At 32.2% G+C, this 118837-nt stretch overlaps 2 protein-coding genes and 1 long non-coding RNA gene across 4 annotated transcripts; all 3 read right to left on the bottom strand.

Annotated features, from left to right (window-relative positions):
• Positions 1-13214: 13214 nt before the first annotated feature.
• Positions 13215-15679, bottom strand: LOC114759122 (dehydrodolichyl diphosphate synthase 6-like). Of its 2 annotated transcripts, none has more exons than XM_028948217.1 (2): positions 15434-15679; positions 13215-14592 (listed from the first exon to the last, which is right to left on the bottom strand). In XM_028948217.1, exon 2 carries the CDS (start codon positions 14491-14493, stop codon positions 13402-13404), a length of 1092 nt encoding a protein of 363 aa, XP_028804050.1. In that variant the 5' UTR covers positions 14494-14592; positions 15434-15679; the 3' UTR covers positions 13215-13401. The 2 variants fall into 2 exon arrangements, with proteins under 2 accessions (XP_028804050.1, XP_028804051.1); XM_028948218.1 differs by having other exon boundaries at positions 13215-14570.
• Positions 15680-23254: 7575 nt separating this feature from the next.
• LOC114759119 (disease resistance protein RPH8A-like) lies at positions 23255-99720 on the bottom strand. The gene is made up of 10 exons (XM_028948208.1): positions 99539-99720; positions 99321-99411; positions 98989-99078; positions 98786-98887; positions 26408-26488; positions 26235-26323; positions 26073-26148; positions 25722-25965; positions 24310-25448; positions 23255-23332 (listed from the first exon to the last, which is right to left on the bottom strand). The coding sequence occupies exons 1-10, from the start codon at positions 99718-99720 to the stop codon at positions 23255-23257; spliced, it is 2172 nt and encodes a 723-aa protein (XP_028804041.1).
• Positions 63231-65132, bottom strand: LOC114759110 (uncharacterized). The gene is made up of 3 exons (XR_003741879.1): positions 65050-65132; positions 63409-63625; positions 63231-63279 (listed from the first exon to the last, which is right to left on the bottom strand). It is a non-coding gene; the product is annotated as an uncharacterized LOC114759110 (long non-coding RNA).
• Positions 99721-118837: the final 19117 nt, after the last annotated feature.

Here is a 118837-nt window from a genome sequence, read left to right as displayed (position 1 = left end):
TTTTCATTTTTAAGTGCGAAGATCTGAATTTATTTAGGAAGAGTGGGAAGATCTGAATGTTAATTAAACATTCTTTCTGGGCTAAATTTGATAAGTCTAAGGGGTCAATGGCCCATAAAAACAAACGTCGAACCCCTTTTTCCTTGTTCACGTCAGTGTTAAAAGATAGGGAAAATGACGCACAGGTCCTAAGGAGGAGATTTTATTCATCTAAGGTTCTACGAAATGTCAAAATTACTAGTAGATCCCAAGAGACCTTAAAGTATTTTATTTTAATTGTAAAATGACATCAGTACCCCTCAAATTCCGAATTTACATTTTCTTTACCATTGTGATTACCAACCTCAACAGTGACTATTAACAACCTAATGAGAAGGTGTTGACAACTTAAACAATATCCGTTAACAACTTACTTTATAGGATCACATAACCTCCATATAAGAATAAATTATAACCAAATAATATAATACAACAACTTTACTACTGAAATGGCAAGTTTTTCGAAACCATTAAGAACTTTAACTAAACCTAATAGGATTATAACAAAATTTTAATGTGGAGGTCCATTGACAACCTCAACGGTGCGTATTAATAACCCAAAGAGAGCTGTTGACAGCTTATATAGTATCTGTTAATAATTGATTTTATAGGATAATATAATATCTAATAACTATAACGAACTAAATTATAACTAAATAAGGTTAAAGTTAATCTTATGTAGTTGACTAGTTGTTATGTTATACTATTTAGTTATAATTTGATCTTATGTATAGGTTATATTATCTTATAAAGTTAGTTGTTAACAGACACTGCCTAGATTGTCAACAACTCTCTTTGGGTTATTAATATTCACCGTTGAGGTTGTCAATGGATCTTCGCATTAAAATTTTGCTATAATCCTATTAGGTTTAGTTAAAGTTCTTAATAGTTTCAAAAAACTTGCCATTTCAGTTTTAAAATTGTTGTATTATACTATTTGGTTATAATTTGCTTTTATGTGGAGGTTATGTGATCCTATAAAGTAAGTTGTCAGCGAATACTGCTTAGGTTGTCAACACCTTCTCATTGGGTTATTAATAGTCACTGCTGAAGAAGTTAATCACAATGGCAGAGAAAATATGAATTGAGAATGTGAGGGGTAGTGATGTCATTTTATAATAAGAATAAAATACTCTAAGGTTCCTAGGGATCTGTTAGTAATTTTGACATTTCATGGAACCTTAAATGAATAAAGTCTCTTTCTTAGGACCTGAGTGTTTTCCCCAAACGATAGTCTAATTACTTATTTTTTTTTGGATGAAAAGTTACTCTTTTTAGATAGGGAAAAAGACAAAAAAAAATGACAACCTAACTTCAAAATAACCAGAATGTCTGCTGAATTTGTAAAATGCCATTTTGGTCACATGAGACCAAATTAGAATTATCATGTCAAATGAAAAGACCAAATTGCCCTTTATTTTATTTATTGTTTTTAAAATACCAAAGCCCTCATTGGCCGCGGCAATTGCTAGAGCTCCGACGACCGGCCGATAATTGGTCACCCGAGCTCCAGCAGTAGGAAATAATTTTTTTGAAAATTTTTACAACTTCAGTATAACAGTTAAAAACTTTTGTAATGTTATTAACAACTTCAGTATAATGGTTAACAATAGGTTTTTCGGGAAATTCAACAATTGGTCACTAGAGCTCTGATGGCCGAAAACAATATTTTTGAAAATTTTTACAACTTCAGTATAACGGTTAATAACTTTTGTAATGCTATTGACAACTTTAGTATAGCAGTTAACAACAGGTTTTTTGAAAAATTCAACAAGCTCTGATGGCTGGAAATAATTTCTTTGAAAATTTTTACAACTTTAGTATAACAGTTAACAACTTTTGTAACGCTATTAACAATTTTAGTACAACAGGGAATAACAATTTTTTTGGAAAATTCAACAAACTTCGATGGCAAGAAACAATTATCTTGAAAATTTTTACAATTTCAGTATAATAGTTAACAACTTTTGTAACGCTATTAACAACTTCAGTATAGCGGTTAACAACAGGATTTTCAGGAAATTCAACAATTGGTCACTGGAGCTCTAGTGGCCAGAAACAATTTTTTAAAATTTTTTATAACTTCAGTATAACGGTTAACAACTTTTATAACACTATTAACAACTTCAGTATAACAATTAACAACAGGTTTTCTGAGAAATTCAACACGTTGCAGTGGTCGGAAACAATTTGTTTGGAAAGTTTTTACAACTTCAATATAACAATTAACAATTTTTGTAATGCTATTAACAACTTCAGTATAACAATTCACAACAAGTTTCGAAAAATTTAACAATTGGTCACTAGAGCTCCGGTAGTTGGAAACAATTTTTTTGAAAATTTTTATAATTTTAGTATAACGGTTAATAACTTTTGTAATGCTATTAACAACTTCAGTATAGCAGTTAGCAACGGGTTTTTAGGAAATTCAACAATTGGTCGCTAGAGCTCTGGCAGCCGGAAACAATTTTTTTGAAAATTTTTACAATTTCAATATAATAGTTAACAACTTTTGTAATGTTATTAACAACTTCAGTAAAGTGGTTAACAACAAGTTTTTTTGGGAAATTCAATAATTGGTTGCTGGAGTTTCGGCGGCCAGAAACAATTTTTTTAAAATTTTTTGCAACTTCAGTATAACGGTTAACAATTTTTGTAACGCTATTAACAACTTCATATAGCGGTTAACAACAGGTTTTTTGAAAAATTCAACAATTGGTCGTCGGAGCTCTGGCTACCAGAAACAATTTTTTTGCAAGACTTTTACAACTTCAGTATAATAGTTAACAACTTTTGTAATTTTATTAACAACTTCAGTATAGCAATTAACAATAAGTTTTTAGAAAAATTCAAAAAGTAGCATTTTTACAACTCCAATAATGTTGTTAACAAGTTCTGTAATTCTATTAACAACTTTGGTATAGTATTTAACAACATGTTTTCTTAAAAATTCAAAAAGATGGCATTTTAATAACTTTAACTACTTTATTTTTTAAATTTTTACAATTTCAGTATAATAGTTAACAACTTTTATAACTCTATTAATAACTTCGATATAGTAGTTAACAACAGGTTTTTGAGTTTGTTAACGGTATTAATGAAATTGTAAAAATGTTACTTTTTAAATTTCCTGAAAAATCTATTGTTAACTGATATACTGAAATTGTTAATAGTGTTACAAAAGTTGTTAACTGTTATACTAAAGTTGTAAAAATTTTCAAAAAAATTATTTTCGGCCGCCAGACCTTATTTTATTTCTCAGAAAACCTGTTGTTAACTGCTATACTAAAGTTGTTAATAACATTACAAAAGTTATTAATCGTTACACTGAAGTTGTAAAAATTTTCAAAAAAATTGTTTCCAGCAACTGGAGCTTCTTGAATTTCCCAAAAAACCTATTGTTAACTGCTATACTAAAGTTATTAATAGCGTTACAAAAGCCGTTAATCGTTATACTGAAATTGTAAAAATTTTCAAAAAAATTGTTTCCGGCCACTAGAGCTCCAGTAACTAATTGTTAAATTTCCCGAAAAACCTGTTATTAACCGCTATACTGAAGTTGTTAATAGCGTTACAAAAGTTGTTAACTGTTATATTGAAGTTGTAAAAATTTTCAAAAAAATTGTTTCCGGCCATCGGAGCTTGTTGAATTTCTCAGAAAATCTGTTGTTAACTACTATACTGAAGTTATTAATATCGTTACAAAAGTTGTTAACTGTTATACTGAAGTTGTAAAAATTTTCAAAAAAATTATTTCCAATTGCCGGAGCTCAGGTGACCAATTATCGGTTGGTCGCTGCCAGTGGAGGCTTTGGTATTTTAAAAATAATAAATAAAATGAAGGGTAATTTGGTCTTTTCATTTGACATGATAATGCCAATTTGGTCTCATGTGACCAGAATGGCATTTTGCAAATTCAACGGACGTTCTGGTCATTTTGAAGTTAAGTTGTCGTTTTTTTTGTCTTTTTTCTTTTTAAATAAGGTCTTGGACTTCATTATTATAAATGAAAAAATTGTTGTTAAAATTTTTTAAATTTATGTAATTTAATTTTACCTCAACTATTAGTCAAGACATAATATAATTTTTTTTTAAATTGATTGCGATGTGAAAAAAAATTATATGGGGCCATATGTTTATAGTAGAATGTGTTATTTCATTTATAAACTCCTAATATATAGTATACTTTGTCGGAAGTTTTATATTTTTTGTATTGATATATCGGTTTTTGATTAAAAAAATATACAATGAAATTAGCTAGTCAAACTAGAAATGTGATAAACTACTTATGGAATCAAATCATCTGCTCAACTGCCTCGCCCGTCTTGTTAAGGAGGTTGGGGGATTAAGGGGGTGTTTGGATACCCTAAAAAGTGTTTCTCAAAAGCACTTTTCTGCAAATCGAAATAAACTCCTCCACATATTTATTTCGTAGACCATAAAATCACTTCTGAAACTATGGTTTGGTTTTCATCCAAACACCCCCTAAATCCCTATGTGATAGTGTGTTGCTTTTGGGTGTGTGAATAGTCCTTCATATGGGAAGAGTTAGAATGGAAGTATATTTAAAAAAAATAAAATTCATTCACTTGATGCTTAACTGAAAATCGAAGAGAAATTTGTGAAGGGGTCAAACTAATGTGAAACAAGATAAGAAATTATTTTTTAAATTTTTGTTCAATATAAATTCCTTTCTTTATTTCTAATTATAAAGACTTAATAATAACTTTACATAAATTAATGAAGTTAGTTAAAACTAGTTCTTTTTTGTAAAATATTAAAATTATCCTCAATAAAAAGTTATGGCTCCAATCACCAAATAGAAGGTGATATAAGGTAGGGATCTTATGCTTACTCATATATGTTGTTAGTGTTAGGCATTTTATTAAATATTAAATATTTTCTCATTTAATACATCCAACTTGCTATTAACTTTGTATTCCATATTAACATTGGATTTGGTAAAAAAAATCAAGGGTAATATAATATTTGGCCCATCAAGTTGCTTTTGTTTTGATTTTGATTTTGATTTTGGTTCCTCAAGTTTCAAATCATATGTTTTGGTTTCTCAATAGTATGATGGTCTGAGTTTTTATTAAATTATAAAAACTAATGTTTTAATTAAAAAGAAACTAGAAGAATCAAAACTTATAATTTGAAACTTGAAGGACTAAAATCAAAATGAATACAAATTTGAGAGATCAAAAATTATATTAATCTAAAAATAAAATTAAACTAGCTAATCCGCTGACCCTAAAATAAACTAGTTATAGAATGAAATCGTTTGACCGTCAAAGATTAGTTAAAGAAAAATGGGTCAATAAGAAGTCCAACTGATGAGATTGATAAGTAAAGTTGATGAAAAATTAGTTTCGATTTTTTTTTAAAGTTTGTTTGGAATAAATTATTTTTAAATTTAATATCATATACTTTTTTTCGGGTATAAGAAGTGTATTCGACGGACAATAAAGTAATCCTTTGTGCTTAATATAGCATTTAATTATTAAGTCAATTTTGATCTTAAATATAAGACATATTATCATATTTATCAGTTTTTCTAAATTATCTCTATTGATACTCTATCAACCATAATCAAGTAGAGGAGAGATGAATGATATTAAAGAAGATTATTATAGTGTTATAAAAAAAATCATATTTTTTATAATTAACTAACTTACCTAACTTCCTCAATCTAATTAAATTAGTTAAATAGGTTTCATATTAAGGACCGAAGAGTATATTTTTCCATGAAAGTCTTATACATTATGGCTAAAGTATATTCTGGTTTTTAAATTTACATCAAGTTTAAGTTTGGGTTTTTAAATTAAAAAATATATATTTTTAGTCTTTTAATTTTAACATCATTAGTCTCATTTAACAGAAAATACTAACCAGCAAATTTAAATGACAACTCTATAATTAAATACTGACAAAGCATGCTCTAAATTTTACTTCTTTAATATAATTTTTTTATATTTTAAAATTTAAGCATTCAAAAAATTGGATATATGGTAGAATATTAAACGTACTAAAATATTAAAGAAATAAAATTTAGTGTATACTTTGTCAGCGTTTAATTGTAAATTTGTCGTTAAATTTGCTTAATCAACATTTTCATTCAATGACATTAGCGGTTGTTAAGACTAATTGACTAAAAATATATCTCTTAATTTACGGGATTAAATTAAAACTTGATATCAACTTAGATGGTCAAGTATACTACCTTTGGTCTTAATTATAAGAATTTATTTATAGTCTTCAAACGAAGTCTTATAATTAGGACAACAGGTAGTATTATTTAGCCTCTGTATTAGTTTATAACTATTAACTAGATTTCTCTTTTCTTATCATAGCTAGTCAAAGCCCTTAACCGGCGTCTAAGGTTGAAGAAACACGAGGGAGGCAGAAGTTATGGAGCTTCAAACAATCATGTGGGTAACGTCTTTTTCTGAAGTTGAGGGGTGAGGGCTCATTTATAAGGCTGTGTTATGTCCCCCAACTCAAAAAATATCCTTTTAAAGGGAAAAGAGATATTTATAACTCTAACCTATTATTAATTTAATTTTTATCAGTCATATGCATTACATGGATTTTAAAATTAAACTGTATTATTTATAATTTACTAAAATTATATAAATATGATGAGATATCAAAGGCTGGCCCAAAGAGAGAGATATCAAAACATATTCTTCTTGTTTATAGCTTATAAATAGTAAAATTTATTATAGATTTTTTATTTTATTGAACTGCATTTTTGCAGAGTTTGATATGAGAGATATATAGTCTTTTATATATATATATATATATATATATATATTATGCCTAAGTTATTAGTTGTTTATAATTATAAAAATCAAACTAAACTGGTTATTCCAAATGAACATTATTTTAACATATAGATATAAAATGGAATAATTTTTGGCATTTTTGCTTCAACTTGATGATACTAGAACTTGGAACCTCAATAATAATTTTTGTAGCTTAAAATGAAGCCCAAATATGCCAGTAGAATTGAATAATTTGAAAGTTTTTGTAGTTACTCGTTGGTATTATATTTAATGTTTAATTTGTTTTATCTTCTGATTCGTACAGACCCAATTTATGTGTATCATTTTAAAATTGAAAAAGTGGGGTTTTAAAATTTTAATAAATAGAAGATGTAAGATAAAAGAGTAATAAAAATTAACTAAAAGCTTTTTTAACCCTATTTTTTTATTTTTTTTAAACAGAACTCATTAAAATTTTTCTCCCCTCCTATTTTTCCAATTTCCTTCAAACCAAATGGACTCTTAATATTTGATAGTGCTTTAAATGGAAAATTGTTTAGCAAAAAAAACTTCTCAGTAAAAAAAGGTCAAACTGATCAAATGGAAAGGAGAAAAGTCAATAAAAATTAGTTTTATTTTTTATATAAAACATTTTGTCAATTTAGTCTTCTATAGTAATTTTCATTTATATGTAATATTTCTATTTTTTATAACAATTTAGAAATTAAATATTGTGGTCAGTGTCATTTTTCAACTCTAAGCTGTAAATCTCTAAGCTGCCCACTCTCAAGTCCCAGCACTACCCCCCTTTGCTTCTTAAATCCAAAAGATGATGTTTATACTATCACCAAAAAAAAAGATGACATTTATACGCTACATCTTTAAAATTTCACCAAAGAATTTAATATTTTACTTGACAATATATTTGTTTAAGTATAATTTTTATCTCTCACTTTTATGTATAGTGCTATTTTGATTAAATTGATAAATTTGGATGATGATGGAGATTGTTACGGAAAAAGTTGGCAACATTATGAAAAATAAAATGACATGATTTGGATAAAAAAATTATAATTAATATAAGAGTTAGATAATTAATTTAAAAATATTAAAAAATTTGTTAAGTTAATTATTTATAATAATTATGCATTGATTTCTTTAAATCATCATTTTTAATAATGTCTCCTGAAAATTTGAAACTACCCCTTTATAAGAATTATTTTTTTTGGCAGGATAAGAATCCTTTAGTATGTACAATTTAAGAAGGTTATGTACACATAACAATATAATTTAAGAGGGTATGCGGTTGAGTAGTGGATTGAAAGTGTAAGCAGCTTCATTGTAAGTTTTAAAAGTTCTAAAAAATATTTATAATTCAAAATTCAAAGAAATTCCTTGTAATTTAGCCTAACGATGAATAAGGGGTAAATGTGGGTGTTATAATTTTTTTTTTATTAGGTATAGATATATTTTTATTGAAGACAATTTTATTTGATATACTATCAAACATTAAATATTAGAAATTCAAATTCTTATTTGATATGTTACAAAAGACTGCTTATGGGCCCATTTGAGAGGGTTTAAGAAATCCTGTATAAGCACGTTTTACGTAAGTTGAGATTAAATTTTCTCATATATTTACTTCGTATTCTGTAAATTATCATTAAAAAACTATTTATAAATTATTTATAAGCTGTTTTAAACAGGCCTAAACGGGTTCTATTTTGCTAAACTCCAACTCCGGATGGATATGGCAAAATGGCAAAATGTTTAGGATGAATGAAATGTGGCGCCGTTAAGGATGAACGTCCAAAATAGAGATATGGACGAAAGAGAGGTGGTGGTCTCCCGTTGCCCACAACAGAAAGTACGAGGGTCACTCTCAGGGCGCCGGCCATATTTGGGGCGCCCACAGAGGCACTTTAACTTCATGATACCGACCACTATCGACGCGTGGCGACATGCGTATGGTTGAGAATGCAAAGGTTAGTTACGAAAGCGAATTTTTGACCCGATATGTATGAGTCCAACAAGGAACATGTGAATGTGATGATCTCACGTTTTGCCTCTTTCTGATCCGCCGACATCTCCCTCTTCCTCCGCCACGTATTGTCCCCTCCTCATTCAAATATCTCTTGTTTGCTCCGTTTTGCTTTTAACAAGGTACCAAGAGCCGGCCTCTGAACGATGGCGATCAGAAATTAAAAAAAGAAAAAAATTTATTAAAATCAGTAAATCTTCATTTCTTTTTTTTTTTTTATACAACAGCAAATGTTCATTCTAACAAAATATCAAAATAGATTTACAGTAACAACAAATATTTCTACCTGCAATTCTTTAATCACTAAACTAATGATTATTAATCAGTGTATTAAAAGCCGGACCGGACCAGACAGTCAAGACCGGTCTGGCTGTCGACCGTTCGCCTGAACGGCTTGGTCTTTATATTTGGACCGTCTGAGAGTTTGAGCCGTTTTGGGCCATCTTAAACCGGCATTTGAGCCAGAACCCGGAATGGAGTCAGAAACTGGAGCGGTTTCTAAAGAACAGAACGGTTTTTAAGATTGCCATTCCATTCTCTTTTTTTTTGCGTTTTCCCTCACTAGTCGAAACAAGAATGACGAAGAAAAAAGAAAGGACACAGATAATGAAGAAGATGGAAAAAACGAAGAACAAAAACAATTAAAACCCACCTATCAATTAGTTTCCTCCCCTTCTTTCATGGTATTTTGAAGGTTGCGATGATAGAGAAAGAAGTTGCATACTTCAAACTTGACTTGAGAGTTGCCTACGATGGAGGGAAGAAAGACGAAAGATGCAAGGAGACATGACTGAAGCCATTAACTACGCGTGAACAAAGGAGGTGAATTCATTTGACACTTGGTAAAATGTGAAGGCTAGGTCTTTTCAACTTTTTTTAATTTTTATTTTTTTATTAGCATATATTTTATTGATATAATGTAAAGCATTTCACTGTTGTTTTTTTTTCTCGGCCAAAATTTGCGGTTTTTCACCTTTTTGTTGGCTATGTACACATATTTATTCATTATTTTATTATTATTATTTAAAATTTTAGATTATATAGATATTTACACTTCTAAAATAAATATATCATATTTTTTCTAGTATTAATGCATGATTGAACTTGGAGGGTGAGATTAAAGAGCTAAATAAGAGAAAAGGCTTTGCTTCTTTCTTTTTTTTCACCACTCATTTTTAATTTATTTAACATTTTAATCTTATATATTATATATAATATTATTTTTATTTAATTATTATGTCACTGGTTCGACCATCGGTCCGACCGATCCAACCGTTTGAACCGTGACCCGTTAGCCTTTCTGGTTCTATATCCAGTCCGGCTTTTAAAACATTGTTATTAATACTTTTTAAAAAAAAGAAAATGAAGTAATTTTATGACATTAAAAAAAATTTTAAAAAATAAAAAACAACTGGGCTAACCTACCAAGCCGGTCAGGTTAATCGGGTTGCTAGCCTCCATTAGTTTTTTTTGTTGATCAGACAGGCTAGATGATCAATTGATTGGTTTTCGGTCCAACCTAGCCAATCAGGTCTTTTCTTTTAATCTAATGTAAGAGTTAGATAATTAATTTATTGTTGTAAAAAAAAAATTTGTTAAGTTAATTATTTGTTTTTGGCCAAAAAAATTATAAACAATAGATTTGTGTTATTTTCCAATAATAACCTTCTAATTATATGTATTGTAACTATCCATTGATGGAGAACCCCTTGCCATGTGTGATTAATGATATACTTTCGGAAACAAATTATAAAATTAAGAGACAATTTGAGTTGTGGTCTAATATTTAGCACCAAACTAAATCTCTTGCCTAACTCTTATATTTAAGATAAGAGGTAATATAATAGTAAGAAAATCAATATAAATCAATATACAAGTTCTTTATCTCTTTTTTAATTAAGTTTTTGCAATTTTTTCTTCTTATTGAATTTTTATAATTTTCTATATTATAGGTTTTCTTTGTACTCATAATTTATTAACATGTATGAAAAATTACATTAATAGCTGATGACTTGAACAAATACTTGCTTTGTGTTGTAATATCATAAATTTATTTTACTATGTTGACGTGATAGAAAACTTGTTTTGTGAAATATATTATTTATTATGGGATGAAAAGTTTAGTGAAACAGGAAGTATATTGAAACGCTATGGGTGATTTTGTAACATAGACATGTATATGTATTTTTGTATACTGAATTATACTTGATTTATATTGAATTTGGCTGTGTTGGAGTTATTGTCTGTTTCACAATAACCACTCCCAAATTTTGTTCCAGAGTATGAAACACTCCCCAAATTTTCACATTCATTAACCAAGTTTTTTATTTTTATTTTTATCCCTCCTTAATAGTGCAATTATGAAAAAAATTTGTCTTTTGGTACAAATTTAATGTTCAATTTTTTTTAATATTTATAAAGTAGTAAGAGGCCTTATATTTGAAATTGGAGAGGATAATGTTTAAGGAGTTAAAGATAAATATCCAACAAAAAATACTTAATTTTACCTCCAAAAGTTTTGGTAAGCTATCAAACATTAAATTCAATAAAGTTAGTTTAATGACTAGGAACATAGTTCAGGATACTAATAAGATTTGAATTAACTAAACCAACTTCTATTCATAATTCTAGAGAAAGACTTTAGATTTAGAAAGCTGACTCAAAAACTTAAAATGAAGGTTGTAAGGATTAACCGAGTGAGTTGTAACTAACACATGAAAATATTGTGTGTTTTACTTTTTTAAAATCACGACTGATATCAACTTCAACGTTCAATCTCATTTGCTAAGATTAAAATTCCATTTAGAACCTAATTCAACAAAAATTTAATGTTAAAATATAAGTACTTTCAGTTTTTTAACTTTATGCAAAATTTTAATTTGGTCCTTTAACTTTAAAAAATTATATTTTTAGTCTCTTAGCTCTAAAATTGTTAACAAAAAATAGTGATATTAAGATTAAATATTGATAAAACATTCTCATATACTAACATATTAAGTTTAATTGTTAAAACAACCATAACTATTATAAAAAATCCTCATTTCATATTAACAATGTGAGGATCAAAGGATTAAAAATTTATTTTTTAAAGTTAAGAAATCAAACTGAAACCTTATATAAAATTAAAAGATCAAATTTACACTTTAATCTAAATTTAAATTAGTCTAAAGTCCAATATGTCTTTCAGAGGTTTGCTAAAGAAGAAAAGAGGTGCAATGTAAGATACTGGAAAGGATTAATTATAAATATCCAGAGATTTATTTATTGTGAGATTGAGAGAGGGTTAATTTATGAAGTTAGGAGACAGGTATGAATACGTTGTCTTTTGCAATGAGGCATGGATTTATATTCTCCACATATTCCTTTTCAATGCTGAAAGTGAAGTGCACCAAGCGGAAAATAATTTTATTATAAATAAAATAAAAATATGAATAACATAAATGTTTCAAGTGTTACTGTTACAACTAACTGAACATTGACCAACAATAGATAATAGGAGAGATCAAGTCATAATTTATTGAAAGAGTAATGGGCTTTCACCTGTACAAAAGGCCCAATTTACAATGGAGAAGAGGGCAGTTGGTTTAACATCCCAAATTAAACGAGTTGGTCATAATTACTAACAAGAATTAGTTTAATTGGTAAGGAGTTGAATTATAACTCACAAGGTCGTGAGTTTGAATTCCATTACTGATGTAAGGAGACCATGTTTTAAATAAGACTGGCTTCAATAAAGAGTTATTTGCACGTAAGAAGAAAAACAATCAAATGAACTATATATTTACCCAAAAAAATAAAATAAAAGAGCTAATTTTTTAGGACTAAATGGGCCTCTGTCTCAGCTAATTTTAAATTTTTTGGGCCTGATTCAGTGGCCTATGTCTCAAATACAATATGGTATCATTATGGGGACCTGACGGAGTTTTGAATCTACATATAATCTTGCACATACAACAGAATGGCACGTAATTTCAGAACGAAGATACTAACAAACTTTATTAAACACCTAATTCACCTAATTTGGGTGTGGTCACAATTCCTAATATTATGCATGATTGTTTGAACGCCAGGTTTGGCAAATGGCAATCATATGCTCTCTCTATATCCTGCTTCTGGTATAAGGAATCACCTGCAACTTGGGGACCATGATTGTCAACAAGGAGTACCTGGAAGGCATACCCTTTAAAATTGGCCAAGATGCAAATGGAACTCGATAATAATCTCTTGATCTTGCAAGAAGAGTATCCAAAATGATTTTATTATTAGCTAATCACACATTCATTTTCTCAATCTCAGATATGATACAGTATCACTGAGATAATGATGTTCTCTTTCTGAATTCACATAAACTAATTTTGCACAGACAATTAAAATGGCATCTAATTTCCATACCATCATACTAATAAACTTTATTAAACATTGGCAATGGTAATAGCAGTGCCACAAATAGTTAAAGATCAATAATATAAAAGAAAAGGTCAAAAATAGATTAAAACAATCTAGCCAACACATAATTTACACTGAGATTTTGGCTACTAATGTTTAAACTTTAAATCAAGATTGCTTCTTTTTCTTTTCCAAATACGAATGGTGTCTCTGAAAGCTCAGAACTGCCCAGACCAAGTTCCATAGACCTATCTCTGGCCAAAGAGCAGCTGGTGCATACAATGGACAGGTGCTAGTCTGCCAAAGGAGAAAATTGCTGAGTCGCAGCTCCCCAGAAGTTCGGATCAACATGTCTGGGTCAGGCGCTGCTGCCATGTACATGTTCTTCTCAATGTCAACTAGTTTTATAGCAGAAAGCTCGCCCTGCTTATTCCTTCTCTCTTCACTACTATCAATTACCCCATTGCATGATATAATTTCAGTTTCTTGGCCATTATTTTGTTGTTGATTAGTATGTACAAAGAAACCATCCCTATGTTCAGCATCTTTAGCTCCTTTGAGTACACTACTACTACTAAAAACATTGGTTGCATTTAAATAGTCTCTGAAAGAATGTTGATCAACCATGTGCATACCATTTCTATTTGAACCCTCAACAATTCTTGATATCACACCATTTGAAATCTTTCCCTCTTTCAATGATTGAACTTCATTCAATTTATCCTTACAGGATTCTTGAACGGCATGTACAATCTCATCACGTGAAGTATAGGCTACACAAAGTAAAAGCACCCTCTGGTTGTTGTGTGCAGTTACTTTCATTGCCTTCTCCATTGCAGCTCTGACTGGTTCAGTAAGTAGTTGCAAGTTTCCGATGAAATGTAATCTAATACCGTATTCGTTGATGATGCTTTCTTTTTGAAGCAACTCCTCAATCTTTTCTCGCATCAAGTCCATCAGGGATTGAACCTCTTTTGGTTGCCGTTTGAAGTTATCAATGCTGAATGCATATACAGTTACATACTTCACTCCCAATTCATAGCAATACCTCAGCATAGACAAGAGAGCAGAAAATCCAGCCTTATGGCCATCACCTTCAGCCAAGTTTCTCTTCTTAGCATACCTTCGATTTCCATCCATGATGAAAGCAATATGATTTGGCACCGGACCTGCAGATAAAACAGCAAAAATGCATCTTCTCCAAAAATGGCATAAACAGCCAAACAATTGGCTTGCACAACATCCAGTCTTTCTCTCCATTTAAATGGTCCAAGAGTCCAACATAAGCAATTCAAGATAACTTCGGCATCAACAAGCAATAGGAACAGCAGAGGCCCCTAAGTCCGTGTACATTGGAAGCTGCATAAGTATTAAGTGATTGAAGCAAAACAAACTTAAGTTGATGTGCAGCAATTAATTAAACATTAAATATCAAACATTAAAGTGAACACCTCAATCACAAGCCGTATTTGGAAGCATTTTTTTCTTTAAACTCATTTGAACTCGTAACTGCTCAATTCGAAGCAACCAAGCGCGGATAAAACATTTGATAAATGGTACTCCTCCGATCCTAATTATAAGACCCAATTGACTTATTTGAAGAGATTAAGGAAGTAAGTTAAGTTGGTTATTTATAATAAATAAGTGTTGTCATTCCTAAAATATCCTTGTTAATTAAGTATATTGACTAACACTATTATTATTAGAAGGATTATCTTGGAAAAAAATGCATAAATATAAGAGACAAAATGGATTGGGGTCTTATAATTAGGACCAAATAAAAAGTCAAATAGGGTCTTATAATAAGGACCGGAGGAGTATCACCCAATTCCCACTTCCACAATGAATAAACTAATAAAAATTTAAGGGAAAAAAATAAGAGATTTGAAAATTTCTAAGCTTTAAGTAGATTTGCAGAACAACCAGAACAAAAAAAGACACCTCGCGAAAATAGGATTCATATCTAAACTTAACTGAACGACTGAAACATGCCGCAGGATTAACCGAAGAGTGATGAGAAATAATGATCAGAATACGACTCTAATTTAAAATACTACTAATAAAGGTAAAGGACAAAGGGGTTCAAGTCAACTAATGCCACAAACCATCATGGCATTCTGCTCAATTCATGAAGGAAAGGACAACATTTGATGCACTTAAGGAATAAGGAATCAGGGGCCATCGAAGAACGGAACCTTACCTGTCTTCTCCAGATGACGATGCGGATCTGGGGACCGGTGGCTGACGGCGAAGAGGACCACGGTGGGCGACAGTGAAGACGACTTAGACGAGCACGATGGGCTACGGGTGAAGGACGAGAAGGGTAGCAGCACTGCCGGCGAGGATGGAGTTGACGACAGAGGAGCAGCAATGGAGTTACACGGCGGCTGAGTGCTTGAATTAGGGTACTGAAATTTCAAAATGGAGGATGAGGCCGTGGGATGATGTCAGAATTCGGATGCATGTTTCAACGTTTATATTAAAAATAAATAAAGGGATAGCATAATTTTTGTTTGAGGACTAAATAATTCTGAAATATCATTGTAAGACTAAAAGAGCCAAATGAAATTAATTGCGGAATGAGAAAGACATAATTACCTAATAGCAGTTTCCCCTTAAATTTGGAAAAAAAAATGAGGACTAACAATTAGGGCCATTCTTTTTGCTCTTTCTTCTCTCATTCTGAAATCTCACAGACTCTTTTTTTTTTTTTACTCTCAAAGCTTCGTCTAAGGGAGGTTTATTGACGTTGTCGTCAAGTGGCAAGGATATTGCCATTGTGGTGCGTGCTACGTTCTACAACTAGAGGAAAACACAAAGCAAGAGGGAGGGTCTAATTAAGAGAGAAAACTTGGAAGCCATCTCATTCATACATTTATATGCAGTACATACATATATATATATATATATATATAAAATATACTTATTGAGTGACAAATTAAAAAAAGTACAAAAAATATGGTTGTATATGCTTTACACGTTTCTTCGCAATTATTATCTCTCTTTAGTCTTTTCTCTCTCTCTCTTAAAATGCATCACACACACTCTGTTGAGAATCTAAAAAATTGAATTAATAAATATATCAAAGCTTTCCCATGCTTCCCTAGTAGCATTCCTTCATTAATGAGCTTTTGCTTAGCTTTGGTTGGTTTTATATTCAATATTTGTGTAAAAAGAGATTCGATACATAAATTCACAGCAGAAACACCTTTATTTATAAGTGTGTTAATTTAATTGAAAAAGTTCATGATAATTTACAAATGTGGAAGGAACTATTCATACATGGTATTTGTGATTTTGGAATGATAATACATAAATTAATAGGGATGTTCATAAAACCCGGTTGCCTGCTATGCCCGCCTATGTCCCCAAAAAAGTGCCCAGCCCACCTTAAAAGAAATGGCTCGAAAGAAATACTAGGCATGTTCCGACCAGATAAATTGTCAGGCAGGGTTGGCATTAGGCATGGTATGCTACACTGCACATTTAGCTTTGCCCGCAAAAATATATATAATTTTATTTATATATATTTTATTTGCCTCATATTTATCTCGTAAATCAAATACACTGTTATATCAATATTCAGTGTTTATTATACTTATTTTATTTTTGGATGATTGAGAGTTAGACGTCGTATCATTTACTGCGATCTGTATGACCATTCTCTTTATATATTGGTAGATAAGTAATTATATATCGTTTATTTTAAGCATGACTTCGGTAGCCTATAAAAGGATAATTCAGTTATTTTGAAATTTGTTTTACTTCTTGTTTTTCTAAGATTGTTGTCTCTTTGTTTGGTTAGAATTAAAAGCCAATCAAGAAACTTTAAAAATTTGTTAAACCAAAACAAAGATTGTTTAAATATAACTGATTCCATACTTTTATATGTATTTGGGAGTTACGGGAAAAAAGATATTCTTACTTCGTTAAGAAATTTTAGAAACCAAAAAAGCAATTAAGTTTACTAAAATATAATAACAACATTTTTTTTGGTCATAATCCACTCGTCTCAGTTACTGCAAAATATAGTTTCATAGTATATTAATTAATAACAACCAAATTAAGACGAAGTTGCCATTTTAATATAAAGTTACCTTAAATTATTTAGAGAGACATAATTAATTAATTAATTAATATGGTATATTAATTTGTTGGGCACGGAAGCCCGTCCTACCCAGCCTACATTTGCCCAGCCCAAACTCATTAGGGCTTTTCATGGGCGGGCTGGGCAATGGGTTGCCTTTTCCAACCCATTGATTCTTCAGGTTGGGCATCTGGAAAGGGTCTTGGCTTGTCCAACCCTACCAATGTGCAGCTGTATAACTTAAAAACAGAAATATATCCGTTTGCAAGTGAGTTAATTTAATTAAAAAAGTTCTTGATAATTTACAAGTGTAGAAGGAATTATTCATAACTGGAACTTGAAAATTTGCAACAAGAATACATAAATTAATAACAAAAATATGTCCATTTGCAAATGAGTTAATTTAATTGAAAAAGTTCTTGATAATTTTCAAGTGTGAGAGAATTTATTTACAATTAGAACATGTGAATTTGCAACAACGATAAAAAAAAATTAATAACAGAAATATGTTCATTTACAAATGGGTTAATTTAATCGGAAAATTTAATTGTATGGGAAGGAATATTCACAACTAAAATTTGCGTATTAGCAATGAGGATATGTATACTAACAACAGAAACACGTTAATTTGCAAATAGGCTAATTTAATTGAAAAAGCTGAACATGATAATATAACAAGTCTGGAGGGACTATTCACTAGTGAAATTAGGCACTATGCAATAGGACTATGCACATTAACAATAAGAACTCATCTATTTGTAGGTGAACTAGTTAAATTGAAAAAATTGATTATGATTTTTCATGAGTATGGAGGAAACCATTCACAAGTGGAATTAGATAATTTGCGATACGAATACACGTATTAACAACAACTCATACATTTGCAAGTGGACTAATGTGATTAAAAAAGTTGATATTCACAAGTGGAATTAAGACATTTGCAAGAATGATATGTATATTAACAACAAAAATACATGTATTTGCAAGTAAGCTAGTTGGATTCAAGAAGTTGAATATGATAATTCACAAGTCCCCCCCACACTTGTGAAAAATTAGATTTAACTTTTTCAATTCAACTAGTTCACTTGCAAATAGACGAGTTTTTATTGTTAATGTGCATATCCCTGTTGCAAATTGGCTAATTCCGCTAGTGAATAGTCCCTCTAGACTTATTATATTATCATATTCAACTTTTCAGTCACATTAGCTTACTTGCAAATAGACAACTTTTTCTAGTGAATCAACTTATCTTTATTGCAGATTTCCTAATTCCAGTTGTCAATAGTACACCATATACTTGTGAGTTGGTGGGAAAAGACAGAAGATTAGAATTAAGTGATATGTAACATACTCATAGTATATATTCCCTAAAAAGGAAATTGTGAAAATTCTCTATATACAAATTTTAACATATTTTGTAGTAGCTTAAATTACATCTCAAATAAAAAATATAACAATTGCTATGTCATTGCTTTCTTTTTGGTTGTGTCTTTATCTGTTGACGTAGTTTTGTAATAGCAGCTGACTCCATATTTCTTTTACAAGTAACGAGCCACCAAACAACTCAAACCTTAGTAAAGTGTTTTGATCATATGGCACAACAATAAGTACTGTCAATAAGTTCACACTGGTGCAATAATCATAACTCAGAATAATGAAGGAAGTCATAAACATATAATTCAACTCCTACCACTGTATAATAATGCATGGTAAATTTATAGCATGCAACTTTCCTTCTTACATAAACCTCATACTTGTAAATATACTAATTGTTATGCACTAGTTCTCCTTGTAAATTTAGCTTGTTAATTCATTAGTTCTCCTCGTAAATTACCTAACTTCAATTGTTATACTACTAAATAAAAAATTACTACAATTTACCACTTAGTACAGAATATTCACAAAATCATATGAAATTACAGAGGGCGAATGAATCAGCTAAAAGTAAAAACATCACAAACAAGATAATCGGAAAGCATGACCAATTATAGGAGTTAATATGGAGAGATAAAAAAGACATAACACAATACCCATACCAAAAGAGACATATAGTAAAATATAGGTTGGGATATCTCATTATCAAAATCTCCTTTGCACAGATATTGAATATAAAACCAACCAGAGCTAAGCAAAAGCTCATTAATGAAAGAACAATAAACCTCTCTCAGACGATCTCTGTGAGTTTTGAGAGTGAGAGAACCAACACAATGAATGGCGATGAATCTCCTTTGGACGACTTTTTAGAGTGACAGAAGCACAAGATGGATGACGAGTTTTGAGAGTGAGAAAGGGAAGAGTCTGTGAAATTTCAGAGTAAGAGAGGAAAGAGTGGGAAGAATGACCCTAATTTTGCAGCCCTCAATTTTTTTCTAAATTTAAGGAGAAACAGTTATCATGGGCAATTATGTCTTTCTCATTCCTCAATTAATTTCATTTGACTCTTTTGGTCTTGTTGCAGTGATGTTTCAGAATTATTTGGTCCTAAATGAAAATTATGTTGCTACAGAGGTCCTTAATTGAAACTTTCCCATAAATAAATAAAGAAATTATCAAGACTAAATTGGAGTGTTCCAAAGGTGAATGTACTGTAGCATTTTTTTTTCCATGTACATGGAAAATCATAAAATATTTTGTGGTATATTGAGTATCTTAAAATATTTTTTAGGTGCATCTAGTAATTTATAATATTCTTTAGTGCAAAAAATCTGGAAAAAAAATATTTGAAGTGTTGGATGCACCAAAATATAATTTAGGATACTAAACGCATTCTAAAAAAATAATTTAGAATGTGAGATGCATTACAAAATATTTTAATATATTGAATGCACCTATAAAAATACTTTAAGATAATTGGGTGGATCTTAAGCCATAATTTAATGTTTTAAAATTGTGAATATAATATGGGCAATACTTATATCAAGTATTCTCTAATCACACATAACTATGCATCTTATTTTTAAAATATTAGCATTTAATACTATTTAATTGTGAATTCACATAAAATAAAACTAGACACATGACCATGAATTTCACCGAAGGTTTTTTTCATATAATATCTATTGCCTACTCATTTGTCACAACATTTAAATTTTACTTGAAGTCCAATAAAGTTTTTTTTTTAAAGACCAGCGAATACAATAAAGAAATTAATTCATGATCTGCCACGGTCTCTTTTTCAAAGGGTTCAATGTATAGGAGCAAAATAAAGTGACATATTATTTAAAATTTTTTTTTCATAATTCACATATTTATTATACTCCTCCGGTTCTTAATATAGGACCCAATTGGTGAGTTGGTTTTGGTCCTAAATATAAGACCCATTTCTCATATTTAATCAATTATCTCTAAATTACCCCTATGGATACCCTTTCAACCATAATCAAGTAGAAGAAAAAGATGGAGTATTAAGAAATATGATTATGGTATTTTAGGAAAAACGTGTCATATTTCTTATAATTAACTAACTTACCTAACTTCCTTAATCTAATCAAATTAGTTAAATGGGTCTTATATTAAGGACCGGAGGAGTACTATTTTTCAGTGGTTTGAATTCACGAACTCACGTTCAGAATAATCTTAAGGAAAGTTGAAATTGAAGAAATTTAAGAAAAAACCCATGATAGGTTCCCCTTAATTATGGACCCAATACTCTCAACACGATAAATAATATTAAGACAAAATAATATCAAAAATAAGAAAACATACAGGGTTAACTAGAGCCAATATTCACGATAAATTATTAGTCTGGAAAACCATATAGTAAAATGGTGTCGAATTTTGGAGACGTGCACCTGATAATCACATTTCCAGTCAAGATCTTCTCCATCTGAACCTTAATAATCCCATTTGACTTTGTAACACAATCATTTTGGGTTCCAGAAGACCGTAAACTTGCAATGCACGATAGGACCAAAATGATACATACACCAAACTACCAAAAAATCCAGACGTAGTCCTATATATAATACAAGATTGTGAGGTATGGGATACTCCTATATATATAGAACAAGAGCCATGAAATGAAGGAAGGAGCCTCTCACACATCCAATGCCAAAAGCGCGACCCTTCTTATTGTTATAGTCATTAACACAGCCTTTAACTACAATTCTATATATATCCGTCATCTTCCGCTTCATCTTCATATTAATGTTCCTGAATATCAATTTTATGTAAGCTTTAGTCAGAGCCATATCAGGCAAAAAAGAGATGAACAATTCTGGGGACAAAATGGCCCACACAATCTAGCTAATTAGGACTCAGTTGTCAGTATAAATCCAACAACGTTAATTAAAAACATAACAAACTTGTACAACAATTGGTTTGTGTAACATCCCAATTTTAATTCAGCACAGTCATCTAAGGTTTAGAGGAGCTTACTTGTGTTCATTGATGTATAGAAGCACGTAAGATTGTGAATGAAGGATATATATATATATATATATATATATATATATATATAGTGGGGGTGGGGAGATTGTTGACGAAAAGAGGATATGATTTCTTCAATCATGTTCTCGGCAAAAAATGACTCCGGCTTAGTGTTTTAAATTGATGACAATGATCGATACAAAGGAGAGGAAAGAAAAGATATTTTGGAGAAAAGAAGTTTTCCTCTGATAGGGCTTGATAAAACCTAAGGTAGGTGTTCTAATTCGATTTTACATCCTTCTACTTTAGAGTTATGGATTTTCTGATACTTGAAATTAGGGTTTATGAATGGTTCGATTTCAATTCTAAGGAGTTTCTACCAATTGATTTGTGTTTAAATGAATCAATGGGAGTTGATTATTACTCCTCTGCTATTTAATATAGGACCTAATTGTTGAGTTCATTTTGATTCTAAATATAAAACCTATTTATCATATTTATTAGTTTTTCTTAAATTACCCCTATTGATACTCCTCCAAGCATAATCAAATAAAAGAGGAAGGAAGGATATTAAGCAAGATGATTATGGTGTTTTAGGAAAAACATGTCATATTTCTTATAATTAATTGACTTGCCTAACTTCTTTAATCTGATCAAGTTAGTTAAATAGGTCTTATATTAAATATTAGAAGAGTAGTATATAATTAGTTTAGTTTTGATCCATTACATAATTACGATGATTTCGCCATTAAAAAGGAGGGAGAGGGGGCGGGGGAAGACCCTCGAGTTTTTGCCTTGTAATTTTGGACCAGATCTAAGTGGATTTTCAATGCTAGGACCAAAACCCAAAAAACTAGACCCAACAACAACATTCATAGGAAATTATTAGCACGACAACCATAAAGCATACATATAAACAGCAAAAGTATTAACACTATCGAAAAATAAATGGCAAAATTAATAGATCTTTCATTTTCTTGATGCGTCAATGAATGCTTAGGACATAAATTTAATCAAGGAATCATCAACTTTCATCATTGCGAAAACGAAGTGCTAGACTTAAATTCAAACAACAGAGTGAAATAAGGGCAAACATGGAGTAATTGAACAGCCAAATTTAATTTGATATAAATTCATGTCAGACGATTTTTAAAAATCAAAATGGAGAAAAATAAAGCAAACACAGACAATAGCAATGTTCATATACGTATATTATGAAGATAAATAATGAGATGATATCCATATTATAATAAAAAAGAAAGTCAAATCTTGGAGGAGATTTGCACCTGAATATCATATTCCCAATAGAGTCCGAGTCCCAAAAATGGCTTCTCTATTTTCATTTGCGTTTGAAGCTTATATCCTTCTTTGATCTCTATATGAGGGGGGCTTAGTTTCTCACGATAGCGGGCCTCAAAACATTGGAGAGAAGGACAGAGCATGGTCCCTTTGAATACAAAAGTTAATTCTGGTGGATCAGTCAGTCTAAAAGATCTCACTTTGGGAAGAGTGATAGTAGGGTTAAAAGTGTTACCGCCATTCTCTCTAATTATTTCTTTCATCGACTTACAAGATGCAACAGAAATAGTCTCTAGGTTTTGGAGCTGTGCTAATAATTCTGACGTCATCAGAATCGTCATTTCGCTACATCCACAAATATCGAGCTCTCTGAGATAAAGGAACAGGCTATCCAAGGACAGAGGAAGTGGCATCACTATTTGTGTGAAGTTTTTCAGCCAACGAAGGTACAACCTTTCAACTAACATGACAGAGGCGCAAAATGAGCAAGTGGGAGCGCCACAGAACAAGTACTCCAGCTCATCGCATTCACTTATTTCGAACCGTTCAATTTTTGGTAAATTATTATTATTTTTTTGGACCGATAAAGCACGACAAAGCCAAGTTGTCCTTGTCAAATGGTCACACTTGCTTATAATCAACTCTTTGACGTCTCCTGGAAGTACCGCTACTCTATTTGCCCAATCAATACCAAATAAAAACACCCTTTTCAAGTGGCAGGCTTCTACATTAAATGAATAATCATCACCACAAGGTCGTATGACTAAACTTAGATAATAACTTTTGAGCCCGCGATCTTCATCTAGGAAACTTATAACAAAGTCATTAAACTTTTCAATATCATAAAAAGTGACTGATATAACTTTCAGCTTTCTCAAACCTCGTAGATCTGCTAACGTTAAGTGCCTTCTCATCAACAGAGACTGTAGATTGGTCAATTTGGATATTGTTGATGATGAGATTGTGAACATATATGTATCTTCTAGATTCAAAAATTCAAGATTCACCAACAATTCCAAGCCACAAGGTTCTTCACTGATTGCAGTATATGAAAGGTCCAACTCTATTAAACGCCACAGTTTTGCTAATGAAGGGACATACTTCAATCCTTTACATCGTGAAAGTAATAATGCAATGAGACATTCCAAGTTAGATACAGATTTGGGCAAATGCCCAATGTTTGTCCGAGACAAATCAAGTATTTTAAGGGCAGGCATGTTAATAAAAAAATCATCTGGAATCCGTAGGAAACAACTAGAATCTAACAGTAATGTAGAAAGTTTAGAGCATTTGGGAGATGTGTCATTAAAAATTTGTGGTACCTCGCTTCCACTTAGAAAAACATTCTGCAAATTTTCATTCCATTTTCCATTCTCTGACAATCCTATTAAATTCATACCATGTTTTGTCATGATTTTTTCAGTCTTCTTTGCAATAGTGAGAGCCATGACCTGAAGTAAAGTGTGCACTCTGCATGTCCCATTCTTTTTCAACAACAAACTGCTATTTTTTAACTTTTGCCACATGGCATAACCTTCATTATATCGCATCGTGAAGCTCTTTGTCCCATCTGTCCATTCCCCATAGAAAAATCTTTTCATAAAAGGCTTAGTAACAATATCCAATACAGTCCCCTTAACACTCAATGCACAGTACAAAAAAAACCTTTGCAATTTATTGTTTAAGAAAGAATAACTAGATTTCAATACCTGAAATACCCTCTCATCCATATGATATTGCCCGTCACCCATGTTTTGAAGGCATTCCAACAAATGATCCCATTCTCTTATGTGCTCTTTTCCCTTCATGCTTCTTGCTATCATAACAATTGCAAGGGGCAAACCCTCACATTGTTCTGCCACCGCCCTTGCTTTAGTCTCCACCCCAATCGGTTGTATTTGATGGACTCCAAGAGTCTTTGTAAACAAATCAAAACCATCTTTTTTGCCTAGAGGTTCTACTTCTATTATGTTCTTCATGCAATTCATACTTTGACACACTTCCCACAATCGAGTTGTCAAAATCAATTTAATCCCATTATTTGAAACTGGAAATCCAACCTCTTCCAAATAGATAGGATTCCAAACATCATCTAAAATAAGGACACATCTAGTTATGTGTTTGAATGCATGCAATAATTTCCCTGATATCCTTTTGACATCACACTCATCAGATATTTCTAAATTAATTGATCTTGCAATGGCCTTTTGCAACTTACAAATGCTATTATCATATTGTGACACAGTGACCCAAATAATATGCTCCAAGTCATCACCAGCTTCTTCTAAAAGTTTGTTATGCACATGAGTTGCTAAAGCTGTTTTCCCTGCTCCGCCCATTCCCCATATCCCAACAGCTGACACCTCATCTTCTGTTATCCATTTCCATATTTGTTGAGTACTCCTTTGAAACTCTTCTCCCACTAAATCAATTGTCGGCAACAAATAACCTCTAGAACATTCTAGCAATAAGAGTAAGAATAATCCATTAACATGAGTTCACAAAAGGAATTATAGATTTCAAATGCAGAAAGTAAGAAGAACAAAATAGAAATAAATTCAATATATTGCATTTAGATATCCTTTACCATGTCTTTAAAACAAAGTAATAATCATCTAGCATGATTTGATGATAGCGGTTACTCACTTCAGGAGAAATTACAAAGAATGTATAAATATTTTTTTACAAATCACTTCTCAAAAAAAGTATATATAGTTTAAGTTGAAGCATATACCTGTTTTCAAACGAACATTTTTTCTCTTCGCTATATTATCAGAATCATCCAATTCCATGTATGCCCCTCGTCTTCCAACATCTTCAACCCACTTTCTTTTAGTTCCACGTAAATCTAAATCTTCTTCAGTATGGGCTTTTGCATAACTTCTTGCTGCTTCATCATATAGTCTTTCTTTCTCATTATTCAGGTTACTCTTGAGTAACTTCAAAGCCAAATCCAACCTTTCTTTATCACTGTCAAACTGAAATTTGTCCATATGTATTATTTAATATATGATAGTGTTCATGTATTCATGTGCATGCATGTGTATAAGAGCATTTAGCAAAACTAATTTGCAAGTGACCATACCTGAAATAAGGGATTTTGCTTCACATAATGATCTGATTGTTGCATATAATTAATAACAAATATACCACAATCATGTCTACATATTGAAAAAAAATATGATATGGTCAATATGCATACTTGTTTTAATAAAGACTACAATTTAAAAACAAATCATAAACTCACCCATTACGCTGTAATAAGATATTGCTCGCCATTCTCCTATCAAATTTCGTGAACATAACATTTTCAAAGAGATTATCCATGGCAAGCAGCTACACAAAAAAGATACATCCTAAAGAATTAAAAGATCAATCTATTACTTGCATGTATATCACGTGCATCTTTGTAATACTTACCAGTTTCTCTATTGTTTGGTCGCGTTCAATTTTATCCGTAAATCGATCACATAGAGAATCCCATATTTCAACTTCCTGATTCTTCATATGAATAATATATAGATAATAATGTCCACATGAATTTTTCCCAACATGAACAGGAATAAATATCTGTGACATGCATGTGATCAAACAAATCAAATTGATATACAACCAAAAATAGTAATCATTATGAGAAATGAAACATCAAACTAGATTGAAAGATAATACCTTCTCACAATCTACCAAGTCCGACATGTAATTGGCTCTCATATTATGCCGTCAAACAAAGTCAAGGAAAGAACTTACATCACCACTATTGAGTGCTACATTCTATAACGAAAGAATCCTTAATTAAATATTCTTGTCAATTAAATTGTCTTTGATTCAATAACTAACAAATATCATCCAACTGAAAAGGGAATAAGAAATCACCGAAAACATCACCGGAAGATACCAATTCGAAACTTTACTTTTGTTTCTCCTTTCATTGTCAGTGAGGATATCAGCAAAAATATTTATTACCTAAGAAAATAGGAAAATTAAACAATACCATATAGTGAACCCCTTGCTCAATAGTAACAAAATAGAATAAAAGTAGGGTTAAGGTACAAATTTATCCCGAAAGTTTAAAATTATAGCAATATTGCCTCATATCATTAAATATATTAATAGCCAACATTACTGTAACATCAGTTTTTTAGCAGTAGGAGACAATATTGCTACGATTTTAAAACCCAAAAAAACTTTTAAGTACCTAATGCTTCTAGGTAAAAACTTTCAGAACAAATTTATATCTTAACCCATGAAAGTATTAGTAAATACTCACGCAAGAATCCAAATGAGCCCGTGGTCCAAGTGTGGTCAATTTAGATTGACTCAGATGTGTACCTCGATGCAATGAAAAAATTACACATCTATCCCTAAAGAACATGTAAGGTGAATGATTTAATTAGGCTTCACATTAGAAAAACTACACGCTACTACTTACGCATAATATATACACATATATATAGTTGTGAGCATATGAATCTAACCTCAAACGCTCAAAAACATATTGTATCAATTGTAAGTCAGGTTCGTCCACAACATTATTGGGAACACAAAAAGGGCCGACCTTAATCCTCCCTTGATGCATAGCTTCTGAGTCGATTTGAACTTGCTGGGGAGCCTTCATCCCTTCCCACATTGTTTTGGGGGACATGTAACAATCAAGCATTCTTTCATGGAGTTTGTTATGATCTCTCGGTCCTATTTTAAGTATAATTAATGAGTACATTAATTAGTTGCCAAAGTCACAGTATAAATTCAAACTTTCTAAACTACGAGTTAATAGTCGGCTACTAATTAAATTAGCTCTCATATAGTTCATATGAATCATTCCTCACTCCAATATATGATAAAGACTGAGGAATATCTTATTTATTAGAATTAACATACACTAGTCATCACAATCCACAATTTATATAATCCAGAAAACACGTGAGGTGAAAAAAAATCCCAAAAAAAACATGTGCTGATATTTAGGCGAAGAAATATTAAAAATAACAAAATTTATTGACACTCCTTTTATGATAAACTAATTTCACACAACAGTAATTACTGTTTAACTTCATTTATATTCACGTTGGAAAGGATAACAAAATATACTTATGTTATTTATACTCGAAAATGATACTTCAGTCTCTCTTAAGGAGATTACTACACTTTATTTCTTAGTAGAAATTAAAAACCGAAATCCTAACCATACCCTTTCAAGGCATACCAACATACTACTTCTCTCTCCTAATTCTTAATATAAGACCCAATTAACTAATTTGAGAAGATTAAAAAAACTAAATAAATTACTCTAAAATGTTTATATTTATCATTTTCTTCAAATTAATTTGTCAAACTTATAAATTACTACCTCTCATGATTAATATAAATAGGGATATTTTGGGCAAAAGTGATAAATAAGGATATTTTGGACAAGAGACAAAAAATGAACTGATATCTTATATTTAAAAACAAATAGAATTTTCAACTAACTTTTATATTAAAAATAATAGACAAAAAATTCATTAAAAATATGATATAATTAAGTCATTTCCTTGACTTTATTAATCTTTCTGTCAATAAAATAGTATACATCATTATTCATTCAAATTAAAATAATATTATCTCGTACCTTGTGAATGAAAGTGATCCTGTTTCAGGCTGGTGTCTTTGGTGAAAAGAGGAGCAGTACAAGGTCGAATACCCTTACCCTTGATTTGATAAATATGAGATTTGATTCGATTCGTACTTGCTGCAAATTCAAATTCACAATGATTGCACTTTACTTTCTTCTCCCCTTCCAATACAGTGACGTGTTTCCACGCTTCAACATCCTTAGGCCTTCCACCAGTTGATCCTTCTTTCCCCATTATTCCTTATAAATAGATATGGAATATGGATACCCTAATCAAAGCAAAACTATATAGCAGAAACAATAACCGAGCAGCGTAAATAAAGAGAGAACTTAAAGAAGTTACCTGCATCAGGATTTTGGAAGAGCTGAGATGGATGATTTGAAGCCAGCAGAAAATAAGGAAGAAGATAATAGCAGTGTCTTCTTTGATCCAAAGCTATGAAACTATGAAGCCAAACTTTGTCCCATCCCAAGGTACAATCAACCGAAACTAAAGATGCAAAATCACAATAATCAGAAGACGGACCGGTTGGATCTGATCAAGGAGAAGTCATGGAGGCTGCTGAAAGTGCAAGACTCCTTCTAGCTTGTGATTAAGTTGAGACTTGCTGGCAGGTTGCTCCCCTCTTGACTGGAGAAAGCCTGAAGTCGCGTTGCAAGTTCGAAACTCTGAGGAGGTATTGCGAGGAAATGATGGTAGACTAAAGTCACATCAATAATGGAGCAGGGAGATTAAAGTTTTGTCAGTCCCGTCAATCCCATTGATTATTGCGTGTGAAAGAGCAGAAAGAGAAAAGAATTGATGTGCTGAACGCAGAGCGAAGTATATTTTTCATTGAAAAAATTGTAAAAAAAGATTTTGAAAACTGAAAAAACACAAATAAAGACTTTTAACAATTTTATTTTGAGTTTTGACAATTTTAATAAATCAAATCACAATTTGATTGAAAGAATACCAAATGATAAGTTGATTATGGGAAATGACAAGTTTACTTTAATGAATGACAATTTCAGTAGACCAAATCACAATTTGACTGAAAAGCATTTCAGACATTTCACTACGATTTGATATTTACAAAAATAAAACCAGGTTTTTATTTACTATTTTCTAAATTAAGAGTCCCAGATCACAATTTTATATATTTTAGGGGTCTTTAGTTGTAATTTTCCTAAAAAATTTTGATTTTCTAATTAGTTTTCCAAAAGATCTACTAAATACATGCATATTAATTATCATTAAAAAAAATTTTAGTATTTTTTTGGGTTTAGATATACCTAAAAAATATATAAGGGTGTTGAATGCATTACAATACTTTAAGATACATGATACATTTAAAAAAATATTTCAAGACGATTTGACGCATAGAGAAGTGATAAAAAAATAAAAAAAAGGGAAAAAAAAGAAACTAATAAAATGGAAAAAAATTATAAACAGATAAACACCTTATCCATTAAAATATTGATTATTATTTTTTCATTATTAAAATACAAATATATTTATACTTTTTAATTAAATTATATTATTTTAATTATTATCAATTTAACCAAATTTAACCTATTGACCCTTAACTTACTGTTTTGACTATTGACTAACCTGATTTTTAGTGTCTTAATTTTAAGCACTCTTACATGTGCTCTATATGTTATACACTGCAAATTTAATTCTTTTGATATCTCCAATGTTTATTATTAATATTTTGAGTCCCATTTAGGGTTGTTCACAGGGCGGAGTTTCCGTCCCCTCTCCCTTCCTGAGACTGTTCTTGTCCTATTAGAACTAGGACAAAAAGAGGATGGGTCAAAACATCTCATTCTAATTTTTTTTACAAACCACTTTAATTTTGGGTTTGAATATTTTTTATGTTTAATATTTGTTTTTTATTCTATTTTTGAAGATAAAAATATTAAAACAATATTATGTAGCAAGTCTAATTATAAAAAAATATAAAAACAATACTGTGAAAAAACAGTAAAAGAAATAATATATAATAACTTTATGAATTGTTTTATTAAGGAAGGAGATTATACTGAGATAACACTAGTCTACGACTTAAGAACTGAAAATCATTGTACAAAAAAAATATTATTAATAAGTAAATTGAATAATCTAATAATAATTATTAATAAGTAAATTTACAAAAAAAGAAAGAAATGGGAGAAAATACCACAAGACTTGTAGTTGTCATGTCTCAAAATCTTTTTTATCTTGTTCCCTCCCATCCTGTCTCAAATTGATTGGAATGAGACAAATTGAGCATTTATAGTCTATAAGCAATAAAAATCCTTGTACACTCTTCTCCTCTAATAGAACATCCAATACTTGGTTCATAAATCAACTTTTTCTCTTAGAATATAGGATCTGTTTGGCAGAACGGTGAAAATCCCCTATAAGCACGTTTCACGTAAACCGAAACAACTTTTCTCACATACTTGCCTCGTATTCTGTAAATTACTATTAAAAACAGTTTATAAGCCACTTATAAGTTGTTTCAAACAAGCCTATAATGTTGATTTTTCAAAAACACCTTTAAAACTCCCCTTTGATTTTTTTTTTTGGACGAAAAGGTTATCCATATTTTCTCGATGATTATGTGCAAAGACAAAAGAAATTGGATTGTTTAATAAACTAGTAGAAATATTGGTTCAAGAGTTAATAAATCATATCGGAGTCAGATTAAAGTTAAACTAATAATAATTAAAATGTGTAAAAATATTTTTATTTTAACCATAAAAATAATATTTTATCTTTTTACTCCTCCGGTCCTTATTATAAGACCCAATTTGACTTTTTATTTGGTCCTAATTATAAGACCCAATCCATTTTGTCTCTTATATTTATGCATTTTTTTCCAAGATAATCCTTTTAATAATGATAGTTTTAGCCAATATACTTAATTAGCAAGGATATTTTAGGAATAACAACACTTATTTATTATAAATAACCAACTTAACTTGCTTCCTTAATCTCCTCAAATAAGTCAATTGGGTCTTATAATTAGGACCGGAGGAGTATTTATTTTCTTTCACTTTTTAGGGTTTGTTTGGTTGGAGGAAAGGGTGGGGGATGGGAGGGAAAATGAGCCCTTCCCTTCATTGGTTAAAAATTTTGAAGGGGAAGAAAGCCAAAATGTCCCCTCCCCTCCCTCTCCCCATTTGAGCTCCCTCCAAATTGGAGATTTTTGGAGGGGGCTAAATTTTTGGATTATCATACTCTTATGGTTTTTTAATATTTCATTACTACCCATTAAATATATTATTATAATATTTATTTCAAATAAAAAAATATATATCCTAAGTATAAAAATATAAATTATTATAATTAAAAAAGTATATTATAAAAAAATGAATTAAAAATAAAAAATTATTTAAATAAAAAATTATAATATTATAAAATTAATTTTTTATAAATATATTATTTATTAAATATATTTTAAAGCTGAAAAAAGGAATAGCCTAAAGAGAATAAAATTTCATTTTTCTTAGAGAATATAAAATTTATTGATTTGATTATTTCAAATATATTAATTAGAATAAAAAATTACTATACCAGTTTTTTAATGTACGTATTAGCATAATAAACTGAATTTTTATTAAATTATATAATTAAAATTAAAATGTAAGTTAATTTATATAATATAGTAATAAAAACATAAACTAATATGTAAAGATAAAACAATAAATTAATTATTACTATTTTTTCCCTTCCCTCCTTAATCAAATAAAGTATCATTACATATCATTTTTTTTAATCGAACTAAACAGACGAGGATAAAACCTCCCCTAAATCAAACAGTTCTTATTCTCCCCTCCCATGACTTGGTTTTACTTTTTCTTTTTCTTTTTCACTTTTTCTCCACTCTTCCCTCTCTCTCCCCACAGGCATCCATCAAATCATATCACTTGCTTTCGTTTTTCTTATCTGCTGCACGCTGATCTGGTCTCCTCTCTCTCTCTCCAAGTCTCCCTCTCTTCTTTCTTCCTTGTGCCCTTGCCTTTAATGAAAATCTCTTTTCTCTCTCTCTCTCTTTCTCTTTACCTTTCATGAGCACCACGAATGCCGGAGATAGCCACTTAGCTAGTAGCGACATCATGGGGTGCGAATGAATGGAGCAAGAAGTGAAGATTGAAGACCACGCTGATGTCACAACCACGAGCATTAACGAAGTTCGATCGGAATACGGAGTTTAGCAATGACGGGCGCAAATGAGTTTTAGGCAAGGACATTTGGAGTATTTTTTTTATTTCTTTCATTTTTTTCCCTGAAATTGAAAAATTATGACTTGGGCAACCTAACAACCCAGCAGGTTAACTAGTTATTCTCCGTTCGTACCCAATTAAACTGGTTTGCACCGGGTTGTTTCCCATCAGGTTTAGGAGCTAAACCAGATCGGTTTTCAGTCCAACTCGCTTGATCCGGTCTGATTTTTCATTATTTGCTTACTTTAAAAGCTATATTTTAGTTGTTTAACCCTAATAATCTAATAACAAAAATGATGAAAACATTATCAAATATTCACATATTAAGTTTAATTTTTAAAACAATCATGATGATTACATTTAAACTAATAATTTTAGGGTAGTTAAATGACTTAAAATATAGTTTTTAACGTTAAAAAACCAAACCAAAATTTTATATAAAATTAAAATATATATATACTTTACTCTATTATATTATGATACTTTGATATACACACACACCTGTCATAGTATTTGTACTTATGGTGAACTGAAGGAAGAGAGAGCTTGTATATATGTAGTTCAAATGCTTCTCAATGAGATAAACAAGGGTCATAAGCCCTCGTCTGTAGCAATATCTAACCAACCCCAAAGGTCGAAGCATACGGAGCCTCAATACAAAAATTACCAAGAAGAGCTGCATTGGATGTAGCTGCCATACACATCGTGCTAGGGTTATGAGTTGCCATTATTGTTGTTATTGCGCTTGAATGAGTAAGCTCGACGAGCCACTGAGCCCAAAGGCATGGGCTATTGTTACTACTGCAATTCAGGGCTATATTCCACGTGCAGATTATTTGAAAGCCATGTCAACAATCGCTTTTATCACATACTACTTCCGGTTTTTAATATAAGAACTAATTATGTTGTACATCTTGTGTGTGGGTGTGTCAAGGAAGAGTCACACACTGCTTGGGATTGTGGGGGTCCAAGTGATAAGTGAACTTGGACTACTAACAAGTCAAGAAGAGAAATGAGCTCACATGCAGAACAGGCCACCAGAGACAAATCCGGCAATTTCCCTTTACTCCTTCTGTGCGAGCCAAATACGGTATTGGGCAAATTATTAAAAATATCTATCTAAATTTTAATTACAATTTATTCCTCTTCAATGTTCGTAACCAAAGATTTTATTCTTCTTAAATAATCATTAAACAAGTTAATTACTACTTGAAACTACTCATTTAATTATGAGTTAATTTTCATTAAATGTGCCCAATGGTATTGTGATCTGTAGCCTATAAAAGGGGCATGAGACGGAAGTTCAGAGGGCCCGCCATGCTCTAAGCTTTCAGGCAACTATCTTCCCTCCTCTGGTGTTCTGCCTTATTGAGTTTTTTTATCTTTCGTTATTCTGCTCACCCTGCTCTTACAGGAAGAATCCGTTTAATCCTGGGGAGTGTCGTTTATTGCTTTGTCGGTAGTTGCGGAATAGCTCTTAAGGACCGTGTCTGTAGGACACGACTCGGATTTGCCGTTTCTCTACAGGTGTTGCCATCAATAGGGTTTGCATAGCATTATAGAGGACTTGGAAGATCTGTTGGACTTTGGGAGAATTTAAATGCTGCCGCCAACAAATTAAAGATTCAATTTAATCTTAAATATAAGACTTCAATTCACTTTGTCTTATAAGTATTTATCCATTTTTTTCTTTTAGGAAATCTCTATACGGAAACTACTCACATGTTACGGAGTTTCTTTTGTATTGTAACAAATTGTAAATAAATTGTAATATTAATATAATTAATTATTAATTATATATTAATTTTATTAATATATTAATTCTATTTATAATTGTTAATTATATTTATAAGAGAATTTTATTATATTTTATAATTTTTATTATATTTCTATTTGATCACATATTATGCGAAACGAACTCTTTTTATGCTAAAAGAATCTTATTTTAAATTAGAGTATATACTCCTCCGATTCTTAATGTAAGACCTATTTAACTAATTTAATTTATTAATAAGGTTAAGTAAGGAAGTTCATTATAAAAAAATATGAATTTTTTTTCTAAAACACTATAATAATCTTCTTTAATATCTTCTTGAGGTGAGCAAGAAACCCATTACTCGCTAACCTGCCCATAGCCCAATAAATTTTTGCCTGTTTAAGCCCGCCCAATTAACTCAAATAAAAAACGATAAATGGGCAGGCTTAAATGGGCAGGGTAGCCCATTAAATGGGACAGGCTACAGGCAAGGTATTGGGTTGTCCATACCCGGCCATTTAAGTCTTATTTTTTTAGAATATTTTTAGTTTTCATTAAATGACTATATGTAAGGTTGTGTGATTGAAATGGTTGATATTATGTTATGTTATTTCATATTTGGTCTGCCATTTGATATGCAAACTTTATTGACAACTTTACAAGGTTGCATACGAGGTAGCTATACTAAAAAATTACCAAAAAAAAAATAAAATAAATGGGTTACCCCATAACCTGATTAACCCAAACGGGTTGCCCCATAACCCATTTAATACGGACTTAAATGGACTGCTACTGGGTTATGGGCTAGCCCATGCCCATTTATTCATAAATAGATGGGCTATGGGCCAACCTTCGAGCTAGCCCATTCCGCCTGTTGCTTAGCTCTAAATTATCCTCCCTCTCTCCTACTTAATTATGATTGAGGAAGTATTAATAAAAGTAATTTTAAAAAATTAATAACTATGAAAAGTATGTCTTACATTTAGGACGAAAATTAACTCAACAATTAGGTTTTACGTTAAAGATTGGAAGAATAATATTTTTTTAAAGAAATCCTATTTGTCTGATAAAATTCCCTCTCTTTTTTGTTTGTGCACTTTTCTAGAGCCGGGAAAACAGGCCGAGCTCATCGGGCAGGCCTGTTTAGGCCCTAAAATGATGAGGACTGGACTTGAAATTTTTCCCCTCAAATAGAAAATAGGCCCTGGAGAGCCGAGGGCTTAAAAGAGCCTACCCTAGAGGGTCGAGAGCCGACTTGTTTAGGCCCTTTTATAATTTTTTTGGTTTTTTTAAATTTTTTATGTAATTCTAATATTATTAATTTTTTACATTGTTAATAATATTTTAGATATTTAGTTATTATTATCATTTTAAAACTAAATTTTACAGAATGATTTAATTTATTTAGTTTTAGACAATAATTTGTCCAATTAAATTTTTAAAAAATGGGTTGATTTGAACTTTAATAATGATTTGATTTATATTATATGCGTTGATATTTTTAAACTATATATATATATATTTGATAATAGAGTATTTTATACTTATATAACTTGTGATTCTATAATTTGAATTAGAAATTCATGAGTTTCTACAACAATGTTTCTCACATTAAAGTAAAATAATAGCTAGATTGCAAAATTCAAAAGTAAAATTCCTATAAAGAAGAAAAATTTGATATTTTTGTTACAAAAAAAAAGTATACTTATGACGAAGAATAATTTATCATAGTAATTATGAAGTTTCAAAAGATTAATGATAGTGTTTACTTATTGCACAATTGCATTATAGATAAAACTTTTGGATGTTGTTATCTTGTTGATGAATGTTTTAGATGTTCTTAGATGTTGATGGATATTTATATATGATGATATTTTGTATTTGTGACTTAATTTTATTCATATTTATGTCTTTTATTAACAATTTCATTGGTTTATTTTTATTTTTTGATAAAAAATATGAGAAATATAAAAAATAGTATTTTTTCTTCAACGGGCCAAAAACCCGCAGGTTAGCCCTAAGCCTGTCAGTTTAAAGGCTGGGCCTAACAAATTGGGGTATTTTTAAAATTTTGGCTTTGAAAAACCGGCCCTTTTAAACCCGTTAGTCCTGAAGGGCCGGCCTTGATTCCTACCTCTACACTTCTCTATTACTTCTTATATGCTTATATGTTATATGTAATAAATAAAAAAATATTATATCTCATCAAAATACGGTTTCAATACACATAATTAATAAATATATTTTTTTAAAAAATATTTATTTATTATAAATAATTAACTTAACTAATTTTTTTTTCATACAGGAAGCAGCAAAAATATGATCCCACAAAGTCAAATTAACATCGCAACCGTTTTGAGGTTGTAAATTTGACCTTGATTATAATATTTTGAAGCTGTTTCTTGTTAATTGAAATTTCAGTTCAAATTTCTTTTGATTTTAACTTATTTTTAGCTTAATAATAATTAAACTCAAATTTGACCTGTACCGACAACTTAAGTGTAATTTATTGCAAATTTCCTTGCAGTATCTTAATCTTTTTCTTACTTTTCAAAAAATGAGAAAACCAATCAAAATAAAGTTTTCACTCCCCCTAATAATTAGAACTTAATCATCTTTATTAATATTACATCATTTGTATATATATTTTGGGGATTTGATTCTTGTTCCTGTCTATATATATTGCCTGATCATGACAAATAGATATTTCATATCTTTAAGCAACGTTTACAAGAATATGCTTACCATTTATTATTTTATTTTAAAATCTGATTTTTCCATTATACTATCTCTGATCCTAAATATAAAAGCTAATTGAGTAATTTGAATAAATTAAGAAAATAAGTTAAGTAGTTATTTGTAATAGATAAGTGTTGTCTTTCTTAAAATATCCTTACTAATCAAGTGTATTCACTAAAACTACTATTATTAGAAAGATTACTTTGAGAAAAATGGGATAAATATGATAGACAAAATAGATTGAAATCTTATAATTAGGACCAAAGTAAAAGTCAAATGAGATTTTATATTAAGGATAGGAGGTAGCACTTAACAATATTAGTACCATGTTGACAAATATGCATTATAATCAGTGTGAAGGTATTTAAGAAAGATTAAAAAAAACAAAGAAAGACATAAAGGGCAAGTGAGTTGATTCAAGTAATTCAATTATAAAATTTATCAAATGCCATTATGAGTAACTAATTTGAAAAAAAAAAAATCTTCTACTTTACTTGTTAAAAAAGAGAGAAATAGTAAAAAGAAAAACTTAAAAGTCTTTCTTTACCGAAAGTGATATTCAAAATTTTAGAAGTTTAGCTAGTATATAACATCGCGCAAAATATCAAATTTACACACTTCTCTTAAAATAAAATTTATCATCCGGTTTCGTCTAATTTTAAACTTTTTAAATAAAACGCTCTCAATTTAAATTGTATTTTAACACTTTTTTCCCAAAATTTCAGTTCTTTGTTATTCTTTATAAAATTAAATGTCTTTCTCGCATGTCCCCCCTGAATTTCATGTTAAAGTTATTAATATTAAATAGCTTCCCGTTGTCTAGTATCAATTTACTTAAGCAACATATATTTTCTGAAATGGTACGCATACTTGCTTGCGCTATCATCTAGAAGGTCCAAACTGACCGTCCACAATCCCAGTTGTAATTAATTTTTATTCTAAATGTGAGAAGTAAATAATTAATTTGTAGATATTTAAAAAAAATTAAGTTAATTAATTATTTATAAAAATGTGAGCCGATTTTTTTAAAATATCATTTTTAATTATTTACATATTTCCTCGATGAAAAACATGCTTAATATATATGTGAAATTAATAAGGAGGGTTAGAGAAAAAAATTATAAATTTGGGAGATAGTGATTTTTTTTTTTTGAATTAACAACTTGAAGCCACAAAGGGGATAGAATGTGCAACCTCTCGCTCATAGAGGAGAATTCACGCAATCAAATTATGAGATTTCCTAAACTCTAACTAAATCTTAAAAATCAAATCAGGAAATATATGTTTGTTTGACTGACTTAAAGCTAACTTTTACAGATGGAATATTAACCCAAATTTTAGTTTTGGAATGGAAAACAAGAAGTTGTTTTCAGGAATCTTTCTTAAATTTTGCAAACCAAAAAATCAAAAACTGAAATTGGGAAAATGATAGCCAAGCATGAGCAACTTATCTTAACGGCAACAACATTGTCAATGATAGTGAATGCAGTGTGTGTATGGTTCTCAACTTCTCATGAATTTAAACGAGCAAGCAAAGATAAGTTGGGGGGAAAACATGTGAAGCTAAGCCAAGTCAGACTTTAATTTCAACAGGTCCATCTCATAACACGTTGTATTGAGCCTAACTTTTGGCCCGTCATATGTTTTTTTAGCCTAAGTCTAACCTTTATAAAGGTTTGGCCTCCTGGTAATACACACACACACACAAAGGTTTGGCCTAATTTGAAGCCTATTAAAAAACTTTATACTACTTCCGGTCTTAAATATAAGAGTTAGTTAACTAATTTGAATAGATTAAGAAATTAAGTTAAATTAGTTATTTGTAATAAATATGTATTGTCTTTCTTAAAATATTATTACTAATCAAATTTATTGGCTAAAACTATCATTATTAGAAGAACTATCTTTAAAAAAAATAAAAAAAATATGAGAGACAAAATTGATTGAGATCTTATATTTAGAATCAAAATAAAAGTCAAATAGAGTCTTATATTAAGGACCAGAGGTAGTATTTTTAAAAACTTCTAAAAGGCTAATAGGCTTAGACTTCAAATAGGGCAAAAATAAGTTGTCTTTTAACACATTGTAAATAGATCATAATTACATAAATCAATTCAAAATTATAATAACTCTATCCAAATTATCTAAAATGCAACATAAAATATAATATTATAACATGTACAAATCGGTTGACAAGCTTAATATGCTTTTCAAAAAGCTTGAGCTTTATTTGTTCAGCAAAACAAGCCTTCAAAAAGGATGAACCTACTCCTATTTTTAAACAAACTAGGTCGTTTAGTCTATTTCCTTCCCTCAAAACGTGACTGGTTTGATTCTCCATGCCTGCTCTGCAACAAGAGCATCATTTGCAAAAACACAATTATTCTTCCCCGCTTCAAAAGCTAAGGTTTCAGTTATTTGTTGTTCTGCATATAATTAACTTGTCTTTCTCACGTGTCCAGCTCTGTAAATTATTATAGGTAGAAATTAACATGGCTAGATTATACTACCTCTAGTCCTAATTATTAAACCCTGTTTGTAGACTCCAAGTAAAGTTTTATAATTAAGATCAAAGGTAGTTCAAAATTTTCGTGAATTGTGAGCTGTGTTCAAATAATGTCACTAAATTTTAAATTGAACAATAAACTCCCCTAAACTTTCAAATCTTGACAAATAACCTCAACCATAAGTTATAAGGAAAAATCATTGCGCAATTTCACATAAGCAATCTAACCATTAAAAAGTCTCATAATAAGTAAACAGTATGCATTTATTGTAATTTTCTGAATGAAAATTTGTCATTGCATTTTGCTCACTTGTTGTGAGACTTTTAATAATTAAATCGTTTATGTAAGACTGTTGAGTAATTTTTCATACATTATATACCTACTTAAATTTATATTTTATGTGCACACAATCCCCTTGGACTTTGATTTATACGCAGATAACACCCTTAAATTTAAGCTATGTGCAAATAGGTAATCAATAAAACTAACAGTAGAGGAATTACTGCATAAATGTGAGAGTTTAAGGGATTTATCTTAAAGTTTCAAAAGTTAGAATTTAGAAAACTTATCTATCATAATATAAAGTTGAGGGAATTGTGTATCATTTAGCCAATTAATATTAAATTAGTTTTTCCATCCCTTGTGCTCTTTTTTTTTTTAATAAATTATAATGATTATTCCAATAGTTTTCAGTTGAATAATAAGAATGCACTGCCTCCCACGACACGACGTTTTCCGCTGCATCAAAATGACTTGACCAGGGGCATGGTCCGGTTTTTATCTTTTGTTCTTTTTCAGGGTTAAACGTGCTCAACATTTTAAAGTATTTTGTAATTATATATTAAAATATTTTTCAGGTACATTGAATATTTTAAAATATTTTGTAGTTCATCGATATCATGAAGCATTTTTTAGGTTGTCTAGCACCCTAAAAACTACTGAAAAAATATTTTATAGTATTTGATATATATTTGTTTAAAGAACTTTTTGAGGAGCTAATGACAAAATTAAAATTGTTTATGAAATGATACTTTAAAAACATAATTACTTCTGAAAAAAATTAATACTTTAGTAGTAAAATTATACCACCAAATATTTTAAGGGTACTCAATGCACTTTATAAAATATTTTAAAGTGCTGAACGTATCTACAAAATATCTTAAAATGTTGGGCTCACCAGTTTCTTTCATTTTATCCTAATCTTTTATCAGAAAATATTTTGATGTAGATATTCAAAGCTCATAATTTAACTAAAAATAGTAAAAGCTATGTTGAAATTTCATCGAGGATAATAAAACTTTTTTGATCCTTGAAGTCTGCCTCAATTGTTAATTTAACCCTTGAAATTTAATTTTTATTAGTCGAGTCTTAACGGTTCGTTGGAAGACATATAATCCTAAATAGGTATATGGTAATTCCATTAGTAAAATGCATTCTTTTGTTAAAAAACTTAAGCATGACAAACTCTTAAGATCAAATAATAATATAAAATTATATATAAAACTTTAAGACTTTGATTCATAAAAATTAAAACTTTATGAATGAAATTGATAGCTGAGACGTATTTGGCAAAACCATTTTGAAGGAAGTTAAAAATGCTAATAGAACAAAATTAAATAGTTAATTAAAAGAAAAAATATATGTATTATATTAATAAAAATTGAAAAGAAGCATAAGTATCTTCAAAATGGTTTTCCAACATATACAATAGATCCAAAGTTTCATTATCCCTTTTATCAATAATGAAATTTTTTTTTTCAAGTTGAAATTATATAATAATAAAATTTAAATATTATTAACACGGTTAAAATTATACTTTCAAATAATTTAATAATGATTAGATTATGAGCTTGAGCTCTACACAAAAATATAAAAGAAAATGACAAAAAAAACCTCCGAAATGGAAAAATTACAAATAAGGACTCATGATAATATTAGTATGGGTTTTAATAATAATAATATTAGTTTTGACAACAATTTTTGTAAACCGGTGCCTCTGTGCAATTTTTCTATTTCGACAGTTTTTTTTTTGCTATTTTTCCAAATATAAAACGAACCACATCATTTCTGAGTTATGACCTATAAATAGCATATAGCACACCTCTCACACATACACACACATATTTATTGAGTTTGGGATATTCACCTTATAGTAGTGAATAACTTTAGAACTGACTACAAAACTCTTTCCATATAACCTATATATATATATATATATATATATATTTTATATGCATTGATATATAGATACTTGTAAAATTTTGCGTTAAATTTTTTAATTAATAATAACTTTTTAAGTAAATATTCTAACAAAAAGTTATGAATTAATTGTTGTAAATATAACTAAATGGATAATGTATATTGTTGGCAAAAAATGGATATTGTCTATTGCAAAAAAAAAAATTTGGGCCAAAGCACAAATTTTAATGAATAAATTGTGTTATTGGTATTTTGCTGGCCTCCAATTTATTAAATTTGATACTGATTGAATATATGAAGGAATGTTAGTAACAAAAATTAGGAATGAACATTTAACGAGTCTCCCAAGTTTTAAGGGCTCGTTTGCTGGGAAGAATTGATTAGAATGGAGAGGAATGAAAAAAATTGGAATGAAATGGAATAGAAAATTTTTAAGTGATGACATGTTTGATAGCACTGAAATTGAAAATCTGTTGATGAAAAATTTTATGTTTGGTTGGATGAAAATGGATTGGAAAATTGTGTAATTTTACCTTGTTACCCTTAATGAAAGAATATAACATTATTAAATAAAAAATACCTTTTAACATTAAAAAAATATTATTAAAAATATTCAATAATCCATAAAGTTAAATTAATAAAAAATTATAATTTTAAAAAAATATATAATCAATATAAATATAAAAATCATCATGGATTTTCATAAAAAGTACTATAAATATTAAATTTTTTAAGAATAACAATAATAAACAATATAAATATGAAGATAGCATTTGTTTTTAGTCTTTATCCATCTCGTTACCTCTATCAATTCGGATTTTCACTTCCTACTCAAAAACTTCTCATTTTCAAGCCATGTGGTTGATCATTCAAATTTTTGAATGGATTTTATTTCATTAGAAACTAGATTTAAATAGCTTTTAAGTGATAGGTTATTTGATTAATTTACATGTAAATTAATAAAATTATATCCTATGAAATTTAAGTTTTAATATGATAGGGAAAGGAGTAAGCAAAATCGAATTTGATGCTGAAAATTCAAATTTTCTTGGATCAAATTTGAATCTACACAAAAAATTTGAATTTGCTTACATCAAATTTGAATGTACTTATTTCTTTATTGTGACTTAAAATTCAACCATGGGTTTGTTGATATAAATTGGAATTTGTGTAGACAAATTTCAATTCAAGCACGACAGCCTTCACACAAAATTTGAATATGCACAAGAAAATTTGAATGTACTCGTTTTGTTGTCTTAGCTTAAAGCTCAACTATGGGTCTATTGATGTAAATTAGAATTTGTATAAACGAATTCCAATTCATGCATTATGTATTCTAATTCAAACACTATATTCAAGACAATCTGTTTTGGACACACTAAACAGAATAATTTTTAATTAGATATAAATTTCTCAAATTAAATTCAATTTGGGCAAATAAACTATCATTAAAAAGCTCTCTGAGTCTTGTTTTTAATGCAAAAAGACCCATTCAAAAATGATTTGAAATTTTAAAGTTATGATCAAAATAGTGAGCAAGGGTTTTTCAGCTTTTGAGAATGTAGGAAAATGGGCCAATCCACCCTTGGTGGATTGGACCTGAGCCCAGTATCATTTGGGGTCCTGGTGCAAATTATAAAACATATGGGTCCCTACTTGTAATTTTAGCCTTTTTACATAATATGCAAAATGGAGGGAACAGTTACGCAGAGACGGTTTTTTCATTTTGAAAACAAAACGTGTACTAAATATCATAACTGAATGATCAGTTTAGGAAGTCACGTTAGTTTTCTCTTCGACTCTGCACGACTTCTGCCTTTCCAGACTCCTCCCTCCGTCTCTCCAAAAACTCTTCCACCGGTGTAATTTGCTGTGTCTATCAGATCCGACTCCGTCACCGTGATCGGACTTCCGCGTGGCAACCTGATTACATTGCAGACTCCAGATATGCCCGAAAACCTTCATTGGTATCAGAGCCAGGTTATTTTTCCTGTTGATTCTGTGGCCTGCGTTTTCATATCAGTATTTTTTTCTGATTGTTCGGTCTGAGTAACTTGCGATTTGCTTCAATATATTATGCAAATCCTCCCTTTTACTTTCAGTATGATAGTTTTTGTGTCTTATATTTATGTTTAGACATATTGGGTTGCTTCTTTGCCTCTGTGAAGATCGTTTATACTGTATATTCTTTTGGCCGTATAGTTCTCATTTTTGAGTTTGCTTAAAATGAAGTTTTTTGGATTCAAAATTTATTCCATTGCGTAGAACTCGAAAAAACGAAGAAAATGATATAAAGTACGCTAAAAACGGACACCGGACGGCGAAGATACAGAGGAGAGAAGAAATCGAGTCCACCGGGTCCGTCGGACCCGACCCGGTTGCAGAAGCCGGGTCAAGGCGACCCAGCTGGAGGTTGAAGAAGATCTCCAGGGGCCAAAATGGCATCGTTTTGGCCCCTCCTGTAAAAAAAAAAAACGTATTTACTAAGCTGGACGTAGGATCCAGCCCAAACAAAAAAAAAGGAAGGGTGTACTGGGCTGGATGTAGGATCCAGCCCAGACAAAAAAAAAGAGGAAGGGGTGTACTAGGCTGGAGGCAGGATCCAACCCAGACCAAAATCATAAAAAAGAAAAACAACAAAATTTTTGTTTTTGTGAAGGGAACCGGTTGGGCCGAAATGGACCCAAACCCAACCGGTCCAAATACTTCAAAAAAAAAAATCTGCCTTGTTAAAAAAAAGGGGATTCAAAAATTTTTTTTTTGCAGAACAGCCACGTGGCGCGTTCTGCCACGTGTCACGCCACCTGGGCACGTGGGGACCACCACCTGACAGGTGGTGGCGCGTGGAGGCCGCAGGAACGGCGCTTGTCACCGGCGGCCGGCTTCATGGCGGCGCGTTGAGTACACGTGCCGACAAGGAGAGCGGGTGGAATTTTTTTTTCAATTTCTTCGCTAATTTTTCCTTCTAGGGGCGCGTGTAGGCGCGTGGGAGATCCGTTTGAGGTGCGGTTTGTCTCTAAAAATCTCTAAAATCAAGGTCTTCATTTTGGTATATAATTTGATAATTTTGGAGACAATTAAGGATCTATTTGTGAGTATTTTCAGTGTATTTTCTGGTATTTTCATGCGGAAATAAATTTCAGAATATTTAAAGTAATTTAAATTATTTTTTTCTAGGTGAAAATGGAGCAAGAGGCTTCTAGTAGCACTGAAAATACCGATCGTGATTCATTGGAATATTCATTCCTAGATGATAGAATTCCAGAATATGAACCTGAGGATGAGGATCCTGAGGAGGACCCTGAAGAGGTTCCTCATGAAGACCTAGAGGAGTTAGTGGATTCCGGACCTGAGTCGGAAACTACGTTCTCCACTGAACCCCTCCGTACCGAACCTCATTTGGTGTGTAATGATTCACTGGATCTCCCTAATGAAATTAAAGTTGAAGAAGGAGAAGAGGTGAACCAACCTTTGACCCCCATATTAGATATGAAAATAGCTGAAAGAGATGCAGCTAAATTGACAAACATAAAAGGCATCAATGGTGTGCTCGCTAGCTACGTCCATTACATGACCGATAAGAAGAATACCGAATTCTACCTTAGAGTCATAATGGAGTACATAAGAGCAATAAGGGTTAGAGGCGGACCAAAAGGCAAACCTATAAGAAAGTCTTACTGGATTTGGGCCATAGAGCTAGTGTCGTCCTTTATGAACAAAACGCGAAAACTTAGAAGCCTAAGAAAAGCAATGCTTGATTACCTTTATGTTCATATCAAATAATGTAATATTTGTATTCGCTTTGAATTTGTGGTTTCATGCATTGTAAACAGACTAAGTATGTTATTTCATTTAATGAAATTACTTGAATTATTGTTGTATGATTATTTGTGAATATCATGTGTATGCCTTTTATAAATGGGAGCTTTTAGAAGATAAGACTCCTAAAGGTTACATTTTTTTAAAGTGCTTATATAAAATCCTTGATAGGACATGATGATTGTTGCTAGTATCTGTGTGATGGGAGGTACAAACATATTCTCTTGATCATGGATCTACTAATTTCATTATTTATTGATCGAGGATAATATAGGCACATTACATTGTATACTTCATTGTGCTATATAACTGAAATGTTCTTTGGTTTGGTTCTCTTTTAAGAGAACATAGATTAATGTGGGATAGATTTGTCACAGAACTAAGAATGGCAACCAAGAACATAATTGCTGAATTGAACAAGGGAGAAAAGCTTAACGGGGACAACCGGGACATCTGGCATCGAAAGGTCCAGTATATCCTAGAGGAACAGGATGCGATAGAGCCTCTCACCACTGTTATGGTTGAACTTGAAGCTGGCAACACAAACCAGCACAGGAGAGACCAAGAGGCATATCTAACCTGGAAAAAGAAGAATAGCATAACAAGAATCACGCTTTTGAGCTTCATGGCTGATGACCTAATGTGTGAGTTTGAATCGCACAAAACTGCACAGGCCATGTGGATAGCATTGAAGGATAAGTTTGGCGGAGTCTCTACGACCAAGCTTAGAAGGTTGACGATTAAGTTCGATACCTATAAGCTCAAGCCAAACAATCCTATGAAGCAACATCTGAGAGAGATGGCCAATATGATCCGGAACTGAAGGAAGCTGGACATAATCTGTCTGATGAGCAGCAAGTGCAGGCTGTCATCAGGTCACTCCCTGCAAGTTGGGAGCACATGAAAGTCAACCTAACCCACAATGAAAACATCATCACTTTTAATGATGTAGCTAAGCATCTGGAGCTAGAAGATGAACGTCTAGAGGCTTACAAGAGCTCTGGACAGACTTATTTGACTGAGGATGCTGGTACTTCCCAATCTAAGCCCAATTTCAAAAAGGGCAAGAAGCCCCAAAAGAAAGGGAAGAAGGGCGGTCCTCAATTTAAAAAGGGCAAGAAGCAATTTAAGAAGAAGGGAAAGAAAGGCGGGAAGAAGAAGCTAGACCTGAAGAAGGTCAAATGCTTCGCCTGCTAACAAATGGGCCATTTCGCATGTGACTGTTCCAAACAGGCTGAAAGCGAAAAGGTATTAGTGAATTATGTGAATTCACATGTTTCATATGTTTCTAGTACTGTTTTTCTAACAGAACCTGTTTCTTCTTCTTGGATTATAGACTCAGGCTCCACAGACCACGTAAGCAGGGATCGGGGATCCTTCGTGGAATACCGTCGGTTGCCATATCAAAGCAAGTGGCTTTACGTTGGGAACAATGCGAGAATCGAGGTTCGAGGCATTGGCACCTGCAAGCTTGCTTTGCGTGGTGGGAAGACCTTGATACTCCATGATGTGCTTCATGCTCTCGACATCCGACGGAATTTAATTTCTGTTATTTGCTTAGTAGACTTTGGGTTTAATGTTTATTTTCATGATAAAGTTGCAGACATTTCCTTCAACTCTGAATTTTATGGTTCAGCATTCAGATTCCAGAAAGTTTTTGTTATGGATCTTGCTTTTGGTTTTAACGCTTATGATTGTTTTGCTATTTCTTCAAGCAATCCTGATACGAATATCTGGCATGCTAGACTAGGACATATTAATCAAAATAGAATGATTAAACTAGCAAAAGAAGGAACGTTGGGTGCAATCCCTAACATGGAAATGTCCTTATGTGAAAATTGTCTAGCTGGTAAGGCAACAAGAAAACCTTTCGGTAAGGGAACAAGAGCTGAAAATCCATTGCAATTAATCCATTTTGATATTTGTGGTCCGATGAGTGTGAGGGCGAGACACAGAGCTTGGTATTTTATTACCTTTATTGACGATTTTTCACGATATGGTCATGTCTATCTGATCTCTCATAAGTCTGAAGCTCTTGAGTGCTTTAGACGGTACATAAATGAGGTAGAGAATCAAATGGACAGTAAAATTAAAGCATTACGTACAGATCGAGGTCGTGAATATTTATCTGATCAATTTAAACAGCTCTGTGAGGAAAAAGGGATAATTAGACAACTGACTATCCCTGGCACTCCACAACAGAATAGAGTGGCTGAGAGGAGGAATAGAACTCTTCTAGACATGGTTAGGTCTATGATGGCTCAAGCAAACCTACCAATTTCATATTGGGGTGATACTTTGTTAACGGCAACCTTTATACTTAACCGTGTGCCTTCAAAATCAGTCGCTTCCACACCCTATGAATTATGGACAAAACGCAAACCGGATCTAAGTGTCCTAAGACCCTGGGGTCAACAGCATATGTTCATGATGATTCCCACAAGCATGGGAAATTGGGTCCTAGAGGAAAGAAGTGTATTTTTATAAGGTACTCTAAACAATCCAAAGGATACGTTTTCATAGGTGAAAACGAAGATGGAACAGTGACTGAAATGGAATCAAGAGATGCCACATTCATTGAGACTGAATTTCCTAATAGAGGAGATGTTGACCGTACTGTATATCTTTATGAGACACAGGAACAAGTCAGTGCAGAACAAATTGAAAGACCAGAATCGTCTAGGTGTGTCAATCTAAGTGGGAGCCAAGAAAGGTCAACACCAAGACCTGAACAAAGAAAGAAAGATAAGCAAATAGCTCCCGTCAGAAGGAGTAACAGGGAAAGTGTTCCCAAAAGATGCTTTCAAATAGAAGGCGAATCTCTCTTAGTTACTCCAGAAGGGGATGATGAACCCCGTTCTGTACGAGAGGCCTTGTCAGGTTCTGCAAAAGATGAATGGATGAAAGCTATGGAAGAAGAAATGGACTCAATGAAAAAGAACCAAGTTTGGGTGTTAGTTGATCTTCCAAAAGGGCGTAAAGCTATTGGGAACAAGTGGGTTCTTAAAATTAAAAGAAAAGTGGATGGATCAATTGACAAATACAAGGCTCGATTAGTGGCAAAAGGGTACACACAACAGGAAGGAATTGATTATGAAGATACATTCTCACCTGTTGTGCGTTTCAATTCTATTAGACTTATTCTGGCAATAGTAAACAGTTTAGATTTAGAATTACATCAGATGGATGTAAAAACGGCATTTCTGAATGGTGATCTGGATGAAGAAATCTATATGGAACAACCATTAGGTTTCATTGAAAATGGAAAGGAAAATAAAGTTTGTAAACTCAAAAGATCCATTTATGGATTGAAACAATCATCCAGACAGTAGTATTTGAGGTTTCACAAAGCAATAACCTCATATGACTTCCAAATGATAGAGGAAGACCACTGCGTCTACATTAAGTGGTTTGAGGGTAATTTTGTCATATTATCCTTATATGTAGACGATATACTGTTAGCCGAAAATAGTCTAGATTCGGTGGTGGCTATTAAAGAATTGCTTTCGTCGAATTTTGAAATGAAAGACATGGGTGAAGCAGAGTATATACTTGGAGTTAAGATCCAAAGAAATCGTTCAAAATGAATCCTCTCTCTTTCACAAGAGAATTATATCAACAAGATTCTTGAGCGATTTAACATAAAAGACTGCAATCCCATGAGTACACCCGTTGCCACTGGAGTGGCTTTGAGTTCTGACATGTGTCCCAAAACCGAATCTGATAAAAAGAAGATGGAAAGAGTTCCATATGCCAGTGCTGTTGGTAGTATGATGTACGCAATGATGTGTACAAGACCAGACATCTGTTATGCAGTGGGACTGGTGAGCAGATTCCAGTCTAACCCCGGTGAAAAGCATTGGAAAGCAGTGAAGAGGATCTTGAGATACTTAAAGGGCACTTCCAATTATGCACTGTGCTACGAAGGAGGTGACCTGCGTCTTGTTGGGTACTCCGATGCTGATGTAGGCGGAGATGAAGAAGAACGAAGGTCAACTTCAAGTTATACCTTCTTGCTCAACAATGGCGCCATATGTTGGAGTAGCAAGAAGCAAAAGTGCATTGCCTTACGTTCAATGGAAGCTGAGTTTGTGGCATGCACTGCAACAGTGCAAGAGGCTTTATGGCTGAAGAGATTTATAGAACACCTTGGATTTGGAAATGAGAGTACCAATCCGGGGATGGTATACTATGACAATACTGTAGCCATAGCCTATACTAAAGATCCTAAGTATCACAGCAAAATCAAGCACATTGACATCAAGTATAATTTTGTTAGAGATTACATAGCACAAAAGATTGTTACTGTACAATATATTTCAACCAAATGTATGGTAGCAGATCCTCTGACAAAGCCAATAGGCAAAATTTTTTTTAAAGAACATGTACAAGCCCTTGGCATACATAAAGTGTAATATGAATGCTTCATTAATGAAATTGTATTTCGTTATCACTTTATGTGTCTGTTTGAAAGTATACAATGTCTAGTATGTCGTACAGGTTAAAAAGGTTGGCTCTCTCACACGGGCAACCGCCTTTGACACTCAGGTGGAGTGAACAAAGATGAGACATTTGTGTTCACCAGTAAAGCAGCAATGAATGCTGATATGGTAGGAAGAAACACAAACCTTATGTCGCCTTGACTAAAGTGTAGCAAGTCAAGATGAGATCCACGTTAATAAAGCTGGATCGAAGTTTGGAATCCCACTTCCATAATACCTGTAGCCAGATAACAAACTCTTCAACATCGACGTCATAACAATGAGCAGAGTTGAAGAATTTGGGTTTGGATACTGAGTGTGTCTGGACCTAAGTCTGTACGGTGTTAATAATAAATCTAAATCGACATACGCTCTTATAGTAAAAGAGTAACACCGTAGCATGTGTTTCATACCACATGTGCTGAGAGAACCGCAAAAAGGGAAGCAAGTGAAAGATCCCTGCTTCATTGTTGTGCGAGTCCCAGGGAGGAATTATCCTCCTGTTGGTGTACTTTGACTTTGACAATATCATGAAGATATGTTTCAGTGACTGCTACTTTGGCATATGTCCTATGGTCATGATTGATGCGATTTAAGGTAGTATGCTGAGAAAGCGACTGATTTATTTCAAAGTGATACTTGGGCGAAAGGAAGATTGACTGTGATATACACACCTATGCTAGTGTCTGTGACATGTCCCTTATGACATTTTGTGGTCGTAAGTGTGGATACTAGACATACGAGAAAGGTAATCTGAGTCAACCATTGACTCGAGAGGGATTAGATTTACTGTGAAAAAGTGTATATAAGTAAATCTGGGACATCTGAGGCATAATTTTAAAATTCAAGCTACACAAAGGAGAGGGTGACTTGTGCTGATCCTTTAAAAGGGATTTCTAGTACAGGGACCCAAGCGAAGACGTCATGCCCACGCGGTCACGGCAAAGCACTAAGTATGAAATTGAGGGAAGGTGAAGAGACTAGACCCGTGACATCTAATCCACCAAGTGTGAGTGGGAGATGTAGAAAAATGGGCCAGTCCACCCTTGGTGGATTGGACCCAAGTCCAGTATCATTTGTGGTCCTGGTGCAAATTATAAAACATATGGGTCCCTACTTGTAATTTTAGCCTTTTTACATAATATGCAAAAAGGAGGGAACAGTTACGCAGAGACGGTTTTTTCATTTTGAAAACAAAACGTGGATTAAATATCATAACTGAATGATCAGTTTAGGAAGCCACGTTAGTTTTCTCTTCCACTCTCCACGACTTCTTCCTTTCCAGACTCCTCCCTCCGTCTCTCCAAAAACTCTTCCACCGGTGTAATTTGCTGTGTCTATCAGATTCGACTCCGTCACCGTGATCGGACTTCCGCATGGCAATCTGATTACATTGCAGACTCCAGGTATGCCCGAAAACCTTCAAAGAACATTTTTTTTTTTATTGAGGTGTATGTTGTTGAAAAGCTTATAAAGAGTTGGTAGCGCAACATTGAACACCTTGTCGCCGTTAAAGAGTTGGGTAACACAATAATCTTCCTCCTTCGTAGGTCACTCACATTTAGCAATATTGAGCACGTTGTTTTTCAAGCATTAAACATGGAAGATCAAATTGCTTCATGTAAAAATGTTCAATCATTATTCAATGGTTTGATTTAGAGAGCATTTAAATGCGTTTCCTCTCATTTCTTATTTCAGATGTATATTTTGGTGCTCCATCTAGCTCTTCCTCTTCTCCTCCATCATCCCCGTCACCTGTCATGTTCTCTTTTAGGGGTAAATTTGTCTCAAAGATTTTCTCAGCATGATAGAACATGGGTTCCCACCACAAATGTTGGGAAGCCATCTTCCCATCGTTAAAGGAAAATGTCATGCCGCTGGAAAATGACTTCTAGGGAGACTGAGCTACCAAACATGTTCAGCTGATTGAAAATCTGGATTTTTCTTTTCCTTCATAGGATTGTCAGCGTAACAAACAGGCCCTAAGAGATTTGTGCTGATACAGCAATATAATTTGACAATTGGTCACAAATTCTATAATTGACATTAATATTAAAAATTGTAATATTGAATATCACGAAAGAGAAAAAAGAAAAATCTCTCCCTCCCTCCCCTCTCTCTTCCACTTGAGGGTCAAAATCGGAGGGACCAAGCACGTCGTTACGGAGAATCGAAACAAATTCAACGATAAAACTTTCTCGGGTTTCCTTCTTCTCATTCTGATTCTTCTCTTTCTCTCTGGCGTTTGGCTGCTGAGAAAATTAGAAGGAAAAGAAAAACAAAAGAAAGAAAAGGCCTTTCTGTTTAGTCATCTTCTTCCCTGTGGCGGTTGTCGCCCAGAAGAAAGAAACAGAGAAAAATGAAAGCTTTGAATCCTGTAAGCTCTCTGACTCTTCATAAGATCATCTTTTGCTTTCCTTCTGACCTTTGGATGTGTTTTCGGTCTTGCTAGCTTATGAAACGGAATTTTCTTGGGTTTTCCGATTTCTCTCTGCTTCCCCTGTTTTTCTGTGAGCAAAACTAGAATGAAATTTAATCTTCTGGGTGAAGTTTGATTAATGAATCATTTTCTCTGTGGCCCTTGTTTCGATTTTGCTTCGAAATTGTTGACAAAAAGAGTAAAACTTCCATTGTTTTTGGAATTTTGGCCATGTGTCCCAAACTTCAATCTAGCTAGCTTAAGAAACTGAATTTTCTTTGGTTCTCTTTACGTTTCTCCCAGCTTCCTGTTCAACTGGTAAGAAAACTAGCCAGAAGAAGTTCAATGTTCTGTGTGAAGTTTGATTAATTAATGATTTATTCTCTATCTCTTCTTGTTATTTTATTTCATAATTATGTAGAAAGATTGCGATTTTGTTTCTTCATTTCGTAGATTGACTTTGCGTTCAATCTAGCTGGCAGAAGAAACTGAGAATTTTCTCGGGTTTTCTTTGCCTTGCGCTTCACTCTGCTTCCCCTGTTTATCTGGTGAGGAAATTAGAAAGAAATTCATAGTTGTATGCGAGTTTGATTTGACTAATAATTTCAATCCAGTCTGGCTTTTCTTTTGGTTCTTGTATTGTTTCTTTAATTTCAGTTCTTTTCTTTGAATTTTCGTCGCTAGTTCAATCCATGTGCAAGACTTAAATCTGTTTCTCACTTTATATTATTAAGTGTTAAATTAAAAACTTTAAATTGCAATTTTTGGAACAAAAAGAATATGTGTTATATACTTTATTGCATACCATTTTCTAGTTTACTTTACGTCTAATTAAATTCCCAACTTAGCTTTCCTTAGTTGTAAACTTGTATGACGTGGATTTTTATTTTTTATTTTGATTTTACTTGACCTGGATGACGTAGATTGTAGAGATTGACTTTCTCTACAATTAGTTAAATAATATTAACTATTGTTTTAAGCATAGTAAATTAGTAATTGGGAGAATTACAATGAGGTCTCAAGGAAGAAAACAATTAAAAAACAAGTCTCAGAGCTTGTCATTCTCACTGTATGACTTGTTATTACAGGCTACTTAAATTGTTATTGGGACCTTTTAGTAATTATTTTTTTCTGTGGGACTTGAATGTAATTCTCTCGTAGTAATTTTGCTTTTCAATCACTATCCACCATTCTATAAAAATTATCAGGACTAAATTGGTTTATTTCAAAGGTGAATGTACTGTAGTATTTTTTTTCATGTACACAGAAAATCATAAAATATTTTTTGGTATATTGGTACCTTAAAATATGTTTTAGGTGCATCTAATAGCTTATAATATATTTTTAGAGCAAAAAATCTTGAAAAAAAAATACTTGAGATGCTAGATGTACTAAAATATAATTTAGGATATTAGATGCATTCTTAAAAAATAATTTAAAATGTTAAATGCATCACAAGATATTTTAATATATTGAATACGCCTATAAAAATACTTTAGGATAATTGGGTGGATCTTAAGCCATACTTTAATGTTTTAAAATTTTGAATATAATATGGACAATACTTACATCACGTGTTTTTCAATCACATGTAACTATGTGTTTTATTTTTAAAATACTAACATTTAATAGTATTTAATTATGAATCCGCATAAAACAAACATGAACACATGACCATTTATGATTGAAAAAATCAACCTAAGTTTTTTCATATAATATCTATTGCCTACTCATTTGTTACAACATTTAAATTTTACTTGAAGTCCAAAAAAGCTTTTTTTTTTTTTTAGACCAGCAAGTCCAATAAAGTAATTAAATCATGGTCTATCACGGCCTCTTTTTCAAAGGATTCAATGTGCTTAAGGAAAATAAAGTGACATATTATTTTAATTTTTTTTCATTATTCACATATTTATTATACTATTTTTCACCAGTTTGAATTCACGAACTCACGTAATAATCTTAAGGAAAGTTGAAATTGAAGAAATTTTGGAAAAAACCCATGAGAAGTTCCCCTTAATTTTGGACTTGATACTCTCATCACGATAAATAATACTATCTCCGGTCCTTATTATAAGATTTAGTTGACTAATTTGGAGAGATTAAGAAAACTAGTTAAATTAGTTATTTGTTATAAATATGTGTTATTTTTCTTAAAAGATCCTTACTAATTATGTATATTAACCACAATTACCATTTTATGAAACATTTTATATGTATAACTACTTCAAGGATTACTTTGAAATAAATAAATAAATATAAAAGATAAAATATATTGGAATCTTATATTTAGGACCAAATTAAAAGTTAAACATAAGGAACGAAGGTAGTATTAGGACAAAATAATATGAAAAATAAGAAAACATAGAGAGTTAACTAGACCCAATATTCATGATAAATTATTAGTCTGAAAAACCGTATAGAAAAAGGAAGTCGAATTTTGGAGATGTGCACCTGATAATCACGTTTCCAGTCAAGATCTTCTCCGTCTGAACCTTACATATCCCATTTGACTATGTAACACAATCATGTTGGGTTCCAGAAGACCCTAAAATTGCAATGCACGATTGAACCAAAATGATACGCACACCAAACTTTCAAAAAATCCAGACGTAGTCCTGTATATGATACAAGATTGTGAGGTAAGGGATCCTCCTATATATATAGAACAAGAGCCATGAAATGAAGGAAGGTGCCTCTCACATCCAATGCCAAAAGTATGACCCTTCTTATTGTTATAGTCATCAACACAGCCTTTAACCACAATTCAATATATATTCGTCATCGTCCTCTTCATCTTCATATATTCATATTCCTCTTTCTCTTCCTCTTTCTGTTTCTGTTCCACTTCCTCTTCCTGAATATCAATTTTACGTAAGCCTTAGTAGTCACAACCATATCAGGCAAAAAAGAGATCAACAATTCCAGTGACAAAATGGCCTACACTATCTAGCTAATTAGGACTCAGTTGTCAGCATAAATCCAAACGACATTATTTAAAAACATGAAATACTTATACAACAATTGGTCAGTGTAACATCCCCATTTTAATTCAGGACAGTCATCTAAGGTTCAGAGTAGCTTAGTTGTGTTCTTCATTGATGTATAGAAGCACGTGGGATTGTGAATGAAGGGGATATGTATATATATATATATATATATATATATATTATGTAGAGAGAGAGAGATTGTTGAGGAAAAGACCATTTGGGGTCCGTCCGTTTGCTGACACAGATTGAACGCAGCACATTCGGATGCGAACGTCAACAAAAAGAGGATATGATTTCTTCAATCATGTTCTTGGCAAAAAATGACTCTGGCTGAGTGTTTTAAATTGATGAAAATGATCGATACGAAGGAGAGGAAAGAAAAGATATTTTGGAGAAAAGCAGTTTTCCTCTTATAGGGCTTGATAAAACCCAAGATTGGTGTTCTAATTTGATTTTCCACTCTTCTACCTTAGATTGGGATTTTGAGATACTTGAAACTAGGGTTTATGAATGGTTTGAATTCGATTCTAAGGAGTTTATACCTGTTAATTTGTGTTTAATTAAATGAATCAATAGGAGTTGATGAATAGTATTTAATTAGTTTAATTTTGATCTGTTGCATAACTATGATGATTTCACCATTAAAATGGAGGAAGAAGGCAAAAAAAAAAAAAAAGAACCCTTAAGAGTTTTTGTCTCATAATTTTGGACCAGATCTAAGTGGATTTTCAATGCTAAAACCAAAACCCAAAAAAATAGACCCAACACCAACATTCATAAGAAATTATTAGTATGAAAACCATATCAGCAGCAAAAGTATTAACACCATCAAAAAATAAATAGCAAAACTAATAAATCTTTCATTTTCTCAATGCGTCAATGAATGCTTAGGACATAAATTTAATCAAGGAATCGTCAACTTTCATCATTGCGAAAACCAAGTATTGGAATTAAATTCAAACAGCAGGGTGAAATAAGGGCAAACATGGAGTAATTGAAAAGCCAAATTTAATTTGATATAAATTCATGTCAGACGATTTTGAAAAATTAAAGTGGAGAAAGATAAAGCAAACACAGGCAATAGCAATGTTCATATACGCATACTATGAAGAAAAATAATAAGATGACATCCATATATAATTGAAAAGAAAGTCAAATTTTGGAGGAGATTTGCACCTGACGGACACATTTCCAATGGACTGGCCGTCCCTCTGACTCGTTTATTATTTGCATTTGAAGCTTATATCCTTCTTTGATCTCTACATGACGGGGACTTAGCTTCTCACAACTTAGATTCCAACAATCGTCGGCCTCAAAATATTCGAGAGAAGGACAGCTCATGGTTTCTTTGCATACACAAGTTAATTTTGGTAGCGCAGTCAATGTCATGGATCTCACTTTGGGAAGAGCGATAGGAGGGTGAGAAGTGTTACCGCTACAATAATTATCTCCAACTATTTCTTCCATCGACTCACAATGTGCAACAGAAATAGTCTCTAGGTTTTGGAGCTGTGCTAATAATTCTGACGTCATCAGAATCGTCATTCTGCTACATTCCCAAATATTGAGCTCTCTGAGATAAAGGAACAGGCTATCCAAGGACAGAGGAAGTGGCATCACTATTTGTGTCAAGTTTTTCAGCTCATCAAGGTACAGCATTTCAACTAACATGACAGAGGCGCAAAATGAGCAAGTGGGAGCGCCACAGAACAAGTACTCCAGCTCATTGCATTCACTTATTTCGAACCATTCAATTTTTGGTAAATTATTATTATTTTTTTGGACCGATAAAGCATGGCAAAGGCAAGTTGTCCTTGTCAAATGGTCACACTCGGTTATAATCAACTCTTTGACGTCTCCTGGAAGTACCGCTACTCTATTTGCCCAATCAATACCACATAAAAACACCCTTTTCAAGTGGCAGGCTTCTTCATCAAGTGAAGCACAATCATCACAAGGTGGTATGACTAAACTAAGATAATAACCTTTGAGTCCGCAATCTTCATCTAGGAAACTTATAACAAAGTCATTAAACTTTTCAATATCACAAAAAGTGACTGATATAACTTTCAGCTTTCTCAAACCTCGTAGATCCGCTGACGTTGAGTGGCACCTCATCAACAGAGACTGTAGATTGGTCAATTCGGATATTGTTGATGATGAGATTTTCAACCGATTTGTACCTTCTAGATTCAACAATTCGAGATTGACCAACAATTCCAAGCCCCAAGGTTCTTCACTGATTGCAGTATATGAAAGGTCCAACTCTATTAAACGCCGCAGTTTTGCTAATGAAGGGACATACTTCAATTCTCCACATCGTGAAAGTAATAATGCAGTGAGACATTCCAAGTTAGATACAGATTTGGGCAAATACCCAATGCTTGTCCGAGACAAATCAAGTATTTTAAGGGCAGGCATGTTAATAAAAAAATCATCTGGAATCCATTCGAGAACCAAATTAGAATCTAAAAGTAATGTAGAAAGTTTAGAGCACTTGGGAGATGTGTCATCAGAAATATCCAGTACGTTGCTTCCACTTAGAAAAACATTCTGCAAATTTTCATTCCATTTTCCATTCTTTGACAATCCTATTAGATTCATACCATGTTGTGTCATGATTTTTTCAGTCTTCTTTGCAATAGTAAGAGCCATGACCAGAAGTAAAGTGTGCACTCTCCATGTCCCATTCTTTTCCAACAACAAACTGCTATTTTTTAACTTTTGCCACATGGCATAACCTTCATTATATCGCATCGTGAAGCTCTTTGTCCCATCTGTCCATTCCCCATAGAAAAATCTTCTGACCAAAAACTCGATATCTCTATGCCAAACAGTCTTGCTGACACTAAATGCATAATACAAAAAAAACCTTTGCAATTTATCATTTAAGAAAGAATAACTAGATTTCAATACCTGAAATACCCTCTCATCCATATGATATTGCCCGTCACCCATGTTTTGAAGGCATTCCGACAAATGATCCCATTCTCTTATGTGCTCTTTTCCCTTCATACTTCTTGCTATCATAACAATTGCAAGGGGCAAACCCTCACATTGTTCTGCCACCGCCCTTGCTTTAAGCTCCACCCCAGTCGGTTGTATTTGATGGACTCCAAGAGTCTTTTTAAACAAATCAAAACCATCTTCTTTACCTAGAGGTTCTACTTCTATTATGTTCTTCATGCAATTCATACTTTGGCACACTTCCCATAATCGAGTTGTCAAAATCAATTTAATCCCATTATTTGAAACTGGAAATCCAACCTCTTCTAAATAGATAGGATTCCAAACATCATCTAAAATAAGGACACATTTAGTTATGTGGTTGAATGCATGTAATAATTTCCCTGATATCCTTTTGACATCACACTCATCAGATATGTCTAAATTAATTGATCTTGCAATGACGTTTTGCAACTTATAAATGCTATTATCATATTGTGACACGGTAACCCAAATAATATGCTCGAAGTTATCACCAGCTTCTTTTAAAAGTTTATTATGCACATGAGTTGCTAAAGCTGTTTTCCCTGCTCCGCCCATTCCCCATATCCCAACAGCTGACACCTCATCTTCTGTTATCCATTTCCATATTTGTTGAGTACTCCTTTGAAACTCTTCTCCCACTAAATCAATTCTCGGCAACAAATAACCTCTAGAACATTCTAGCAATGAGAATAAGAATAATCTATTAACATGAGTTCACAAAAGGAATTATAGATTTCAAATGCAGGAAGTAAGAAGAACAAAATAGAAATAAATTCAATATATTGCATTTAGATATCCTTTACCATGTCTTTAAAACAAAGTAATAATCATCTAGCATGATTTGATGATAGTGGTTACTTACTTCAGGAGAAATTATAAAGAATGTATAAATATTTTTTTTACAAATCACTTCTCAAAAAGGGTAAATATAGTTTAAGTTGAAGCATATACCTGTTTTCAAACGAACATTTTTTCTCTTCACTATATTATCAGAATCGTCCAATTCCATGTATGCCCCTCTTCTTCCAACATCTTCAACCCGCTTTCTTTTAGTTCCACGTAAATCTAAATCTTCTTCACTACGGGCTTTTGCATAACTTCTTGCTGCTTCATCATATAGTCTTTCTTTTTCATTATTCAGGTTACTCTTGAGCAACTTTAAAGTCAAATCCAACCTTTCTTTATCACTGTCAAACTGAAATTTGTCCATATGTATTATTTAATATATGATAGAGTGTTCATAGATTCGTGTGCAAGTGTGTGTATAAGAGCATTTAACAAAACTAATTTGCAAGTTACCATACCTGTAATAAGGGATTTTGCGTCACATAATGATCTGATTGTTGCATATAATTAATAACAAATATACCACAATCATGTCTACATATTGAAAAAAATATGATATGGTCAATATGCATACTTGTTTTAATAAATACTATAATTAAAAACAAATCATAAACTCACCCATTACGCTGTAATAAGATATTGCCCGCCATTCTCCTATCAAATTTCGTGAACATAACATTTTCAAAGAGATTATCCATGGCAAGCAGCTACACAAAAAGGATATATTCCAAGGAATTAAAAGATCAATCTATTACTTGCATGTATATCACGTGCGTCTTTGTACTACTTACCAGGTTCTCTGTTGTTTGGTCGCGTTCAGTTTCATCCATAAATCGATCACATAGAGAATCCCATATTTCAATTTCCTGATTCTTCGCATGAATAATATATAGATAATAATGTCCACATGAATTTTTCTCAACATGAACAGGAATAAATATCTGTGACATGCATGTGATCAAACAAATCAAATTGATATACAACCAAAAATAGTAATCATTATGAGAAGTGAAATATCAAACTAGATAGAAAGATAATACCTTCTCACAATCCACCGATCCAGACATGTAGTTGTCTCTCATATTATTCCGGTGAACAAAGTCAAGGAAGAAACTTACATCACCACCATTGAGTGTTTTCTATAACAAAAGAATCCTTAATTAAATATTCTTGTCAATTAAATTGTCTTTGATTCAATAACTAACAAATATCATCCAATTGAAAAGAGAATAGGAAATCACCGAAGACATCACCGGAAGATACCAATTCGAAACTTCACTTTTGTTTCTCCTTTCATTGTCAGTGAGGATATCAGCAAAAATATTTATTACCTAAGAAAATAGGAAAATTAAACACTACCATATAGTGAACCCCTTGCTCAATAGTAACAAAATAGAATAAAAGTAGGGTTAAGGTACAAATTTAGCCTGAAAGTTTAAAATTATAATAATATTGCCTCATGTAATTAAAAATATTAATAGCTAACATTACTATAACGTCAGTTTTTTAGCAGTAGGAGACAATATTGTTACTGTTAGGATTATAGTTTTGATGATAACAAAGTCAGATAATTTGGGTTAAGTATGTTTATCGATCAACTGATCGATAAATCGGTTATCGCTAAGGTTACAGATAATTGTTCAAGTTTAAAGCAGTTTTATAGTAGGTATCTTGATCGAAGAACTATTCGATAAGTGGTTAATCGATAAAATGTTCGATTATCGCTAACATAGAAATCACACAAGATTACGTCTAATTATCGATCACCTGATCGATAACATCAGATAAACAATCGAGTTACTGATAAAGAGAACCAAATCTGAAGTGCATTTATCGATCACATGATCGATAAATAAATTATCAATAACGACTTCGATAAGAGGTAACACACTCTCTTCGTTCTGCACATTTACTCTGTTTATCATTTATCGATCATATTTTCGATCACTGGCTTATCAATCACATGATCGATCATTATGCTCTAACTCTGAATGCAGGTAATCATCTTAACTGCTGGATCGATAACCTTATCGATCATAAAATTATCGATCACATGATCGATAATCAATGTTGTTATCTACTCATATTTAGTTTTTTTCGGCAACCACATTATCGATAACATTATCGATAATTTAACTTGTTTGCATATTATCTTTTCACATAACATGATCGATAAAGAGTCTAAGGATTGCTATATTTGCATTAACATATGTTGAACCATTTTTCGATCACCTAATCGATCATTGACTTTTCGATAATATGATCGATCATCTAATTTCCTGAAACTCATGTTTTCACAAAACGTGATCAATAATCAGTTTCTTTACCTTACAGGATTAAATTTCGTTTCTCACTTTAATCGATCACTTGCTCGAATATTCATTGATCGATCACCTGTTCGATCATTCCAGATAAGTATGTGTCTTTCAATGAATATTCTTACTCATGGTTTATCGATAACCTTATCCATCACCCTTTTATCGAAAAGATGTTCGATAATCTGTGACTAAAGTTTCATTTCAATAACATTTGAATTATCGATAATCTGTTCGATCAAAAAGTGTTCGATCACTTATTCGATCATGGAACGATTTCCGTTTACTATGATATTTCTTAAAATCAATGATCCAACACTTGATCGATAATTTCATTGAACTAATTCGAGAAGCTATCATTCAGTTTATCGATAACCTGATCGAATAACAATTAATCGATCACCACTTCGATCAACATACCCAGAAAGTCTTTCTGCTCTTTCTACAGACAAATCATTCCGACCAAGATCTTTGAATGATAAATTCGTGTTTCTTCTTGTTCTTAATTAAAACCTACATCACAAGACTCCTTGTTGCTTAAAGTTTTAAAATGTGCAGATTACCAAGAAAGAATACAACGGCTCTTCAACGGGATTACGTAAACTGCAATCTACAGTGTCAGAAGCTCAAACGCATTAATGGCGGAACCGTTGAAACCAGCGAAACACGCAAACTGAGTCACAACGGCTAGAAGCTCTTCCGTCTAACGGCTAATTAACGACCTCAACTATAAAAGGCGCGAAGAAGCATTAATGAAGGGAATTGAATACCGGAACTACCACCTGTGATTATTAAGTCTAGCATTCAATACTCTGTTTTCCGCAATACTACTGAGCATCAGTGTTCATCATTAAATTCACTCTGTAAGAGAGCCGATAACTACTCTTTATTAAATACTTGAACGATACTCAAGAGTGTGGACTCTTGAGAGGGCTTGTATCCTTACGGGAGTAAGGGGGAGTGATTGAGCGATTCAATTACTGTACCGAGGCACCAAGAGCCCTGTCGATCTTGGAAGATAGTGAAATACTCAGAGGTGTTCTGAGGACTGGACGTAGGTCAAGTGGTTAAGACCGAACCAGTATAAATCTTGTGTCTTCCCTCTGCGGTGAAATTTCTCCTGACTCTGACTCTCTGCTTTTCAATACTGTCTCGCTTTTAATTCTAAATTTTTGTAACTCACCCAATTCACCCCCCTCTTGGGTGAGATTGATTCTAACAGTTACGATTTTAAAACCTAAAAAAACTTGTAAGTACCTAATGCTTCTGCGTAAAAACTTTGGAACAAATTTATATCTTAACCCATGAAAGTATAAGTAAATACTCACCCAGGAATCCAAATGAGCACGTGGTCCAAGTGTGATCAATTCAGATTGACACAGATGTGTACCTCGATGTGACGAAAAAATTATACATCTATCACTAAAGAACATGTAAGGCGAATGATTTAGTTAGGCTTCACATTAGAAAAACTACACATTACTAATACTCACACATAAAAGCACCAATTATATATATATATATATATAGTTGTAAGCATATGTATCTAACCTTAAACGCTCAAAAACATATTGTATCAACTGTAAGTCAGGTTCGTCCACAACATTATTGGGAACACAAAAAGGGCCGACCTTAATCCTCTCCTGATGCATAGCTTCTGAGTCGCTTTGTACTTGTTGGGGAGCTTTCATCCCTTCCCACATTGTTTGGGGGGACATGTAACAATCGAGCATTCTTTCGTTGATGAGTTTGTTATGATCTCTTTGTCCTATAATTAGTTGCAAAAGTCACAACATAAATTTAAAATCTGTAAACTACAAATTAATAATAGGCTACTAATTAAATTAACTATGACTTAGTACGTTTCATGCTCATCGCAATTTAAATATTTTGAATGATTCAGATTAAATTTAAGTTTGTTATAGATTTTAAATAATTTTTTGTTTTAACAAATACAGAGTTTAAAAACTATGAATTAATAGTAGGCTACTAATTAATTGGAACCAGTTTCAATACTGATCAACTTGACGAGCACTCTAAACTCATCAAATCTGGATCATTTATATTTGATTTGAATGGTCCGGATTTAAAATATTTAATTAATTATTTTTAAATAGAAAAACTATTTTTTGAAAGAATGATAGTTAAAAGATTATTTCTATTTTAGATTCTATACGTATTAAAATAATTATTTTAAATAAATAAAAATAAAAAAGAAATCAAATCGGGACCACTAAAATGAGATATAGATGTTCCAGATCTAATGAGTTTAGAGTACTCATCAAAGTTATGAGTATTGAAACTAGTTCCTCACTCTCACTTAGTACATTCCATGCCCATCGATGAGCATGGAGTGCTCATTGCAATTTGAACCATCTAAATCGATTTTAAATGATCCAGATTGAATTTTAATTTTTTATATATTTTAAATAATTTTTTGTTTTAATAAATAACATTTTTAAAAAAATAAATTTATCAATTGAAAAAAAAAATTTCATATCAAATTTTGGATAGTTTAGATTATATTATAGTAATGTAATGAGCACCGAACGAGGACCTGTTCATATGAATCATTCCTCACTCCATTATATGATTTTTTTTTTTTTTTTTACCTTGTCTCCATTATATGATTAAAAACTGAGGAATATATATGATTTAGAATTAACATATAGTAGTCATCACCATCCACAATTAATATAATCGGAAAACACGTATGAGGTGAAAAAAAATATGTTGACACTCCTTATCTGATAAGTTAATTTTACACACTAGGAATTAATGCTTAACTTCATTTATATTCACGTTAGAAAGAATAACAATCTCTCTGAAGGAGCTTATTACACTTAACCTTTCGAGATGTACCAACACACACACATATATCATTATATTCTTCCTTAAAATTGAAATATACTACTGCTTTTAGTCTTATTTATAAGAGCTAGTTGACTAATTTGAGGAAATTAAGGAAAGAAATTAAGTTAGTTATTTGTAATACATATGTATTATCTTTCCTAAAATATCCTTACTAATCAAATGTACTAGCTAGAACTATTATTGTTAGAAGGACTGTCTTGGAAAGAAATGCATAAATATGAGAAACAAAATGGATTGGGATCTTATATTTAGGACCAAAATAAAAATCAAACAAGATCTTATATTAAGGACCAGAAGTAGTATAATATTATCTCGTACCTTGTGAATGAAAGAGATCCTGTTTCTGGCAGCTGCTGGTGTGTTTGTTGGAAAGAGGAGAAGTACAAATTCGAATACCCTTACCCCTAATTTGATTAATATGAGATTTGATTCGATTAGCACTTGCTGCAAATTCAAATCCACAGCGATTGCACCTTACTTTGTTATTCTTCCCTTCCAATACAGTGACGTGTTTCCACGCTTCAACATCCTTAGGCCTTCCACCAGCTGATCCTTCTTTCCCCATTATTATTCCTTTTTCCCAAGAAATCTGCCTTTTCCAGCAAATAAACATTCGGATCGATGTAAAAAGAAAGCGAATTAAGGAATCTGACTGGTTCATTTTAACTTATATATATATATATATATATATATATTGAATATGGATACCCTAATCAAAGCAAAACTAACAGAGAAAGTGAAGTTACTTGCATTAGGTTTCTGGAGGGGATCGATGAGCAGGGGTAGAAGATAGCGATGACTTGAAACCAGCAGAAAATAAGGAAGAAGATGAGGTATACAATAATATATAAAAGCAGTGTCTTCCTTGATCCTAAACTATGAAACTATATATGAAGCCATTATTGTAGCCAAACTCTGTCCCCCGGAGAAGATTCTTTTAACTTTACTAGATTGTCCTGACCTGGGGAGAAAAGGTCGCACGAAGTACAATAGACCAAAACTAATTAAAAATTAGCAACTTGTCTGGGGAAAGTTTGAAACTTTGAGATGGTTTTTGCGAGGAAATCACCAGAGGAAGAAAGTCATTATTAATAATTCATTATTACTTTTAATTTATTACATGAGAAAGAGAAAGGGTAGACTTAGCGGAGGAGAGACATAAAAAAATTAATTATACGTGCAAAATATCCTAGATTCATTGAATTTTGAGCACTCATTCTCCTATATATGTTCTAGGGTATATATTATATACTGTAGATATGATTATTTCATTATCTCCATTTTTTATTATTACTATTATTAATATTCTGAGTCCCATCAGCAATAACATCCGTAAGCGCTCTCCCCCTCTAATATATTAGTTCTGTTCTTTAATATAACATCTAATTTAACTTTTAATTTGATCTCAAATATAAGATTTTAATTTACTTTGTCTCTTATATTTATTCATTTTTCTCAAAGAAATCCCTGTAGTAATGCACATGTTAAAGGTTTCATCACATAGTAATTCTAGCTAATAAACATGATTAGTAAGGGTATTTTAGGAAAAGCAACACTTATTTATTACAAATAACTAACTTAGCTAATTTTCTTAATTTATTTAGTTAACTAGCTCTTATATTAAAGATTGCAGGTAGTACTTGGCACATAAATCAAAATTTTCTCGTAGAATATAATATTGATTTTCCAAAACACCATTGAAAGTTGAAACTACCCTCCGGGTTTTCTTTGTCTCGAAAAGGTTATACATATTTTCTTAATGCTTATTACTTGTTATCATTTTATATATATATATACACATATATATAAACCAAAGAAAAAAAATACAAAATTTATGTAATATTTGCTCCGCCTCTTATTATAAGAGTTTTTGTAGAATCTCTCTTCGTCCCAAAATATAAGGTATCTTAATCATAATTTTTTTTCCCGATCATTCCACCCTGAGCCTCTTAAAAATTGTAGAAAGTGTTGATTGTGTTTTTTTTTCCTTTAGTTTTTTGTCTTCCATTTATTGCCAGCGTTTCACACTATTTTAGATTTTAAATACCTCCACTTAATATTCTCCTTCTAAGCAGGGATATTATCAAAAATAAGAAATAATTGTACGTTTAAATAGAACATATATTTAAAGATAATATGAAATTTAAGAGGTGTTTGGTTGACCTTAAAAGCACTTTTTAAAAGTACTTTCACACATTCTAAAACACAATTCTTTTTATATTCTTACTTTGTAAATCGTAAAATCATTTTTAAAATTATAGTTTAGTTACTTAAGAAAAAAAAATTTACAATAAGATCTCATATAAAAGGATTAAATACAAAAAGGTCTATTAAAATTATCAAATCAATCTGAAGTCTTAAAGGATCTCATTATAAAAAATTACTTGTTTAATTATCAAATTACTCTTTTTTTTAAAGTATGTATTGACAACTAAAAGAGTAGTCATTAACAACTTAAAGTGTATCGATTAACAACTATCACAACAAGTATTAATAATATATTTTTTCAACACACTACAAAAATGTAATGCATGAGTTCACAAAAATGTAATGCATGAGTTACTGATATTTGCTGCGATAGTTGTTAATCATTACATCTTAAATTGTTAACAACTGCATTTTCAGTTGTCAATATATACTATTAAAAAAATAATGATAATTTGCTAATTAAACAAATAGAATCTCTTGCAATGAGCTCCCTCAAAACTTCATATTAATTTGATGATTTCAAGAAATTTTTTGTATTTAATTTTCTTTGGTGGGAGTTTATTGCAAATTTCCCAAAAACAAAATGAACGTGAGTATTTAAAGCCACCCATTCAATAGTGGCAACTTCTTTATACATTGTCGTCAACCGTGAACTTGGGCATAATATGTTGTCGGCCACATATAGCCTAACCCTTTTTTTTTTTTTAAGGCCAAGTGAAAAAGAAGCCAAAGTCTGAAAACATATAATAACAACCCAAAAACACGAAAAATAAGTGAAAACAAGGCAGGGTAAAATCAGCCAGCATCCAAAGAAGAGTTAGCCAATGAATCAAGTCTTCAAAAGAGTCCTCTTTAGAAAAAACGAATTGAAAACATACTGCTGAACCAAGCCGTTTGAGCCTACGGACAGAAAAGATTTGGAGGGCAACAATTCCTTCTGAAAAGATTGTTAAACCTGGAAAGTGAGTTGGATACATATAACTCTCCATAGGAAGAATCTAATCTTTGGAGTTGGAGGGGTTCTGACTTCTGAGCTCCCACACTTCATTCCAAAGAGGCCTTGGGGAGTTGGACAAAGAACCCACAGTGATGGCAATTAATAACGAAAAAATTTGATTGCTAATTCCGTCACTGAAAATTTTATATCAAAAATTAAAAACAGAAATAGTGATGTAAATTTCTGATAGAAAAATTCTGTTACTAAGAATTTACCGACAGAGTTTCTCACTGATCAATGATGAAATTTAACAAGGAAATGAAATTTCGTGACTAAGAATGAAATTTTCATTGGAAATTCGCAACATAATGATTTTCCGCCACTTATTTCGTAGGTAATGAGCTGATGTTTTAGTAGCAAAGGGTGACTTGAGCGAGGCTTTAAAAAATTAAATAAAAGGGTAATATAGTAAATTTACTAATATTTTAAAATTTTAATTTAATCATTACGACCACTACTTAGAGTTTTGTAAGTTCAGGTGATTTTTTGGAGTTTTGAAAATTCAACTATCATTTTTTTAAAAAAAATTTCCAATTTTTAAGCTCAACTAATATTTAATTTTAGGGTTAATATAAACTTTGGTTCCTCAAGTTTGTCTTTATTTTGGTTTTGTTCTCTCAAGTTTCTTTTTATTTATAATATTGGTCCTTATAATTTAATAAAAACTTAACCATTTTGCTCCTTAAAGGATCAAAACCTATGGTTTGAAACTCAAGAGACCGAAACCAAAATGAAAGTAAATTTGAGGGACTAAAATTTGTATTAACCCTTAATTTTAATATAGAATGTTGGAAAAAATTCAATATAAAATAGATTAATCCACAGTAATTAATATGTAAATATGATGTGAATTTATATTTGAAACTAAGACTAGAAATTAATTTTCAGAAGTTAATTAGCAAGTCTTTAGAGTAGTTTCAGCAATTAGATCAATGGTTTTAGAGTAGTTCTAATGTGAGTTTTAAGTAATATATATTAATAAACATGGATTAAAGCGCAAATTCGTTCTGAAAGTTCTCACTTAGAAATGCTAGGTATTCGAAAGTTTTTTTGAGAGAAAATTTACTCTAAAAGTTTAAAATCATAACAATATTAATTGCCTTATACAGTTAAAAATATTAATAGTCAGTATCATTATTAGAATAGTCAACATTAGTTTTTTTTATGGTCAGGAGCAATATTACTACTATTTTAAACTTTCAGGGCAAATTTGCTATAAAAAAGACTTATGAATACCCAGAGTTCCTGAGTGAAAACTTCTAAGAACAAATTCACATCTTAATCCTAATAAATCTTTATGTTTATAATCCCTCAGACTCTGCAAGTTTTGGATAAGATTTATTCTATTGTAATTATCAATAAGTTGAGGAATATAACAATTAACTCTTGAAAAAAAACATGTAACTCTTAAAGTTCTTATACATAAATATAAGCTATCACTACTAGAAAAAAGACATTTAACAATGGTTAAAATAGGCTTTCCACAACAGTTTTGGAGGCACAATAAATTCCGTCGATGTTATATAGAGAAAATTACACCGCAATTGTTAACCGCAGCAAAAAATAACTTTTCATGATAGTTTTTATATAAACTGCCATGGAAAGTTACTTTTTAATGGCAGTTATACAAATAACCGCCCTTAAATGTTGAAGTTTTTTTTTTTAACATACTATGTTGAATTTCCTATCTAACCTCACTGTAATTTATAGACCCAACTACAACTAGCACAGCAAAAGAATAGGCAAAACCATTTGAAGACGTAAGCTCAATCCTAATACTAACATCCAATTCTTATTCAATCAACTACCATTATAACCAACAACTTAGCTAGTTAATAATCAAACAATGAACTAAAATGCGATGAATGACTTAACTATTTCACATTTTCAAAATTTTTTAAGCAATATTGTTGATATAGTATCCGTCATCATGTTGATTTTCTTGGCATTATATGGCACACTATCTTGAAATACCTGTAAATTAAAAATAATATAATAATTAGTCAACTTAATAAAAAAAATGAAAAGAATAGAAGAATCACAACGTAACTTATATTTACCTCGCTAAACTTCTCAGTAACACATGTCTCGATGATATTATTCACATAGTGAATGACATAATATCCGCATTCAATACTCCCGGATTGACAACGGTACTAACAAAATGAAATATAATATTAAATATTTGACTTTAATCATCTAAAAAAATTTATAAACATTAATTTTGATTATTGAAAAGATTTATAAGTATATACTTAACAATTCATGTTGGTGGTGGCTTATTTTTCTCCTTGGCCACAACATTGAAATTGTGAAAAACCCTATCAGCAATTAGAAAAAAATTATATTAGAGCATGTTTTTGTAAACTCTAGGTACGAAGGCGTCTTTGCATCACTACACAAGCTTCCACATGTGGGAGAGAACTATGCAAAGGACTTGGACCTTATGTCATAGAACATATCTGAAACTTTATTACCAAAAGCATCATTCACAACCTTCTTCTTTCTAGACAACGTAGTCTTTCTAATTTTGTCATGCCATATCCAATTTATATGCGTCAAATTTATCTCATCACAGAAGATATGCTCTTTTATCTCAGAAATACTGGTCTGACTATTGTTTAAGCATTTAACACAAGAATAACAATACAAGTCATCTCTTTTACTAGGGCATTTCTCTAAGCAAATTCAAGAAACCTTTCAATCTTATTTTCATATTCTTTGCTAATTCTCTTAGTTTTCATCCAACTACGATTCATTATTCTACAGAGTCAATCAGTATAGTTGTACTGTCAAGCTCAATTCTAACTGCTTAATTCAAATACTCAAATAAAAAATAATGAAGTGTTAGTCAATGAATTAAAATTGACTAACACTTAATTACAAATTAAAGAGAATGTCTTTTTCTATTTTATAAAAATTTTGATATAATTTTTCCTTAAATATGACGAATCCCAAATTATTTAGACAATGAACAAATCAATCAATGAACAAACTAACAATATAATAAACAAATACAAAATAAAATTGAAGAACTATAACCAGCAAAACAAAAGCAATAATCTCAAACCAATTCAATAAATCCAAAATGGGATTCTTAAAGTTAAAACTTGTAAATTCAAAAGGGGAACACAAATGATATCTATTTGCCATAAAATTTTAAATAGCACTTTATTATCAATCAAAGTTCATAAGAAAAAAAATTGGCAAAACACTTAACAGATTATTTATTAGTATATTTTCAAATTTATCACAAAAATTTGACAAAAATTCGAAAGAAAATATCAAAAAGTTATGAAAAAATTACAAGCTTAAGAACTAATCAAATTTGAACATTCAAACATGTTTCTCATACCATGTACAAGAAGTAATTGAGGTTTTTTAACTCCAAATGTCACCAACCAATCTCTCAAGCACATAAGATACGCAAAATAAACAATGCAAAATATCCAAAATGTAAAACCAATCAGCCCATTTGAAATACAACAGATTTCTGTCATCAAAATATCTAAGACACCACGAAAAAATGAAAAGAATGAATGAAGAGGAAACTCACTCAATGGGAGATGATAAAATGTGAGAAGAGGAGACTATAAAAGACGGAAGACAGCAGAAGATGGCAGAAATCAATGATGAGGCGAATGGAGGTCCAAACACAGCAAAAAATAGTGAGGATTTGATGGAAATATAGTTTGGGTGGTAGGATAGAGGAGGACCATGATGCCCTGTAGCTGTGAAACTATGAAACTGTGAAAAAGAAAACACGTGATAGGATTAAGTTTAAAACTTTCCACGACGATTATTAAGATAACTGCTGTGGAAAGTGAAACGTCTTGCCTTTTATTTACAAAAATGCCACCGCTTTTTTTTTTCATAGTGTTTTTTTTAAAATCACTGTTAAATTGTGACATTATATATCTTTTTTGTAGCAGTGTATATGCAATGTTATTATTATTGATTACTCCTCTAGTCCTATTTACAAAGTAAAGAGAGAATATGTTTCTTGGTCATGTTTATAAGTCACTTTATTAAATTTTAGTATGAATGAACTATTTTTTTTCCATTTATTATAGTGTAGATAATTATTTCTTTTCAAGATGTATGCATTAAATAGGGGTGGAGTTGAAAAATTGTTATATTTTTATGGAGAGTTAATATAGTTTGAAGTTTTTGTTAGTTTGTATAAAATATACTGAAAGTGCCTTATAAATAGGTATTAAATTGATATTTAGTCTTCTGGATGGCATGATAAGAATTTAAATTAATTTTTAATTTTTTTATTTTTCACTGGTTTGACTTTTGGATTGACTTCGGTTTGACTACTGCCTCAACCGGTTTAGAGGCTGATCCATGGTTTTCAATAAATAGATATTTCATATCTTTACCTGATGTTTATCAAAATATGCTTACAATTCATAATTTTATTTTATCTTTAACAATCTGATTTTTCCAATTACATAACAATGTTAGTACCATATTCAATCCATCATTAATTAGACAAATATATACTAAAATCAATGTGAATGGATTTAAGAAAGATTAAGAAACGAAGAAAGACATAAAAGGCAAGAGAGTTCATTCAAGCAATTCAATTGTAAAATTAATGAAATGCAATTTTGAGTAACTAATTTGAAAAAAAAAAAAAAAGAGTGAGAAATGGTAAAAAGAAAGACTTAAAAGTCTTTCTTTACCGAAAGTGATATTCAAAATTTTAGAAATGCAACTGATACATAATATTGAGCAAAATATAAGATTTACACACTTCCCTTAAAATAAAATTTATCATACATTTTAGTCTAATTTTGAATTTTTTAGACAAAACACTCAATTTAAATTGTATTTTAATACTTTTACAAAAATGAGGGTTTTTATTTTTCAGTTCTTTTGTTGTTCTTTAAAAGATTAAATGTCTGTCTCACATGCCTCCAGTGAATTTCATGTTAAAATTATTAATACAACCTCCAGTCTTTAATATAAAAGCTCATTAGATTTTTATTTTTATTCTAAATATGAGATCTCAATCTACTTTGTCTCTCATATTTTTTTTATTTTTTTTCACGGTGATCCTTATAATAATAATAGTTCTAGCTAATATACTTAATTATTAATAATATTTTAGGAAAAAAATCATCTATTTATTACAAATAACTAACATAACTAAATTTTTTAATCTATTCAAATTAGTCAACTAATTTTTATATTAAAAACCGAAGATAGTATTAAATAGGTTCCTACCAGCTAAGATCAATTTAGTTGAGCAAAATACTACTTAATTAAATTACAAACTATATTTTATATTAAGGACTAAAGGTAATATATTTTTTAAAGCGGCACATGTACTTGCTTGCGGTGCTCATCTCTGCAAACCCAGTTGTGATACTTTTTTATTTTAAATGTAAGAAGTGCATAGTTAATTTATAGATGTGAAGAAAATCAGTTTAATTAGTTTGTCTGTAAAAATCTGAGTTAGTTTTCTTAAGATACATTTTTTTGCTATTTACCTATTTTCATGACGAAAAGTCTCCTTAATATATGTAATTAATAAGTAAAGTTTAAGGGGAAAAATATAAATTTGTGAGAGAAAATGAACTAATGTTTTATATTTAAAATGGTTAAACAGAATTTTTACCCTAAAAATTTTCACAAAAAAACAATGAGTATACGGAAGTTTTTTTGGAACAATATTATCTTGGAAGTGACAAAATCATACCGATATTGACCTATTTTAACGGACCCAAACAGTTCATCATTAGTCGACCAATTTTGTTGAGGTGGCATGCCCACATGGCATCCACGTCGCTTTTTCTCCCAGTTTGGATTTGCAAAAAAAAAAAATTTGTGCCACATCATCTTCATCACCACCACCTTTGCTAAAAACACAACAAAAAACTCTCATAAAAGCCAAATTCTTCGGTTTGCTTATGCGACAAAAAGAACGATATCAAGCAAGGATGTAGTTAAATCCGGAAAACATAAACTGGAAAAAACCAATTTCTAAAACAATTAACCATCAACTAATTTGAAAAAAGGAACACAAATCAGTAAAACGCATACTTATAATTTCAAAAAGTACGTCCTTTAATAATTTACATTGAAATTATTCTTATTAATGAAAATTTGTTTCAATATGTACAATTAATAAAAATAATTTAAAAAGTCATAAATTTGAAAGACAGAGTAAATTGACTAATACATAATAAATTTTAGAAACTAATACATAATACTGAGCAAAATATAAGATTTACACACTTCTCTTAAAATAAAATGTATCATAAATTTTAGTCTAATTTTAAATTTTTTAGACAAAACACTCTCAATTTAAACTGTATTTAATACTTTTACAAAAGTGAGTGTTTTCATTTTCCAGTTCTTTTGTTGTTCTTTAAAAAAATTAAATGTCTTTCTCACATGCCCTCCCTGAATTTCATGTTAAAATTATTAATATGAAATAGCTTCCCGTTGTCTAAGATCAATTTACTCGGGCAACATTCTACCTAATTAGACTGCAAACTTAATTTTATATTAAGAACAGTATATTTTTTGAATTGGTACATGTACTTGCTTGCGCTAATTATCTCTACAAACCCAGTTATAATACTTTTTTAATTTTAAATGCAAGAAGTAGATTGTTAATTTACAGATATAAAAGAAATTAGTTTAATTAGTTATTTGCAAAAATATAAGTTGGTTTCTTTAGAATATCCTTTTTAACTATATATATATTTTCTTGATGAAAAACCTCCTTCATATGTGCAATTAATAGAAAAATTTAAGAAAAAATTATAAATTTCAGAGAAAAAGTAAAGTGATGTCTTATATTTAAAATCATATTAAAATTCCTCTTTTTGTTTTGGAATTAAACCGATACATACTAACGACTTGATGTTATAAAGGGAAGAAAACATGCGATCTTCCCATTCATGTCATTATAAACACAAATAAAACTAAAAGGACAAAAATGCCCCTAAACTCAGATAAATTTTAATTAGGTATCTGTTTCCTCCTTCTTCCTCATCCATCGCCAAACCTCAATGCAACTTCTTTGTTTTCCATTAATCAATTTATGGACCCACAAAACAGCACGCACAGGTGAGCAAGGTTCTTCTTTTCGAATCATGAGAATAGGAGTGTCTATTGCTTTTCTTCTGACAAGCTTTTGTATTTTGGGTTGCATCTCTTCCAGCAAAATAGAATCAAAACCAGAAAGAAGTAAAAACCAAAAACGAAATTCAGAAGACTGATTCATTTTGTGTCCTGAAATTCTCGAAACACCTCTCCGATATGTTATCTATTTAAACCTCAAGTACCATTTTAGATCAACCTTTCTCTCTCTCTATGTGGAAAGGCCAGGAGTGAAAGCTGGAGGAAGATTTTGAAGATAAGCGAGAGACCAGGGTGGAGAAATATGATGGAAAATACAAGGATAAATAATGTCTTTTCTCAAGTTCTCACCTATTGTAATCCTTATTCTTGACCCTTAATAGTGTAATCCCCATTACATCATTTGAAGTAATCTTGATGCATCTTGTAATCCGCTGTACAACCTAAACATTCGAACCAAACGTGTGAAAGTTGGCATTGCATCAGGATTACAAGGAAATCAGATGCAATGCGTTGAACCAAATGTGCCATGAGGCAACGGGTTAGCTAGCCTAGTTGTTTCTAAAGGAACAAAAATGTATGTCGGTTTTTCAAAAAATATGTCCTTTAATAATTTATATTAAAATTACTCTTATTAATGAAAATTTGTTTCAATATGTACAATGGGCAAAATAATTATAAAAAAAACTTAAAAGACAAAGGAAATTGACCCTTTATATTTGGATCAAAACAAATTTTCAACTGTGATAAATAAAGAAGAAATAGAGAGAAGAATCATACAGAGGAAGAGGAGATTAACAAGAGAGAGTTTCTCATTCCATTCAAGTATGCTCAATACATTATACATGACCTCTATTTATAGGAACAACTTTACACCTTTGATAGAATCTACAAATTACATAATAATGAGATAATTGTGGGATATAGAGCTAATGGAAATATTGGAGATTATAGGAGATAATGGGAGATATATGGACATCCATAAAGATATTATTATATTCATAACACTCCCCCTTGGATGTCCAATATATATAAATGTGCTTCATTAAAAAAACTTCAACTAGGAAAAATCCCGTGGGACAAAAACCTAGCAAAAGAAAAAAAAAGTACATCATTTATTGATACACTATGCAATGCTACCATATTAAAAACTTTGTTAGGAAAACCCAGTGGGACAAAATCATAGACAAGGAAAAAAGAGTACAGCTTGTATCAACTCTCCCTCTTGGCAACATCAGTTGACATCTTCGAGCCCGCAAAGTCTAATATAACGAACAAGCCTTCCAAATATTGTAGTGAGATAAAAACGTCAAATATGAATTTCATAATCTTCTGAAAATCATGAGATGGATAGTCCTTTTATGGTTTACCCACATGTGGATCATATTATGATCTCTTGACATGAGGATCAAACAAAAATATTTTATCTATATAGCCATTAAGATTAGTCTTGGGTACCTTCAGATAAAATAATATTACCTCCACAGTATCCTTAAAATAACAAAGAATATTTTTAACTTCATTCCAACATCTTCATGTTGATAAAGAACTATATCATGCTAATTAGCAAATGATAGCTCAGATTCTATATAGCTAGATAGACATATAAATGCTTCAGTTATACTAAGATATGGTATTTTTGGACCAAGTGTTTATTCATTATCTTCTGAAGGTCTAAATCGATTTTTAGTCCATATCTAAAGATCTTGCAATAACTGAACCATATAATAGATGTTGCTTATCCACATAATGGATGTGACTTATCCATATGTATTTTTCTAAAAGCTTTCATTTCAAATTTTTTATTTAAATAATTCACAGCTTTTGAAAACTCATCAGGAGTTTTGATACTATCATCATAAATAGTACTGATAACAAACTCATTTTGAATCTTTTCACAAACAGACAAGTTGGAATATGTTCACATCATTCATTTAGTCGATATTAACCATATATGCCTCATATAGAGACTTAATTGAATAACGTTTTTGAGAACATAATTGTATGCTTCTAAAAATTCAAATCCTTCAAGGATTTTCATACATTATGATCCAGATCTGTTCATATATTGGATCGTTAGAATTTATACAAGGATTTGAATCCTTTTGGGATTCATATATAATTTCACTATAAAGTGAGTCATACACTATAGTTATATATTTCTAAAACGCACATAAAAAAACTTCATTTATTACCAAACTGTCAGATTAATAAGACATGTAATTTAATCCACCACAAGACTTTATTTCTCTTTATATTATACAAATGCCTATTTACATAATACTAGTATTACACTTCAAGTGCATAGGTTACAGATACACAAATCCTGGTTACATTGCGTCTTTTCTTTTCTATTGGCCAACCATTTTTCTGTCTGTATCTCATGACAGATTTATGTATAAGATTCTCATTTGATCATGTGATATCATCAATAAAATTATTATCGACAATTTTATTTCTTTATCGGTCCCATTTTCTTTTATGACATGACATTTCGAGATCTCTTTATTGCTTTCAAACACTTACACCTCTTCAAGGGTCAAACAGTTATGTCTTAACCTCTTTTATTTATGCCACCTTAATATGATCATCATGATCATTTGCTCCTTTTGCTTTTCTTTTGGAATTGATCATACTCTCATGCTTTGAGCATGTCTTCAAGAATAGAAGTACTTTTAGCTGGAATATAATAATTAAAAATTCTCATTTGAATTAGCAATTGCATTTGGCAAATATTAATAATATTTTATGAATGCAATACTTTATGAACTTCTAATTCATACTACTATATTTGAGGATCTACATTTGATAGTGAAAATGCATTTTATGTGTTTTCTTTTCCAACTACACATTTTCTCTCCCTCATATTGGGAACATGTAATTTAGGTCTCCTAGATCTATAAATCTCCTTTAGAAACATTATTTTGTTTCATTTAAAGACAAACAAGAATAAGGAGATCCTTATCCAATAGTGATCCCAACTTACTTTTAATATCCATCTATGTACATCATTATAGTGGAATAATAAATATTGCACATTCTAAGATGAAAAATATCTGGCTCTTGACCAAAAGCCAATTATAATGGGAGAATTCACAATACATTGTTGGCTTAATATATTTATGTGCAAAAATATATAAAATCAATCATCCTAACACTTAAATGGGAATTCTATTCTCATAAACTCTGATTTAGCTACTTATGGAGGCTTTTACTAAGCATACAACCATCAGTAACGTGAGGAACAATCACTAGCAATCTCAACGAGAATCATATTGATTTAATAAGCAAGAACGTATGTACTTAATGTAATTATCTGAACATATTTGCAAACTTCAAGTTGTAAGTTGATCATAAATATCTGTGATCATTTTATAGATGCATCTTTCACTTGTAGAGTATTACTTCGATCCACATGGTGTCTAAATAGACCCATATAAAGTTGATACATTATAAATCTGTACGGATCTATTTTGACTACAGCTAGTGATTGTCTCTTATTTAGTTCTTTTGAGAACCAAGAATACATAAAAATTCTTGAATCATATATCGTTGTTAAAAAATCTTCTGATTCTTTGATAAATGACAATGCACATTTTTCATGATATTTTGCATCATTATGATCTGGGATGATCTAACCAGTTATGCCAAACTATAAATACATAAGCTTCTGGTTTATTATAAAATTATTCCCAATTATTGGTAAATTTTTTGTTACCATGTCATATTATTCATTATTCATCTTAATATTTCATAAATAATATGCTATCAATTATGGATTTTATTTTCAGGATAATAAATCATGATATAGCTATTCTAAAGTGTTATTTTTTTATCTTTTACCCAATAGTAAAAATTTGTATACTTATGGAAGCTTGAGCGCTACTGACTCTTTTAGAGCCTTTTTCAAAAGGAATATGAAATATAAGAAATGACATTAATATTAATAATAACAAATTTCATCTAACATAATTCACACTCGTATTTCAACAATCTCCCCTTCAAATGTGAGTCATATAAATATATTTTTCTTATTTTTGTATTTCAAATAGAGTGAATACTATATAGTAAGCTAATAGCATATCTTTAACTTAAAAATCCAAATGCTTCCTAATTCAAATATAATAAGGGATTTCAATTCAATTGAGCTATCACCTTAAGACCCTTTGATAAATAAATATTCTAATATATATGTTTGTGGATCATAATTTTTATTATCAATTACCAGTTCTTCAATCAACCTTTTTTTATTAGTTCTCTTAGAACTATATCAATTTTTTAATTATATATAGTTCTTTCGAAAATGCAATATATAGTTGTTCAGCAACTAACATATATTGTGTTTTTCACTATATGATATACTTTACTTCTTGTTATGCTTTTTCAAAATATGAAGTATAATTTTTTTTCAAAACATAAAATTTTCTAGATATTATTTTTTCTTTTCAAAACATAAAATTTTCTGGATATTTTGTTATTCAAAAACTTCACTTCTTTGTATATATTATGTAATAATTCAAAACTTATTCATAAATTTACAGATCCAACAAAAATTTGAAAAGATCTATAAAGACTAAAATCAAACTATATAGTTAGGAAGATTTAAATCATAAGCCCTCAGGGCTACTTATAAGTCATTAGTTTTCAAGACTCTATATAGTAAATATATATATACATATATGTTAAAAATCACTTGTGTCCCTTAATATTTAGACCATAAGCTTTCGGGGCTTTAAAAACATCATAAGTTATTATTTTTATGTCATTCAATAACATGAGTGTAATGGCTGCTAATCATTTAGTAATAGGAAATTTTAATACTAATAAATATCAAATTGAATATCAAGAATATATGAGAATAAGATAAGGATAAAATTTAAGATTTAAATTAATAAGAAGTAAAATATAAATGTAACATGAAATAAGAAGAAAAGGTAAACTCTTGTACCAATACATTCTTCACTATATAATCAATAGTTTCTCATAATAAAAGACATTTGAGCCATTAGTCTTGTGGGTTATAATATTTATAATTCTAATTATCATAATTTTTCTTTTATAAACATCCTCAAAATCAAAACTATATGGCTTCAGACTGTTTAATAAAGAAAATAAAGATACATGGCATCTAGCCATTTAATTTCAACAACAACAAGTTTTATTCCATTAGGTGGGATCGGTTACATGAATCACATGACGTCATCGTGCTCTGTCAACAACCCAGTCCTTAAATATGTTGTTGATTAGGAGGTCTCGTTAGCCATTTAATTTCAAAATAAAAAAAATTAAAGATATATAGTTTCTGACTATAAGATAAAAATTTGATGTTATATGACTTCTAGTCAATTAATAAAATAACAAAAAATTAAATATTTATGACATCTGGCCATAAGATAAAAAATCAAAATTATATATGCGAGTCATTTAATAAGATATAGAAAAATGAAATATATATATTGTTTTTGACCATAAAATAGAAAATTTAACATAATATATATAAATAAGTAAAAATTAAATCTATATATGGCTTCGGCCATAAAATAGAAAATGCACATTATATGGCTTCTAACCTTTTAATGAGATGAAAAAAAAATTCAAATATATATGGCTTCTAGCCATAAGATAAAAAATCAAAGTTATATGACAACTAGCCACTTAGTAAGATAAAGAAAAATTAAATATATATATGGCTTCTGGTCATAAAATAGAAAATCAAAATCATATGGCTTGTAGCCATTTAATTTGAAAGAATGGAAAATTAGAGTTATATGGTTTCTGGATATTTAATTACAATGAGATGAAAACTTAGAATTATATGGATTTTGACTATTTAACTTTAGATAGTAACTCTTTAAAGATACTACTAGTATCTATTAGAACTTCGGGTTTTATCGAAATAATGACATCAGGTCAATAAAAAAATAAAGGAAAAAAATCCTCTCATCATAATGAGTTCGAAAGATATAATATCTATATCAAAATTAAATTATAGCACTAAAAAGTAAAACAAAATATCTAATCATAGCCATGGAACTCGATGTTTAAAACAACGGTAAATAATCCTTTTAATTCCATGTATAAATTATCCTAGATAAATTGAATAGGAATACGGATACTTTGAAACACCATATATATGATGCTTGAGATATTTTTATTTGAACAGAGCAAAGGATACTCTAGAAAAATAATAAAGATGATGCTCTAAAATTATGCTGGGATAGAAAGGTATATTATAAGCATCTTAGTTAGAGCTCCGTGCTGATAACGTGTTATAAATAAAGAAGAAATAGAGAGAAGAATCATATAGAGAAAGAGAAGATCAACAAGAGAGAGTATTTCTCATTCCATTCAAGTGTGCTCAATACATTATACATGGCCTTTATTTATAGGCACAACTTTACACCTTTAATAGAATCTACAAATTACATAATGATATGAGATAATTGTGGGATATAGAGATAATGAAGATATTTGAGATTATAGGAGATAATGGGAGATATATGGATATCCGTAAAGATATTATTATATTTATAAGACTAACTTATATTTTTCTTAATTGAGGGAGTATTAAATTAGTTATCCTTCCCTTGTGCTCTTCTGGTTTCTGTTTTGGAATGAAGAGCTGTTTGCGCTCTCCTCCCGCCTGTTTCATCCCGTCAAAGACCATAGCCTCAATAATCAAAATGACCTCTTCGTTAGGCCTTCGGTCGTCCCTCTTTGTGTTTTTATACACCAAAAGTTTAGATGAGTTGGATTTAGGTTAAGAGGTTTATGAGGGTCAGAACATACTTTTAAACTTAAAAAACAGCTATAAAAGTACTTTACAGATTGCTTACTAACAAGATCCTTACATCGTACGACCTTATGGGTTATGGGCAAACTCCTTACTAACTAAATCTTTTTTTTCCTTTTTAATCATTTCCTTCATTTAAAAAAAAAATATTAGGATGGTTTCTTTAATGTTATTCCAATATTTTATTATCAGGCATGATATATGAAATATTAGTTGTATAGAAATTAATTTCATCAAAATATTCAAATTTTATAATATTAATAAAAAATAAAGAAATTATGTTAAATTTCATAAATTGATTTTTTGGGTATTCGTCGTGTTAAAGTATTTTCTAGTAGTGCAATATTTTCTCAATAGTAATGAGCACCTTAAACTTTTGGATGCTCAAAAAATACTTTAGGCTATTGAAGTTACTGAAATTATTTTAGAACATTGAGTATTGTAAGAATAATACTTTACGATGCTTTATACACTAAAAATTATTTTAAGATATTGAGTATTATGGAAAACTTGAGGGTTAACAATAGAAATATTGTTATGATTTTAAATTTTTGAGCTAAATTTGCATCCAGAAAAGCTTCTAAATGCCTAGCGCTCTATAGTAAAAACTTTCACGGTAAATTTGCACATATTTCTGGAGTTTTATAAAGATATTCAATTAAATTTTAGAGACTACATAAATTTTAAACACTATTAATATCATCAAATATATACTTTCAAATAATTTAATAATGACTAAATTATGGGCTTCTGCGTTACACAAATTAACATTACGATTGTGGGTATATCTTCTCGCTAGAACTCATGAATTAAGGTTTTAAATATAACTCTTGGTAAAAAAAAAGGGTTTTAAATATAACTAAATGGATATTGTATATCGCACAATACCTAATGAATAGGCTTGCATCATTCACCAATAATACCATTTAAAATAAACTTGGCTGCCCTGGCATGAAGTTTTAAGAGACAAGTGATTACGCAGTACTGCCATAATATGTTTCAAATTCCCATATTTGATATTAGTATTAAAAATTGTAATATTCACTATCATATCAATGATTACATTATACTCCTCTTCCGATTTTTAATATAAAACTCATTTAACTAATTTGATTAAATTAAGAAAGTTAGGTAAATTAGTTAATTATAAGAAATATAATACATTTTTCCTAAAATATCATAATCATCTTTTTTAATATCTCTTGTTTATCTTCAACTTGATTATGGTTGAGAGAATATCCATAGGAATACTTTAAAAAAATTGATAAATATGAAAAATGAGTCTTATATTTAGAACAACAACCAACTTAATAATTAGGTCCTATATTAAAGACCAGAAGAGTATTATTTTTTTTTAGAGGGAATTATTTATTTTTACTTGTTAGTGACTTTTTGTTCTTCCCTTCCATCTCTCCTTTATTGACCAAAAGAAAAAGAAAAAAGAAGGTTTAAGGTGCGCCCAGCACCCCGAACTATTTACCCAAGTGCGTCTAGTGACCTAAAGTAATTTTGGATGCATTCATTGTCCTAAACTAATTAAAATGTTGTGTCCATATCCCAGGCTAACAGAAATATTATTTTTAACTGTTACTTTCCTGACTCACCTTAAAGTTGACCCTAGATATTCTACATGTAGACACAGTCCTCCACTTGAACATCAAAATCAGAGGGACCAAGTCCTCGCTACGGAGAATCGAAACAAATTCAACTTTTTTTGAAACTTTCTGGGGTTACTTTGTTCTTATTCTGATTCTTCTCTCTCTCTCTGGAGTTTTGCTGCTGAGAAAATTAGAAGGAAAAGAAAAACAAAAGAAAGAAGAGTCTCTCTGTTTAGTCTTCTTCCCTGTCGCGGTTATTACCCAGAAGAAGGAAACAGAGAAAAATGAAAGCTATAAATCCTGTAAGCTCTCTCATTCTTACTCTCTGGCTCTTCATTTGATCACATTTCATAATTCTCTATGTGTTTTAATGAATTTTCGATGCGTGTTCAATCGTGCAGGCTAATGAAACCGCATTTCTTGGGTTTTCCGATTTCTCTCTGCTTCCCCTATTTTTCTGGTGAGCAAAACTAAAATGAAATTCAAAGTTCGGGGTGATGTTTGATTGATGAATCATTGTCATTTCTGGCTTTTCTTGCTGTTTTTGTTTTAAAATTATTCTTTTGGAATTTGGATCTGAGTTCAATCTATCTAGCTTAAGAAACTGAATTTTCTTCGTCTTTTTTTCGTTTCGCAGTTGATGATGCTTTCTTTTTGAAGCAACTCCTCAATCTTTTCTCGCATCAAGTCCATCAGGGATTGAACCTCTTTTGGTTGCCGTTTGAAGTTATCAACGCTGAATGCATATACAGTTACATACTTCACTCCCAATTCATAGCAATACCTCAGCATAGACAAGAGAGCAGAAAATCCAGCCTTATGGCCATCACCTTCAGCCAAGTTTCTCTTCTTAGCATACCTTCGATTTCCATCCATGATGAAAGCAATATGATTTGGCACCGGACCTGCAGATAAAACAGCAAAAATGCATCTTCTCCAAAAATGGCATAAACAGCCAAACAATTGGCTTGCACAACATCCAGTCTTTCTCTCCATTTAAATGGTCCAAGAGTCCAACATAAGCAATTCAAGATACCTTCATCATCAGCAAGCAATAGCAACAGCAGAGGCCCCTAAGTCCCTGTACACTGGAAGCTGCATAAGTACCAAGTGATTGAAGCAAAACATACTTAAGTAGATGTGCAGCAATTAATTAAAAATTAAACATCAAACATTAAAGCGAACACCTCAATCACAAGCCGCATTTGGAAGTATTTTTTTTTCTTTAAACTCATTCGAACTCGCAACTGCTCAATTCGAAGCAACCAAGCGCGGATAAAACACTTGATAAATGGTATCACCCCATTGCCACTTCCACAATGAATAAACTAATAAAAATTTAAGGGGAAAAAAAACAGAGATTTGAAAATTTCTAAACTTTAAGTAGATTTGCAAACCAACCAGAACAAAAAAAGGCACCTCGCGAAAATAGGATTCATATCTAATATTAACTGACCGACCGAAACACGCCGCAGGAGGAACCGAGGAGTGATGAGAGACTATCATCAGAATACGACTCTAATTTAAAAGACTATTAATAAAGGTAAAGGACAAAGGGGTTCAAGTCAACTAGTGCCACAAACCGTCATGGCATTCTGTTCAATTCGTGAAGGAAAGGATAACATTTGATGCACTTAAGGAATAAGAAATCAGCGGCCATCGAAGAACGGAACCTTACCTGTCTTCTCCAGATGACGATGCGGATCTGGGGGACGGTGCTGACGGCGAAGAGGACCACGGCGGGCGACAGTGAAGACGACTTAGGGTGTGTTTGGGTGACACCCCAAACCATGGTTTGGAGACCCAAACCATGGTTTGGGGAATAATCTACCCAAACACCCCCTGCAAAAACCAAAACCATGGTTTTGGGTCAAAACCATGGTTTTGACTCCAAAACCATGGTTTTGGAAAAAGCAAAATTTTTTTGCTTTTGGAGAAAAAAAGAAGAGTGTGAGGGCCTATATGATATGTATCTTGTTATTTTTTTTATAAACATATTTTTTATAAATATATTTAATCTTATATTTTATAAATATATATACACATTAATTATTTATTAATTATATTATCTTATGTATTATTAATTATGTTGGTAAAAAAACATATTATTAACAATTTTATTCCTTCAAATTAAAATATATCATAAAATCTATTTTTTCTGTAATTATCATATTAACTTATGTCTTTTTTTAGTAATTTGTATATATAAAAAGTGCTTCTGATAACAACTATCCAAACACTCTCACTTCTCAGAATCTATTTTCCCCAGAATCTATTCTTCAGAATCACTTTTTCAAACCACAGTTTGGTTTCATCCAAACACACCCTTAGACGAGCACGATGGGCCACGGGCGAAGGACGAGAAGGGTAGCAACACTGCCAGCGAGGATGGAGTTGACGGCAGAGGAGCAGCAATGGAGTTACACGGCGGCTGAGTGCTTGAACTAGGTTACTGAAATTTCAAAATGGAGGATGAGGCCGTGGGATGAGATCAGAATTCAGAAGCCGGTTTCAACTTTCAACGTTTATATTAAAAATAAATAAATGGTAAATTATCATCACTAAAATGGAGTACATATTTCAAAGGTGAATCACGTATTGTAGTTTTTTTTTTTCTCATGTACACGGAATATTATAAAATATATTTTGTGGTATATTGAGTATCTTAAAATATTTTTCAGATACATTTAATACCTTATAATACTTTTTAGTGCAAAAAATCTGGGGAAAAAAAATACACTTGAGGGGCACATATACCAAAATATAATTTAGCATATTAGACGCATCTAAAAATATAATTTAAAATATTAAATACACCACCAAATATTTTAATATATTAAATGCACTTATTAAAATACTTTAAGATAGTTGGGTAGATCTTAAGCCATAATTTAATGTTTTAAATTATGAACATAACATGGACAATATTTAAATTAAGTGTTCTCTAATCACATGTAACCATGTGTCTTATTTTTAAGATATTAGTATTTGATAGCATTTAATTATAAATTGACATGAAACAGAAATAGACACTTGACCATGTGTGATTGGAAAATTTGAAAAAATCTTTACCTCAGTTTTTTTTTCCATATAATATCTATTGCCTACTCATTTGTTACAACATTTAAATTTTACTTGGAGTCCAATAAAGTCATTAATTCATGGTCTACTGCGGTCTCTTGTTCAAAGGGTTCAATGTATATAAGTAAAATAAAGTGACATATTATTTTTATTTTTTGGGTCATAATTCACATATTTATTATACTATTTGTCAACACTTTGAATCCACGAACTCACGTTCAGAATAATCTTAACGAAAGTTGAAATTAAAGAAATTTAAGAAAAAACCCAGGAGAGGTTCCCCTTGATTTTGAACCATCTGAACACCATAACCCAAAGAAATAGACACGACATTCTCCTTTTTCATTTTTGACGAAAATTAAAGACAAAATAATACTCATACTATATCTCTGACTCTTAATATAAGAAATTGCTTGATTTTTATTTTAATCCTCAATATATATAAGGCACCAATCTATTTTTTTCTTGTATTTATTTATTTATTTTCAAGATAATCCTTGTAATAATGATAATTCTAGTTAATACACTTGATTCGTAAGGATATTTCAGGAAAAACAATACTTATTTATTACAAGTAACTAACTTAACTAGTTTTCTTAATATACTAAAATTAGTCAATTAGTTCTTATATATATTAAAAATCAGGTAGTATTAAAAATTAGAAAGCATGCAGAGTTAACTAGACCCAATATTCATGATAAATTACTAGTCTGAAAACCATATGATAAAATGAAGTCGAATTTTGGAGATGTGCACCTGATAATCACATTTCCAGTCAAGATCTTCTCCATCTGAACCTTACATATCCCATTTGACTTTGTGACACAATCATTTTGGGTTCCAGAAGACCCTAAAATTGCAATGCACGATAGAAGCAAAATGATACACACACCATACTTTCAAAAAATCCAGACGTAGTCCTATATATAATACAAGATTGTGAGGTAAGGGATCCTCCTATATGTATAGAACAAGAGCCATGAAATGAAGGGAGGAGCCTCTCAGGCATCCAATGCCAAAAGTATGACCCTTCTTATTGTTATAGTCATCAACACAGCCTTTAACCACAATTCAATATATATTCGTCATCGTCCTCTTCATCTTCATATATTCATATTCCTCTTTCTCTTTCTCTTTCTCTTTCTCTTTCTGTTCCACTTCCTCTTCCTGAATATCAATTTTACGTAAGCCTTAGTAGTCACAACCATATCAGGCAAAAAAGAGATCAACAATTCCAGTGACAAAATGGCCTACACTATCTAGCTAATTAGGACTCAGTTGTCAGCATAAATCCAAACGACATTATTTAAAAACATGAAATACTGTTGGCGGCAGCACCTGCAAAATAAATAATTAATCCGAGTCACGTCCTAAGGACGCTGTCCTTAAGAGCTATTCCGCAACCACCGGTAGATAAGGATGCGGCACTCCCCAGGATTAAACGGATCCTTCCTGTATAACAGGGTGAACAGAACAGCAGAAGATAGTAGTAAACTCAGCAAGTAAGAGAGCACACAAGAGGGGGAAGAGAGGAGCTCAAAACTCTAGAGCTGTGTGTTATGAACCTTAGACCAAAGCACCCTTTTATAGGCCTCCATGATCTGAATATTGATTGCCTCTTAAAGCTAATCAAATTTCAGTTTTAAACGTTGCATATTAAATGATTTAAGCGTATGATCTGAAACGTTGGAGGCAAAGAGATAAAGCTTCCTTTTTTTTTAATTTCATAATCATTGTTTAATATACCAAAACGCACCAACACTACAACATTTCAGGCGTTGCTCCGTTTTGAAATTCATGGCCATCATTTAATACATTAAAACATGGTTTAAGGCACCTGGATATCAAGCGTTTCAAGGCGTTGGATAATCATAGAAAATTTCCGTTGAATAATTTAAATGCTTCAGCATTAAAGGATTTTAATGGGCCACTTTTAAATCTTGTAATGCATTGGAAATCCATTTAAAACTCTTCTACATTTGATTTTCCTATTCATATGATAATAATAAGAAAATCTGTCCATGATTAATGCTCAATTTATTTTCATCTTCCCACATTCCCAATTAATGTAGGATCCTTTCTTTGACACACCCAAAAAATATTACAACAATCCCCCACATGTGTCAAAGAAAATACCATTAGCTGAGTTACACACATGAGTACAATCATTGTATCTGGTGGTCCTTTGAACTTAAAACCAGACCTAGACCAATAATACTTAGCACACAGAGGTGCCGGTGGTTCTTATGAACTTAAAACCAACATCTCTAGGTGTGTACTAGAGGTATTAATAGTCAGACTGTACCCCCACATTTCTGCTGTTAACGGCGTTTTTGCGCGTTAAAACGGCCATGCGCGTGCCTGGTGCATAACGAATGCTCTAGAGATTTTGCCACGATCTCATAGGAGCGGCCCCACTCCACATTCGTAGAGGTGATTTCATTAAGTGTGCCTGCAATGAGCACACCGTCCTGTGAGACTATGAAATCATTAAGAGCTTCCGCTCAGCCTCACCAAAATGCATTCTAGCACTTTCTCACACACCATAGGAAGGGACTACTAGTTTATTTAGTGCTAGCAGAACTAACAGACAACTTGTTCTTACCCATTGAACCTTCTTCATGGGATCACCAATCACAAAGGTTGGGTTGCCATCGCTGTTAATTTCAAATTGGCTTCAGTCCCATTCCCCTGATGTTTCATAAATTTGTTTCCTCCTAGAGGTTTTGTTAACGGATCCGCTAGGTTCACTTCTGACCTCACATAATCGATTGAGATTACTCCATCTTTTAGCAGCTGCCTTATAATATTATGTCTCAATCGAATATGTCTACTTTTACCATTAAAGGTTTTATTTTTAGCCGTAGCTATCGCTGATTGGCTATCACAATGTAAAGACACTGATGGTGTTGGTTTTTCACCCAATGGAATATTCGCTAAGAAGTTTTTCAACCACTCAGCCTCAGAACCAGCCAACTCCATTGCAATAAACTCAGAATCCCTTGAGGATTTTGTTAGTATAGTTTGTTTGGCTGACTTCCATGTTACTGCACCACCACCAAGGTTGAAAATATAGCCACTAGTGGATTTTGTCTCATCTGAGTCTGAAACCCAGCTAGCATCACTGTATCCTTCTAATACAGCGGGAAATCCACTATATAGTATACCATAATTCATGGTACCTCTCAAGTAACTCAATACCCTCAACAGAGCCTCCCAATGCTTACTGCTTGGGCAATGAGTATATCTGCTCAACCTACACACAGCATAAGCTATGTCCGGCCTGGTATAGTTCATTAAATGCAACAGACTCCCAATGATCTGTGCATATCTAGATTGAGCAACTGGATCTCCTTCATGTTTTGTTAAATGCATATTGGAATCATAAGGAGTGCTAACAGGAGAAACATCATAGTGTTCGAACTTTCTCAAGATTTTCTCAACGTAGTGCTCTTGAGAAAGCAGAATACCATATTCATTCCTTATGATTTTAACGCCCAATATAACCTTTGCTTCACCCAGATCTTTCATATCAAAATTTGAAGCAAGAAAACATTTTGTCTCACGCACAACATTCATGCTAGTACCAAAAATAAGCATGTCATCCACATATAAGCAAATAATCACACAATCACCATTTACAAGTTTTGTATAAACACAACGTTCTACCTCAACAGTAGAGAAGCCACCACTCAACAAAACTTGGTCTAGCTTTTCATGCCATTGTTTAGGCGCTTGTTTCAAACCATATAAAGACTTAACAAGTTTGCAAACTTTATTTTCTTGTCCAGGAACTACACACCCCTCAGGTTGGGTCATGTAAATTTCTTCTTCTAAATCACCATTTAAAAAGGCTGTTTTAACATCCATTTGGTGAATAAAAAGTTTGTGGATCGAAGCTAAAGCAATCAGGATTCTAACAGAAGAAATTCTAGTCACAGGAGAAAATGTATCAAAATAGTCAATGTTTTCTTTTTGAGTAAAACCTTTGGCTACCAGTCTAGCCTTATATTTATCAATTGATCCATCTGGAAAATATTTTTTCCTAAAAACCCATTTGCACCCAATAGGTTTTGCTCCTGGAGGCAAGTCAACCAAAACCCAAGTTTTATTTTGATTTAAAGAATCTATTTCAGCTTTAATAGCTTCTTTCCAAAACTGAGAATCCGGAGAAGAAATAGCTTCATGAAAATTTTTTGGATCACCTTCTACTAAATAAGTATAAAAATCATCTCCAAAAGATGTTTCTTTTCTTTGTCTTTTACTTCTCCTTAAATTCTCACTCAAACTATCATTTGAAGTTTTTTCCAAAGAAGAGTTTTCAACTCTTTTAGGGACACGCCCAACTTTCAAAGGAAATATATGTTCAAAAAATTCTGCATCTTTTGTTTCAACAATCGTATTAGGATCCAAAATATCACTTTTCAAAACTAGAAAACGATAAGCAGCACTTTTTTGAGCGTAACCAATAAACATGCAATCAGAAGTTTTAGAACCAATCTTTCTCTTTTTAGAATCAGGTAATAAAACTTTTGCAAGACACCCCCACACTTTTAAATATTTGAGGTTAGGCACAAATCCTTTCCATAATTCATAAGGTGTCTTTTTAGTTTTTCTATGGGGTATTCTATTTTGTAAAAAACAAGCAAACAACAAGGCTTCACCCCACAAGTTATCAGGTGCAGCAGAACTCACAAGCAGAGCATTCATCATTTCTTTTAAAGTTCTATTTTTCCTTTCTGCTATACCATTAGATTCAGGTGAATAAGGAGGAGTAACTTCATGGATTATACCCTCTTTTTCACAAAAATCATTTAATAATAAATATTCTCCTCCTCTGTCTGACCTAACTCGTTTAATCTTTTTATTCAGTTGATTTTCTACTTCTGCTTTATACAAAAGAAACATTTCAAAAGCTTCATCTTTATTTCTCAATAAATATACTTTAGTATATCTTGAAAAATCATCAATAAAAGTGATATAATATCTTTTGCCTCCTCTAGTTTGAACTTGTTTTAAATCCCCTAAGTCAGTATGAATTAAAGATAACAATTCAGTTTCTCTCTGAGTAGAAAAGTGTGGCTTCTTAGTTAATTTAGTTTTTGCACAAACTTCACATTTGTTAAAATCATTACTTTTAATTCCATGAATTAACCCAAGATTTTGTAATCTCTTTATATATGATTTATGAGCATGTCCTAATCTAGCATGCCATATGTCAAAAGAATCAATCAAGTAAGCAGAAGAAGATGCATTTTCATTAATTTCAGCAACACTTAAAACAAACAGACCCTGATTACAATATCCTTTCCCAATGAGAACATTGTTCTTAGTCATGACAACCTTGTCAGACTCAAACGACACTCTAACCCCAGCTTTCCCAAGCAGCGCCACAGAGACTAAGTTTGCCCTAACATCTGGGACATACAGCACATCATTCAGCGCCAAGGTTTTTCCTGATGTGAGTTTCAGCACCACTTTTCCCTTTCCTTGAACCTTGGCAGTTTGGGAGTTAGCGAGGTAGATGTGGTCTTCCCCTTCTTCAAAGGAGGTAAACATCTCTTTATTTGCACAGATGTGCTTAGTGGCTCCTGAGTCCACTACCCATTTCTTCACATCAGTCACAATGAGGGCTTGAGAGACCACTGCAGCTATGACTTCATCATCATTGCCATCATCTCCTTCAACCAAATTCACATTTGGCTTAGGAGGATTATCACCCTTTTGAGTAGCCCTTTTTCTACATTGCGCTGCATAGTGCCCTGGCTTTCCACAGACAAAACAATTGCCTTTCTTTTTGAATTTGGGGTTAGAGTCCTTGGATTTGTAATCAGATTTCTTATTCTTATTATTTTTGTTTTTGGGATCATACCTCTTGGAGCACGGTTTCGATTCCACCAAGTTTGCTTTGGGAGCTATTTCCTTTCCCTTTGCGGCTTGTATGGCCTTTCTGTTTGTGTCTTCAATTATTATGTGGGTAATAAGATCTGACAGGGACAACTGCTTCTGTTTGTGCTTTAACTGCTGTTTGTAGTCACTCCATGTTTCTGGCAGCTTCTCGATCAGTATGCCAGCTACGAACTCATCTGGCAGGTTAATCTTCTCAGCACGCAGCTCCTCCAACAACTTGTGGTACTCGTTGATTTGCAGCTTGATGTCTTTCTCTTCGGTCATCTCCCATTTGTAGAAGTTCCCCACTACAAATTTCTGCTTCCCAGCATCCTCAGCAGTGTACTTGAGGATAAGAGATTCCCATATTTTGTGTGCTTCTTTATAGACACAGTACACATCGAACAAATCGTTAGATAAAGTGCTGATAAGAGTGTGTCTGCAAACCTTATTGGCATGTGTCCAGATATCTTTCTGGGCTTGATCAACATCTGGGGTTGGTTCGGACTGAGTAAGAGTAGCAGCTACTCCATGCATGTCAAGGACAGAGTAAACTCGCTCCTGCCACCGCCTGAAATTCCTTCCATCAAAAGTCTCTATTTTTGAAGTGTCAGGGAACGGCCTAGGAATAGGAACTGCTGTTGGAACAACAGTGACTGAGGCAGCATCATGGTTATTCTGAGCAGTAGTGTTGCAGGGTTGTTCCATGATGTGAATAGCTCTTAAGATTGTTGGCAGCAGCACCTGCAAAATAAATAATTAATCCGAGTCACGTCCTAAGGACGCTGTCCTTAAGAGCTATTCCGCAACCACCGGTAGATAAGGATGCGGCACTCCCCAGGATTAAACGGATCCTTCCTGTATAACAGGGTGAACAGAACAGCAGAAGATAGTAGTAAACTCAGCAAGTAAGAGAGCACACAAGAGGGGGAAGAGAGGAGCTCAAAACTCTAGAGCTGTGTGTTCTGAACCTTAGACCAAAGCACCCTTTTATAGGCCTCCATGATCTGAATATTGATTGCCTCTTAAAGCTAATCAAATTTCAGTTTTAAACGTTGCATATTAAATGATTTAAGCGTATGATCTGAAACGTTGGAGGCAAAGAGATAAAGCTTCCTTTTTTTTTTATTTCATAATCATTGTTTAATATACCAAAACGCACCAACACTACAACATTTCAGGCGTTGCTCCGTTTTGAAATTCATGGCCATCATTTAATACATTAAAACATGGTTTAAGGCACCTGGATATCAAGCGTTTCAAGGCGTTGGATAATCATAGAAAATTTCCGTTGAATAATTTAAATGCTTCAGCATTAAAGGATTTTAATGGGCCACTTTTAAATCTTGTAATGCATTGGAAATCCATTTAAAACTTTTCTACATTTGATTTTCCTATTCATAATGATAATAATAAGAAAATCTGTCCATGATTAATGCTCAATTTATTTTCATCTTCCCACATTCCCAATTAATGTAGGATCCTTTCTTTGACACACCCAAAAAATATTACAACAAATACTTGTACAACAATTGGTCTGTGTAACATCCCCATTTTAATTCAGGACAGTCATCTAAGGTTCAGAGTAGCTTAGTTGTGTTCTTCATTGATGTATAGAAGCACGTGGGATTGTGAATGAAGGGGATATATATATATATATATATATATATATATATATATATTATGTAGAGAGAGAGAGATTGTTGAGGAAAAGACCATTTGGGGTCCGTCCGTTTGCTGACACAGATTGAACGCAGCACATTCGGATGCGAACGTCAACAAAAAGAGGATATGATTTCTTCAATCATGTTCTTGGCAAAAAATGACTCTGGCTGAGTGTTTTAAATTGATGAAAATGATCGATACGAAGGAGAGGAAAGAAAAGATATTTTGGAGAAAAGCAGTTTTCCTCTGATAGGGCTTGATAAAACCCAAGATTGGTGTTCTAATTTGATTTTCCACTCTTCTACCTTAGATTGGGATTTTGAGATACTTGAAACTAGGGTTTATGAATGGTTTGAATTCGATTCTAAGGAGTTTATACCTGTTAATTTGTGTTTAATTAAATGAATCAATAGGAGTTGATTACTAGTATTTAATTAGTTTAATTTTGATCTGTTGCATAACTATGATGATTTCACCATTAAAATGGAGGAAGAAGGCCAAAAAAAAAAAAGGAGAACCCTTAAGAGTTTTTGTCTCATATTTTTGGACCAGATCTAAGTGGATTTTTAATGCTAAAACCAAAACCCAAAAAAATAGACCCAACACCAACATTCATAAGAAATTATTAGCACGACAACCATAAAGCATACATACATATATAAACAGCAAAAGTATTAACACTATCAAAAAATAAATAGCAAAATTAATAGATCTTTCATTTTCTCGATGCGTCAATGAATGCTGAGGACATAAATTTAATCAAGGAATCGTCAACTTTCATCATTGCGAAAATGAAGTGCTAGACTTAAAGTCAAACAACAGAGTGAAATAAGGGCAAACATGGAGTAATTGAAAAGCCAAATTTAATTTGATATAAATTCATGTCAGACGATTTTTAAAAATTAAAATGGAGAAAAATAAAGCAAACATAGACAATAGCAATGCTCATATACGTATATTATGAAGATAAATAATGAGATGATATCCATATTATAATAAAAAAGAAAGTCAAATCTTGGAGGACATTTGCACCTGACTATCATATTTCCAAAAGAGTAGGCTTTCCGAAGATGTCTCCTCCCAAGAATGTCTCCCCTGTTTCCCTTTGCTTTTGAAGCTTATATCCTTCTTTGATCTCTCTATATGAGGGGGGCTTAGTTTCCCACAATAGCAGGCCTCAAAACATTGGAGAGAAGGACAGAGCATGGTCCCTCTGAATACAAAAGTTAATTTTGGTAGAAATTTCAGTCTCAACGATCTCACTTTGGGAAGAGTGATAGTAGGGTTAAAAGTGTTACCGCTATTCTCTCTAATTATTTCTTCCATCGACGCACAATCTGCAACAAAAATAGTCTCTAGGTTTTGGAGCTGTGCTAATAATTCTGACGTCATCAGAATCGTCATTTCGTTACATCCCCAAATATAGAGCTCTCTGAGATAAAGGAACAGGCTATCCAAGGACAAAGGAAGTGGCATCACTATATGTGTCAAGTTTTCCAGCCCATGAAGGTACAACCTTTCAACTAACATGACAGAGGCGCAAAATGAGCAAGTGGGAGCGCCACAGAACAAGTACTCCAGCTCATGGCATGCACTTATTTCGAACCGTTCAATTTTTGGTAAATTATTATTATTTTTTTGGACCAATAAAGCACGGCAAAGGCAAGTTGTCCTTGTCAAATGGTCACACTTGCTTATAATCAACTCTTTGACGTCTCCTGGAAGTACCGCTACTCTATTTGCCCAATCAATACCAGATAAAAACACCCTTTTCAAGTGGCAGGCTTCTTCATCAAATAAATCATCACAAGGTGGTATGATTGAACTTAGATAATAACCATTGAGTCCGCGATCTTCATCTAGGAAACTTATAACAAAGTCATTAAACTTTTCAATATCACAAAAAGTGACTGATATAACTTTCAGCTTTCTCAAACCTCGTAGATCCATTGACGTTGAGTGGTACCTCATCAACAGAGACAGTAGATTGGTCAATTCGGATATTGTTGATGATGAGATTGTGAACCCACCTTTACCTTCTAGATTCAACAATTCAAGATTGACCAACAATTCCAAGCCACAAGGTTCTTCACTGATTGCAGTATATGAAAGGTCCAATTCTATTAAACGCCGCAGTTTTGCTAATGAAGGGACATACTCCAATTCTCCACATTGTGACAGTAACAATGCAATGAGACATTCCAAGTCAGATACAGATTTGGGCAAATGCCCAATGCTTGTCCGATATAAATCAAGTATTTTAAGGGCAGGCATGTTAATGAAAAAATCATCTGGAATCCATTTGAGATAAAAATTAGAATTTAAAAGTAATGTAGAAAGTTTAGAGCACTTGGGAGATGCGTCATCAAAAATATCCGGTACGTTGATTCCACTTAGAAAAACATTCTGCAAATTTTCATTCCATTTTCCATTCTCTGACAATCCTATTAAATTCATACCATGTTTTGTCATGATTTTTTCAGTCTTCTTTGCAATAGTGAGAGCCATGACCTGAAGTAAAGTGTGCACTCTGCATGTCCCATTCTTTTTCAACAACAAACTGCTATTTTTTAACTTTTGCCACATGGCATAACCTTCATTATATCGCATCGTGAAGCTCTTTGTCCCATCTGTCCATTCCCCATAGAAAAATCTTTTCATAAAAGGCTTAGTAACAATATCCAATACAGTCCCCTTAACACTCAATGCACAGTACAAAAAAAACCTTTGCAATTTATTGTTTAAGAAAGAATAACTAGATTTCAATACCTGAAATACCCTCTCATCCATATGATATTGCCCGTCACCCATGTTTTGAAGGCATTCCAACAAATGATCCCATTCTCTTATGTGCTCTTTTCCCTTCATGCTTCTTGCTATCATAACAATTGCAAGGGGCAAACCCTCACATTGTTCTGCCACCGCCCTTGCTTTAGTCTCCACCCCAATCGGTTGTATTTGATGGACTCCAAGAGTCTTTGTAAACAAATCAAAACCATCTTTTTTGCCTAGAGGTTCTACTTCTATTATGTTCTTCATGCAATTCATACTTTGGCACACTTCCCACAATCGAGTTGTCAAAATCAATTTAATCCCATTATTTGAAACTGGAAATCCAACCTCTTCTAAATAGATAGGATTCCAAACATCATCTAAAATAAGGACACATCTAGTTATGTGGTTGAATGCATGCAATAATTTCCCTGATATCCTTTTGACATCACACTCATCAGATATGTCTAAATTAATTGATCTTGCAATGACTTTTTGCAACTTATAAATGCTATTATCATATTGTGACACGGTAACCCAAATAATATGCTCGAAGTCATCACCAGCTTCTTCTAAAAGTTTGTTATGCACATGAGTTGCTAAAGCTGTTTTCCCTGCTCCGCCCATTCCCCATATCCCAATAGCTGACACCTCATCTTCTGTTATCCATTTCCTTGTTTGTTCAGTATACCTTTGAAACTCTACTCCCACTAAATCAATTCTCGGCAACAAATAACCTCTAGAACATTCTAGCAATAAGAATAAGAATAATCTATTAGCATGAGTTCACAAAAGGAATTATAGATTTCAAATGCAGGAAGTAAGAAGAACAAAATAGAAATAAATTCAATATATTGCATTTAGATATCCTTTACCATGTCTTGAAAACAAATTAATAATCATCTAGCATGATGTGATCATAGCTGTTACTTCAGGAGAAATTACAAAAAATGTATAAATAATTTGACAAATCACTTCTCAAAAAGGGTATATGTAGTTTAAGTTGAAGCATATACCTGTTTTCAAACGAACATTTTTTCTCTTCACTATATTTTCAGAATAATTCAATTCCATGTATGCCCCTCTTCTTCCAACATCTTCAACCCACTTTCTTTTAGTTCCACGTAAATCTAAATCTTCTTCACTATGGGCTTTTGCATAACTTCTTGCTGCTTCATCATATAGTCTTTCTTTTTCATTATTCAGGTTACTCTTGAGTAACTTTAAAGCCAAATCCAACCTTTCTTTATCACTGTCAAACTGAAATTTGTCCATACGTATTATTTATATGATAGAGTGTTCATAGATTCATGTGCATGTGTGTGTATAAGAGCATTTAGCAAAACTAAGTTGCAAGTGACCATACCTGAAATAAGGGATTTTGCTTCACATAATGATCTGATTGTTGCATATAATTAATAACAAATATACCACAATCATGTCTACATATTGAAAAAAAATATGACATGGTCAATATGCATACTTGTTTTAATAAAGACTATAATTTAAAAACAAATCATAAACTCACCCATTACGCTGTAATAAGATATTGCTCGCCATTCTCCTATCAAATTTCGTGAACATAACATTTCCGAAGAGGTTATCCATGGCAAGAAGCTACACAAAAAAGATTCATTCTAAAGAATTAAAAGATCAATCTATTACTTGCATGTACATCACGTATAGCTTTGTAATACTTGCCAGTTTCTCTGTTGTTTGGTGGCGTTCAATTTTATCCATAAATCGATCATATAGAGAATCCCATATTTCAACTTCCTGATTCTTCATATGAACAATATATAGATAATAATGTCCACATGAATTTTTCTCAACATGAACGGGAATAAATATCTGTGAGAGGCATGTGATCAAACAAATCAAATTGATATACAACCAAAAAGCGTAATCATTATGAGAAATGAAACATAAAACTAGATTGAAAGATAATACCTTCTCACAATCTACCAAGTCCCACATGTAGTTGTCTATCATATTATGCCGTCCAACAAAGTCAAGGAAGGAACTCACATCACCACTATTGAGTGCTACATTCTATAACAAAGAATCCGTAATTAAATATTCTTGTCAATTAAATTGTCTTTGATTCAAGAACTAACAAATATCATCCAATTGAAAAGAGAATAAGAAATCACCGAAAACATCACTGGAAGATACCAATTCGAAACTTTACTTTTGTTTCTCCTTTCATTGTCAGTGAAGATATCAGCAAAAATATCTATTACCTAAGAAAATAGGAAAATTAAACACTATCATATAGCGAACTCCTTGCTCAATAATAACAAAATAGAATAAAAATAGGGTTAATGTACAAATTTATCCCGAAAGTTTAAAACTGTAGCAATATTTCCTCCTATCATTAAAAATATTAACAGCCAACATTACTGTATGGGGCAATATTGCTACGATTATAAACTTTCGGGACAAATTTACACTTTAACCCATAAAAGTATAAGTAAATACTGACCCATGAATCCAAATGAGCCCGTGGTCTAAGTGTGGTCAATTGAGACTGATACAGAAAAGAACGATGCGACGAAAAAATTTCACATCTATCACTAAAGAACATACAGGGTGAATGATTTAAATAGGCTTCACATTAGAAAAACTACATATTACTACTACTCACACATAAAAACACCAATTATATATATATATATATAGTTGTAAGCATATGAATCTAACCTTAAACGCTCAAAAACATATTGTATCAACTGTGAGTCAGGTTCATCCACAACATTATTGGGAACACAAAAAGGGCCGACCTTAATCATCTCTTGATGCATAGCTTCTGAGTCGTTTTGAACTTGCTGGGGAGCCTTCATCCCTTCCCACATTGTTTTGGGGGACATGTAACAATCAAGCATTCTTTCGTTGATGAGTTTGTTATGATCTCTCTGTCCTATTTTGAGTATAATTAATGAGTACATTAATTAGTTGCCAAAGTAACAGTACAAATTCAAACTTTCTAAACTACGAGTTAATTAATAGTAGGCTACTAGTTAAATTAACTCTCATATAGTTCATATGAGTCATGCCTCACTCCAATATATGATAAAAACTGAGGAATATCTTATTTATTAGAATTAACATACACTAGTCATCACAATCCACAATTTATATAATCCAGAAAACACACGTGTGGGGTGGGAAAAAAAAAATCCAAAGAAAACACGTGCTGATATTTAGGCGAAGAAATATTAAAAAATAACAAAATTATTGACACTCCTTTTCTGATAAACTAATTTCACACAATAGTAATTACTGTTTAATTTCATTTATATTCACGTTGGAAAGGATAACAAAATATACTTGTGTTATTTATACTCGAAAATGATATTTCAGTCTCTCTTAAGGAGATTACTGCACTTTATTTCTTAGTAGAAATTAAAAACCAAAATATGCACCAAAAGAAATTAAAAATCGGATTACTAACAATACCCTTTCAAGGTGTGCCAACATACTACTTCTCTTCTCTAATTCTTAATATAAGACCCAATTAACTAATTTAAGAGGATTAAAAAAAACTAAATAAATTACTTTAAAATATTTATATTTATCACTTTCTTCAAATTAATTTGTATAACTCATAAACTACTACCTTTGATGATCAGTATAAAAGCTAGATAACTAATTTGGAAATATTAAAAAACTAGATAAATTGGTTATCTATCATAAATATATGATGACCGCTCTAAATTATCCTCTCCAATCATATGTATTGAATGATTAGAATTATTCCGAGAATCTTTTGCAATCAATAAGGATATTTTAGACGAAGATGAGAGACAAATTGAATTGATATCTTATAAACAAATAGAATCTTTAACTAACTCTAGTGCGAACCAAAAAAATCATCAAAAATATGTTATAATTAAGTCATTGACTTAGCTTCTTTAGCCTTCCTAAATCAGTCAATAAGATAGTATACATCATTATTCATTCAAATTAAAATAATATTATCTCGTACCTTGTGAATGAAAGAGATCCTCTTTCAGGCTGGTGTCTTTGTTGGAAAGAGGAGTAGTACAAGGTCGTATACCCTTACCCTTAATTTGATAAATATGAGATTTGATTCGATTCGTACTTGCTGCAAATTCAAATCCACAGCGATTGCACTTTACTTTCTTCTCCCCTTCCAATACAGTGACGTGTTTCCACGCTTCAACATCCTTAGGCCTTCCACCAGCTGATCCTTCTTTCCCCATTATTCCTTACAAGAAGAAATGAATATCTGACTGGTTTGAAGATAGATATGGAATATGGATGCCCTAAACAAAGCAAAACTATATAGCAGAAACAAGAACCGAGCAGCGTAAATAAAGAGAGAAATTAAAGAAGTTACCTGCATCAGGTTTTTGGAAGATCTGAGATGGATGATTTGAAGCCAGCAGACAATAAGGAAGAAGATAATGGCAGTGTCTGCTTTGATCCAAAGCTATGAAACTATGAAGCCAAACTTTGTCCCATCCCAAGGTACAATCAACCGAAATTAAAGATGCAAAATCACAATTATTAGAAGACGGACCGATTAGATCTGATCAAGGAGAAGTCATGGAGGCTGCTGAAAGTGCAAGACTCCTTCTAGATTGTGATTAAGCTGAGACTTGCTGGTTGGTTGCTCCCCTCTTGACTGGAGAAAGCCTGAAGCCGCGCTGCAAGTTCGAAACTCCGAGGGAAATGACGGTAGACAAAAGTCACATCAATAATGGAGGAGAGACATTAAAGTTTTGTCAGCCCCGTCAATCCGATCGACTATTGCGTGTGAAAGAGCAGAAAGAGAAAAGAATTGATGCTGCTGGTAAAAAAAAAAAAAAAGGAATTGATGCGCTGAACACAGAGCGAAGTATATTTTTCATTTGCATGTATGGTTTTAAAATATTTTGTAAACTAAACTTCTCATCGTCACCATCCTTGTTCTAGAGGAAAAAAAAATCGTCATGCTGTTAAAATATCATTTCGCACTAGCAATTTTGATTTTGTGATTGCTGGTAAAAAAAAATGGAAAAATTATAAATAAAGATTCCTGAATATATAAAATTGCGATTTAAAACCTTTAATTTGGAAAATAGTTTATTTTAGAGAATGAAAACTTTAGTAGACCAAATCACAACTTGGCTAAGAGTATGCCAAATGACGAGTTGACTATAGAAAATGACAATTTCAGTAAACCAAATCACAATTTGACTAAGGGACATTTCAGACATTTCACTACGATTTGATATTTGCAAAAATGGAACTGAGTCCTTATTTGCTATTTTTCAAATTGAGAGTCCCAAATCATAATTTTATATATTTAAGGGTTTTATTTGTAATTTTTTCAAAAAAATTTTGATTTTGTCATTAATTTTTCAAAAGTTCAGCTAAATACATGCATATTAATTATCATTAAAAAAAATTTACTATTTTTTTGGGTTTAGATATACCTAAAAAATATATAAGGGTGTTTGATGTATCACAATACATTAAAATACATGATGATTTAAAAAAAATTTCAAGACGTTTGACGCATAGAGAAGTAATAAAAAAAAGAGAAAAAAGAAACTAATAAAATGAAAAAAAAATTATAAACATATAAACACCTTTTAATTTGGTTATCCATTAAAATATTGAATATTATTTTTCATAATCAAAATTCAAATATATTTATAATTTTTAATTAAACTATATTATTTTAATTATTATCAATTTAACCAAATTTAACCTACTAACCTTTAACTTACTGTCTTGACTGAGTTATTGACTAATCTAATTTTTAGTGTCTTAATTTTAAGCACTCTTACATGTGCTCTATATGTTATATACTGCAAATTTAATTCTTTTGATATCTCCAATATTTATTATTAATATTTTGAGTCCCATTTAGGGTTGTTCACAAGACGGAGTTTCTGTCCCCTCTCCCTTCCTGAGACCGTTCTTGTCCTGTTGGAACCAGGACAAGAACAGGATGGGTCAAAATGTCCCATTCCAATCTTTTTTTACAAACCACTTTAATTTTGGGTTTGAATATTTTTTATGTTGTAATATTTGTTTTTTATTTGGTTTCTAAAGATAAAAACACTAAAACAAATTATATAAAAAGTCTGATTATTAAAAAAAAGTAAAAGCAATACTGTGAAAAAAGAGTAAAAGAAACACTATATAATAATTTTATGAATTACTTTACTAAGGAAGAAAATTATGCTGAGATAACACTAGTTTGTGACTTAAGAACTGAAAATCATTGTACAAAAATAATTATTATTAGTAAGTAAATTGAATAATTTAATAATAAGTAAATTTACAAAAAGGAAAAGAAAGGGACAAAAATACCACGATGCTTGTAGTCATCCTTTCCGAAAATCTCTTTTATCTTGTCCCATCTCATCCCATCTCAAATTAATTAGGACAGGACTAATTGAGCACTCTTGGCTTATGAGCAATAAAACCCATATACACTTCCTCCCTAATAGAACATCCAATACTTAGCTCATAAATCAACTTTTTCTCTTAGAATATAATGATGATTTTGAAACTACCCTTTGAATTTTTTTTTTGACGAAAAGGTTATCCATATTTTCTCAATGATTATGTGCAAAGACCAAAAAAAAAAAAAAAACTAGACTGTTTAATAAAGTGGCAGAAATATTGGTTTAAAAGTTAATAAATCATATCAAGTCATATTAAAATTAAACTAGTAATAATTAAAATAATATAATTTAATTAAAATGTGTAAAAATATTCTTATTTTAACTATAAAAATAATATTTCATCTTTTTATTTATTTTTTTCTACTTCTTATTTTCTCCTCTCATCATGTGACTTGGTTTTTTTTTTTTGTTTTTTTTACTTTTTCTTCACTCTTTCCTCTCCCTGTACAGGCATCCATCAAATCATATCACTTACTCTTTTCTTTTTTTTTTTAATAAAAGGGAAGATTTCTATTCATAAAAAAACACTATACAGGAGAAAGATTTTACAGGAAAATTCTAAGAACAGAAAAATTCTTTACAGTGTGGTCAGCTTTAATTCTAATGTCAGCAAGTATACTTTCTATCGTGTAAGTCTTAGAGGTAAAAATGTGATGGTTCCTGACTTCCCATAATTTCTAGCAAGTTATACAAGGCCCAATCTTCCAAGAAATATCCAGGCTTGAGTCACCTAATTTTTTATTGAGCCAAGGCACCACATCATTCCTGAAAAAGTCGATGCACATGTCTCGTGGGAGAACTTTCTTCCAAACTGAGGATGCTAACGAGCAATTATCAAAGACATGATTAATATCTTCTACGTTTGCATTACAAAGGGTGCAATGGCTTTCCATACTCATTCCTCTTCTATGGCATTCAGAATTAGTGAGTAGCTTTCTTTTAATAAGTAGCCAAGTGAAGGTCCGTATTTTTTGCGCCATGGGGAGCTTACATATTTGAGTCCAGTTTATATCAGCAACATTCCAATTAAGACATTCGACAGCTTGATAGGCTGATTTTGTTGTGAAATCTCCAGTTGGTGTGAGGTTCCAATAACAAGAAGGGGCATAAGGGATCTGGGCAATTTTGGTGGAAGAAATTTCTTGTAGAATATTTGGTGGCAACAAGTGGTCAAACAAGTGCCATCTCCAACCATCATTTGAATCAATATAATGAGGAATTGTTCGTGAGAGATCGTATTCAGAGATAGGGGCAAAGGAAAGATTTTTTAAGGGTCCACAATCACCAACCCAATAATTTGACCAGAATCTTATCTTATGACCATCCCCGGTTTTCCAAATGAAAAGAAGCATCTTGTTATATTTTAGCTATATTCCTCCAAAAGTAAGAGGAGTGAGATCTGGCAAGAATAGTAGATTCTATTGTGCCATCAAACCCATATTTACCTTTTAAGACCTTAACCCAAAGAGTGTCAGGTTGTGAGAACATATGGTAAATAAGCTTGGAGAAGAGAGTCTTGTTCTGTGATTCAAATCTTAGAATTCCACAACCACCATTCCTCAAAGGCTGACAAAGTTCACTCCATTTGACTAGGCTCACCCCACAGTGATCATCAGAGTAGCCCTAAATAAATTTCCTTATAATTTTTTCGATTTCATTGCAACAAGAAGCAAGAAGCAAAGTACTTTGCATAGCATATAAAGGAACAGAAGAAAGAACGGACTTGGCCAAAGTGATGTGACTAGCGAGAGAGAGGGATCGACTTTTCCATCCAGCAAGCTTAGAATGAATTCTTTCAAGAATATATTTATAAGTGCTTGAAGAAACTCTCCCAGTAATCAAAGGTACACCTAGATACTTGGCTAGTGATTTAGTTTAATTATAGCCCAGTTCGGTACAAATATGCCTTCTAATACTTGAATGAACATTGTTAGCGAAATATATTTTAGTCCTGGATTGGCTAATCTTATGCCTAGAAGACTTAACAAAAATCTTGTAGAATTCGTTTAATCACAACCAATTGAGTAGATGTGGTGTGACCAAAAAATGATTAAATCATCGGCAAAGAATAAGTGTGAAAGAGGTACACCATTACGCCCCATTATGATAGTTTTCCATACCCCTTTGTTCACTTTAGCTGTGATAGCTTGTGAAAGCCATTCCATGCAAAGTACAAAGATATATGCTGACAAAGGATCACCTTGTCTAATTCCCCTCATAGGAACAAAAAGGGTTGAAGTTTTACCATTCCACAAGACCTACATAATAGGAGATGTGATGTAGTTCATAATTAGCCTAACTATAGCATCAGGCAAACCAACATCCTGTAGTATGTCCTCAATGAAATCCCATATTAATCTGTCAAAAGCTTTTTCAAGATCTATTTTTATGGCCATCCATCCTTCTTTACTTCCTTTTTTCTCATGGAGTGAACAGTTTCTTGAGCTATAATGATATTATCAATAATGGTTCGCCCTTGAATGAAACTGGATTGGTAGGGGCTTAAAAGATTTGGCAAGAGCACCCTTAGTCTATTCGCAATAACCTTGGTCACTATTTTATAAGCAACAAGGTATAAATTGATAGGTCGAAATTCACTAATATAACTGGGCTTGTTAACTTTAGGAATCAAAGCAATAAAAGTATGATTCAACAAAGGGTCTAGAGGATGACCCGTCCAAAATTGTTGCACAAGAGAGAGGAGATTAGGACCCACTATATTCCACTGGCTTTGATAGAAAAGGGCGTGCAACCCATCAATTCTAGGAGATTTAAGCAGCTTCATTTCCAACAAGGCTTGCTTTACCTCTTCAATCGTAATTGCTCTATCCAAAGTAATAAAGTCAGAAAGGGAGATTGGGGGAACCACACCTCGGATAGCAAGAGGATGAAATTGATTGTCATCAATGATATATAATGGGATGAAGAAATCCTGAGCCATACTAGAAAGCTGCTCTTCATTGTCAATCCATTCCCCCTGATTAGATATCAATCTTGAAATATGATTTCGACACTTCCGTATCAAAGCTTTGGTATGGTAGAAGCACCACAAAAAAATATGTCAATTGTAGCGGTTAAAGTGAGATATTTCTAGCGGTTCTAACCACAACAAATAATATTTGTAGCGGTTACAAAAACTGCTAGAAAATCAAGCGCAAGAAAAAATTTCTAGCGGTTATGGCAACCGCTACACGGTATGGTCAAAACACCAGAAACTTTCTAACGGTTTAATAACTGCTAGAAAACGCTAGCAATAGGAGACGAAATTTCTAGCAGACAGAAACCGCTAGAAAAAAAGGAAAAAATTTGTAGTGGGTATATAACCGCTAGAAAATTCTAAACCAAATCTCATTTTGCCGGGAATTAAAAATTTTCATTATGGCGCCAAAATTTCTAGCGGTTCCAGAACCGCTAGAAATTTTGTGGGAAATCAAATTTTGCTAGCAAATTAAATTTTTGAAATTGCTCCAAAACATTTCTAGCGGTTTGAACCGCTAGAAAATTTGGCGCAAAATTTAAATTTCACAAAATTTTCTCGCTATTTTTTATTTCTAGCGGATTTGAACTGCTACAAAAGTTTTCCGAGGCAGAAAAAAAATTTGTGATTTTTCATTATTAGAAAATATAATATTATAAATTTAAAAATCATTAAATAGATTATGTTGGAGAATTTTTGTTAATTTGTATAATTAGTTATGTATTACATTTTATATATTTGAATTTTGTAATAAATAATATGTAATTAAATTATGAGTGTGTCAAAAGAAGTGAATTTAATTTAATAAGATAATTGAATTGAATATTTAATAAGATAGTTGAATTGAAGATGAGATAGTTTGTAATATTGAACTTAAAGTGTTATGTTGAGAAGTATTTGAATCAGTTGAGGATGGCATGATAAGTGTGAAGAAGAAAAATATGAAAGAAAAAGAGAAATAAATATGTTAGTAAATTATAAGTAAAAACAAATAAAAGATATAATGAATTATAAAATAAAATTCACTTACCATACAGTGAAGAGAAAGAAACTACCATATGAGAGAGTAAGGAAAAAAAAAAAGAGAATTATGAGGAAGAATAGGAGAGGAAAGAAAAGAGATGGAGTAAATGAATGTAGAGATGATATGATATTTATAGAGATTAGCGACACATTTGTAGCGGTTTTTTTGTAGCGTTTTATTGCATTTTGTAGCTGTTTGTCATTTTCTAGCTTACAGCTAACCGCTAGTATTTGTAGCGGTTATATAACCGCTACAAATTATAATTTTTTATTTTTTAAAAATCTAAATCAATTTTAATTTATACATATATGTACTTGTCGGGGGGAATATTTTCAGTAATAAATTTGTAGCGGTTATGTAACAGCTACAAATTTATTATTTATTATTTTTTAAAAAGTTATACCAATTTTAATTTATACATATGTATTTATGGAAGGAAAATTTTTTTTTAATAATAAAAATTTTGGATGCTACTATTCTTCATCATCATCCGGCCTGAAAGGACATATTTAAAAAAAAATTGTTAGAATTATAATGTATTTAGAAGAAATTAGTAATTAGTAGTTAATTATTTAAATAATTTAAGAAAAGACGTATACCTGATAATTGGCAAATTATCATCTCCTTGAGGAAAAAAATCTTCAAAATTCAAGGGTTGGAAGGGTTCACTGTCATAAATAATGTCACCATCACCCATATCATAAAGATCCCGTGGTTTGAGGTGAACGACCATATTCCAGTCTTTATGTTTCTCGTCCTCGACATAGTAAACCTGCTGTGCCTCGGAAGCAAGGATATATGGCTCATCATCTTCAGATGCCCTCGTATGAATAAGTCTAGAGAAATTAACTGAGGTGATGCCCAAATGGTCAGTAGCGAGTCCCCGTGAAGTTGTCATATTTGCCTAGGAGCACTTGAACAATGTCACGGTGAAATCAACTCAATAATGTCAATTAGCTTTCCATAGCAAGTGACGCCTCCAAAGCGCATATTGCCATCATTGTTGCTAGAATAACATCTCGTTCTAAATGTCTCGCAAACTCCAGAGTTTTGTGTGAGCAATCCCTAATCACGTCCAACCGTACAAAACTTGAAGCCATTGACATTATACGCAGTAAACCTTCATGCATGGTCTAACGAACCGAGAGAAAGAGCTTTGAATTCATCTGTGTATGGGTTGTTGTCATTACGTATTCGACATGTAAACCAACTGGAAAACTCTTTGTGGACTCTTTTATCAATATATGCAGAATGCGCATGCCTCCGTAGCTGACGTCTGAGGTAACTCCTAAACTCACTACAGTAAAGTGTAATTTGTTAGAAGAGTCAATGAGAAACAAATATAAAGTGTAAAAGCTAGTGAGCTTATATGATATACTTACTGCATGAAGGGTTCAACTTGGCTGCAATTTATCAAAACGTGTCTATGTGCCTGGAGTTTCTTTGTAGGAGTGAGTCTGAAGAATTCATATCCTCCAACTGGTTTCCCAACAGGAGGAAATAAAGTTGACTTGGAAGGACTAGGAGGAGAATCATCTACACGACACGGGCAGTTAAAAGATGTCTCCATGTCATCAAAGTACCTTGAACAGAAAGTTAGGACCTCATCTCCGAAATAACCTTCTGCTATTGACTCCTCAGGCCATGCCTTATTCCTAACATATGATTTTAATTTTCCCAAGTACCTGTCAGTTAAGCTCTTCCGCTATTAAGACCTTCGCACACAACTTGAAAAATGAACATAATTCTACCAAAACCACTGATACATCAGAAGGACGTGTGTTTTTCAAGGCTAATGGAAGTAACTATTGCATAAGAACATGAGAGTCATGAATTTTTAACCCAGTAACCTTTCGAGCTTGCAGATCGATATACCTTGAGATGTTGCTAGAATATCCATCTGTTACTTTTATGTTCTTTAACGTCAAGAGGAAGATATCCTTGTTCTGCTTCGTCAAGGTGAATTTAGCTGGTTGAAACTTGTTGTTTTCATCAGGCCAAGCCTCTTCACGAATTCCCCAGGCCCGTAAATCTTTTCTAGCTGCAAGATGGTCTTTGGACTTTCCAGCTTCATTGAGCAACATATATAGCACATTATCACACACATTTTTTTCAATGTGCATAACATCCAAACTGTGTCGTAGCAAATTAGATTCCCAATAAGGAAGAGTGAAAAATATGCTTCTCTTCCGCCATTGCATAGGTTGCATATCAGATGTCCCACGAGATCGTCGTCCCAATAGTTTGGGATCCACACTCTTACCAAACTCAACATTAACATCTTCTAACTGCCGCAAAATATCCACACCAGACAAAGTAACAGGAGGATCTCTCTTCTCCTGTTTCTCATCAAAGCGAATCCGTTGCAATCTAAGTCTGTGCTTGGAATCAAGGAACCGTCGATGTTCTATAAAGCACCACTTGTGACTGTGTGGAAGGCGACATGACACAGAATCAAAATTGCACTCAGGACAGGCCAACCCAGTATGCACATTCCAGCCGGACAAAGTTCCCAAACCGGGAAAATCACTTATTGTCCACATCAAGGCTGCACGGAGATTGAATAGTCGCTTGTCATATGAGTCATATGCCTCAACACCATTCGTCCACAGGTCGATCAATTCGTGTATCAATGATTGCAGGTATACGTCTATATCATTTCCCGGTGCTTTCTTGCCAGGAATGATCATGGAAAGCAAAAAGGAGCTCTACTTCATGCACATCTAAGGTGGTAGATTGTATGGAATTAACACCACCGGCCAGATATTGTTACTTGTGCTCATGTTTCTGAAGGAATTGAAACTATCAGTTGCCAATGCAAGACGTACATTTCTAGGATCATTGGTAAAGTCTGGAAATTTCGCATCAAATGCTTTCCACGCCTCCAAGTCTCGTGGGTGCCTTAACCTGCCATATGGATTTTCCTCAGTCGCATGCTACCTCATGTGCTAAGCCATTTTTGATGACATATACATTCTTTGCAACTATGGTTTCAAAGGAAAGTATCTAAGAAAATAATATATTAAAAATTTCAAATACCGAATATTTAAAGACTGAACAAGTAACACATCATAATCAATTGTATTGAGAATTTAAAATATCAAATATTTAGAGACGGAACAAGTAACACATTGTAATAAATTGTACCTGAGAATTTTGGCCGGTTTCTTCTTTTGCTTTTTGCCCTTCCGTACCAACTTATAGCGTGACATCTTGCATCTCGTACAAATGTCCTTGTTTGCATTATCTCCCCAGTATAGCATACAGTCGTTTGGGCATGCATCTATCTTCTTGTAGTTCAAGCCAAGCTTGTTAATAATCTTTTTTGCTTCATAAAAAGATGGAGGGAATTCAGCTTAGGGGAAAGTATCTCGCAGTAATTCCAACAACATGAACATCACCTTGTTAGTCATACCACACAAGCATTTGATATGATACAGCCTCACCAAGAATGACAACTTCAAATACTTTGTGCACCCAGAATAAAGAGGCTTGTCAGCTTCGCTCATGAGGTCAAAAAATTCCTGAGCAGTTTCGTTTCTTAGAAACTCCTGTTGAGGCCCCTCTACTTCATCTTCGTTGGGATTCAGGCTTTCATGAACACCAAAAGCATCACGCACAGCATCGTTGACGGCATCGGCTTCATCCACTCGAACTCCCATCCGTGAAACTATTGGAACTAACTCAGCAACCATATCTGGCCGTTCTCCATGTAGTTGCCAAAATACGTACTCTCACGGGAAGGGCTTAAAGATCAAATGTTCTCTAACAATATCTTTGGGATGCCACTTCTTGAAATTACATTTAGGACATGGACACTGAATCTTACCATTTACGGTGGCATTGGCAAAAGCAAAATCTAAAAAATAGCTTAGACCAGCTAGGTATTGCGGAGACGATCGATGTAAGTTGATCCATGACCGATCCATCACTAATATCGCTCAAATTTTGTGAACATATGACACAGGAAGCTCAAAGAGAAGTTAAAATGAATTTCAGTTGGAGTGTTTTAGCTTATAAAGGAGGCTGCCAACGGATGTGTAACGGTCAATTTTTTGTAGCGGTTACCAACCGCTAGAAATTTCTAGCAGTTTTAACGGAAATTTTGATTTTCTAGCGGTTTATAACCGCTACAAATTCAATGTGACAACAGTTATAAAATTTCTAGCAGTTAGGAACCACTACAATTTTCTTAATTTTCTAGCGTGTATAATCCGCTAGGAACTCGATGAGGGAAATTTGAATTTAGCTTGAATTTTATAGCGGTTATATAACTGCTAGAAAATACTTCCCACTTTCAGTTTTGTAGCGGTTTAGTAACCGTTAGAAATGGTAATATTTTTAAATATTAAAGTTTCCAAAAGTATTTTAAATACTACGCAATAAATTAATAACATTTTTAGTATAATGTATTAATTAACACGTGATATAAACAAAATTATTAACAAATTATTAATATTTATAAATATTTATTAAATTAATAAATTAATAAATAATTATAGAAATATTTAATTTATAGAAATAAATTGTAGAAATATTTTAATTAATTAACATGTTTAATAAATTTTAATGTTTATATAGTAATAAATTAATAAATATTTCAATGTTAATTAATACTTGACATAAATAAAACTATAGAAATAAATAAATAAAGTAAACAAATAAATATAAAATTTAAATAAATATCTAAATAAAATATAAAATCATAAAATCAAAATTCAAATAAAATCCTATGCAATGAAAACAGGAGAAATCATGGGTGAGGGGCAGAAGTAGTATCATCATGATCGTCCTCTGCTGGATCCTCCTACTGGGGGTGGGCAGGCCACTCAACATGCTGGGACTAGACTGGCTGATGGGGGGTAGGGGCGGGACTGGTGGCAGGCGTATGTCGGGGATCTCAGGAATCGGGATGTTTGGAGCCATACGGATCACCACATGACATATAGCCGTAGCAACTGCCAAGAGCTGGTCAAGCTGCAACTGGAACTGAGCATCACGCTCCTGCAATTGACGATCACGCTCCCCGATGCTAGCCTCTAACTCTTGTCTGAGCTCCTCTTGCAACTCCTCTGAGGATGAGGAACCTAGCCGCTTCGCTCTCGCACTCGCCTGAGAGCTCCCAGCAGTATATGAAGGGCCAGCGCTACTTAAGCGAAGCAACCTAGTCGGTGTAGGTCTAAGTCCAAGCCCGCTAACTCGACTAGAGTGCTGCGGCCGGCCACAACCCGCTAAAAGTGAGGTGGTGGGATCCAAGGCAGACCCCTGAGATTCACGCAACTTGGTATCGACCTGAGTCATCCGTGCCTACCAAAATTAATATAAAGAAATTAATTAGAATAAAATGATATTTACACTGTGATATTATATTAATATTTAATTTATTACTTACCGCTATCTCCTCAATCTCATCCGACGCACGCCCGTCTCGAGGTCTATACACCATTGGCCACATCTCGCCTTAAGTGGCTATGTATCCCTGCTCTTGCCGTATCTTTTCCCTCTGTAAATGAAATAAAAGAAATAATTAGTTACAAATTAAATACATATACATATTTAACAAATTTATTTCAAGTACTCACAATCTCGTCATAGGTGATCGCAAAGCTCATGGATCCAGCCCTATGACATATCGTCTGATGCTTGACGCTCCCAGCATTTCTCCTAGAAAGAGCCTAAAGCAAAATGTAAAAAAATTAAATTAAATTAGTCAAGTTGGACAAAAAATAAAAAAATTATAATTAATACAATATTACATACCATCTAGTCAGTTGTCATCCTAAAATAGACGTAACTGGACCAGTCTTGGTCCAGGACTCCACCAGGTACATTTGCCAGTATCTCCTACAGGGGCCTCGTTCCGTCACTTTTCTTCTCCCTCCACAGGTTGGCCCTCCTGTTCTTCTATGCCACCCCAAGCCTCTTGATCGTGTCGGCCCTCAACTCTTCCCCCAGAATAAATTACTTGTGATTAAAATAATAAATTAACTAAATAACAAATTATAAACAAACAATTAAGCAATTTCAATAAAAATATATATTTTTTAACTAACTTAAAAATATTATAAATAAATATAAATTATATCAATAACAAATCATAATTAAACAACTAAGTAATTTAAATGAAAATGTATTTTTACTCAACTAATTTAAAATTATTATAAGTAATAAATTAATGAAATCAATAACAAATTATTTTCAAACAATAAAATAATTTAAATAAAAAATATATATATTCATTTAACTACTTTAAAATATTATAAATAACAAACAAATTAAATAAAAAAAAATTATAATCAAACAATTAAATTATTTGAAAACAAAATATATAATCATTTATTTAAATTAAAAAATTATAAATAACAATTTTATATTACCTTCATCATTTCCCAGTCTTGCTGCTTCTTCTCTGAAGTGATCTTCTTCCAGTCCTGCATGTAGATGGGGAACAGCGTCCACTGTTGACCAAGGAAGCGCACATACTTGTCGTATAACTGGCCACCTTTCTTCTTCGGTTGGCCCAACTTATTGAGCGGCAAAACCACTCGTCCGCTCGTCATCATAGACAGCTCTCTGGCTGTCAGCCTCCTATAGGATCTGTTCCCCTCAGAGTCTGCAAAATTTAATTAAGAAATAAATTATATATCAATGAATTAAAACAATTTCTATATAAATTAAATAGTTGTCAAATTTAAAAAAGTTAAATAAATACTTACACACAAATTCCACCTCAAAACCGCTAGAAATGTAACACCATAACCGCTAGAATTAACATATTTTTTTGTAGTGTGCTCCTCCTCCTCCTCCTCCTCAGCAGCATCAGCATCAGCATGGGCTTGTTCATTCCCAGTAAAATGAGCCTCCTCAGTCCGTTCAACATCGTCCTGCTCCATGATATCCTCCTCGTTGAGATCGTAATCATGAATACTAGGAAATGGCTCACCAGCATCATGACCACCATCACGACGATCCTCACTGGGTCCAGCCCTCTCAGGATCAACTGGCTCCTTCCCTGGCTGACGACTCATCCTAATAACAACAAATAGTAATTATTTATAAATAGAATAAAAAGAGAAATTATTTATAAGAAAAAATATAATAAATTAAATAAAAAATAAGAATAAAAATTATTTATAAATAAATTACTACTTCTATTTGAAAATAAGGATCTGCAACTGAATCAGAACTCAGATATGTTTTGTGGAGAGAATTCAGCAGAGCTTCGCTTCATGAACGACTGAAACAGTGAAAATGACGGTGGGGGTATATATAGGCAGCGAATTTCTAACGGTTCCTGTAAAACCGCTAGAAATTTCTAGCGGTTGTTGGCAAGACCGCTACAAATGGCCAATGGTTAGCTGCCACATTTAGGGAACCTCGGGAATTTACAAATTTTCTAGCGGTTTCTGTAATAACCGCTAGAAATTTATAGCAGTTTTCAAGAAAACCGCTAGAAAGTGCAACAGTCATAAAATCCTTCTTAGGAAAATTAAATATTTTCTAGTGGTTTTAGTCAAAACCGCTAGAAATTCTTAGACCATTACTAGCAGTTTGTGGAACTGCTAGAGAATTGCAAGACTCTAGCGGTTTGTTGGCCTAAACCGCTAGAAAATAAATGCTACAATTTTGGCACCAAGTTCCCGCCAAAACCCGGGAAGGGTTCTAGCTGTGAGTTTCTTGCGGTTAGGTTATAACTGCTAGAAAGCTGGGGGCCCCACAGTCTTTATGGTCAAAGCGATGCTAATTTCCAGCGGTTGTTCTTGAAACCGCTAGAAATTCTTAAGTTCTTGAAACCGTTAGAAATTCTTAAATTTCTAGCGGTTTTTTTGAACCGATAGAAATGTTCCGTTGCTAACTTACCATTTTCTTGTAGTGAGGGAAGTACTTCGATCCCCTAAACATAGCCATTCTGGGGATGATTTTTAACGCCATAATAGTTCCTCTTGAAAGCAAATGTCCTCATATTCTTCCCTTAAAGTTTGATCCAGCTCAATAAGAAAATCAGAGAAGGGGTGATCTTCAAGGTGCCGTTGAACTCCTCGGAGGCAAGAGAGGAGGCGTTTCTTTCGAATCCCAATTCCCCCAAAAGTTTGTGAATTCCAAGTATGGGCTGCTCGAGAGAAAGTCTTGATATTAGTTATGAGGTCTTGGTTGGATGCCCAACTTTTCTTGATCACATTAGGAAAATCTGGGTGAGTCAACCCTTAGGCCAAAAATTTGAAAGGCTTATCTGGTGGATTATATATGCCAGTGAAGCCCAATTTAATCATAATGGGCCTGTGGTCAGACAAAGTTTTTGACAAATGGTCCACTTTACTATCACCAAATAAATTAAGCCATGATGGATTACATATTGCACGGTCAAGACGCACCAGAGGGGTACCACGCCTCCAAGTGAAATTTGACCCAGTAAAGCCCAAATCAAGAAGACTATGATAATCCATAAAAGCTTTGAATAAACTACAGTCATGATTGATTCTATCAGAACCCCCTTTCCTTTCCTCACGGTGAACAGTAGTGTTGAAATCCCCAGCTAAAATCCAGGGAGTATTAGAACTCGGTGCCAAGACAGTGAGATCACTCCATAAATATTTTCTAACGGTAGCTTGAGGACTACCATAAATAGCTATGAACAGAAATCGAACATTCTCTGCAAGACAAAGGACCTCCATGTGAACAAATTAAAGGTGATTAGAAATAACTTTCACTTTCACTTTGCTTGACCAGAAAATCCATATGCCTCTAGAGAATCCTCTAGCTTCAATATAGTGAGTATGTTGAAATCCTACCTTCTTGATGACTCTATCAGCTTTGATGCCTAAAATACATGGTTCCATTATCACAAAAATTTCAGGCTTATAAATAGCAACCAAAGATTTAAAAATGGAAGGGAACCTCTTGTCAGAGGCACCTTGACAATTCCAAGTAATGATAGACATAAATAAAATTAATTCATATGAATAGAGTTAAAGTCAACTCCCTCTACGAGCATTGCAACGTCTTCTTGGTTCAAAACTTCTCTCTGTTCCTCAAGTAAGCCTCTAGCTATTTCCTTCATTGCTTTAATCTTGGTGCCAAACCCAACGAACATATCACTTACTTCTAGTTTTTCTCATCTGCTACACGCTGATCTTGTCTCCCCTCTCTCCAACTCTCCCCTCTCTTCTCTCTTCCTTGTGTCCTTACCTTTAATGAAGGTCTCTTTCTCTCTCCTCTCTTTCCCCTTATCTTTTATGAGCAACACGAATGACGGAGATAGCCACTTGGCTAGTAAAGACACCATGGAGTGCGAATGAATGGAGCAAGAAGTGAAGATTGGAGACCACGTTAATGTCACAACCACGAGCACTAACGAAGTTCGATCAGAACACTGAGTTTAGCAATGACGGACGCAAATGAGTTTTAGGCAAGGACATTTGAAGCATTTTTTTAATTTCTCTTATTTTTTTCCTCCAAAATTGAGAAATTATAACTTGGGCAACCCAACAACCTAGCGGCTTGCCTAGTTATTATCCGTTCGTACCCAGTTAAACTGGTTTGCACCGGGTTGTTTCTCATCAGGTTTAGGAGCTAAACCAAATTAGTTTTCAGTCTAGCTCGCTCGGTCCAGTCTGATTTTTCATTATGTGCTTAACTTTAAAAACTACATTATTAATTGTTTAACCCTACTTCTAACAACAAAAAATGATGAAAATATGATCAAATATTCACATATTATGTTTAATTTTTAAAACAATCATGATGATTACATTTAAGACTAATAATTTTAGGATAATTAAATGACTTAAAATATAGTTTTTAACATTAAAAAACCAAACCAAAATTTTATATAAAATTAAAAAATAGATATATACTTTACCCTATTGTATTATGGTACTTTGATATATATATATATATATATATCATAGCATTTGTACTTATGGTGAACTGAAAGAATAGAGAGAGCTTGTACAGTTCTAGTAGGGGTTCACATATACCAAACCAGACCGGGTTAGTACCTAACCCGAGGTCTGGTCTGAATTTATTTCGAGTTAGATATAATGGTCTGTGGTCTGGCCCAGTCTGATATAAACTTGATATCAGTCCAGGTAGTCCATAATCAATTTTTTTAATGTTTTTTAACAGAAGATAAGATTTAACCACATCCAACCCTGTAATCCGCTACGTCTTCAGCAGACTTCACACCATTGTCTCTGTTCCTCCTTCCTCTCTGCCTCTCTTAACATTTTTCTTTCTGCTAGTTTTACTTAAAAAAAAAAAAACCAGCCCCTCATTCATGGAGTCGCAAAAGGAGGAAGAAGAAGAATATCAGCCCCTCACTCCTAGCACAAATCAGATCAAAAAGAAAAAAAAATTATTGAAGCTTCTTAACCAAAACACACATGGATTTGGTGGAGAAGGAGAAGAGACAACAGATTTGAGGAGAAGGAAAAGAGGAATAGCGTTTAGGCACTAGCGGCGACAGAAAAGGGACGCAGCGGCAACGGAAAAAAGGCACGACGTCGGCGATAGAAAAGAGGAAAAGCCTGTGCCTTTTTGAGTTTCAAGCACCAACAGCAACGACAATGACAATGAACGAAGGAAGACGAAGAAGCTTCATACAATATCTAAAGAGTGTAGACTAAGATAGGCGAGAGTGTGGCTAGATAGGGATGAATCATTATTCATGAGATTGAGATCCGAAAGGGGGAGAGTGGGCCAGCGTGAAGGTCTGAAGAAGATTAAAAATAATAATTTAATAAATATATATCGGGCTGGACCAAACTAGACTAAATTGGTCCTTATGGTCAACCTGAAACCCGGTCTAATCTAAGGACTCAGTCTGGTCAGGTCAGTCTAGTTGTCTCATCGGGTTGTTTTTTTTTATTGGGTTGGATTAGATCAGACCGGGTTAGGACGGGTCAAACTAGACTTCAGGTTTTTTGCACATCCCTAAGTTGTTGTTCAAAGGCTTAATGAGATCAACAGGGGTCATAAACTCTCGTCTGTAGCAATATCTAACCAACCCCAAAGGCTGAAGCAGACGGTGCCTCAATACAAAAAATTAACAAGAAGAGCTGAATTGGATATAGTTGCCATACACATCGTGCTAGGGTTATGGAGTTGCCATTATTGTTGTTATTGCGCTTGAATGAGTAAGCTTGACGAGCCACTGAGCCTTGAAAGGCATGGGCTATTGTTATTGCAATTCAGGAATATATTCCACGTGCAGGTTATTTGGAAGCCATTTCAGCATTCACTTTTATCACATCCTACTTCTGGTTCTTAATATAAGAACTAATTAAAAATTCAATTTGATTCTAAATATAAGATTTCAATTCACTTTGTCTCATAAATATTTATTCATTTTGCTTTTAGATAATCTCTATATGGAAACTACCCACATGTTAGGGAGTTTCTTTTGTATTGTAACAAATTGTAAATAAATTGTAATATTAATATATTAATTCTATTTATAATTATTAGTTATATTTATAATAGAATTTTATTATATTTCTATTTTTTTCTATTTGATCACATATTATGTGAAGTGAACTCTTTCTATGCTAAAAGAATCTTATTTTAAATTGGAG

The sequence above is a fragment of the Neltuma alba genome, unplaced genomic scaffold (assembly GCF_004799145.2).
Source record: "Neltuma alba isolate B1F8T4 unplaced genomic scaffold, ASM479914v2 tig00010789_pilon, whole genome shotgun sequence".
NCBI classification, from domain to species: Eukaryota; Viridiplantae; Streptophyta; class Magnoliopsida; order Fabales; family Fabaceae; genus Neltuma; species Neltuma alba.
Note: the sequence above shows the minus strand (reverse complement) of the source record. Positions and strands in the feature narration are given on the sequence as shown.

Bases quoted from the DNA above. Each gene is read 5' to 3' on its own strand.
- LOC114759119 (XM_028948208.1), bottom strand. From the start codon at position 99,720: ATGCTTGATTGTTACATGTCCCCCAAAACAATGTGGGAAGGGATGAAG. The intron at 99,079-99,320 runs GTCAGTATTTAC...CTATTTTCTTAG, and splicing joins GGGCTCATTTGGATTCATGG to GTAATAGATATTTTTGCTGA. The intron at 26,324-26,407 runs GTAAGTATTACA...TTTTTTGTGTAG, and splicing joins ACCAAACAATAGAGAAACTG to CTGCTTGCCATGGATAATCT.
- LOC114759122 (XM_028948217.1), bottom strand. From the start codon at position 14,493: ATGGAGAGAAAGACTGGATGTTGTGCAAGCCAATTGTTTGGCTGTTTA.